This window comes from Erinaceus europaeus, chromosome 13 (assembly GCF_950295315.1).
Source record: "Erinaceus europaeus chromosome 13, mEriEur2.1, whole genome shotgun sequence".
In the NCBI taxonomy this organism is placed as follows: Eukaryota; Metazoa; Chordata; class Mammalia; order Eulipotyphla; family Erinaceidae; genus Erinaceus; species Erinaceus europaeus.
This window is the reverse complement of record NC_080174.1, coordinates 26,784,338-26,908,894: the sequence shown is the minus strand read 5'-3', so window position 1 is coordinate 26,908,894 and position 124,557 is coordinate 26,784,338. Positions and strand designations below refer to the sequence as shown.

Genomic DNA, 124,557 nt, shown 5'->3' with positions numbered 1-124,557 from the left:
GAAACAGGAATACTCCCTTCCACTTTTTATGAAGCCAACATCACCCTGATACCAAAAGCTGATAGGGACAGAACAAAAAAGGAAAACTACAGACCAATATCTCTGATGAACATAGATGCCAAAATATTAAACAAGATCTTGGCCAACCAGATACAACAGCATATCAAAAAGATTGTTCATCACAACCAAGTGGGATACATCCCAGGAATACAAGGCTGGTTCAACATCCATAAGTCAATCGATGTCATTCAACACATCAATAAAAGCAAAGCCAAACCTACATGATATCTCAATAGATGCAGAGAAAGCCTTTGACAAAATCTAACACCCATTCATGCTCAAAACTCTACAAAAAAAATGGGAATAGACGGGAAATTCCTCAAGATAGTGGAATCCATATATAGGAAACCAACAGCCAACATCATACTCAATGGACAGAAGCTGAAAGCATTCCCCCTCATATTGGGGACTAGACAGGGCTGTCCACTGTCACCGTTACTCTTCAACATAGTATTGGAAGTTCTTGCCATAGCAATCAGGCAAGAGAAAGAAATCAAAGGAATACAGATAGGAAGGGAAGAAGTCAAGCTCTCACTATTTGCAGATGATATAATAGTATACATAGAAAAACCTAAAGAATCCAGCAGAAAACTACTGGAAGTTATTAGGCAATATAGCAAGGTGTCAGGCTACAAAATCAATGTACAAAAATCAGTGTCATTTCTTTATGCAAACACTAAATCTGAAGAAGAAGACATCCAGAAATCACTCCCATTTACTGTTTCAGCAAAATCAGTCACATACCTAGGAATAAAGTTGACCAAAGAAGTGAAAGACTTATATACTGAAAACTATGAGTCGCTACTCAAGGAAATAGAAACTGATACCAAGAAATAGAAAGCTATCCCATGCTCATGGATTGGAAGAATAAATATCATCAAAATGAATATTCTCCCCAGAGCCATATACAAATTTAATGCAATACCCATCAAAGTTCCACCAAGCATCTTTAAGAGAATAGAACAAACACTACAATCATTTATATGGAACCTGAAAACACCTAGAATTGCCAAAACCATCTTGAGGAAAAGAAACAGAAATGGAGGCATCACACTCCCAGACCTTAAACTATACTATAAAGCCATCATCATCAAAGCAGCATGGTACTGAAACAAAAATAGGCACACAGACCAGTGGAACAGAATTGAAAGTCCAGAAATAAATCCCAACACCTATGGGCACCTAATCTTTGATAAGGGGGCCCAAAGGATTAAATGGAAAAAGGAGGCTCTCTTCAATAAATGGTCCTGGGAAAACTGGGTTGTAACATGCAGAAGAATGAAATTGAACCACTTTATCTCACCAGAAACAAAAATCAACTCCAAATGGATCAAAGACCTAGATGTCAGACCAGAAACAATCAAATACTTAGAGGAAAACATTGGTAAAACACTTTCCCACCTAAATGTCAAGGACATCTTTGATGAATCAAACCCAATTGCAAGGAAGACTAAAGCAGAAACAAACCAATGTGACTACATCCAATTGAAAAGCTTCTGCACATCCAAAGAAACTATTAAACAAACAGAGAGACCCCTCACAGAATGGGAGAAGATCTTCACATGCCTTACATCAGACAAGAAACTAATCACCAAAATATATAAAGAGCTCAGCAAACTTAGCACCAAAAAAGCAAATGACCCCATCCAAAAATGGGCAGAGGATATGAACAGAACATTCACCTCAGAGGAGATCCAAAAGGCTAACAAACATATGAAAAACTGCTCTAGGTCACTGATTGTCAGAGAAATGCAAATTAAGACAACACTAAGATACCACCTCACTCCTGTAAGAATGGCATACATCAAAAAGGACAGCAGCAACAAATGCTGGAGAGGATGTAGGGACAGAGGAACCCTTTTACATTGCTGGTGGGAATGTAAATTGGTACAGCCTCTGTGGAGAGCAGTCTGGAAAACTCTCAGAAGGCTAGACATGGACCTTCCATATGATCCAGTAACTCCTCTCCTGGAGTTAGACCCCAAGGACTCCATAACACCCAACCAAAAAGAGGTGTGTACTCCTATGTTCATAGCAGCACAATTCATAATAGCTAAAACCTGGAAGCAGCCCAGGTGCCCAACAACAGATGAGTGGTTGAGAAAGCTGTGGTATATATACACAATGGAATACTATGCAGCTATCAAAAACAATGAACCCACCTTCTCTGACCCATCTTGGACAGAGCTAGAAGGAATTATGTTAAGTGAACTAAGTCAGAAAGATAAAGATGAGTATGGGATGATTCCACTCATCAACAGAAGTTGAGTAAAAAGATCTGAAAGGGAAACTAAAAGCAGGACCTGATCAAATTGTAAGTAGGGCACCAAAGTAAAAACCCAGTGGTGAGGGGTAGACATGTAGCTTCCTGGGCCAGTAGGGTGAGAGGGATGGGTCACAGTCTTTTGGTGGTGGGAATGGTGTTTATGTATACTCCTAGCAAAATGTAGACATATAAATCAGTAGTTAATTAATATGAGAGGGGAAAAATCAGTTGTATGTCTCGAAGTTTCTCAAAACACAAACTGAATCTTTTTAATATATAGGCTGTGTATTTGATATGCAGACTCTCTCAAAAGCCTAGACCAAGTAGATTAGAAGCATCCAATAGCACAGCTATATACAAGATACTGAATACAGCAAACCATAACAAAGGGACTTTTCAAAGTTAACCCAATTACCAAATAATGTGATGATAACATTAACTATCGATTGTCTTTTTGAACCCTAACACAGCAGGAACCTCACATCTTCACTATAGAGCCCCTACTTCCCCCAGTCCTGGAACCCTTGGATAGGGCCCACTTTCCCGTATGCATCTCCCAATCCATACCAAATAATATTGCATCTGCCGATCACAACCTAACCAATGCAACGATTGCCATCTCAACATGCTTCACCTTAGACTGTGTCCAGAGACTTCACGTGTGGAATGACAACCCTTCAGCTTCATTACTCGGGTGAGACCTTTCCTTTTATAGTACACTCTAATTTCATCTCAGGTGGTTCACTTTCTAACAAAGTCCCATAACCTAGATATACACCAGTTTCTGTGAGAGAGAGCTTATGTTCACACATATCCATAAACTACTGCAAAATATATACCTGAAAGCAGAAGTACACTGGAGTTTGCAGTGAGTACCTCCCTAACACTTCCTCTCCACTATTCCAAGCTTGGGATCCATGATTGCTCAACAATTTGTTTGGCTTTGTATGTTAACTCTCTTTTCAATCACCAGGTTCCAGATGCCACCAGGATGCTGGCCAGGCTTCCCTGGATTGAAGACCCCACCAATATGTCCTGGAGCTCAGCTTCCCCAGAGACACACCTTACTAGGGAAAGAGAGAGGCAGACTGGGAGTATGGACCAACCAGTTAACACTTCTAGGAATTGCAGGTTGCGATCTCTGCACAAATCTCTGCGTACTCTAGCTTGTCTGCCTTCAGACCATACCGGCAGCTGGAGATCTCGTGTGCCCAGTTTCGGCAGGGAGCCCGGGGGTCCGGGAGGTCCGGGATGGTTCCAGAATTCATAGCACAAGGGCGGGCAGGCCAGCCTTGTAGAAGGCGTGGGCCTAGGTGCCCAGGGGTGGTGGCCATGATAGGCCACCATGGCCCTGCCCCATGGCCCTGCCATGTCTGCTGCCCTGCTCACAGTGGCCGAGCAGCATGGAGGGATCACACGTCCAGTGCCCTGCGCCACGTGGTGGAGAGCCGGCTCCTGTGGGCTGGCCTGCGTGCTGGCATTGGGCTCCTGCGTGGTGGCATCAGGCTCCTGCGTGTTGGCATCGGGCTGCTGTGTGGTGGCGTAGGCCTCCTGCGGGCTGCGGGGCTGCGGGGCTGCGGGCACGGTGCGTGGGGTTGTCTGGGCGCAGCCGGCTGGCTGGCTGTTTAACCAGGTGGAAACGGCAGCTCCGCGCCTCGCCTCCCGCCCGCTGGCTCTTCCCGCTGGCTGTTCTGAGTTCGCCCGAGTGAGTGGAAACCACAGAGTGGTCCAGAGATAAATGTTCCAGAAACAGCAAAACAGTCTCGTGAAGAAAGAGCAGAGGCCTTTGGAGATCTCTTCACAAGCAGAAGAGAAGGCCATAGTGCATAGGTAGCCAAATTGTCTTTAATTATCTGAGAGATGCACAGGTCAGGTCCACATGGGCGCCATTAGTTGTTAAAATTTCGGAGGCTCTTGCCGGCCTGGCTTGCTTCACGGCGGGTAACAGAGACGCGGAGACAACGGCTGGGCAGGGAAGCTGTATTTCTTTATTCAGGAACAACGATTCATAAACTAAGACAAACTAATCACCAAACAGAACTCCGCTGTCTCTTTGCGGCGGCACAAGCACTCTCTTACTCTGGAACTCAGGAACCCTCTCCCGGGGTTCCTTTGGGGCGGGGCCAAGCAGGCCCGCGAAATTAACAGGACTCATCCAATTCTCTTGGCGGGGGAGGGCTAGAACAAACCAATATAAAGCATATGACAGTACACTAGAGTTTGCAGTGAGTACCTCCCTAACACTTCCTCTCCACTATTCCAAGCTTGGGATCCATGATTGCTCAACAAATTGTTTGGCTTTGTATGTTAACTCTCTTTTCAGTCACCAGGTTCCAGATGCCACCAGGATGCTGGCCAGGCTTCCCTGGATTGAAGACCCCACCAATGTGTCCTGGAGCTCAGCTTCCCCAGAGACACACCTTACTAGGGAAAGAGAGAGGCAGACTGGGAGTATGGACCAACCAGTCAACACCCATGTTCAGCGGGGAAGCAATTACAGAAGCCAGACCTTCTACCTTCTGCAACCCACAAAGACCCTGGGTCCATGCTCCCAGAGGGCTAGAGAATGGGAAAGCTATCAGGGGAGGGGGTGGGTTATGGAGATTGGGTGGTGGGAATTGTGTGGAGTTGTACCCCTCCTACCTTCTGGTTTTGTTCATTAATCCTTTCTTAAATAAAAAATAAAAAAAAACACCAAATATAGGTGGTGCACATGGCAAAGCAGCACACTATCCAAGTGAGTTATTTCACCAGGCCATTGTCTCTGTTCCTTCCTTTCTTCCTTTGTTTCTTTTTCTTGTATGCAAACAATATACTAGCAGAAAGATAAGGAAATAAATCTTCATAATTGTATCAAAGGATAAGTATTTTGGAATAAATTTAACTAAAAAGGGAAAGGCCAGTAAACCAAAAACTATAAGACAAAGAAGAAGAAGAAGTAGTAGTAGTAGTAGTAGTAGGAGGAGGAGGAGGAGGAGGAGAAGGAGGAGGAGGAGGAGGGGGAAGAAGAGGAGGAGGAGGAGCAGAAGGAGGAGGAGGAGGAGAAGGAGGAGGAGGAGGAAGAAGAGGAGGAGGAGGAGGAGAAGGAGGAGGAAGAAGAGGAGGAGGAGGAGCAGAAGGAGGAGGAGGAGGAGAAGGAGAAGAAGAAGAGAAGAAAAAGAAGAAGAAAGAAGAAGAAGGGGAAGAAGAAGAAGAAGAAGTAGAAGAAGAAAAGCAGTAGCAGAAGAAGAAGGCACAAATAAATGGAAAGGTATGCTGTGCTCATGGCTTGGAAGAATTGACATTGCTGACTATATCATCTAAGACAGTAGATGGACTTACTGCAAAACCCAGTAGCATTCTTCATATAAGTAGAACAAAAAACATGAAATTAATTTGGAACTATAAGGGCCTGAATAGCAAAAGCAATGCTGAGAGGAAAAAAATAACTACAGGAATGAATTTACAATGTTCATGGATTCAGACTACACCTAAAGTGATAATCTTGGAATTTATATGAATTTGTACTTAAAAATAAAAGCCAAGAACAATGTTGAAAAATCTTTTCAGAGTAAAACCCCCAAACTAAAACTACCAAGAGACATAACTGCAGGAGCCTCTAGAAGAAAAGAGAAGAGCTAAAGAAATCATATTCTAGAATCTAAGATGTGGAACCATACAGCAGATACTGGATATAGAAGGAACCACCCAGAGATACTTCCGGAGGCGAGGTTATGGAGCAGCAGCAGCTGTGTTTCTCTCCTCTCTTCTCCTCCTAACATCTATGCAATTAATAAGAAGCCATCTAAATACATCAAACATCTACTGAAAGAGCTACAGCAATATATTAACAGCAACACAGTCATAGTAGGGACTTCAACAACCCACTCTCTCAACTTGACAGATCATCCAGGCAGAAAATCAATAAAGACATGAGGTATCTAAATTAGGAGATAGATAGACTAGAACTATTGGACATTTTCAGAGACATTTATCACAAGCAACTGGAATACACATTTTACTCAAGTCCACATGGATCATTCTCAAGGATAGACCATATGCTAGGCCACAAAGACAGCATCAGCAAATTCAAGAGCATTGAAATCACCCCAAGCATCTTCTCAGACTACAGTGGAATTAAACTAACACTTAACAATCAACAAAAGATTAGTAATAGTCCCAAACTGTGGAAGCTCAACAGTACACTACTTAACAACTACTGAGTCAAACAGGAAATAAAGCAAGAAATCAAAATGTTTCAAGAGTTCAAAGAAAATGAAAACACAAACTATCAAATATTTGGGACACAGCTAAGGCAGTACTGAGAGGGAAGTTCATAGCCATACAAGCACACATTAGGAAAAAGAAAAAGCACAAATACACAACCTGATTGCACATCTTAAAGACCAAGAAGAAGAAGAACAAAGGACCCTTAAATCAACCAGAAGGACAGAAATCAGTAAAGTTAGGGCAGAAATAAATAACATTGAAAATTAGAAAACCACACAAAAGATCAATGAAAGTAAATGTTGGTTCTTCAAAAGAGTGAACAAAATCGACAAACCTTTAGCCAGACTCACAAAACAAAAAAGGGAGAAGACCCAAATAAATTGGATCATAAATGAAAGAGGAGCTATCACAAGAGAAACCACAGAAATTCAGCTTATCATGGGAGACTTCTATGAACAACTATATGCCACCAAGGTAGAGAACCTGGAAGAAATGGACAATTTCCTAGATACCTATGACCTTCCAAAATTAAGTAAAGAGGAACTAGATTACATGAAAAGCCCCATCACAGCTAATGAAATTGAAACAGTTATCAAAAACCTTCCCAAAAATAAAAGTCCTAGACCAGATGGTTTTACAAATGTATTCTACAAAACCTTCAAGGAAGAACTAATACTTCTATTTTAAAAGTCTTCTAGAAGATTGAAGACACTAGAACACTCCCTCCCAGCTTCTATGAAGCCAACATCACTTTGACACCAAAAGCAGACAGGAACACAACCAAAAAAGAAAACTAAAGAACAATATCTCTGATGAACATAGATGCTAAAATACTGAACAAAATTCTAGCCAACCGGATACAGCAGTATATTAAAAAGATTGTTCATCATGGCCAAGTGGGGTTTATCCCAGGCATGCAAGGTTGGTTTAATATATATAAATCAATCAACGTGATCCACCACATCAATAAAAGCAAGACCAAAAACTACATGGTCATATCAGTAGATGCAGAGAAAGCCTTTGACAAAATACAACATCCCTTTATGATATAAACACTACAAAAAATGGGAATAGATGGAAAATTACTGAAGATAGTGGAGTCTATATATAGCAAACCTACAGTCAACATCATACTCAATGATGAAAAACTGAAAGCATTTTCCCACAGATCAGGTACTAGACAGGGCTGCCCACTATAACTGCTATTATTCAACATAATGTTGGAGTTCTTGCCATAGCAATCAGGCAGAAGCAAGGAATTAAAGGCATACAGATTGGAAGAGAAGAAGTCAAACTTTCCCTACTATGGATGACATGATAGTATACATAGAAAAACCTAAGGAATCCAGCAAGAAGCTTTTGGAAATCATCAGGCAATACAGTAAGGTGTCAGGCTGTAAGATTAACATTCAAAAGTCAGTGGCATTCTTCTATGCAAACACTAAAGTAGAAGAAGTTGAAATACAGAAATCAATTCCTTTTACTATAGCAACAAAAACAATAAAATATCTAGGAATAAACCTAACCAAAGAAGTAAAAGACTTGTACACTGAAAATTATGAGTCACTACTCAAGGAAACTGAAAAAGACACAAAGAAGTGGAAAGATATTTCATGTTTATGGGTTGGAAGAATTAACATCATCAAAATGAATATACTACTCAGAGCCACATACAGATTTAATGCTCTCTCCATCAAGATCCCAAGCACATTTTTTAGGAGAATAGAACAAATGCTATAAATGTTTATCTGGAACCAGAAAATACCTAGAATTGCCAAAACAATCTTGAGAAGAAAGAACAGCACTGGAGGCATCACACTCCCAGATCTCAAATTGTATTATAGGTTCATTGTCATCAAAACTACTTGGTACTGGAACATGAGTAAATACAGTGACCAGTGGAATATAATTGAGAGTCTGGAAGTAAGTCCCCACACCTATGGACATCTAATCTTTGACAAACTATCAAATAGGGAAAGCAGAGTCTCTTCAACAAATGGTGTTGAAAAAAATGGGTTGAAACATGCCGAAAAATGAAACTGAACCACTATATTTCACCAAATACAAAAGCAAATTCCAAGTGGATCAAGGACTTGGATATTAGACCACAAACTATCAGATACCTAGAGGAAAATACTGGCAGAACTCTTTTCTGCATGAATTTTAAAGACATCTTCAATGAAATGAATCCAATTACAAAGAAGACTAAGGCAAGCATCAACCTATGGGACTACATCAAATTAAAAAGCTTCTACACAGCCAAAAAAACACCTAAACCAAGCAACCCCTTACAGAAAGGGAGATCTTTAAGTGCCATACATCAGAGAAGAGGCTAATAACCAAAATATATAAAGAGCTTGCCAAACTCAACAACAAGAAAATAATCCCATCCAAAAGTGGGGAGAGGACATGGACTGAATATTCACCACAGAAAATATCCAAAAGGCTGAGAAACACATGAAAAAATGCTCCAAGTCTTTGATTGTCAGAGAAATGCAAATAAAGACAACAATGAGATACCACTTCACTCCTGTGAGAATGTCATACATCAGAAAAGGTAACAGCAGCAAATACTGGAGAGGCTGTGGGGTCAAAGGAACTCTCTTACACTGCGGTAGGAATGTCAATTGATCCAACCTCTGTGGAGAACAGTCTGGAGAACTCTCAGAAGGTTTGTAATAGACCTACCCAATGATCCTGCCATTCCTCTCCTGAGGATATATCCTAAGGAACCCAGCACACCCATCCAAAAAAGATCTGTGTATACATATGTTCTTAGCAACACAATTTATAATAGCCAAAGTCTGGAAGCAATTCAGGTGTTCAACAATAGATGTGTGGTTGAGCAAGTTTTGGTCTTACTACTCAGCTATAAAAAATGGTGACATCACCATTTTTGGCTGATCTTGTATGGAGCTTGAAAAAAATCATGTCAAGTGAAATGAGTCAGGAATAGAAGGATGACTATGGTATAATCTCACTCTCAGGCCAAAGTTGAAAAACAAGATCAGAAGAGAAAACACAAGTAGAACCTGAACTGGAATTGTTGTATTGCACCAAAGTAAAAGACTCTGGCATGGGTGGGGGGAGAATACAGGTCCAAAATGGATGAGAGGATCTAGTGGGGTTGTAGTGTTATATGGAAAACTGAGAAATGTTATGCATGTACAAACTATTGTATTTACTGTTGAATGTAAAACATTAATTTTCCAATAAAGAAATTTCTAAAAAAGGTAACAAAAAAGAAAAAAGAAAAAAAAAAGGAGTGTACATAAACACCATTCCCACCACCAAAGGACTGTGACCCATCCCTCCCACCCACTCCCACCCCCCACTGGCCCAGGAAGCTACATGTCTACCCCTCACCACTGGGTTTTTACTTTGGTGCCCTACTTACAATTTGATCAGGTCCTGCTTTTAGTTTCCCTTTCAGATCTTCTTAGTCAGCTTCTGTTGATGAGTGGAATCATCCCATACTCATCTTTATCTTTCTGACTTAGTTCACTTAACATAATTCCTTCTAGCTCTGTCCAAGATGGGTCAGAGAAGGTGGGTTCATTGTTCTTGATAGCTGCATAGTATTCCATTGTTTATATATACCACAGCTTTCTCAGCCACTCATCTGTTGTTGGGCACCTGGGTTGCTTCCAGGTTTTAGCTATTATGAATTGTGCTGCTATGAACATAGGAGTACACACCTCTTTTTGGTTGGGTGTTATGGAGTCCTTGGGGTATAACCCCAGGAGAGGAATTACTGGGTCATATGGAAGGTCCATGTCTAGCCTTCTGAGAGTTTTCCAGGGTACTGTACAGCAAACCATAACAAAGGGACTTTTCAAAGTTAACCCAATTAACAAATAATGTGATGATAATATTAACTATCGATTGTCTTTTTGAAACCTAAGACAGTAGGAACCTCACATCTTCACTATAGAGCCCCTACTTCCCCCAGTCCTGGAACCCTTGGATAGGGCCCACTTTCCCGTATGCATCTCCCAATCCAAACCAAATAATATTGCATCCGCCGATCACAACCTAACCAAAGCAACGATTGCCACCTCAACATGCTTCACCTCAGACTGTATCCAGAGACTTCACGTGTGGAATGACAACCCTTCAGCTTCATTACTCGGGTGAGACCTTTCCTTTTATAGTACACTCTAATTTCATCTCAGGTAGTTCACTTTCTAACAAAGTCCCATAACCTAGATATACACCAGTTTCTGTGTGAGAGAGCTTATGTGCACACATATCCATAAACTACTGCAAAATATATACCTGAAAGCAGAAGTACACTAGAGTTTGCAGTGAGTACTTCCCTAACACTTCCTCTCCACTATTCCAAGCTTGGGATCCATGATTGCTCAACAATTTGTTTGTCTTCGTATGTTAACTCTCTTTTCAATCACCAGGTTCCAGATGCCACCAGGATGCTGGCTAGGCTTCCCTGGATTGAAGACCCCACCAATGTGTCCTGGAGCTCAGCTTCCCCAGAGACACACCTTACTAGGGAAAGAGAGAGGCAGACTGGGGGTATGGACCGACCAGTCCACGCCCATGTTCAGCAGGGAAGCAATTACAGAAGCCAGACCTTCTACCTTCTGCAACCCACAACGACCCTGGGTCCATGCTCCCAGAGGGATAGAGAATGGGAAAGCTACCATGGGAGGGGGTGGGTTATGGGGATTGGGTGGTGGGAATTGTGTGGAGTTGTACCCCTCCTACCTTATGTTTTTGTTCACTAATCCTTTCTTAAATAAAAAATTAAACAAAAAAAAGACAGGAAGTGCAAAACTCAAAAAAAAAAAAAAAAAAAGAAGGAACCACCCAGCAGACTTGCTCCCTTTGTAAGGTTTGAATAATGGGAGTTGTTAACAATGGAGGCAGTAAAGCACTGCTAGAAACTCAGCCCAAACGGAAACAGTGGATTGGAGAGAGATCTTTCTTCTTTAATCTCCTACATTGCTTCCTACTGGCTACATAGAAACAGAAGACAGTGGGTAAGGTGCCCACTGAGGAATCCTTTTTCAGAGATGAGCTCTCTCTACAAGAGTGAAAAAAATCCAAGAGCAAACAAGCAAATGCCCAATGCATCAGGAGAATACAGTTCAAACTACCTTTAGACCATTTCATAATTATGAGATCTGGAATATTTCTAAAGTCAAACTAGAAAAAGCTTTTTAAGGATATGGATGAGTAAGAATGCTCATATACTGTCTGTGAGCTGTGGTGAGGTAAATTGGCACAGCCAATTATGGAAATGGGGTTACTGTTTCTTTCTTCATAGTAAAACTCCTTGGGTAATCCAGAAATTTCACTACTGTGTTTAGATTTCAGAGAAAACTCTCACATAACAAAATGGTAATCATTTGAAAACAATATATACATTGGTGGAAGAACTAATTCTTTTTTAAAATTATATGTTTATCCAATAGTAGAATTCTATATCACATATTAAATGAATAAATAGTCCTACAAACATCAATATGGATTACTCCCCCAAAACATGCTACTAAAACAAATAGCAGAAGACCATAAGCAGTAATTACCATTCATGTAACATAAAAAGAGACAGTTCTGGGGATATTATTTAGGACTGTGCATATAAATAGAAGACATGAGAATAACAGACACAAAATTCAGGGCAATGGTATCCCTGAGAGGGAAATGGAAATGGGATTAAAGAGGGCTCCTTAAGTGTCTTCATTAGTTTTTAAGTGCGTTGTTTCTCAAGTTAGGATAATATTTATTTATGCTTTACTTTGTCTCTTTATCTTTTAGTTTGACTAAGATATTTGAGCTTTATTAAAAAGGTAAGAAAATGTTGCCATCAAATTATTAATACTCCCTCAAGTAAAAATATGAATCCTAGTGTTTGTCAGACTCTGAAATGTGTGTTTAGAAGAATTTATGACATGCTACTGGTAGAAATAGCAATGCTTCATAAGCTGTCACTTAATCAGCTACTTTCTATATTATTCAGTTTACAAAAACCAAATCCAGATGATTCCTCCAGAAGTGAGGTCTCCTTCTACAGTGTGTAACAGCTCCCACTACAGTGTGAACTCCTCCCTCTACAGTGTGTAACAGCTCCCACCAGCTGTGTGACCTTGGGCATATTTGATTAGACTCTGGGAATCCCACTCCTGACTCTCACTTTCTGGTTTAAGTTTTATGGCATAAGTGTTAGCTGTTATTACTTAAAATGTCATAACTAAAAGAACACAAGAGAACTTAGTAAAGAAACCCTCCCCCAGAAGAAAGTTCTACATCTTACAGAACACTTGGTGCTGGACACAAATGAGCTCTGATATTACAGTGGACTCCAGGGAACCTGGGTTTTTATAAGAGTTCCTGGGTCTCCAGGATTTATTATTATTATTATTATTATCATCATCATCATTTTATAATAGCTTTGTCTGTTTTTGAGGTAAACTTGGTTTGCTGCACTATGCTTTAGAAGATAATTTCTCACCTCTTCAAAATGTGTTACCATATCTTATTCCCTCCAAAACACAATATTCTTCCTCTAAAGTCCACTGGGCCCCTTCCACTCTTGCAACTGACTTGCTCACTCACACTTCTCCCTCCTCCTTCTTCTCTTCCTCCTCCTCCCCCTCCCGCTGCTTCTCCTCCTCCTCTGCTCCTGCAACTCACTTGCTTCCTCCTCCTCCTCCTTGTCCTCCTCCTCCTATTCAGAGCACAGCTCAGCTCTAACTTATGGTGGTGGTGGGGACTGAATCTGGGACTGTGGAGCCTTAGACATGAAAGTTTTTTTGTATAACCATTCAGAGTGGTGAGTGGGAAGAAAAGGCAGGGGAAGCTATCAAGAAAACCCAGCAAAAAGAAAAAAAAAATAACTAAGACAGATGGAGACAATGTAACTTAAGGGACACTTACATCATAGTGAGGTCAGAAGAAGAGGCAGAGATAGAAGAAATGTTAGCTGAGGGACTTCCAGGACAGAGCTATGGCAACTCTCTCAATTGGCTTTCCCCCAGAAAACAAACATTACAACAAAATACCTCAACCAATTTCATCAGAGAACAGCTGGGATTTCTGGTAAAGAAAGGAGCATTAGCATTTGAAAGTTAGTGCCTGTGTACAGTGGGAGCAGAAGGGGATGGAAAATAAACCTGGCACTGAGTTGTGGGTCTTTGTCATGTTAGCAATTGCTTTCAATCCATGTGGCAAATTTAAAAGGCTGACTGGAATTGCTCAGGAAGTGAGTGGCTTAAGAAAAAGAGCTCAAGACTGCTGTTTACAGCTGTAGGAGCCACAGGCTCTTAAGTGAACCCCAAGAGGCCACTGGGGAACCAGGGAACTGAACAAATTACGCTGTGTTGGCAAGGAAGCTAACCAAACTCTAGGGTTATTTTTGCTGCCACAGATACCCTGGTCATAGGGGTCAGACTGCTCTGAAGGCAAGAAAAATGACTGAATTCAAAGCAGAATTCCTACTTTCAGGAATGAATCTCCTCCCCAGACGAGGGCTTTAAGGGGCATCAGATGGCTTAATACTGTCACTTTTTTAAAATGCAGGAAGCAGAGAGAACTCCTAAATTCCTTAACTCAAATAGACGTACACCAAGACACATCACTGTGAAACCATCAAAAAGACAAAGAAAAAAAAATACAAGTTTCTAGGGAAAAGAAGAATTTGACTTATAAAAGCAGCTGAGAGTTCCCCCAAGTTGAAGAGGGAGATAGAGTCTCAGATATAGAAAACTTTAAGAAAAATAACTCCAAAGCTAAGCTCCATTTAACAGATGATAATGACCATGAATCCACTGCTCCTGGAGGCTATTTTTTTCCCTTTTGTTGCCCTTGCTGTTTAACATTGTTGTGGTTATTATTGTTGTTGTCATTGTTGTTGGATAGAACAGAGAGAAATGGAGAGAGGAGGGGAAGACAGAGAAGGGGAGAGAAAGATAGACAAACTTGCTTCACTGCTTGTGAAGCAACTCCCCTGCAGGTGGGGAGCCAGGGGCTCGAACCGGGATCCTTACACTGGTCCTTGCACTTTGCGTCATGTACACTTAACCTGTTGTCACTAGGGGTATCACTGGGGCTTGGTATCTGCACTTGAATCCAGCACTCTTAGCAGCCATTCTTTTTCTTTTCCTCTTTTTTTTTTTTAAATATTATTATTATTCTACTTTTGATAGAGAGAAGATTGAGAAAGAAGGGAGTGAAGAGAGGGAGAGAGAAAAAGAGACAGCTACAGTAGCACTTCTACTGAAGCTTCTCCCCTGCAGCTGGGGACCAGGGTGTTGAACTGGGCCCTTGCACATGGTAATGTGTGTGCTTCACTGGGTGTGCCACTGCTTAACCTCTCCCCATATTACTTCTATAAATGTATGTTGTGCTGATCCTAAGACCCTACTTAATATAAGGAACCCTGTCTTTGGTTTCCTTTCACCCTCCTAACAGCTTGTTGCCAAATCCCTATCTCATCAAAGGTTTAGAATAATAAATCAAGGATTTTGAAATACATTAAGCATATATGCCAGAAGAAACCATGCTTGACATGAGAAAGATAACAGTGAAAACCTAGATGCTGTGTAATGACTTCGTGTTTTATTCTTCCTAAAAACAAGAAGTGGCTACTGAGAGTTGCCTCCTGACAATTCTTGTCTAAATAAAATGCCAGTGCACTCAGAAAGTGGGAATACTCAGTGAAAAGTTACAACACCTTGAATGCCTTTTGCTGAAAATTGCAACAGCTTTTCTGAGATATGTCTAAAAAGCAGTTGCAGAGAACAAATAACTGTTTTTCTCAGCATGCTTTAAATGAAAGGAGATGGAATTGTAATGAATGTAGGCAGGCTGCCTCAGCAAATACTACAAAGAAAACACTTCCCTTGCTGTTTCAGTCACCATGGGCTGAGATAATTAGAAAACCCAAAGTCAGAGCATGAACTCTCTTTGAAATTGAGACATCAAGTTGTCAGTTCATTTTCACATATACTTCCAAGTGATCAGTCACATTAAAAAGCAGTAATGTACTTTTTATATTTGCCGTGTCTGATTCTAGCCATGTCTTACAAAAAGTACAAGTTTTTCATGGTACCTGTGCTTTCACCCAGCCCTCCTGTCTAGAGTTTTGATTTGTTTCCCAGGTCACAAATGTGTGTGATTTTTTTTTTTTTTTTGGCCTTTTGGGTTATCGATGGGGCTCGGTGCCTTTTGTTGCCCTTGTTGTTTATCATTGTTATTATTGCTGTTATTGTAGGATAGAACAGAAATCGGGTGGGGGGGGAGACAGAGAGGGATAAAGAAAGATGACACCTGCAGACCTGCTTCACCACTTGTGAAGTGACCCCCCTGCGGGTGGTGAGCTGGAAGCTCGAACTGGGATCTTTATGAGTCCTTGCACTTCAGGCTATTTGTGCTTAACCTGCTATGCTAGCACCCAGCCCCCCAGATGTATGTCTTTTTTCTCTGAAAGCAAGGATAGAGAACTTTTTTTTATGAATATTTATTTTGTTGCCCTTGTTTTGTTGTTGTATCTATTATTATTGTTGTTGTTATTGATGTCATCAATGTTGGATAGGACAGAAAGAAATGGAGAGAGGAAGGGAAGACAAGAGAGACAGATAGGGGAGAGACACCTGAATACCTCTCTTCACCACTTGTGAAGCGGCTCTCCTACATGTGGGGAGCTGGGGGCTCCAACTGGGATCATTATGCTGGTCCTTGCGCTTTGCACCACGTGCACTTAACCTGCTGCGCTGCTGCCCAACTCCCGAGAATTTTTTTTTCTTTTTTTATTTAAGAAAGGATTAATTAACAAAACCACAGGGTAGGAGGGGTACAACTACACAAAATTCCCACCACCCAATCTCCATATCCCACCCCCTCCCCTGATAGCTTTCCCACTCTCTATCCCTCTGGGAGCACGGACCCAGGGTCATTGTGGGTTGCAGAAGGTAGAAGGTCTGGCTTCTGTAATTGCTTCCCCGCTGAACATGGGCGTTGACGGGTCGGTCTATATTCCCAGTCTGCCTCTCTCTTCCCCTAGTAGGGTGTGTCTCTGGGGAAGCTGAGCTCCAGGACACATTGGTGGGGTCTTCAATCCAGGGAAGGCTTCCTAGGCTTCCGAGAATTTTTTTTTTCCCTCAAGGGCCACTTGGATATTTATAACATCATTGGTGCACTGTTGGGAACATGTGTAAGCCTGATAGAGCTTAGGGAGAACCATCCCCATCTTTGGATGGAGGTCTGAGAAGATAACCTCTTGGTAAGTCTCTCTCAACCGAGGTGAGCATAAGGGGGGAAACTCAGACTTGGTTCTTTCCTTCTTGACTCTCAGGCCCACAGTAACTCCAATACTTCCCTCCATTAACTGCAGGCCACATGGCCACAGATTCACTTATTCAAAGTCACCTTCTGATCACAGAAGAACACACCTTATCACACACTTCATCACACACCTCAGACCCCAGACAAGAGAAATGCCAAACCATATGGCCTTTTGATATCCATCTTCTCTCTGTCTCACCCTACAGGTTTAACCCCTATGCTTCTCTCAGATACCTTTGGATAATTAAGTTGCTTGTGTTATGGAGAATAACTTTCTTGTATCTCATCAATTCCTGTCATACCAGCCCCCTACCTTAGGGGCATGCTGACTGTTAAGAAACCTGTAATTTCTGTCGTATTTCAATAATTAACTTCATTGCTTTTCTATTTAACTCATGTCCACTTTGCTAATAAATGGACTCTAGGATTCTGGGATTCTAAGGACTCAGATTCTAGATTCAAGCTAAGAGTCCCCTGGTGTCTTTTACTTCGTGTCACCCCGGTCGTGAGCAAGAAAGAACCAGCCCATTACCTTTCCCCTGGATGCCACCCTGCCGGAGAAGTAGAGAGACACCCCGAAAGTGCACCATACAAAATTATCGTACTTTATTTTTTAAGTTTATTATTTCTTTAATTCTTATTTATTATTGGATAGAGACAGAGAGAAATTGAGAAGAGGATGTTGAGATAGAGAGGGAGCGACTGAGAGACTCCTGAAGCACACTGCTTCACTGCTCATGAAGCTTTCCCCCGCAAGTGGAGACCAGGGGCTTGAACCTGAGCCCTTGTGCACTGTAATGTTTGTGCTTAATCTGGTGCACCACTACCTGGCCCCCCCATACAAAATGATCAATTTAAAAATTTGTACTTACTGTTGCTATGAAAAATCTCCTAGGAGATTTATTGGAAAAGAAATTTTAAACGATTCCCTTCATTTATTTTTTTATTGAGGTAACATTGGTTTACAAGACTTTTATGTTTTAGGAGTATAATTTCACACCTTTTCAAAATATGTTACCACACACTGACAAAAAAATTCAACAATGACCAATATTATAATATATATATAAACACTATTCTCCCATAAGTGTTAAAAAAGTACAAGTATTTTTTCTTATTCTACTCTGTATCAATGTCATACACACACAAAATATTTGGATCATTTAACAAACTTAATATTCTCTTGTTTTAGTATCAGTAACAGGGATGTAAATGACCATTTCCTGAGTTAACTGCACAATGTAAAATTTACTCTGTATTGCTAATAAGACATTTTACAGCATAGAAACGTGACCAGAATGATCACTGACATTACCATGTCATAAAACACAAGAGCTTATTGTAGAATAGTGACCAACTTTAAATGGTAAGGAGCTTCGTGATTCATAACAAAGAATCCATGATTGATTTTCCAGGTCAAGTATCTGTAGTAAAATAAGTTATGGTATAAAATAAATCCCATAAGTGATCTGTTCTGAAGGAACATCTGATATCATATAGCAAACTGAAGCCTGAATTCTCGATAACCTCATAATATATACAAAATGTTCTTTTAAAAACTCCTAGGCAATCACAATTTAGATAAAACTGTTGAATAAAAATGATGACACTTCTTCATTATCCTGTAAAACTATGGATCTCATCTTTGGAAAAGTTAAGATGATGCAGCATCCTGAAAAACAAACACAAAGAACATCTCTTTGGGAAAATGTTTTTTTAAAAAGAAGATCAAAGTCTATCATCATTAACGCAGCACTTTTCTCATTAACCCCAATTAATAGGTATTTTAAAACCCTACACTATCACTTCTAAAAAGACTTGACAACAGGAGCCAAGAGACAGCTTACTGGATAGCAAATGCACCTGGCCATGCAGGTGGGTCAGATTCAAAGACTGGCACCACATGGAAGGGCCACAGCACCTAGGGATGCTCTGTTGCTGTGATGTCTCTCCCGCCTCTATCACTCTGTATCTCTCAAAAAGAGTGGCCAAGTCACACATGTGTGAGGCCCAGCCTCTCTCTTTATCCCACTCCACTGCTCCCCACACCAACCAAAATAATTTCTTATATCACCAAATATGTAGTTGCTTACATTTTTAAAAATCTATATTTTTTCTTTTATTAACTGGATAGAGACAGAGAAATAAAGGGGTGGTAGAGTGAGAGAGAAGAGGGCCGGGAGGTGGCACAACTGGTTGAGCACACATGTTACAATGCATAAGGACCTAGGTTCGAGCCCCCGGCCCCCACGTGCTGGGGGAAAGCTTTGCGAGTGGTGAAGCAGGGCTGCAGGTGTTTCTGTCTCTCTCCCTCTCTATCTCCTCAAATGCTCTCGATTTCTGGCTGTCTCTATCTAATAAAGATAATTAAAATAAAGAGAGAGAGAGAGAGGGAGAAAGAGTGACACCTGCAGACCTGCTTCACTACTTGTGAAGCTTTCTCCCTGCAAGTGGGAACCAGGGTCCAGAATCTGGTCCTTTGTGTTGCTCTCCCTCTCTATCACCATTTCCCTTCTCAATTTCTCTGTCTTATGCTATCCAAAAGAAAAAAAAAGGTTTTAGTCATCATTCTCAAAGCACATAGCCTGTTTTGATCATGTAGCTCCCCTCATTCCAACAGAGATCTTCTTGGGAAAAAGTGATCTGTCTCTCCCTGAATTTCCCTAACAATTTGCTTTTATCTTCAGTAAGGTATTAATGACATTCAGAGTCATATTCTATTTGTTGGTATATACATTTGTGGGTCTTGCAAACAGAATGGTTTAGTTATGTCTGTAATAAACACAGTGAGTATTTATTTTTCCTTGCATGACCTTATTTAATTCACGCTGTTAATTTTATAGGTGAGGAAGCTGGGAATTAGAGAGTTTAAGTAACTTGATTACAGTCACACAGCCAGCAAAACAGCAACACTCAAAGCTCCATATGTTCAGCATTGCCATCGCGTTGTTGGCATTGGTGGACTTTCCTTTTGATGCAAGATTAGGAAACACACATCCTGCTGTGGCATGAATGAATGTCTGTGCCCTCCCTACACCCAAACCATGTTGCAATTCAAATGGCCAATGTGACAGTATTAGTAGCTTTGGGGAGATGCTTAATCCACAAGAACAGAGCCCTTTTTTTTTTTTTTATAGATCTGTGCTTTATAAAAGTAACAGTAAAGACCTATGTTTAATGTTCTGAGTTTTGAAAAGCAAGAACTTAAATAGTAATGAAAAAATCTTAAAGATATTAAACAGAACACTTTTGGAAGTATTATGATTCAAAAACACTTAAATATAATTACAAATATTTTAGAATTCAAAATGGAGAGATAATTTTAATGCCTTTTTATTGATGGTAATCTTTTTCATAATTAAAATTAAAATTAGAAATAGAAAGTGTTAGGTTCAGTCATATAAAGAACAAGAAAAACAAGGCAACTAAAACAGCTGCAAGTTAAAATCATCAAGGGAGCAAATGGCGAATACATTTAACCAAATATCTTCAAGTCTCATTTTCAGAGATCAGAGTTTGTCTTTAAATCTTAGCTTGTCTATGTTTTAAGTTTCTCTTTTGTGTCTTGCTTCCTGGCTTTCCATTACTATACTATTTACTAATCTTACCCACTTACAGAGAATGAGGAAAACTGAAGTAAGATGAACACTATTGATCACTCACTATGTAGTATAAAATAACAGAAGGGGGAAATGACTCTAAGGTCCGAAATAAGGACTGTGGCACCAACCTCAAGAATATCTGTTTTTGCCAGTTATTTGCAGAGATCAAAAGATTTGGCTGGATTTATTTTTGTGTTTATTTATTTATTATTATTTTTTTTAATGCTGGAGAGGATGTGGAGACAGAGGAACCCTTTTACATTGCTGGTGGGAATGTAAATTGGTACAGCCTCTGTGGAGAGCAGTCTGGAAAACTCTCAGAAGGCTAGACATGGACCTTCCATATGATCCAGTAATTCCTCTCCTGGGGTTATACCCCAAGGACTCCATAACACCCAACCAAAAAGAGGTGTGTACTCCTATGTTCATAGCAGCACAATTCATAATAGCTAAAACCTGGAAGCAACCCAGGTGCCCAACAACAGATGAGTGGCTGAGAAAGCTGTGGTATATATACACAATGGAATACTATGCAGCTATCAAAAACAATGAACCCACCTTCTCTGACCCATCTTGGACAGAGCTAGAAGGAATTATGTTAAGTGAACTAAGTCAGAAAGATAAAGATGAGTATGGGATGATCCCACTCATCAACAGAAGCTGACTAAGAAGATCGGAAAGGGAAACTATTTTTGTGTTTATATCTAACTATTTGTGTAGTCTTGGTCTCTAATCTTTTACCTGCATAAAGAGTAACAGATGTGGCTCCTTGTTAAGCTTAAACAGGCTACCAGAAGACAGTTCTATGCACACAGGAAGAACTAAAAACTAGATCAACTGCTTTATTTTTTAAAGAATTTATTTATTTATTCATAAGAAAGTTAGGCAGAGAGAGAGAAAGAACCAGGCATCACTCTGGTACATGTGCTGCTGGGGATTGAACTAGGGATCTCATGGTTGAGAACTCAGCGTTTTATCCACTGCGCCACCTCCCAGACCACAATCAACTGCTTTTTTTAATGACACATTTTCTTTTCACTGCATTGGTATTCTTTTCCTACCACATTCCAACTCACCTTATTCCTTGTTCTGTAAATGGTGTAGGTCCACAAATGCAAATGAGGACTTTGGATTTGTCTAAAGTTCTTTTCAAAAATTCAGAAAGAAGAGCTGGTGAAATGTATCCCTGTTTGCCATTCCATTCAGAAGTAGGTGCTGAGAGAACAAATTCAACTTCAAATCTAGAGAAAAGAAGTACTTTTAAGGCCCATTATTTTCAACATATTTTCTGGGGAACATCCTATCAGATGTTCATAGCTTCAGGCCTATGTCTAAACCAGCACCTAAAAGACTTTCCAGTAAGCTATCTGCATGCTCCACATGTAACACAGCTTGGTTACTGAGAAAAAGCTCAATGGTAGCAAACCGCTAGTCATAAAGGACATGTGAAAGCACTATAAAGACGCTACTAGTAAGCTGCAACCATTCATGTGCTGAGTTTAAATCTACTACCTCTAGATTCAGTTACCACACCCTATGTTTTAAACCATTTAATCATTTACCCTATTTTTTGTTCTGCTTTCCACCTGGACTGGGTACCCCTTTGTATCTGAAATTCCTGATGTTCTATTAACAAGGTTAATAAAAGGTCTTGGCCCTAAAGGAGAGGATTTTTTTTCTGGGCTGTGCCAACTCCTGTAGTGATAAGTGTTCAGGAAAGTGCACCTCTATGCTCCCAGTCAGACTAAGAACTTGTCTTTCTGAATAATCTTTTGGGTACCCTGCTTCTCCAACTCCAATAATGTGAAACACATTAACATAGTTTAAAATCACTGAAACATCTTTATTTCCCCTTGGGAACAATTTAATAAAGACTGCCACACAGTCTAGAAAAGTTCTAGAATAGATTATAGCATAGACTTAACAAAAATATACAAGTAAGTCAATTATTCACTGAAGCTTAGTTTTTCTTACAGGTTGTGATAATAATTTAATATAATAATAATTTAATTTAATAATAATTTTACATTTATTTTATTTTTTAAAGATTTTTAAATTTTATTTATTTATTTTCCCTTTTGTTGCCCTTGTTGTCTTTTCATTGTTGCTGTAGTAGTTGTTGTTATTGATGTCATTGTTGTTGGATAGGACAGAGAGAACTGGAGAGAGGAGGGGAAGACAGAGGGGGAAGAGAAAGACAGACACCTGCTGACCTGCTTCACTGCCTGTGAAGTGACTTCCATGTAGGAGGGGAGCTGGGGGCTCGAACCAGGATCCTTATGCCAGCCCTTGCGCTTGGCGCCACATGCGCTTAACCCGCTGCACTACCACCTGACTCCCATAATTTTACATTTCTTTTTTTTTTTTTTCCTCCTCCAGGGTTATTGCTGGGCTCGGTGCCTGCACCATGAATCCACCGCTCCTGGAGGCCATTTTTTCCCCCCTTTTGTTGCCCTTGTTGTAGCTTCATTGTGGTTATTATTATTGCCCTTGTTGACGCAATTCGTTGTTGGATAGGACAGAGAGAAATGGAGAGAGGAGGGGAAGACAGAGAAGGGGAGAGAAAGATAGACACCTGCAGACCTGCTTAACCACTTGTGAAGTGACTCCCCTGCAGGTGGGGAGCCGGGGGCTCGAACAGGGATCCTTACGCCGGTCCCTGCGCTTTGCGCCACATGCGCTTAACCCACTGCGCCACCGCCCGACCCCCAATTTTACATTTCTTAATGAATTCATTAAGAGAGTTCAACAGGCGCTTAGAGAACTGTGTATTTCTATTAAGCTGCTTGTATAAACCATAGAGCAACACATGCATTTTAGTCTCTGGCATAAACCTCTCCAATAACGTTTGCATCATTGTAATCAAAAAACTATTTCACTTCCTGCTGCTGTTTTCTCAATCTCGATTTACAATATTCCTATCCAACATAGGACATTGTCTCTCTGACTGACCTCACGGATTACCCTGCCTAGAAAAAAAAGAAACAGATCTAGGATTTATCGCAGGATCTCCTCTCTGCTTCACCCTCCATTGGCCAAATTCTCACCAAGTCCTATCTTCTAATTATATATCTACATCTCTCAGACTCACTGCCATAATAGTGTTTTTTCTTTGTTGTTGTTTGTTTTCCTTCTGCATTGATTCTACGATGCCCCACCCTTCAGTTCAAACATAATTTCTACTGTGAACTACTGTGGCCCCATTAGTTTGGGGTCTTTATATATGATGAAATGTTTTCCTAGCTCTTTTCCTATGAAGCAAAGAGTCCTTACTTTTCTTACTGTGAAGAAAAGTTCTTACTTACTAAAATGTGGTAACAAGCTATCAGGATGTATTCTCCTCATTAAACCAGAACATCCAAGAGAACAAGAACTATGTGTACTGTAGCTAACTGTGTACCAATACTCAGGAGGCACTCAAACACTACAAGATGAAACACATGGTAGAAAAAGAAATGGTGCCTAGTTAGGAGAAAGAACATCAGATCAAATTTCACAGTTACATTATACAGCATTTCTTCTTGCAATTCTGTGACCTGCTAAATGGTGGACTGCTGAAAAGTCAGAGTAAATACAAAATCCTACACTGTAGCGACTCTCTGGGCTCCATTTTAGCAAGTACAATTCCATGTTCAAAAGCGTAATACTGAAAGCATTTCTATTTTTTCCAGTGAGTGATTGAGATTTTTTTTTTCTTAAGAGCAAGAACTAATTACACATTAATTGCAACTGTAAGAAAAAAAAAAATCAAATGAACAGTGTTTCGTGAGGTGGTCTGGGGAGACATCTACCAGAACAGAAACAGGATGTGGCTAAAGCAGTTTCCCTCAAGTTGCTCTGGGGTAGCTGAGTTAGAGTTCCAAAAGTCAACTTACCCAGCATAAGCACACACATTTAGCATTACACTTGCATAGTACAGTAAATCCTAACCAGGGATTTTCAAAGTAAACAAGTTCTCAAATAACTTGGTTATAATAATAATTATCTATTGCCTTATTAAACTCTAAGACATCAAGGAACCTTCCTCATTCTTTATAAAACCCGTATTTCTCCCAGTCCTACGGGGCTTTGTTAATTTTCCTTCATGCTTCCCTAAATCCATACCATTTGATAGTACATCTGCTGATCTCAACCAAATAATTGCAATCAGTGGCACCTCGACATGTTTCAATTTAGACTGTGTCCAGAGATGCCAGGCCTGGGATGTCAACCCTTCTGCTTCTTTCCCTACCTCATAGGACTCCTTAACTCCATTTCAGGTGGTGCACTTCCTAAAAAGTTACAGAACTTAGATATAGACCAGGGCCCATGAGATAGGGAACATGCGTATATATACCTTAAAGTAAAAGTGCGCAATAATTTCCAGTGATTCAGTGCAGCAAGTAAGTAGAAAGACCTAAAAAAAACCCAAATTACATAAAGTACTTAAGTATTTCCTACTTAGGCCTAGATAGTCTCCTCATCTACTTCCTACTTCACTTCCCTCAATCACTCTAAGTCTAACCCTGTCAGATAAAGTAAGGACTACAAAAGCTGAATTAGGGCAAGAGACCTGCCCTTTTGGTCAGTACCAAGCCATCCCATCATCCCAGAGCCTAGTCAGGGAATCCTGGGATTCCCACATCAATATGATAGGCCTAGACCTCTAACAGATCCCTCTCTCCAACATTATTGGTCATCTACATCAGGAACAACATCATAAATGCTCTAGTGGGCTTCTATAGGACTTTGTCCTCAATGTAGAACAACAATGGTAGAAACTGCCCCACTCTCTGAAGGGAGGCTGGGTCAGCATACTCTGCCATTTGAGGAAGACTGGTCCTGAAATGAATGCAGCCTAGAATGTTCCTAGCTATGATCATGGGATGTGAGCCCAGACTGACAGGGATTCAGAGGTCACACAGGCTCCTGTGCTAAATATGGACAGACATGGGCCCGAGGTCAGATAGATAGGGCTTACAGTTAATGGTATTTACATACTTTACCCATATTTGAGAGCTATTCTCTGCCTTGATCCAGCTTTCTATTCCCTATTCCCAACACTGACACCATTTTCCCAGATAATACCCACCTGCATGTTAGCTGTTGGGCTCAAGCAAAAATCTGTAAAGTCATGGGCCCCTTGGAATATACCTAAAATAGAATTCCTAGTTCTTTCAATATAAAGATCCCAAATCTAACTTACTATATTCTTACTTTAAGGTTCCTGACTATTGAACAACTTGTTCTACTTAGTGCTTTTCAGCCACCAAGCTGCAGATGCTTCCATGATACCAACCTGACTTCCCTAGACAGACCAATGTGTCCTGGAACCCCACCTCTCCAGAGCCCTACCCCACTAGGGAAAAGTAGAGAGAGACTGGGAGTATGGATTGACCAGTCAACACCCATGTCCAGCAGAGAAGCAACTACAGAAGCCAGACTTCCCACATTCTGCACCCCATAAAGATCTTTGATCCACATTCCCAGAGGGATGAAAAATAGGGAACCATGGAGAGGATGGGATACAGAACTCTGGTGGTGGGAATTGTATGGAATTGTACTCCTCTTATCCCATAATCTTGTCAATCATTATTAAGTCAATAATAAAATAAGAAAGAAAAAAAAAAGGGAAATATCAGCAGCATGCTTTCTGCAGGTAACTATTAAAGGGTGAAAATAACTGGGAGCTTTACATAAAGGTCAGAGTTTGCTCATGCACTTGATAATTATCTATGTAATTGTCCTTCGGGACTTTTGAGCACTCAATGGAAAAAGTGGGCAGGTGGCATACATGCAGTTTTTGAAGCTGCCATCTGCTTATGTCCTGAGCTTGAACTGGAACAGGAGTATTCTTACCTTAAGATTCATGAACATTTTAAAGAAGAGCTTCTGATACTGTATTAAGACAGAAATAGTTACTGTCAAATCTGCCTTTTTCTTTTTAAAATTTTGTTGGGGAATGGTTTACACTATAGGTTTTAACATACAGCACAGACATTCATCTTCCATTGATTGGTGACTAGGAGACACAGCAGAACCTCAATCAATAACCCTTCACATCTTATCCCTTTCTCTCCTTCCCTGGAGTCCTTTTCTCTGGTACAATATACCATACCCAGTACAGATTTCACTTTCTGTCCTCCTCTCTTACTGTCCTTTATTCTTAAGTGAATTTTCCTACATAAAGGTCAACATAGTGTCTGAAATTACAATTGTGAAGGATAAGGGGGACACACTGATACATGTCCTGAAATTCCCCTCTGCACTAAGATTCAAAAATACCTGAAAGACGAGGGCTCATGAAAAGGTTACCTAAAAATAAAACTAGATAACTCACTGGTAGGGACCCTGTGACTTATAATGCATGTTACTTATGAGAATATTACCCATTTCTCTAATTATATAGAACACTGAATTAGATCAAGTCATGTCAGAAATTCTTTGTCTTCTCTTAATATTCCTGTTTCCAGCTTCCAGGGATGTTTGGCCAATATCAAAATAAACACAAGTAATGGGCTAAAAACCCTGCAAAACAAAAAAGGCCTTATCTGATATCCCTGAATTATGTCCATATACTTGGGGTAAGGTCAGGAGTTGTATAATAAACATAGAATTTGATGTAATCCCTACAACTGGAGATTAACAAATCTGATTTACAGTGGTTTACATACTAGGACAGAGATTATTCAGATATCTACTCACTGAAGATGTTTATGTATTCCCCTAAGATGTTTCTACTTGACATAGCTGTATGCACATGTACTCAATAAAGAGATGGATGAAGAGATTCATGTGGACCATACTTGGTGAAACCCCATTTCAAGAGATACACCAGTGTTCACCACTCAGAAGTCTTTTCTCTTTGCCAAATAGTGTTTGAAGTAATCTTTTTAATCCTGGTTCACAAAAACTAGATCCCAGCAATCCATAAAATACAAAGTGAACAAAAGAGAGAACTGGCCTGCTTTTGATGTTTTCCTGTTGCCTAAATGTCAAAGGAAGTTACATCTGCTCAAAAATTATTTTTAAAGTAGACCGATGATAATATGAAATAGGAATATAAAATGTATTAACATATTCTAAATATAAATGCACTCATTCAGTCTAAATTGTCTGCAGTAATCCAATAACTTATCTCTTCTTCCTCCTGCCAATCAGCCTCTAAAACTTACCTCTTTCACATTTCTTTCTTTGTAACTTTTTTTTTTTTTAATACCAGAGCACTGATCAGCTCTGGCTTATGGATGTGTGGGGGACTGAACATGGGGCTTTGGAGCCTCAGGTATGAAAGTCTCTTTCCATAACCATTATGCTACCTACTCCCACCCCATTTCTTATATGTCCTTTTAATGTTACTATCATAACTCTAGATCTTGTCTCTTTCTCTCACCAGAGCACTCAGCTCTGGTACAGGGAACTGAACCTGGGACTTTGGAGTATCAAGTATGAGAGTCTCTTTGCATTATCCCTTCCTGTGCTGTTATCTCTCTTATCTATATTTTCTTCTTCTTCTTCTTCTTTTAATTGCTCCTGAAGGTTCCCCCTCACAGGTGGGGAGCAGCAGCTTGAACCCAGGTCCTTGTGCATGGTACTGCATGTTCTCAGCTAGGTGTGTCACCATCTGGCCTCATCTACAATTTCTGATAACAGACATACTCTTAATCTATTAATATACCTTTGCTATATTATTATTTAGTTAGTCTACCCAGAGTACTGCTAAGCTCTGGCTTATGGTGGTGTTAGAGATTGAACTTGGGACCTTTGCTATTTCAGGCACAAAAGTCTTTTTGTATAACAACTATGCTATCTCCTTAATCCCCCTATATTAATTTTCCTAAGAAACTAAAAATAAAATAAAACCAGATTCATTTTTACAACTTTTTGCATGAAAAGATTCAGAAATTCATCAAAGCTCATAGATTAGTGCTTCAGAGAATTTTGGATCTCACTTTTTCTGATTCATTCAGTTAAAAAAAAGAAAGAAAGAAGAGTAGGGAAACTTGGTATGCCCTCGCAGAAAAAATAGCTCAGAAAATAAACAATTAGAGATAAAAATATACACATTCTAGAAACGTGTCTCAAAAACGAATATAACACCATGTTCCTTCAGATGTTACTGGCATTCCATGAAAAAGATCTATCAAATCTATCAAATATGTTTGGGACTATAAACTTAAAAAAAAAAAAAAGCTAAACAGATTTCTTTATAACTTCTGACTGAAATATGCTAAGAATAAATCTTTGAAAATGTAATATGGCGGATTCGACTTCCGGAGGCGGAGCTACGAGCAGCAGATCGCTTTCTCTCCTCTCCTCTCCCGGATCAACTAGGAATACCAAAGGAGACCACCCGGACCGAAACAAGACAGGACTACAATGACCACAGGAACCCAGTAAATCACCCGTGAGTACAAACACGCGTGGCTGGTGACAGAGAGGAGAGAGGGGCCTAAGGAGAGATTAAGTGACTGCTAACATTCAGCAGTTTATCAGTGGAGACACCACCTCCAGTCTGCTCCACAACAAGGGGACGGCTGAAGGGAGGAAAGGACTCCCCAGAGACTCACCAAGTGCAACTCTGAGTCTCCATTGCTACTACCCTCAGAATCTGGAGCAGCAACAGGGAGGGACACCAGGGTACAGAGATCTAACCGGGAAACTCAGGAGAAGACCTATACCTCCTTGGCATAGCTGAGGGGCTGTGAAAGTCTCTTTGCATAACCACTGGATTATCTCTGCCACACCCTGCTTTATCTCTTGGTTAGGAGTCAGTGATTAAGCCAAGAAGCCTATTGATAGTTTAAAAGCCTTCAGGCATCCATAGCCTACAGGGAAGAAAAAAAAGAGGCTTTTACACCACTGAGCTTCAACTCAGGGATTGAAAAAAAAACTGTTAACTTCCACCACGGTAAACCCTTTAATTAATTTACTTAGACACAAGTCAATCCAGGCAATAGTGATCAATAATTTGAAAAGTACTGATAAAGGGAACTCATAACATAATATATAAAATGGTTAAAACAACAAGAAAAAACATTGGAGACTCGAACCAGGACAAGAGTCCAGCTAAAAGTCCTCCAGAGGGCAAAGCACAAAACAACGAGTTCAACATCCAAACATTAGCTAAGGAAATAATAATACGAGTGAGTAAAGAATTTGAAAAAATTGTAATCAGAAATGCAGGAACAACAAATGAGAATATGAAAGAAAATTCTAATTATCTCATGGTTATTAGAGAGCTGAAAGCTGAAATTGCTGAGCTAAGAAGGCAATTAGCTGAACAAGCTAACACAGTATCAGAGCAAGGCAACAAAATAGATGAACTCCAGAAAGCAGTAGAGGGCAGAGAGAATAGAATCTATGAGGCTGAAGACAGAATTAGCAAGATTGAGGATGAATTAGAGACAACTAAAAAAGAAGTAAGAGATCTCAAAAAGAGATTAAGAGATGCTGAAAACAACAACAGAGTCCTATGGGATGACTTCAAAAGAAACAATATACGCATTATTGGCTTACCAGAGGAAGAAAGAGAAGGAGAGGAAGAAAGCATTCTCCAGGCCATAATAGCTGAAAATTTCTCTAGTCTAGACAACACCAAAGACATAAAGATTCAAGAAGCTCAGAGGGTCTCAAACAGAATTAACCCAGACCTAAAGACACCAAGACATGTCATACTTAGAATGGAAAGGAATAAGGATAAAGAAAGAATCCTCAAGGCTGCAAGAGAAAAACAGAGTCACCTACAAAGGAAAACCCATAAGATTAGCAGCAGACTTCTCCATACAAACACTACAGGCCAGAAGAGAATGGCAAGATATCTATCGAGTGCTCAATGAGAAAGGCTTTCAGCCAAGAATACTATATCCTGCTAGACTGTCATTCAGACTAGATGGAAGCATCAAAACCTTCTCAGACAAGCAACAGTTGACAGAAGCAACCATCACCAAGCCTGCCCTGAAAGAAGTTCTGAAAGGTCTCCTATAAACAACCTGACCACCACAAATTGGACATATATCAAAACACTCTAAAACTCTACAAGAATGGCGTTAAAATATCTTCAATCTTTGATATCAATAAATGTCAATGGCCTGAATTCACCTATTAAAAGACACAGAGTAGGAAGATGGATCAGAAAACACAACCCAACAATATGTTGTCTACAGGAAACTCACCTAACGCAACAAGACAAACACAGACTTAAAGTGAAAGGATGGAAAACTATCATTCAAGCCAATGGTCCACAAAAACGGGCAGGAACAGCTATTCTCATATCTGACATGATAGACTTTAAAATAGATAAGATTAAAAAAGATAGGAATGGACACTACTTAATGCTCAGAGGATCAGTCAATCAAGAGGACTTAACAATTATTAATATATATGCACCCAATGAGAAGCCATCTAAATACATCAAACTTCTACTGAAAGAGCTACAGCAATATATTAATAGTAACACAATCATAGTAGGGGACTTCAACACCCCACTATCTCAACTTGACAGATCATCCAGGAAGAAAATCAGTAAAGACATAAGGGAGCTAAATGAAGAGACAGATAAACTAGAACTATTGGACATTTTCAGAGTCATTCATCCCAAGAAACTGGAATACACATTTTACTCAAATCCACATGGATCATTCTCAAGGATAGACCATATGTTAGGCCACAAAGACAGCATCAGCCTATTCAAGAGCACTGAAATCATCCCAAGCATCTTCTCAAACCACAGTGGAATTAAACTAACACTTAACAATCAACAAAAGATTAGTAACAGTCCCAAAATGTGGAAGCTCAACAGTACACTTCTTAACAACTTCTGGGTCAAAGAGGAAATCAAGGAAGAAATCAAAATGTTTTGAGAGTTCAATGAAAATGAAGACACAAGCTATCAAAATATTTGGGACACAGCTAAAGCAGTCCTAAGAGGGAAGTTCATAGCTATTCAAGCACACATTAGGAAACAAGAAAAGGCACAAATAAACAGCCTGATTGCACATCTCAAAGACCTAGAAGAAGAACAAAAAAGGAATCCTAAAGCAACCAGAAGGACAGAAATTACTAAAGTTAGGGCAGAAATAAATAACATTGAGAATAGGAAAACCATACAAAAGATCAACAAAAGTAAATGTTGGTTCTTCGAAAGAGTAAACAAAATCGACAAACCTTTAGCCAGACTCACAAAACAAAAAAGGGAGAAAACCCAAATAAATTGGATAGTAAATGAAAGAGGAGAAATCACAATAGACACTGCAGAAATTCAACATATCATGCGAGGCATCTATGAACAACTATATGCCACCAAGCTAGAGAACCTGGAAGAAATGAATGATTTCCTAGATACCTACCAACTTCCAAAACTAAGTAAAGAGGAAGTGGATAACATGAACAGGCCCATCACAGCTAATGAAATTGAAACAGTTATCACAAATCTTCCCAAAAATAAAAGTCCTGGACCAGATGGTTTTACAAATGAATTCTACAAAACTTTCAAAGAAGAACTAATACCTCTACTTTTAAAAGTCTTCCAGAAGATTGAAGACACTGGAATACTTCCTGCCAGCTTCTATGAAGCCAACATCACTCTGATACCAAAAGCAGACAGGGACACAACCAAAAAAGAAAACTACAGACCAATATCTCTGATGAACATAGATGCGAAAATATTGAACAAAATTCTAGCCAACCGGATACAGCAGTATATCAAAAAGATTGTTCATCATGACCAAGTGGGGTTTATCCCAGGCATGCAAGGTTGGTTTAATATACGTAAATCAATCAATGTGATCCACCACATCAACAAAAGCAAGACCAAAAACCACATGGTCATATAAATAGATGCAGAGAAAGCCTTTGACAAAATACAACATCCCTTTATGATCAAAACACTACAAAAAATGGGAATAGATGGAAAATTCCTGAAGATAGTGGAGTCTATATATAGTAAACCTACAGCCAACATCATACTCAATGGTGAAAAACTGGAAGCATTTCCACTCAGATCAGGTACTAGACAGGGATGCCCACTATCACCATTACTATTCAACATAGTGTTGGAAGTTCTTGCCATAGCAATCAGGCAGGAGCAAGGAATTAAAGGCATACAGATTGGAAGAGAAGAAGTCAAACTCTCCTTATTTGCAGATGACATGACAGTATACATGGAAAAACCTAAGGAATCCAGCAAGAAGCTTTTGGAAATCATCAGGCAATACAGTAATGTGTCAGGCTATAAAATTAACATTCGAAAATGTAATATGGCATGCATTGCTTTTTAAACTCATTTAATCATAAAGCCCTCAATTTGTCCTAAGCAAACCTAGATGGCATAACCTACTACACATTTTGGTTAGTTACAAAAACCATTGTTGTATATTTAGTCCTTTACTGACTGAAAGGTAGCACATGCAATGTAAGGAGATGACATCACAAAGTTACTTCATACTGTTTTCCTTCTTTTACTATATTTAAATCAACAAAATTGTGAACTCTGCTCTTCTGCTAAAACACTAAACATACTGGACCTCATGGTTTTTGTTCAATGAAAATGCCTCTTCAGGTCATAGAAATGTTATTTCCCAAAGCCCAACTCAAAAACCCCTCTTTTTTTTTCTTTCTTCTGAAAACCCCTCTTCTGTGAAGCTCTAATATTCCCACTCCCACAAAATAAATAATAAATAAATAAATGGATTAATTTTTCAATACTTCTGTAATGTCTGTTCTAGGCACAAATGTAACAGCTGCTTATTTGGAACTTCACCACAAAGTAATCTTACTGTTTTTGTATTTCTCCCCAACATTAAGAACCTTTTGCAATTTTGAGCATACAAAATCTTGAAGGAAAGCTTAACGACTTGCTGATGCATACAAATAGGCTTATAATGTAGTTTCATTTTTCCAGCTGGCACTACTAGCATTTTGGGTTGCATAATTCTTAGTGGTGGGGGTTTTCATGTGCACTGTAGGATGCTAAGCAGAATGCTGGAGCTCTACTAAGTGCTAGCAGAAGCTCCTGCACTGGTTGTTATGATCAAAAACATCCCCAGATACACTCTCTGGAGTGCTAGAAGGACAAATTGTTCAAGGTTGAGAACTATTTTTTTAAATAAATATTTTATACTTAGAATATACACATTACACTAGGTAAGAAATTTAATTATAAAAAGTATAGTCAGTATGAATTTAATCAAAAAGTATATAGTAAATATGTATGTAAGTACATAAGACAGTATGCTGTGTGTACGTTAAGTAAAACAGAGAATGGAGGGCTAGGGAGACAGCATAATAGTTAAGCAAACAACTCTCCTATTCAATACTCTGAGGTCCCAGGTTCATTCCATAGCACCACCATAAAGAAGAGTTGAATAGGGAGTCAGGTGGTAGCACAGCGGGTTAAGCGCACGTGGCGCAAAGGGCCAGTGTAAGAATCCTGGTTTGAGCTCCCGGCTCCCCACCTGCAGGGAAGTCACTTCACAAGTAGTGAAACAGTTCTGCAGGTGTCTTATCTTTCTCTCTCCCCTCCTCTCTCCATTTCTCTCTGTCCTATCCAACAATGACAACAACAAAAATAACTACAACAATAAAACAACAAGGGCAACAACAGGGAATAAATATATAAATATTTTTTTAAATTTTGATAAAAAAAAGAGTTGAACAGTCTCAGTATCTCTTTCTTGCTATAATTTATTAAAGATCTTTTAAAAAATATTAAAAAAAAAACAGAAAAGAAAGATACAGAAAAGAAAGATACAGAACATAATAGTTTATATAGTATATAAAATGTTAAACAAACACACAAACAAAACACTAGATCAGATCACATAATTGAATTGATCATAGAATGATATGATATGAAGTATGATAACCTGTCCTATTAGCTCTCTTCCAAAATACATTTAGAATTCTTTACTGTTTTTAAATCTCTTTAAGGGATATAGAGCATCTGTTTAAATTGTCTTATTTCAGTTGCCAGAGCTCTTTTTCAAATACTTTCAAAAAATTGTTATAAGGGTTATTGCTGGGATATTTCTGTTATGAATCCATTCCTCCTGGCAGCCTTCCCTTCCTCTTTCTTTCTTTCTTTCTTTTTCTTTCCCTCTCTTTCTTTCTTTCTCGCCTTCCTTTTCTTTCTTTCTTTCCTTCTTTCTTTCTTTCTTTCTTTCTTTCTTTCTTTCTTTCTTTCTTTCTTTCTTTCTTTCTTTCTTTCTTTCCTTCCTTCCTTCCTTCCTTCCTTCCTTCCTTCCTTCTTTCTTTCTTTCTTTCTCTCTTTCATTTAAAACAGAGAAATTGAGAGGGAAGGGGGAGACAGAGAGGGAAAGAGAGACATCTGCAGTACTGATTCATTGGTCCTGGAGCTTGCTCCCTGAAGGTGGGTACTGGGGGCTTGAACCAGGATCCTTAAGCAAGGCAACCAGTGCACTCTACAGGGTGCACTACTGACCGGGCCCTCAAACAAATTTTTACTTTGCTATCTCTGCTTCTTTATTCTAAGTTCAGCTGGACTTAAAGCTTTTTTCTGTTGCTTGAATCAGTCTTCCTAATGGGTTATTAACACGTTAATGTAAACAAGCAAACAAAAAGGAAGAGAATCATAGTAAACAATGTGTAAGAAACTCCCCCATTGGAAAGCCTCAAAAGAAATTAGTATATTAAATGTTCTAAGAAATCCTGCAGTAAAGGAATATGCTTTTTCTTTCTTTCTTTTTTTTGGTGGATCCCTTTTTTATTTATTTATTTATAAAAAGGAAACACTGACAAACCACAGGATTAGAGGGGTACAACTCTACACAATTCCCACCACCAGAACTCCATATCCCATCCCTTCCCTTGATAGCTTTCCTATTCTTTAACCCTCTGGGAATATGGACCCAAGGTCATTGTGGGATGCAGAAGGTTCACCTTCTGCATCCCACAATGGCTTTTTTCTTTCTTAATCCATTTCACAAAAATTAATTTGATCTTTCCCCATTATAATAAGAAAATCTTGAGTCACCCATTTTCTACACTGGATCATTATGTGGAGCATAACACACACATAAGGCTCAATATGTAGTTCATTGATAAGTATATAACATAACATTACATTACCAAATAGCATGTCTCTGGGGGAAAGGGGTGAACATTATTTACATTTAAAGAATTATCGACTATTTTGTTTTTTCCTTGGAAGAACTTCCAGATTAACTAAAAACTCCAATTAAAGGAGATAAACCCTACTTTGATTACACATTTACTATTATTCAAACAAAGAGATAGTGGTATTTTAATACCTTTTGTCTTTATATGATAATTCCTCCAACTGACTTCTCCAAATTATATCATTCTCTGTTTTACTGAAGAACATCAGCTTCGCTTTCCTTTTAAGGAAAAAAAAAAACACAACTATAACTGAATGATATTTAGCATATGCATGAATGGAAAGTCTAAAAATGAACAAGCATGGCTTTTTTTTTGGTGCCAATTAGGTAACTTAAGGTTTCAACATTAAAATAACTAAGTTAATAAGCAGCTAAGATTTGAGAAGGCAAACTAAGAAATGATGAATGAGAGTACGAGAACATGTCTATTTAAGGCCCAGGAAGTATTTAACTAATGTAGAATAACTTATGCTAATTTAATAGCCTCCAAAAGGATAGCAATGAAAAATAAAATCACATACCTGAGACTGGGTATACTAGTTAAAGTGTAAATCAGTATTCTAACCATTGGTGTGAAGCCTGTCCCCGCTGCCAACAAAAAGAGATCTTCTAATCCTTGAAGCTGTGATACTTTAAAATTGCCCTTCGGACTGCTTACAGAAACTGAGTCTCCTAAACAATGAAATATAAACTAAATTAGAAAAAAAGAAAGAAAGAAAGAAAGAAAGAAAGAAAGAAAGAAAGAAAGAAAGGAAGGAAGAAAGAAAGAAAGAAAGAACCTCTCAAGAAAACTGAGGTTAAACCAGGCTGAATTTAGAACATGAACGAGTAGTACATTTAATTTCCACTCAGTTTTAAAGGTATATAAGGAGTCTTAAGAATATGCATTTAACACCCCAAGTATGTCTGGATTATATCTTTTTTGATTCATTTACCAGTGTCATTTCCTCAGACCACCTGGAGTTCTAATTTACACATCACTGTCAAATATTTACTTAAATACAAACTATCAAGGCAGGATTGATTGAGAAGTTATAAGAACTTCTAAGCAGCATCCATGTATCTTTCTTGCAAGATGCAAAGTAAAGATATTTACTATTTGCCTATTGATTCTTAATCACAAGAAGTAAAATACTTGAAATAAAAATGACATAGCATGTTCACTCACCTTACCTCTATCAAATTTAAGAAAAGACCTATCAGTAGAGCAAGAAATGTTGTTCTGAATTTTTCTTTTCTTTTTCTGTATTTTTATTTGATAGGACAGAGAGAAATTGAGAAGGGTGGAGATAGTAAGGGAGGGAGGTAGACAGATACCTGCAGACCTGCTTCACCACCCCAGAAGCTTCTCCTCTGCAGGTAGGGAGCAGGGGCTCGGACCCAGGTCCTTGAACATGGTCAAGTGTGCACGCAACCTGGTGCATCACCATCCAACCCACTTGAATTTAGTATCTATGAAATTACAGTAAGTTGCTGTACTTGGAGCATGCTGCTTCCTGATCGACAATCAAAATAGTTGAGAAAACGTTAAGCAATGCAATTTATATATAACCTCTGTCTACCACTGATCTGAGAGGCTTGCCTCTAGACACTGCAGGTGTTCCCATGTGATGACTAGGAGCTTAAAGCTGGGCCCTTCCACGTGGTAATATGTGCCACCTCCCAGTCCCAAACTATATTTTAAAAACAAGTTTAAATACTCTGTTTTATTTTTAAATTGTGGATATTCACAGCTCATATTCCTTCCCTATTTGGTCACCACAGGATAGTAAAAATCTTGCAGAAACTGATAAATTAAGTATCAGAAAATATCAGAATCTCCTTGTTACAGTTTGAATGGAAAAAGAAACTAATGAAATAAATACCCCTTTGTATAATAGTACTTGTGCCTTGTCTAGATCTCCCAGTTGAAGCTGAAAAAATACTGATCTTATTCCTTTCTGACCAGAGCATCATTCAGATCTAGTTGTCGGTGATGCTGGGGATAGGGTCTCAGACCTCTCCCATACCACTGCTGTAGTAACTCCCTGCCCTGATCTTATCATTTACTTCCTTTTCCATGTTCTAGACTAACTCTGCTCTCTTCTATTCAGTCTCTACTGTTCATAAATATGATATAATGGTTATAAAAGTTTCCTTTTGCTATATGTGTCCATCTTCAACTAGATGTTAGTTATCTTCACTAGACTACTGTATTTAAGGCTCATTAGTTTAACATTTCTATGTCAGGTTCTGTAACCAAAGATGACCAGTCTCATCCAATATGTAATATATAGCAAGCAACATTTTTTCATTCCCAAATTGTAGTGATATACTTCACTGTTATGCTGATGTTTCTGCTAATGATGTTTTAGAAAGGGTAAGAATACTTTTATTATTAGGATAGACAATGAAAGTTGGGAGACAAAGATAAAGGAATAGAAACAGAAAGAGGGATCTATAAATTTTAGTACATTTCATTATAGTTGTTTTAATAATTCATTCAGATTAAGAAGAGCATGGTAAGGATACTATGAGCATAGGACTTTTATTATTTCGAAGTCGATTTGTTGAGATCTTACGATATTCAAACCAAAATAGTAGTTGTGGGAAATAAAAGCTAAGTGAGATTCTCTGTGGACTCTGAGTAGCACAAACATATTTAAGCACAGCACATTTCAGTTCTGGCTTATGGTGGCCCTGGAAATTAAAATATAGGACCTCAGAGTCTCAGGCATGAAAGTCTGTTATGCAAAATGTTGTGGTAGAGCGCAAGAACTTTTGTATAGCAGGAAATAAAGTTAGAGAAATTATGAATGTCTTCGTAAGTCATATGGAAAATTTAATCATTGGAGGCTTCAACGGCACAGAGCTACAAAATTACATCTAGGGGGCCAGGCAGTGGTGCACCTGGTTAAGTGTACACACTACAGAGCACAAAGACCTGGGTTCAAGCCCATGGTCCCCACCTGCAGGGGGAAAGCTTCACAAGTGATGGGCAGGGTTGCAGGTGTCTCTCTGTTTCTCTCCATCTCTATCTCCTCTCCCCCTCAATTGCTCTCTGTCTCTATCCAATAATAAATATATAAATAAAGTTTTTTAAAAAGATGGAAAAAATACATCTATTCTTGGGGCAATTTGGAAAAAGAACTAGAAAATGCAGATCAATAGAAAGAAAAAGACCAGTTAGAAATGACTGAAAGAGATTAAGTAGAGATTAAGAGAGAAATGTTGATGGTTTAAGAGGTTAGATCACAGAGGAAAGAAATAAAAAATGATGCTGAGAGGAAAATGCGCTAGAACTTAGTAGCTGGCTGAAGTGAGAGGGGAAAAAATGAGAACACCCAAGGATGTTCTTAAGTGTACAGGTAGGGTCAAAGGTGAACAGTAATGTTGTGAATAATGAAGGAAAATATGACAGGAGGATGGATACGAATGGAGAGACAAAGAAAACATGACTTCTGGTGTAGAGATGTTGAGTTTAAGATATTAGATATATGACCAGCACCTACACATATATTGTTAAAAGCATTAACAGGTGATTCAACCTAAATACAAATATCACACACACAATACTAACCGATCTCAAGGTGATCTAATTCTGGTGTGAAGAGTCCAGAAGGATAAATTTTAATCAAAAAGAAGAGGAACTTATTGCTGTGAAGAGTTGGCTCCTTGAAGTCTGATAGTAAGGAATTAGACATGGGAGTATATGGCTTCACTACTTCTGTACCTAAAGTCGTGAGAGAGAAATTCAATTTTAAAAAGCTTTAAATAAACTGAAACACACTAATTTTATTATCATGTTTGTATTTAAGGATGTACATTTAGTAATTATATCATTCTAATCATGAATATATATCCCCATTCTATATATGCTGAAATAATTTTAACAAATCAATACTTTATCCAAACTAAAACAATCACCTTTTATTAGATGTAGCATAAGATAACAGGGATTTATTGTTGTATTGCACCAAAGTAAAAGACTCTGGGGTGGGGAGAGAAGGGGCAGGGTGAGGGTTCAGGTCCTGGTACATGATGGCAGCGGAGGACCTAGTGGGGGTTGTACTGTTATGTAGAAATGTTATGCACGTACAAACTATTGCATAAACCATTAATACCCCAATAAAGAATTAAAATAACATGGATTTATACTGATAAGCTTAATCACCTATTAATTTTACAGCACACAAACTTTGTAATAGCCCATACAAACCATTGTATTAATTTAACTAATTTTAAGTGTATACTATTTAAAAACAGGATAAAACTAAGATTTCATATAACATTTTATATTTTAAAAATAGAAGAGAGAGAGGATTAGAGCATTCTCTAGCTGTGATACTAGGGACTGAACTCAGAACCTCATGTACCCAAGGCTGGCATTCTACCCACTGTACCACCTCCTAGGCTACCATATTATTTTTTCAGCAATCCAAATTTCAAAGAGAAAGGAGTCTGAACATTTATGAAAAACTACAATTTTCCACATAATCTTTGCCATATATAAAATTAATCCATCTATAAACTCTATTGATAGTAATTGCACTGAGGAAGATGCCAATTTCTGAATGACAACCTGGCATTAGTGATGCAGATGGGAACAATTTCACAGTGCTATCAAATTTCATATGCACCAAGTCTTGGTTGCAAGCCCACTAGATTAATTACTGGAAACACAATGAATGGGTCAGAGAGAGAGCTCATAGTGGAGTACAAGCTATGCTTATACGAAGCCTTGGGTTTGTTATCTGGCACCAATTAACAAAACAGAAACAAATGCCAAAAAATGTGACTTCTGCAGTTTCAGTGTTATGAATAAAGTGGATATATGGACCAGTTGGTCGTGCACTTGGTTAAGCACACACACTACCCAGGTTCAAGCCCCTGGTCCTCATCATCAGAGGGAAAGCTTCACAAGTGGTGAAGCAGGGTTGTAGGTCTCTCTCTCTCTCTGTCTCTCTCTCTCTTCTTCTCTATCCCCCCCTCTCCCCTCTAAATTTCTATCTCTCAGGCTGGGTGTATGGATTGACCTATCAATGCCCATGTTCAGTGGGGAAGCAATTACAGAAGAAGCCAGACCTGGCACCTTCTGCATCCCACAATGACCTTGAGGCCATACTCCCAGAATGATAAAGAATAAAAAAGCTATCAGGGGAGGGTATGGGATACAAAGTTCTGATGGTGGGAATTGTGTGGAGTTGTACCCCTCTTATCCTATGGTTTTATCAATGTTTCCTTTTTATAAATAAAAAAATTTTAAAAAATTTCTGTCTCTATCCAATAACAATAAAAATATTTTTAAGAAAATATTCAAAACAAGAAATGAAGCTTTAGTTATTTTTAGGAGCTTTAGTTATTTTATAGAGCTTTTTTAACCTGGTAAAAATCATTTATAGTAACCCAGTAATTTTTAATTTTATAAATTTAACTTTATAATAGACATAACTATAAGTGGAACTAAGAGATGGAACTTTGTATTTTTAGTAGTTGTCTTTACAAAAGGCTTTTTGCACATGATATCATCTTCTCCTTCAGAGCTTTGCTGGTAATAAGTTACAACAACATGGATGTGGATACGGCTGCACCTGGTAAAGCATACATGTCTGCAAGCCAAGGACCTGGGTTCTAACCTCTGCTCTCACCTGTGGGGGTGGGGATCACAGTGGTGAAACAATGCTGCAGGTGTCTTTCTCTCTCTCTCTCTCTCTCTCTCTCTCTCTCCCTATCTCCCCTTTCCCTCTCAACTTCTGTCCTATCTAATAAAAAAGAAGGGAAAAAATATGAAAAAAAATTATAAATAAATTACAACACTGGTGAAATCATCTCACTGGTGGCAATTTCTTTGCTGAATATAATCAGATGGCATGGCTATAAGTTAAACATTTAGGGACACTGTATCCATAAGCCTAAAGCTGCCTATTATTAAATATAGCTGCCCAGAAATATTTAGTGATCTAAGTGGTTGCTTCCTAAAGATACTAGAACTGATTTGGAAATGCTTATACAAAAGGAAAATATTTTCCTGAATCTTCCATTTACCTTACCTCCGATAGTTTGCTGGAAGTAAACATGTTGCCCAATTGGGATATGAAGATGAGAGCCTGGTGGCAGCTTCAAGCAGAAAAGCTTTGTATTGTGAGTAACATCTTCCTTGGAAATTAACTGGCACTTTCTGTAATACATACCTAGAAGGTGATTTATTTTATCTTACTGATGAATAAATTCAGTATGAACTAAGTGAAAACAAAATCAGTTTTGTTTTTTTGATGAGACTGAATTTCACTAAAAGCATATGTTTTTGCTAGATTAACTTCACACATGAGAAATCAAACAGGTTTGGATTTCTGACCTGGTTTAAATTCAATTTCCAATAGTCAGTAAATTCTGGCTGTAAACACCTTGTGACAGTAAATCAATAGTGCATAAGTTAATAAGACACAGTTGAGAGGAGCTTTAAAAAAAGCCCTGCCTCAGCTTAACAAAGCAATACAGCAAACAAATTAAAAGCCTTGACAACAGGTGAACAAAAAGTTAGAGTAGCTGAGTAAGACACAAAAGCTGAACTAACCAATGGACTTGAGAGGGTTGCAAGCAGAGCAATGCAGATAAAAGAATCAGTAAGTCTGAAGATGAAACTAAGAAAGAGTAAAAGATGAAAAATGGGGGATAAAGAACAATAAAAACAACACCAGAGACATATGATCACTTAAAATGAAGAACATTCAAATCACTGGCATGCTGAAAAGAGAACAGGGAGACTACTAGACGATAGAGAATAATCAAAGAACTTCCCCCAAATGAATAACTAGGAAGATATATATATATATATATATAATCTGAGAAGCTCAGAGAATACCAAGCAGAATTGACCCAGGGCTACATACACTGAGTATGAAAAGAGTTTGGGGTATTGATGTACCTATGTACCAATAACTATACTGTAAACCATTACCCCCCCAATATAATGGGAAAAAAACCTGTAGTAAAAATATTACATATATTAACATGTATTACAATCTCAACTAAACTGATATAAGCTGAATATTTCTCTCAAAATAATTTTGAAAGGAGAAAAGGTTTTAATTAAGAAATTTTAGTAAGAGGAAACTATTGTATTTACTGTCGAATATAAAACATTAATTCTCCAATAGAGAAATTTAAAAAAATAAACCACAACAATAATAAAACAATCAGGACAACAAAAGAGAAAACAAAAAGACTTTCTTAAATGTATGTGTGTGTATGTGTATATGTATATATATATATATATATATATTAAATGAATATATATTATAGGTTTAATACTTTAATGTATAATACATTTATATTCATATAGTCCTCCATGCCTTGTTAAATTATGTCATTTTCTCTTGGTACTTTTTAATCTTTTTTTTTTTCTGCATCTGTTTTGCTTGTCTCAACCTCACATATATAATGTCTTGAGATTCTTTGATTTGTTGTTTGTGTTCAAGGATTCTTGTTACTATAGTTTGTATCTGTTGGCAAATGACCGGCACTTCTCTGACAGACAACTGCTCTGAAAGACAGTGTTGCTCATTTGTGTGATACAAAGAACTAAAACACATCAACTTATTTTTAAAAATCTTAATCTGTCACTAAGACTTTGTAAAAACTATCATAGTTATCCTAGGGGTGAGGGCACAGAACTGTGGTGGTGGCTGTGTTGTGAAACTATACCCCTATAATCCTATAAACCATATCAAACCACTAATAAAAATAAATTAAAAAATAAAAAATTTCAGTAAGAGGAAGCAACAAGTTATTATGACTGATAATTTTCGTAGTACATGCCCTTAAGCTTCCTTTGGGGTCAAATTCATCTACATAAGCTCATTTAAGGTTAACCTAAATATATTTAGTTTATATCTACATAACTTACCTTTGCCAACTTTTGAAAATAAATAAATGTGTTCTCCACCTGAGAAAATACTTCCTGCTGCCTTTTGTTTCATACCACAATGCCTAAAATAGCCTTCTACATAAAAGGTGTACTTGAAATATTACCCACAATGGTCTTTGTACAATGCAAAATATGTGAAGTTAGAAAACTGAACACATAGCTAATTCATTCGTATTCCCCTTAACAGAAAAGATAGTTACATGTTTTAAGGCTTATGTGACAGAAATGATAAAATAAGAAAAAGTAATCAAACTTTGAGAGCTAGCAAAGTAAGATGACTGATAACTATGCAGAAGACTGAATCCTAAGTCAAAATAACAGAAAGTCAATAATCAACCCACTTACATTACAAGTTCCCTCCAGATAAGACTCAGAGATTAGGAGAACTAGGCATTTCTGGAGTGAATGAAGATGAAGTCCAAACCATTTTCTGGATGAAAGTTTATTTAAAAACTTTTAGAAGTCATTCCCTACTTAGTAAAGTAACATAGCTGACTTTCTCCATATTATATCAAAATAATGGAAGGTTCCTCTCTGGAGAAAGTCTAATAAGAAAGGGTTTCTGGAGCACTGGGCGGTAGTACCGTGGGTTAAGCGCGCATGGCGCAAAGTGCAAGGACCAGCTTAAGGATCCCAGTTCGAGCCCCCAGCTCCCCACCTGCCGGGGGATCACTTTGCTTCACCGCTTGGTGAAGCAGGTCTGCAGGTGTCTATCTTTCTCTCCTCCTCTCTGTCTTCCCCTCCTGTCTCAATTTCTCTCTGTCCTATCCAGAAACAATAGCTATAGCAACAATAACAGTAACAACCACAACAAGGGCAAACAATGGGAAAAACAGCCTCCAGGAGCAGTGGATTCAGAGTGTTGGCACCGAGCCCCAGCAATAACCCTGGAGGCCAAAAAAAAAAAAAGGGGGGGAGTTTCTGAATCTAGTAAATACTGGACTGAATTATGTTGCCCTCACTTTTCAAATGCTGAAGATATAATGTATCTGGACTTGGAGATGTGGCCTTTGAGCAGGTAACTTTCCCAGAATAGTCCCTTGAGTGGCTTCTTAGCCAACATAATCAAAGTCCTTTTAAGATGGGCTCAAGGATATACACACAAATGCATATGAAGAGAGCCCATCTATAATTAAAGGAGGAGTTTTAAAAGAAACTAGCTATATCAATTCTTTTGGTCTTTAGATAAGCTCCAAACTACAAGAGAATAAATTTCTGTTGTTAGGACACCCAATCCAGTACTTTGCCTTGGCAGCCCTAGCAAACTAGGACATACCAGGTAAAAGCTAAAAACAAAGAGCACCCCTGCTTTCTTTTCTCATGTAACTTCTCAAATGCTGGGTTTAAGGCAGGAAGATAGTTCATTTTAGAAAACTAAATGAGGTGATCAGTGGTCTCAGTAGAACAGAACAAGTAACACCATAACTAGTAACACAAATAATAGCAAAAGAAGTAAATATATAGGAAAAGGGAGGGAAGTATATATATCCCTGAAATCTTAAAAGTCTTATAAAACTTTGACAAGCTGCTAATAAAGAACATTTAAGGGCCAGGTGGTGGCACACCTTGTTGAGTGCACACATTACAATGCACAAGGCCCTCAGTTCAAGCCCCTGATCCCTGCCTGTAGCGGGGAAGCTTCACAAGTGGTGAAACTATGCTACAGGTGTTTCTCTGTCTCTTTTTTTTTTAAATTTTTTATTTAAGAAAGGATTAATGAACAAAAACATAAGGTAGGAGGGGTACAACTCCACACAATTCCCACCACCCAATCCCCATAACCCACCCCCTCCCATGATAGCTTTCCCATTCTCTAGCCCTCTGGGAGCATGGACCCAGGGTCGTTGAGGGTTGCAGAAGGTAGAAGGTCTCTCTGTCTCTTAACCTCCCCCTCCCCTCTAATTTCTCTGTCTCTATCCAAAATAAATAAATAAATAAATATTTACAAAAAAGAAAAATTTTAAAAAGGGGGTAGAACTGAAAGAGTGAATAGTTACCATTCCCTAATAATGTTGTTATACCTAAACATTAGGGATTAAAGCCTGAAATTTAATTTCTGTTTCTTTAAAGAAATATAATGCACAAAGTTCTTTTCAACTTCTTAAAGAGACATGGATTCCTTGGTTCAGCCAACAGTAATCTCCTGAGTTATGAAATGTTGTGGCATTAACAGAACAATTTCATAAATATAGAATTCCAAAAAAAAAAAAGAAAAAGCAACAGAGCATACCTGCATCTTTTTTTGGAGTAAAAGAATTGTGATTCTCCAAGGGATGACCAAGAAATTTCCAAGATGTATTTTCTTTTTTCTCGAGGACAATCTCTATTTTTCCCACATTTTCAACGACTCGCACTAAAAAACAAAATCCATTTGCATTCATAGGTAGTTTTATTTCACTGCCAACCTCTCTTGAATAAGTTAAGTCTTTGAATTTAAAGCAAATGGCATGATCATCTGTAAGATAAGCAATATTATATATTTCATCAAAGTAGTTTATGCTTTATGTTAAACTCAGTTAAATTAGTCTAGATTCAATTATTCCAAACTAATGTGGACTGCTGAATTTCTTATAATTTTAAATATAGCTATGAAAACTAAGATACAAAAACTGGGGAAATATCATAATGGTGATGCAAAAGACATTCATACCTGAAAGTTTGAAGTTCCAGGTTCAAATGCCAGCAGTACCGTAAGCCAGAATGGAGCACACTCTGGGATCTCTATCTCTCTATCTCTCTCTCTCCCCTCTTTCTATATCTTGCTCATTAAAATAAATAAATGAAATATAAAAAAAAGAGAATTAATACACAACTTTAAAAAGGCAAAAGGTCGACATACACAAATCAGTCATAGAATAGACCAAGGAAAGCAAATTTGAGTTATACCTTTCAGCATTTCTTAGATTCTTTTTGTTAATCTTTATTTATTATTGGATAAATGGATACAGAGAGAAATTGAGAGGGGGAGGAGACAGAGAAGGAGGGAGACACACTTGCAGTCCTGCTTCAGCACTCATGAAGCTTTCCCCCTGCAGGTGGGGACCAGGGGTTTGAACCTGTGTTCTTGTGCACTATAATGTGTGCGCTTAACCAGGTGTGCCACTGCCTGGCCCCCAACCTTTCAGCATTTTTTAGCTGATATTGGAGGGGATCTTTTGAGTAGATAATACTGAGTCTAGTAAACAAAAGGGGGAAGTCTCAAAAGAGTAAGTGCCTAGGAAGTCTATATGAAACTTTTGTTTTTTATTTTTACTGCCACCTTGGCTATCACTGAAGCTAAGTGCCTGTATGAAGAATTCATCACTCCTGCTAGCACTTTTCCCCCATTTTTTTTTTCTTTTTGGCTAGCGACAGAGAGAAACTGAGAGAAAAGGAGGGAAGGGGGGAAGATACAGGGGTAGAGAAAGAGATAGCCTGCAACGCTGCTTCACCATTCATAAAGCTTTCCCTCACTGGTGGGGAACAAGGGTTCAAACCCAGGTCCTTGCTTATGATAATATATACTCTCCATCAGGCATGCTATTTCCCAGGCCGTGTGAATTTCTGATATTTAGAAACTTCATAAATAATCTTTTTATCTATAAGTGGTGAAAATAGCTCTGACTACATATGCTTAGTCTATTTGAGTACCAACTTGTATGGCTAAGGTGCTAGCAGCATGTTCTAGCTGCAACACTACCATAAGCCCGAGCTGGGCAGTCAGCTAGGGTCCACTCTCTCTTCCACTTCTATTCTCTTTTTCATAATCAATCAATCAATCAATTTTTCATTAATCAATCAATCAATCCTTAAAAATGAAATAAAGATTTACCACTAGACTTTGGGAATTAAATATATTTCAATATACTTTCAGACTTAAATCCTTCATTATTTTGTCTTTTATAGACAAACGTTTCAAATCAAATGTATACTGTACATTTAAATGTGTTCCAACTCTGTTAATTATGGTTCAAAAAATATAAATAAATAAATAAATAAATAAATAAAAAGAAAAGAAACCACCATTCTATGGACATTCTCTTGTTGTTAAGCTCTTATGTAAAATACACACTGTGCATCTGTATTCAGCAATTGAATTTTCTCTGTCAACATTAAACTTTTAAATGGGCATACTTAAGAAAAAAACAGGTCAGATCTAATTCTACAAGATGTAGGAGTGGAAAGAAATGAGGAAGAAAGAAAGAATGGAAAGTAGACAGTAATATTTTCCTCATGTTGGACAAAAAGAAAAGAACAATGAACAAGAGGAAAGATTAGGTACAGAAGACTACAAATTAGTTCAACTGGGAGAGTGTGAGACTTGCAAATCTGAGACTGGCTTTATCTACTGCACCTTAGGTACTGCATGCTCTTCTCCCCCCCTGCCTCGTGAAATTCAGTCTTATATGTAATAAACCTTTGGGGAAAATAAAGATTATGAGTATACATGGACAGTTATTGTTGGGTAGCTTACCTGAAGAATCTTCCTCAGTCTTATGGCTTAGCCCTGTGGAAGAAAAACACATTTGGTTAAAATTCAACTTTAATTCAGGTAGTCTGCAAATACATACATACATATATATATATATATAATTGTACTATTCTGAGTCAAGATAAGCAAAACATTCTGAGATTAAAAGCAACTGTACACTACCAAAGTGCAGAATCCAATTATTTGAACGCCCATGTTTTTCTCTGATTTTTCAATTTTCCTCCCCTATTAAAATAACAGTTGTCCACAAGTGGACAGCCAGATTTGTTCATGAGTGTACCAGACTGACAAGCCTACAAGCCAAGATAGAAGCAGAGCAGATAGCATGTGCAGCTCAGTGTGTTTACACATACATATGTGAACACTGGCTGGGTGTAGGCAGGTTTTGCTTTTGTTTTCTTATTCTCTAAAGCTGAACACTCTTTCAGTTATTGGAAATAAAATTATCTAGCATCTGTGTGTAACTGCACCAAAGCAAAGGACTCTGGGGAAGAAGGAGGACAGTCTGTAATGGAAGGGTGCTAGGGTCCTAGTGTATGGGGGAAAATGGCTCAGGTTGGGGGAAGCGAGTATCTTGCACACACTTAAACACCTATCATGGGGAGATGAGAGGTTGTACCTATGTGTCAACAACTGTACTGCATACTACTAACACTCTCCCCTTCCACCAGTAAAGTATAAAAAAAAGATAGAAGACACAGAGGATCACACAGAAAAAGACAGACCAAGACAATACTCATAAGTGACATATACTTCCCTAGACATCTAGTGTTAGGCTAATTCTCCCAATATGTGGTCAGTCAAGTGCCTCAGTGGGTAAAGTATATTGTGATCTTAAACTAATAAAAAAGTAAGGATATATTTCTCTCTGTTTTAAGAGCTTACAGCTCTATTAGAAGAGAACAGCCAGGACAGAAAGCTTAGAATCACAGATACCAAATTCTTAAGCCATTTCTTACCTATAATGAACTTGACTATAGAATATAATAGCCATTCTTCTTTTGTGAAGATGATGCTGGTTTTTTTTTTTTTTTTGGCAAAAGATAGAAATGAAACCAAAAAAATTAAAACAAGAAAATAATGTTGGTAACTATTTTAAGCGTAGGGAGAAAAATAGAAAAGAATTCAGTGTTTGTGTTCTCTGATAAGAAATACTTCATTTGTTTTTACAAAATACCAATAAGTATTCTACAGATCTCAAATAACTCAGAATTCTGCTTACAACTTTGCCAAGAAGAATCTGTAATCCCAAGTTTGATTAGAATTAATACATTTTTTTCTCATATATTTCCACAAGGGCCTGACCCTCTATTGACCATGGTAAGAGGTTTTGCATGCATTTTCCCACATAATTACACTAAACCTGTCTGGGTTCCTGCCCGCCATGTCCGACAATACCCTCATGATGGCACTGTTATCCCTGAAGAACAAGAAATACAAGAGGACTAGCCGCAGGATGCATCCCAGGATCCATAATATGACATGGCAGAACCTACAAAAGTTGGCTCACAGAGCCCTCTCTCCTACCCCTTCCCTGAATGTCTTATTTTATGACTGTCCAGTTGAGTTTTGTGAGTGAGTGTGTTGTACGACCAAAAATTTTTTGTATGACCCATCTGCTCAGAGTACTCTAAATGTTAAAACCATTGTCACTAACATGCGTTAACTCTCTAAGTAACCTGAGTCTCTTTATACTCCAAAGTAAAAATGGTTAAAAATCAATATATATTTTAACTATAATTGTTCTAAAGATCCTGCTGTAGAGACTGCTACAGGTTACATTAGATGACCTTTTAACAAAATCATAAAGATATTCAAACCAATTATAATCATTGAGGTATCAATTATAGTAAACCTCTAACTTGTTACAAGTTTTTTTTTTTTTTCACAAGTAAGTGAGTACAGCTATCAAGCTTTCATATGAAGAATCATCTGTTCATATGGTAAGGTATTAAACTATAAAAAGTTCCTCCATACACAACCTATGTAAATTAACAACATTCACATATCCTTTAACTGGGGTATCTTGTCTTGCCACCATAAGCCATGCCTTTGTCAGCCAACAATTTAAAGATGTTTCCCTTTACAACATAACCCATGCCACGTACATCCTTTACTACCCCCAAAGACAAATGGCTGTTCCCCTAGACATCACATCCACTGACTGCTTCCCTTAGACTTGAGATATGATACCACCTCTTCATACCAATGGATACATTCCCCCTTCCTTACCTGTCTACCCTTAGTTGTGGGACCCTAGCTTGTTTTACTTCTTCTGCTCACAATAGGTCCTATAATTCTTTTTTTTTTTTTTTTTTTGCTGCCAGGGATCGAACTTGGGACCTCACGCTTGAGAGTCTAACGCCTTATCCACTGCAACACCTCCCAGACCATGGTCCTATAATTCTTATCAAGCTCATGGCCTTTTTGCGGCAACAGATTGATGCCATAAAGATGCAACCTATACAAACTCACTATCATAGGCTGGACATGGCAGAATATTGAGTTGCTCTGGAGGATTTGCTCCCCTCCATCAGAACATCCACCATGTAGAGGGCTGGCTAGCCAATGACGGGTAAAAGGGAAACTAGCGTTATCCAATCAACCAAAGACAGAGCACCTGGTACTACTGGGCAAAAATGACCAGGTGTTCCAATGACGGGTAAGACGGAAGGCTGATCCCCAACCTAAGACAGGAACAGTCCGCCCTTCCACAAAACAAAGTCCGCCAAACATCAAAACATGATATAAAAAAGGAGACATGTGGGGAGCCACATGTGCCCTCAAGGTTGCTATGGCATGGCCATAGAGTTTATGTTAAAAGATAGTTCCTGGGAATCGGGCGGTGGTGCAGCTGGTTTAGCGCAGGTGGCGCTAAGTGCAAGAACCGGCTTGAGGATCCCAGTTTGAGCCCCCAGCTCCTCACCTGCAGGGGAATCACTTCACAGGCGGTGAAGCAGGTCTGCAGGTGTCTCTTTCTCTCCTCTTCTCTGTTTTCCCCTCCTCTCTCCATTTCTCTCTGATCTATCCAACAACCACAATATCAGTAATAACAACAATATAATTACAACAATAAAACAACTAGGGCAACAAAAGGCAAAATACCAAAAAAAAAGATCCCGCTTCCCTACACCTTAGTGTCCTTGTTAAAAGATAAGTTCTTTTTCCCCATGAATCACCCAGGACCTTCCAGATAACGGCTGATTACCATGACAAATAATATAAAATAATAATAATAAATGAATAGGAAAGATACATCCCCCAATACTCAGTTGGCTAAGGCACCAAACCTTTTTTTCTATAAAGCATTCAAATCAGATGCCCTGCTAAACACAAGAAGCAGACTGTTTGTGTTTCTTCCACAGGAATTCCCCCCCCCCCAAAAAAAAACCATCTGGACCCCTGCACACCCTGACATCACCCACTAGATGGCACAACTACAGTGGCACAACCCCCCCAAAACCCTAGATGTCACCTGACGTGATCTGAAGAACCTGATTCAGACTCCAAGGACAAAACTTTTTTACTGCCTGTCTGCCTTTCCTGCTTCTGCTTTGCCTGCCACGTTTTGGCGGTTCCAGCTCACTCTCTATGGAAAAGCGGAATTCCCGAGGCTGACCTTCCTCATGCAGTGTTTCATCCCCTGCCATTTCTCCCCTAGTCTAGTCGCCTACTTTGGACTGAGACTTCTATCGGACTTGCTGGTATACCCTTTGGACACTTTAGACAATTTTACAACAGCTTCCTTCCCTTCACGTTGCTGGTTTTTCATAGACTGACCCTGAGTAGTTCATAGACTTTACACACTGTTGCCCTGGGCATTAGATAAAAGGAAAGGGGGAGATGCTGGGAAATTGTGCAGATGCAGTCACATCTGCCATGTTGCCCCCTCAGGCTACTGCTAGTTCCCGCGAGAGTTGGGACATTCTCGGAGTGCCTATTCCGCCATGTTGTGCTCTCAGGGCATTGTCTATTTCCCCGCGATATTTGGAGTGCTTTGATTACTCCTCCCCCCTCCCATTCTCACGAGAGTTATTATCCTATCCTGGAGTGCTATGGTTACTCCTCCCCCTTCCCATTCTCGCGAAAGCTACTCCTATAAAACCCCTTCTTCTTCCGCACCTCGCTCTCTTGCCAGCGCTTCACTTTGGTGTTCAGACGCAGGAAATGTTACTGCGTGAGGCGGCCATTTTCGCTACCTCCATGTGGCCCAACCTGCTTCTCTAGCACCCAACTCTGAGGTGCCAGCGCAAATAAAAATTTGTGTTCCCTCTTCGCTCTGGACCACCTCTCTCTCTTCTCCGCGGCACACAACAGCAAGAGACCTTCAAAACTGTGCAAATACTTCAAACTGTTACTGATTCTCATTGCATGAAGTGTTTAAACCTAGGGAAGGTGAGGTCATACTGTCATCTATTGCACATTCAATATTAAACTAAGTAAATAAATAGATAAGAACAGTAAAAATGTAGAATAACAATAGCAGATAAAATATAATAGTTATTTAGGCTGCAGAACAAGCTATCACCATGCTATTAACAAATTAGGTATTTTATTAAATTTATAAATACATATAAAGAACAAAGTGTTTATTCCTATCAAGCCAATAAAGAATAAACTACTTACGAAGATGCATAAGATATGAATAATCTTCAATAATTATTTCTGCTCTAAAGCAATCATCCTGATGATCAATTATTACTGAATCTAAAGTGATATCCTTAAACGGAGAACAAAAAGACAAAGATTATGATTTAATTTTCTCCCAAACTTTGACAACTATACTTCAAAGAAAATTAGAAGTTCACATGACACTTATTTACAGAACCCACAAGTTAAATATAGTATTCCTGTCTCCCCCTCATACTACCCAATTCTTCAAAGTAAACATTACAACTCTAATTACATCAACTGCTTACTAGCCTCCTTACCCACTTTAAAAATTCTGTAAACTGTCACCATAAGGGACCATCTCTAGAATACTGCGTGATAAACTTTGTTGGATAAATATTTTGGAAACAATTTTAGAATCCTGAAACTGATACCAAATCATTTGTGCTCACATTAATCTGTTACTGTATGATGCTTGGCAAATTTCTTGATCAGAGCTTGTTGAAAAAAAAAAATCCACTAACAAGTTTTAAGATGTCTACTTTCTACATAGTCTTAGTGTAAAATTATTTTGTTACTTTTCATTTATACTCTACACTAAGTATATCATTCTCTGTGCAAACCTTAGTCTAAAACCTTTTTCTTAGCTATCCATCCTCTGTAAATTATTGCTATAACCAAGAGGAGACCTTCAACATTTCCTAAGAGAACTCTTGGTTTTGGATTGGATTGTGCAGAAAAGAAATACTAGTGGAAAAAGTAGTGCTAGATTTTCTAGGCTCTATCAGGCAGCAGCTGACTGATTACTCCGACAAAATCACACTGCAGGAGTAAGAGTGGTGCTGTTTTTATAGCAGCAGAATAAATTCTCAGAAAATCCTAAATGCCAGAACACTAGTGTTCCAAACATAATTAGTAGCAGACCTTGTCTAGTGCTGCAGAACGTTTTCAATGGTTAATTTTCAATGGTTAATTTACCTGCTTATTACCCAAAACCTCAGCTGAACTATAAAATCCATGAAAGCTAAGTTTCTTTTTTTTTAATTTTTTTTCTTGCCATGCAGGCCTTTAAGACAAATATATTTTTTTATTTATTAGATAGACAGCTAGAAATTGAGAGAGTAGGGGGTGACAGAGAGGGAGAGAGACAGAGAGACACCTGAAACACTACATCACCACTTGGTAAGCTTTCCCCCTGCAGGTGGGGACCGGGGGCTTGAACCTGGGTCCTTACACATTGTAACATGTGCACTCAACCAGGTGCACCACCACCTGGCCCCTGAAGCCACATTTCTATTTATCTAGTTCATCATTATATCCATGAGTTAATGCTAAGTTTGTGTTGCAAATATAGTAGATAGGTATTCAATAAATCAACCTGTGAACGCCCATGGTCAGTAGAGAAGCAATTACAGAAGCCAGACCTTCCACCTTCTGTACCCCATAGTGATCCTGGCCCCATAATCTCAGAGGGATAAAGAATAGGGAAGCTATCAAAGGAGGGGATTGAGTACACAGCTCTGGTGATGGGAACTGTGTGGAACTATACCCCTCTTATCCTGTGGTCTTGTCAATACTTCCATTTTATAAATAAAAATTAAAAAAAAAATCAGAACAGCACATAAGATAGTTTCTAGTCTAAGCACCTATACCCTGGAGCCAGCATGCCTAGGTTCCAAATTCTAAATTTGTCACTGTGTGACTTTGGGTAATTTACTTAATCTCTCTGTTTCCTCATCTGCAAGTTAGAATTAACTAAAGAATCTTCTTTGTGGAGTTGTTGTGAGTAAATAGCTTAATACAAGAATGCTTAGCAGACTATCTGATATACATAAAGAACATTATTTACTTTTTTTCTGATTTTAAAGATGTTTACCTTCTGTTTAGTATATATGACAATGGTGACTAAAGAGTCTGTTTGGAACCAGTCATAGCTGTAAAATATTCAAAGAAAATGATTATATTGATAACAACAACATGTATTAATTTATTCTGAATAATTAATAATTTTGAAATAATGTTTTAAAATATAAAACATGACTTAAATATGTATAAAATGAATATTGTTTAAAAATCAACAGTAGGAAATACATTTCTCTGGGCACATTGCATTTCCAAATAATGAATGGTATTAAGCAGTATGTTACTGGCAATTATTTTCAAATTAAAAAAAATATATATATATATATCTGTGTGCCAACTTGGATAAAAACAAACAATATTGTTGACAAGATATTTTATACAGGCCACACATTTTACTAAAGTCTTCTGCAGAACTATAACAGAACACGTTTTCTTAAGGGTCATGACAAAATCTACACACTTATTACCTTCACTCTTCCAAGTTACAAATATATTACTACTCAAGAAATTAATTTGGCAAGGTTATACAACAGGTGGGTAGTAAAACTAAGTTTTCTGTTTTTTATAGCTATTATGAAGCTAGCACTGCTTTTTCCTACTTAATACCTACATATAAGGAAGTCAAAGGAAGACCCTTAGGCTCTCAGTTTGAAATAATCAATAGATTTAATAAACCTAATAGAATACAACTGTTAAAGAGGCTAGTAATAGGGTAAAAAGGCCGTAAGAGAAATACAAAGAACATAAATGACTCTTAGAACAGTTAAGATGCCATTAACAAACACATATGAATATGTATATGTTGCCTAATTGACTAAGATAATAATACACTTCTCCATTAAAATTTATATTCTGCATTTTATGCATTTTTAACCATACATAAACATGTTTTTATAAGCAGAACAAGTAGTTTTGAATGCTTTTTTTTTTTTTAAGTTTTGGTGTTTGAAATGTATACAATATAAGGAATATTTTTAAAATCTCTGTTTACAGAACAGCTCATTCTCCAACAACGTCTGGTAAATGAAACACTGCAGGGCCTATGTCAAAGAAACATGATTAATATAGTAAGCAATAAATCAAACCCAGAGCTGTCTTATTTTCTTAAGTGTATGTTTGGTGTAGAACAGACTTAGCTTTCAAGAAGAAAAACAAAAATGCATACCTTGGAGAACTAGGCCCTTCTTTGGCAACTATTTCTGTCACTGGGCCCTTGGGAAGCAAGCCTTCATAAAGAAAAATAAATAAAATAGCTACAATTCATACACATGACATTTTTTCATCTTTGTAAATTTCTCATTGAGTTATTATAAAAGGACACAAAGCACAACTGCACTATTCAATGAATTTCTCATAAGTACAACTCTTGTGCCCAACACAGTCCTTGTGTCCCCTTATAGTTACTCCTCTAAATATAAAAACGAATCTGACTTTTAACATAGGAGTTAATTTATGGCTGTTTATAATATTCATAAAATCACAAAATCTTTTGGCTTGATATTTTCTAACCCAACACTACAGACATAACATTTTTTATGTCAAATAGGCCAATATTTGTCAATGTGTCCAATAAATCAGTTTCCTGAAATTTTACCAGTATTGTTTCTTCCCTTTTACTCTAGGAGGGTAACACAGTATGACTATATCAGTTTGTTCATCCTCCTGGCTCTACATATTTGGGCTATTTCTAATTTAGGACTAACATGCATTGTTCTATTGTACATATTCTTATACATGCACACATGCATTTTAAAGAACATGTCAGGCAGGTAAATAGATAGCAGTGGGTATTTTTAGCTTTAATAGATACCATTTCACAGCTTTTCAAAATGGTTGTACCAATTTAAGCTCTTTACAACAAGTGTTTGAGAGGTTCTGTTGCTCTACAATGTTTCTGATACAGAGTACTCTGTCTTTTTCTGTTATTCTTTTTTTAATATTTGTTTATTTATTTGTTGCCCTTGTTTTTTTTTTAATGTTGCTGTAGTTATTATTGCTGTTGTTGTTGATGCCATCGTTGTTGGATAGGACAGAGAGAAATGGAGAGAGGAGGGGAAGACAGAGAGGGGAGAGAAAGATAGACACCTGCAGACCTGCTTCACTGCTTGTGAAGGGACTCCCCTGCAGGTGGGGAGCTGGGTGCTCTAACCGGGATCCTTACAGCAGTCCTTGTGCTTCATGCCACATGCGCTTAACCCACTGTGCTACTGCCCGACTCCCTCTATGTTAGTTATTCTTATGGATGTGCATCAACATAGCATTTTATTCAATATTTTTTTAAAACTAAAAGTGTTGACAAGTTTATTTTTACAGTTCATAATACAAATGAAAATCCCTTTTTTCTGTCCCCCTTACTCCTCTTGCTTGTCTTACTCCCTCTTGTCTCTTTGATAGGAACAAGGGTCAAGTTTTCCTTGATATGTCAGAAAACACCTAGAATCACAGCACCATTCATTATCTCCTATTAAAGTAGAACATGTCATATAAAAATGACAGAGGTTCCTCTCTTTCTCTGTCTGGTTGAGTCACTCCTGACTGAGTAGGCACCATCATGGGAGGTCTCATCACGAGGGGTCCAGACATCATTTTCATGCTGCCTTCTTTAGGTAGCCTCATTCTAGGAACAGGTCCTATAGGTATCATTCCAGGAAGAGGAGGGTCTATCTTTGGCAATTAGGGAGGGTCCCCCACATGAAGTGCAGGCATTATACCAGGGCAAGAAGGACCTAGGAGACTTGCTGGAGGTAGGGTGATTATCCCCACAGGAGGAGGAGCAGAGAAGGGAGTAGGAGGAATTTTTCCTTGTTGAAATGCAATGGTTGTTTTGGAAATTAGACTATGAGCTTGATTTTCCATCCATATTGATAGCAGTCTTTCACAATCTCTTTGTGTTTGGTACTACTGCAGTTTGTCTCTCTCAGAGATGGCGAGTAATGGGTGTGGCATATATTGCAGTAGACACAATAAAATGTAGGCATGAATACTCCTCTGCAGGTAGGTCATTGGGAACACCGATCTCACATAGCATTTTATAAAGTTCTCTAAAGCTGTGGTTTTCAAATTGTTTTAGAAAACTCTTGACACATTGAAAAAAAAAACCCTCTAGAGATTCCATAGGCATTAAGTAATTCCTTCCCATAGTGAGAGTGTGTTGTTTGCATCTTTAAGAGTCTATTTTTTTTAAAGTTTCTGGAATTCTCAGATCAGTAATCACAGTAATTATATGGAATAAGGAAGCACCTTTGAGAAATGTTAGTTTGGGAGTTTTCAAAATTAAGTTTATCCACAGAATATTCTGTGTAAACACAAGGCAAATATAAGTACAAGCTGTTACACATTCTTAGAATGAGGTGGTTTTTTTTTAATTTTCCCTTTTGTTGCCCTTGTTTTTCGTTATTGTTGTTGATGATGTCATCGTTGTTAGATAGGACAGAGAGAAATGGAGAGAGGAAGGGAAGATAGAGAGGGGGGGAGAAAGATAAGACACCTGCAGACCTGCTTCACCGCCTGTGAAGTGACTCCCCTGCAGGTGGGGACCCAAGGGCTCGAACTGGGATCCCTATGCCGGTCCTTAAGCTTTGTGCCACATGCGCTTAACCCGCTGTGCTACCGCCAGACTCCCGAGTTAAGTCTTAAATGCAGGTCTTATTCAGCATCCATCTTCCCATATAACTCTCCAGAACACATTTTTTTCTCCCCAAGGTTTTTTTTTCCAGTGCTAGGGACTTTAACATACATTATTCCATTGCTCTTAGGGTGATTATCTCATTCAGTTTTACTTCATATAAGAGACAGAGAGACAGAGTGTGACACTACAGTGTAACTCCACCATCTATGGAGCTTTCCCTTGGTGCTGTGGTGCCATGGCTCCAACCTGTGGATTCCTGCAAGGTAAGGCTCTATGATCCACCGGACAAGCTACCTTCCAGTTCCTAATTTTCAAGTAAAAAGTCTCCAGATTGTGGCACACCTAGGCCAAAGTTACAAACTAATTAGTACCAAAAGGATACTCTATCACAAAATTCTAAGTATGACAAAAGGTAAGAGAACAATCATTAAAATATTTGTTGTTGCTATTGTGGTATTGCTGTTTTCGACAGGTTATGTTGTTTTCGCCGGGCTGGCTTCACGGGCGGGTAACAGACGACCAGGGACTCATGGTTGAGCTGTAGGCAGTATCTCTTTATTCATGCAGGACGCAGCACAATCTAAGACGAGCTAAGTTAAACTCAAAGTACAGTACCGTAAAACTCACAATGCTGTCTTTATATATACTTGCCAAGTAAGGTGGAAACAGGATGTGACATAGAGAGGGTGGAGAGAAAAGTGACTGGTGAAAATCAGAGTGTGACAAAGAGGGGGCAGATTAGGCGAGAATCCTATCACTGAACCACAAATGCCCTGGAGGGAGGGTGGAACTTGTTAACAGTGGTTATGTAAATAGAATGAAGTGGTTATGTAAATAGAATAGTGTTAAGCAGGGGGGATTTAAACCAAATGAAACAGAAGGGGTCTCATGCATACCAACAGGTATGATCAGGAATTCACTGCTCTGGGATGACTTTTTCCGATACAGAGAGATACAGACAGATAAAGAGAGGGAGAGAGGGAAAGACACCACAGCACCATGCTTCCCTCAGTGCAGTTAGACCCTGGGAGACCTATCTTACCAGTCCTAAAATATTTTTTTCTCAAATAAGAAAATATAACATCAAATTACTTGAAAAGTCATGAGAGATATTTTATTAAGATATTGATATCATTTATCCATTGGAGGCCTCCTAGATACAGATAGAAAACCAATATCACATCTAAGATATCAGAAAACTAAGAATCTTTGCAAGAAAAGTTTATCAACAGAATTCATAAATCGTTAAAAGTTAATTTTGTTTTCACATGACCTTATTAGGACCAGGAAATCTTTACCTGAGCTCAGCATCATTACTATGATTTTACAGAATACCACAAATTCAAGAGAGTAAAGAAGCCTGCACTGCAATCTCACCAGAAAGCAGGTAAAAATTATGAACACTGTAAAAATAAAAACTGCATAGTACCAAAGGATGTAACTTATTAAGAAAAAAATTATGTAATAAGCTAGGAAAAAGAAAACCAACATTGTACTTATCATCCTGAATGAGTCAAGGGATCTAGGGTGAGTGCAGGATGAAAACAAAACAATTAAATAAAGTGAGACTGAACAGATAAGCTTCCTCCCCAAAGTGTTGACTGATGTCAATTTCTAGGTATCCGGTCTCTAATGGAATATTATAGTATCTTAACCCATTCAGCACTTTTCCCCCTTTTGTTGCCCTTGTTGTTGTAGCCTTGTGGTTATTATTGTTGTTGTTGATATTGATGTTGTTTGTTGTTGGATAGGACAGAGAGAAATTGAGAGAGGAGGGGAAGACAGAGAAGGGGAGAGAAAGATAGACACCTGTAGACTTGCTTCACTGCCTGTGGAGCGACTTCCCTGCAGGTGGGGAGCCAGGGGCTTGAATCCTTATGCTGGTCCTTGCACTTTGCGCCACATGCGCTTAACCCTTTGCAGTACCGCCCACCCACCCCCCTATTCAGCATTTTAACAACTGTAGGAGAAAAGGCATAGAGAATAGTAACACGATTATATCAACAACTAGAGATTTACCGCATAGTCTTTAATGTGAGGAGACTGGAAGAAAGCTCACCCTGTAGAGGGTACACCTTGTCATGCATGGACCACACAGCAGCACTATGGGAATCTCCATGGATGGAACCCACCTCTCTCTCTCTCTCTCTCTCTCTCTCTCTTCTTCAACCTTTCTCTTATTTTTCACTCAAATAAATAATTGGGGGAAAATGGTCCAAGGAGATCATTCATTGCCTGGTACCACATTAAATAAATAAGTGTATATTGCAATCTTTAGCATCCAAGGTCCTAAGAGGTATAGTTAGACCACTTGTGGAATTTTATATTTTCTTCTCAAGACCATCTTTAACTGAGGTTAAATGTACAGCATGCAAAAAGGAATAAGTAAAGGTCTTAGAAGTCATATAAAATAAGAAAGGATATGATCAGTCCATCAGTAACTAGTCTTCTTTTTTTTTTTTTTGCCTCAAGGGTTATTGCTGGGGCTTGGTGCCTGCACTACAAATCCACTGCTCCTGGAGGCCATTTTTCCTCCCTTTTTGCCTTTTTTGTCTAGCGTTGTTGTTGTTAATATTATTGTTGTTGTCGTTGTTGGATAGCACAGAGGGAAATTGAGAGGAGGGGAAGACAGAGACAGGGAGAGAAAGGTAAGACACCTGCAGACCTGCTTCACCACCTATCAAGTGACTCCCCTGCAGGTGGGGAGCTGGGGCTCGAACTGGGGTCCTTGTGCTGCCATGTATGCTAACCCACTGCGCTACCGCCTGGCCCCCAAGTCATTTATTTATTTTTTTTTTATTGGGGAATTAATGTTTACATTCAACAGTAAATACAATAGTTTGTACATGCATAACATTTCCCAGTTTTCCATATAACAATACAACCCCCACTAGGTCCTCTGTCATCCTTTTTGGATCTGTATTCTCCCCACCCACCCAACCCAGAGTCTTTTACTTTGGTGCAATACGCCAATTCCAGTTCAGGTTCTACTTGTGTTTTCTTTTCTGATCTTGTTTTTCAACTTCTTCCTGAGAGTGAGATCATACCATAGCCATCCTTCTATTTCTGACTTATTTCACTTCACATGAATTTTTCAAGGTCCATCCAAGACCGGCTGAAAACGGTGAAGTCACCATTTTTTATAGCTGAGTAGTATTCCATTGTATATATACCACAACTTGCTCACCACTCATCTGTTGTTGGGCACCTGGGTTGCTTCCAGGTTTTGGCTATTCCAAATTGTGCTGCCAAGAACATACGTGTACACAGATCTTTTTGGATTGGTGTGTTGGGTTCCTTAGAATATATCCCCAGGAGAGGAATTGCAGGATCATAGGGTTGGTCTATTACAAGCCTTCTGAGAGTTCTCCAGACTGTTCTCCACAGAGGCTGGACCAACTGACATTCCTACCAGCAGTGTAGGAGGGTTCCTTTGACCCCACACCCTCTCCAGCATTTGCTGCTGTTACCTTTTCTGATGTGTGACATTGTCACAGGAGTGAAGTGGTATCTCATTGTTGTCTTTATTTGCATTTCTCTGACAATCAGAGACTTGGAGCATGTTTTCATGTGTTTCTCAGCCTTTTGGATCTTTTCTGTGGTGAATATTCTGTCCATGTCCTCTCCCCATTTTTGAATGGGGTTATTTGTTGTCTTGTTGTTGAGATTTGTAAGCCAAGTCATTTTTTTAAGGTTTTAATTTAATTTTTTTTTTTTTTACTAGAGCACTACTCGGTTCTGGCTTATCGCAGTACAGGGCATTGAAACTGGGACTTTGGAACCTCAAGCATGAGAATCTCTTAACATAACCATTATGCTATCTCCCCTGCCCTCAGTAATTAGTCTTTAAGTGAATGAAAACTGCTTTTCATAAGAGTCAATTATCAGATGAAATCAAGATCATATCCTCACCAAATGTAGTGCTCTACTATAAGATAAACAATATCAATGGCACATAGCAAACTTAACAAACTGCTTAATTAGTCAAGTAGATTTGTTCTCTAATTAAAAAAGAAAAGGCAACTCAACTGACTACCTAGTTTCCTTAGCTTCTGTATAAGAGTAATGACTTTTCAGGGTAGAACTTCTAAGCCCAAGTAATTCTGAGAAGCAGTATTGTATGTAATTGTATATAATCATTTAAGTATGGTCCAGACTTTTTAAAATGGTAAATTTATAAGACTTACCATTTAAGGTTTTCTTTTCCTCCTGATAGTCTATATAGTGAGTTAGAAAAAGAAAAATTCCAGGTAAGAATAATTTATTATGAAAGAAGATGACAGTTAATATTAGTAGTTTAAAGACAGGAGCTTTTCTTTCTTGAAAGGTTTCCTACTAAGGACTAGAGAGAGAAATGAGGCTAAACAACAGATAACTCATGTTTCAAATAATACATTTCATCTCTGAAAACTGCCAGCTCATTCCTTTAGGGGATTAACATCCATTTCACAGGACTTTGGCACATTTCCTTGAACATTTTGGCACATTTCCTAATATCTTAAACATCATACAATCCCCCATGTCTGTCAAGTTATCATATTTAAAATATATAAAAGTTCATAAAAAATTACTGCACTATACATTATAAATTAAACATACACATTAACAGCCCAAAGAAAAAACTGCTATCTTTCACTTCAGCCGAAGTCAATACTGAAAATAATACTGTTGCTTCCATGTTGGGGCTATCACAAGTAGTGTACTGAACAAAGGACTACATAAATCTCTTTTGGTAGATCCCTAGGATAGGAACTGCTGAGTAGTAGGGTAGATCCATGTCTGAGGAGTCTTCAGACTGAAGGGAAAAAAAAAGGGGATGACCATTCTTTTGGTTTGCTTTCCCCATTTTGTCAAAATTTTATAGCTGAAAGGGATCTTGGCAACATATAAAAAGTTATCATTCAATCCCTTCTCTCAAGATTAAAAATCAGAAATCAAGAATTAAATTAAATCCATATCTGCCCAGCAACCAAGTATGAACACAGACTTTCTGTAACATATTTCTTGATATGCATTGCTAGCTTTACTATCTGCTAAAAGACATAAAATCTAAAAACAATATAAATTATACCTCAAATTGAGATATAGCTATTTATCAACTGCCAGATAAAAATCTAGTTATTACAGTTTGCAAAGTATCATAGATGAATCCACTGGTGATTTACTTTTATTTGGTGTTTCATCTGCCTTTGTTGATGTAGTTGTAATTACTTGTTTTATCTTAAAACAAACACCAAATCCATAGCAGCATAAGTAAACTAAATGTATTGGGGCCAGGTGGTTACACACCTGGTCGAGTGTACATATTACAGTGCTCAAGGACCCAGGTTCAAGACCCTGGTCCTCACCTGCAGGGTGAAAGCTTCACAGGTGGGGCTCGAACCGGGATCCTTGTGCTGGTCCTTGTGCTATGTACCATGTGCACTTAACCCGGTGTGCTACCATCCAACCCCCCCCATAGATTTTTTGATTTTTTTAAATAAGGTATTTGTACTTGAGAGAAATTTAAAAAGGAACTCTCTTGAGAAAACAATAGGTCAATTTATCTAGTATTCTAGGAAGACAAATAAATGCTGAGCATTTATATTTAAATATTTGATATTAATTATATAGCTGTTTAACCCATCTTCCTTTCTCATCCCAAAACCATACATTCTGAGCTCAGTCTTGTCATGAGGAGTATCAGGCAGAAAGTCTAAAATATATTATGATATGTTCCCTCCACTGCTTAGTCTTGCAAGGAGACTCCTTGGTTCTATATAGTGTGCTTAATCATCTTTTTTCTTTTTCTATAGAAATCATCCATATCCTAAATAAAACTCCTCATATAATGTATCTGAGCACTAATTTGTGATTTTATTTCACAAGCTACATAACTTTTTCTTTTTTTCTTTTTTTTTTTTTTTTTAAATAATCAGAACACAGCTCAGTCCTGGCTTATAGTGGTGGTAAAGGTTCGTGTCCCTATTATTTGTTCTGTTTCCTACTTGAATTAGCCCCTGTGAAAACTGGACTTCTGGATGTATTATAAAACAGGTGAAATAAGATAACTCAGGTCTTAAACAAGGTGTTTCATTGTTTACTCCTGATTCTAAAGGGGTGAGCATTCTGTAAAGTCACCTTTGGGCTCTCTTAGAAAATTAATTTGTGTGTTTGATTAATTTCCTGGTATGCTCTATCATTGGCCTGCTGACAACACAACATATATGGTGATGAGATCAAACCTGGGACCTCATGAACACAGGTCCTTTATTTCTCAAGACTTTCACATTTTCCTATACTTATGCTGTCTGTGGTACATTCTAACTACTATTACTCAACCTTGCAGTTTACTGAACTCTTCTATTAAGTGTGAACCTTCTAACTACTCATGCTATGCCCTTTTTAATTTTACCAGCTCTATTTTTCACTTATACTGTCTAGTTATACATTTCAGTTCTGCGTGATTATTTTTAGCAGCTAAAGTTCCCTTACATTGTTAATCCATTCTCTTTTTCCCTAAATACAATTTCTCCCCACTGCCTGGACTTTACTGCTTTTTGGTTAACATTTGTTACAGAGGGGGGAAGGGAACAAATAATGGTTATGCAAAAGAAGCTTTCAAGTCAAAGATTCTATATCCCTTATACTACCACAAGCCAGAGTTAAGCAGTCCTCAGTTAAAAAAAAGACAGACAGACACAAACACAGACAGAGAGACAAAGGAAAAAATAAATATATCATTATACCAAAACTTCCCTCAGTGCAGTGGGGCCTGGACTTGAACCTAGGTTTCATGCATGGCAAAGCAGGAATCTTCCCAGGTGAACTATCTTGCTGGCCCAAATGTAATAATTCTCATTCTATATTTGAACTATGTGGTCCTGGGGTAAAATTCTGTTCTCATTTCTGGTGATTTGCTTCCCTCTTAGTATTCCCTGTTTACTATGCATTCATGTTTGTTTGATCTGAACCTGTGGGAATTTTGAGCATTTCAGATTTAAAGTATATTCCAAAGGAGTCAGGTGGTAGCGCAGTGGGTTAAGCACACTTAGTGCAAAGTGCAAGGACCAGCCTAAGGATCCCTGTTCGAGTCCCTGGCTCCTCACCTGCAGGGGAGTCGCTTCACAGGTGGTGAAGAAGGTCTGCAGGTGTCTAACTTTCCCCCTCTCTGTCTTCCCCTCCTCTATTTCTTTCTATCCTATCTAACAACAACGACATCAACAACAACAATAATAACTACAACAACAATAAAAAAATGAGGGCAACAAAAGGGAAAATAAATAAATATAAAAAATAAAATGTATTCCAAATAAAAAATTTGTATAAACCAAGGAGACTGTGAAACTAATAATGAGAGAACATTTATTTCTTGATTTGGCTTCTGTAACCACAAAAGTATTACATTTGATTTCCCAAATCTGTGGTTACAAATTTTGTTCCATATGGGCATTTATTTTATATTTCATTTTTATTTATAAAAAGGAAACACTGACAAAAACCATAGGATAAGAGAGGTACAACTCCACACAATTCCTACCACCAGAAATCCGTATCCCATTCCCTCCCCTTCACCACCTCATAAGCAAGGTCAAGGTAGATAATGTTAGACAGATTTTCTTTGAAGCCTTTCCATTTTACTAGCCATACAACCCTTGAAGAGTTTACACTACAGACAAGGACTTCAGTTACAACCTCTTGCATTTGTGGAAATCTGATATGATCTTCTATCACCTGTGGTGTGATCATTAAAATTCCTATGTGTCTCTACAATCCTAGTATCTAGATAAACAGAGGATTCAGAGCAGGGTTATCCCTGTGGGGTGCTTCTGTCAACCTTCCCCTCCCCCCATTTTCTTTTGATAGTTGGTGTTTCCTTGTGAACTATCTGCTCATTTTAAATGGTGTTTGTTGTACTTGGTCAGGCATTTTGAGGATATTCTACACTACTTTTCAAAGAAGGAAAAAGAAAATTAGAAATATTGTGTGTCAAGTTTCCTTTCCAGAAGAAGAAGAAGAAGGAGGAGAAGGAGAAGGAGGAGGAGGAGGAGGAGGAGGAGGAGGAGGAGGAGAAGGAGAAGAAGAAGTCATCGTCGTCTAAGGAGTCTGGCATAGTTTTTGATTATATGAGTGCTATTATAAAAGAAAAACATATTATGTAGTACCACACTGTAAATAAGATGCATATTAAGAATAAAGTAAAATTAGTTCTTTCCAAATTTCTAGTTAGGATCTTATTGTCTGCTAATGAGTGAGTGGACTCAAGATCTAACTAAATGAAGAAAAGCAATAGTTTACATGAGTAAACCAGTTTGCAAAAATTTACAGCAACATGACTGATTTCAAGAGATGCTCTGATTTATTCTGAGCAAAATTAAACAATCATCTATTACTCTGAAAAACTGAGATGCATATTCAATCAGTCAATAAGTTCAAATGTGTCTGATTTACTTTATAAACATATAGATATTGCTTTATAAACATATAGATATAGATATTGTAAGGAAGTTGTTCATTAATTCTCTTTCAAGTTCTCTTTTAAATATTTTTATTACATTCTGACCTATTTTTAAATATGAGGGAAACTGGGAGATGGGGAAAGAAATTAAGAGACAGGAGTCAGATGGCAGTGAAGCGGGTTAAGCACAGGTGGCCCAAAGCACAAAGACTAGCATAAGGATCCTGGTTTGAACCCCGGCTCCCTACCTGCAGTGGTGAAGCAGATCTGCAGGGTGTCTATCTTTCCCCCTGTCTTCCCCTCCTCTCTCCATTTCTCTCTGTCCTAACAATGACAATATCAGTAACAACAACAATAACTACAACAATAAAAAACAAGGGCAACAAAAGGGAAAATAAATAAATATGAAAAAAATTTAAAAAAAAAAGAAATGAAGAGACACTGCAGACTACTCCATCACTTGTCAATATCTCACCTGCAGGTGGATTTGCTCTTTGATTCTTAGTCCTATAAATCACTATAGATAAAAAACTTGAGACTCATGACGCCATCCTGACTTCCCTGGGCAGAGAATCTCACCAATGTGTCCCAAAACCTTATCTCTACAGATCTCTATCCCAACAGGGAAAGATAGAGACAGGCTGGGGGTATGGATCAACCTGTCAGTGCCCATGTCCAGCAGAGAAGCAATTACAGAAGCCACACTTCCCACCTTCTGTACCCCATAAAGATCTTTGGTCCATACTCCCAGAGGGTTAGAGAATAGGGAAACTTCCAATAGAAGGGATGGGACACAGAACTCTGGTGGTGGGAACTCTGTTATCTTACAATCTTGTTAATCAATATTAAGACACTAATTAAAAATGTTTTTAAAAAGTTGAGATTTAGCAATGAAAACTGACCCCAAAACAGTCAAGTCAGTAAGAGCTAGGGTTTAAATCTAGAGATATCTTTTGTATTTGTACATAGCTAATGTAGGCCTCTCATGATTAGGTCTTGAATTACAAAACTCAATGAACTAAATAAACAGAAGACTACTCAGGTTGAACAAGTTAAATTTATTTCTAATCTGGGTATCAAAGGTAGGAATTACTCAAAAGAAATAACTACCATTCCTTTCATAGTAAAGGATTAAGCAAAACACTCCTACCACTCTTGCTGTCTATCTAGGGTGCTTCTCTAAACCATTATTATACAGGTCAGAAGGTAAGGGGAATAAATGAGCTATTTTAAAAGTCATTTGAAATCAGAACAGGATTTCTATGAAAAGGAGGGCAAAAAGGAAGAAGCCTCAAAGCAAAGGAGGAAGAAAACTAGAGGGAGATTTATTTATTTATTTATTTATTTATTTATTTATTTATTTATTTATTTATGAGAAAGGAGGAGAGAGAGAAAGAACCAGACATCACTCTGGTATATGTGCTGCCAGGGATTAAACTCCAGACCTCATGCTTGAGAGTTCAATGTTTTATCCACTTTACCACCTCCTGGACCACAACTAGAAGGAGATTTTATCATTTAATTTTTTATACTTTTTGACTCATATTGGATATTGAAAAAGGTAAATTCTAAAATAACAGTTCAAAAATCCACTCTAATCCAAAGTTCTACTTTACCTTCAGTGTGACAATAGACTAAAGGAGTAATGAAAACAGGGGGAAAGAAAAACCTAATACAAGTTTTCACTTCTTTAATGCTTCTTCTATAAATGTTCTTTCAAAATATGCCAAAATTTAAAGGTTAAAGTCATTGTTTCATTCTGAAGAACTAAAAGAAAACTGGAGAGTAGTTAGACTGGAAAGCCAGAGAAAACTAAGAGGTATATAGTGATTTATTTAAACCTATCATTAAGAAACTAGGGATATGGCTCAGTGATAGATCTAATGCTTTGCATACCATGGGGCCTTGGGTTCAATCGCAACACCACATGATATGCAAGTGCTCTCTCAGATTAAAAAACAAACATGAAATCTAAGTTTCAGAAAAAGTATATGTGTCACACATAACTTCCATTTTGAAAGTGGTATCACTCACCTTTAGAAACAGTAGGTTTGACTGCCATTCTGCCAACCAGGCATTCTTTCAACATAGATTCATAGTTGACCCAACGATGAACCTGGCATAAGAAATACATAACCAAATAGCAATATAACTCAGATTCTAAGACATGCTCTAATTTTATTATGAGCTTGTGTATAGTACTTTAAAAGGACAAGACTACAACAAAATAAACAATTAGCCAACAAAAGGCTGCATATATAGAGACTCTTTAGAACAATGTTCTCTTTTAAAAATTTTTTTATTATCTTTATTTGTTTATTGGATAGAGACTATCAGAAATAGAGAGAAGGTGGTAATAGAGAGGGAGAGAAACAGGGAGAACCTGCAACAGTTTCACCAATTCCAAAGCTTTTCCCTGCAGAGGTGGGCATTGTAGGCTTGAACCTGGGTCCTTATACATTACAACATGGGTACTCAACCAGGTGACCACCATCCAGCCCCTAGAACAGTGTTCTCTAAGTGCTGTGGAGAGTAGCAAAAATCTGGCACTTCCAGGACATGTTGTTGGCAACAGGTTAATCTCATGGGTTAATTGTTCCCTGAAGGCAGAATGGAAACTACTTTTGAGAGATCTTTCTGAAGAGGCAGAACTATAACCTAACATGCTTTTGTCTCAGTGTGCCACTTTTGGGTAACCTTCCTAGTGGACCTTCCATTTCTTCTTTCAGAAGGCTTCCTTTGCATTAGTTGAGCTATTTAAAGATGGTGTCTAAGATCCTGTAGTGAGGTACTCAATTTCTGAATCCCATGTGTGTAGAAGATATACATATAATTAATAAATTTCTATTCCCCTCCTTTTTCCCCCCTCATCAACCAGCCTCATATTTGCTGAATTACTTGTCCAGTTTAACAAGCACCTAGAGGGGGTACAGAATTATTTACTTTGTGGCCAACGGGTCTTTGTCTAAAGAACTCTGGAAATTCTTGGCACTCTTGGTCTGTTTCATGATAATACCAAGAAGTGACTAATTGTTTGCATACTATCTGTATTTGTGCTGATGGTACAAAAGCAAAGGAGGATACACTACTGGAATCTTAGCAGAGATCACCATTATAGTCTCCATTTCACAGAAACCATAGAGGTGAAGGGAAGTTTGTTTATCTAAGCATATCCCTCCTGAGGTAAAGCCAAGGAGTTTTATCCTTTAGTTGTGTGTGTGTGTGTGTGTGTGTGTGTGTGCTGAAGGAGTCTATTATTATTGTTTCTTTATTTTTATTTTTTTATTTATAAAAGGAAAAATTGACAAAACCATAGGATAAGAGGTGTACAACTCCACACAATTCCCACTAGCAAAACTCTGCATCTCGGGAGTTGGGCGGTAGCACAGCGGGTTAAGCGCACATTGAGCAAAGCCCAAGGACCGGCATAAGGATCCCAGTTCGAGCCCTCAGCTCCCCATCTGTAGGGGGGTTGCTTCACAGGTGGTGAAGCAGGTCTGCAGGTGTCTATCTTTCTCTCCCCCTCTCTGTCTTCACTTCCTCTCTCCATTTCTCTCTGTCCTATCCAACAATGATGACATCAGTATCAACAATAATACCTACAACAATAAAACAACAAAGGCAACACAGGGAATAAATATTTTTAAAAATTAAAAAAAAAAAAAAAACTCTGCATCTCATCCCCTCCCTTGAGAGCTTTCCTATTATTTATCTCTCTGGGAGTATGGACCCAGGGTCATTGTAGGATGCAGAAGGTAGAAGGTCTGGCTTCAATAATTGCTTCCCCACTGAAAATGGGTGTTGACAGGTTGATCCATACACCCAGCCTGCCAATCTCTTTCCCTAGTGGGGCAGGGCTCTTGGGGAAGTGGGGCTCAGGGAACATTGATTGGGTTATCTATCCAGGGAAGTATGGTTGGCATCATGGTAGCATATGGAACCTGGTGGCTGAAAATAGAGTTAACATATAAAGACAAACAAGTTGTTGACTAATCATGAACCTAAAGGTTAGAATAGTGCAGATGAGAAGCTGGGGAGTCTCTGTTTTGTAGATAGCTAGCAGGCCTATTTTAGTTCTATTCCAAATAGCATGGGGCTATACTAGGTTTTTTTTTGTTTGTTTATTCCCTGAGCCTAAAATCTGCTATGCAGGTGGATCCAAGCTATTGTCTGGGAAGATGATGTCATGGCTGGGAAAAGGACCAGAAAGCTGGATCTAAGAAGAGAGTAGCTGTCAAGTATGGGAAAGGTGTATAAATATTGTTGACTGTAAACCCCATTGATTCGATCTGATCTGGTGCCCATATTTAGCTTAAGAGCCTATGTGACCTCTGCATCCCTGTAGATCTGAGCTCACATTCTGTGGTCATGAGTAGGAACATTACAAGCTGCCCCAATTTCAGGACCCATCTTCCACAAGTGGAACACAGAGTTTGTTGTCCAGCTTCCCTTTGGAGGATAGAATATTTACCGTTGTTGATCCAAGTTGAGGGCAAGGTCCTATGGGGGCCCACAAAGGGTTTTATTGTGTTGTTCCTGATAGAGATGACTGGTAATATTGGGGACAGATATATTCGAGGTCTAGGCCCATCATGTCTGTTTGGGAATCTCAGGACTCCACGACTAGGGCCCCAGCTGATAGGGTGGCCTGATAGTAACTAAAGAGTCATCATTAAAGTATGCCAGTCTCTTGCCCTTATTCAGCTTTTGCCGTCCTTGCTTTGATAAGGTTAGCTTTGGAGTGAGAGAACTATAATAGGAAGTAGGTAAGGAGGGTATCTAAGTCTACTAAGTAGACACTATTTCATTATCAACTTTATACTGACTCACTACAGACTATTGTGCATTTTTGCTTTCAGGTATATGTTTTGCCGTAATTTATGGATATATGTATATATATATATATATATATATATATATATATATATATATATATATATATATATCTTATGGGAACTGGTCTATATCTAGGTTTTGGGATTTTGTTAGGAAGTGAACCTCCTGGAATGGAATTAGAGAATACTATGAAAGGAAAGGTCTCACCCTAGTAATGAGAGTGAAGGGTTGACATTCCATGCCTGATGTCTCTGGACACAGTCTGAAGTGAAGCATGCTGAGGTGGTACTTGTTCCATTGATTAGGTTAAGATCGGTGGATACAGTATTATTTGGTATGAATTGAAAAAAGCATGCAGGAAAGTGCCCCCCACCCTAAGGTTCCAGGACTGGGGGAAAGGACATGGATTGAAACATGTAGAAGAATGACCTGGGTTCCTTTGTTCCTCTCCCTCTAAGTTCTTAAGATGTGCAGTAAGGTCATTTATTTGAGCTTTTTCTTATTCTGTAATGTGTGGTTGTATGGCTATAAGTTTCCCTCTCAGTACAGCGTTAGCTGTGTCCCAAATATTTTGATACCTTGTGTCTTCATTTTCATTTGTTTCCAGGAACATTTGAATTTCTTGCTTGAGTGCTTGTTTGACCCAGCGTTTTTTAAGCTGCATATTGTTAAGTTTCCTAATTCTGTGATTTTAGTAAGTTTCTGTTTGTTGTTAAATGTTAGCTTTACTTCACTGTGGCATGCAAAGATACTTAGGATAGTTTCACTGCTCTTAAATTTGTTGATACTGTCTTTGTGGACTATCTTTGAGGATGTGCTATGTGTATTTGAAAAGAATGCGTATTCAGTTTTTCTTGGATAAAGAACTCTGAAAATGTCCAGGAGGTCTAGTCTTTCCATCTCTTCATTAATTCTCGTTTCTTTGTTGAGTCTCCGCTACGTGGATCTGTGTAAGTGTGAGAGTAGGGTGTTGAAGTCTCCCACTATTATTGTATCACTATTGATGTATTTTTGTAGTTCTTTCAGTAGGTGTTTGATGTATTGAGATGGTCCCTCATTAGGTGCATAGATGTTAATAATTGTTAAGTCTTCCTGGTTGATTGATCCTCTAATCATTATGTAATGGCCTTGCCTATCTTTTATTACTTTATTTAATTTAAAGTCTATTGTGTCAAAGATGAGGATGGCTGTTCCTGCCCTTTTTTGTGGTCCATTAGCCTGTATGATTGTTTTCCATCCTTTCACTTTAACTCTGTGTTTGTCTTGTTGGGTCAGGTGAGATTTTTGCAAGCAGCACATGGTTGGGTTGTGTTTTCTGATCCAACTTCCCACTCTGTGCCTTTTAATGGGTGAGTTTAAGCCATTGACATTTACTGATATTATGGATTTAATGTACTGCAGTGCCATCATTCAGCAATTTTTTATTTGCTCTGATATATGGCAAGTATTATGGTGATGTTCTTTTTTATCAGAGGTCTTTTAGAACCTCTTTCAGGGCAGGCTTGATTATGGTTGCCTCCTTTAAATGCTGCCTGTCTGAGAAGGTTTGATCCCTCCATCTAGTTTGAATGAAAGTCTAGCAGGCTACATTATCCTTGGTTGAAACACTTTTTCATTCAGGGCTCAAAAGATTTCTTGCCATTCTCTTCTGGCTTTTAGAGTTTGAGTGGAGAGGTCTGCTGATAGTCTTATGGGCTTTATCCTGTTTGTGACTTTTTGTTTTTCTCCTTTCTTTATTCTTACTTCTTTTTATTGTAACAATGATGTGTCTTGGTGTCTTCAAGTCTGGGTTGATTCTGTTTGGGATTCTCTGGGCATCTTGAATCCTAATGTCCTTTCTGTTGTTTAGGTCTAGGAAGTTTTCCTCTATTATTTCCTCTAGGATGTTTACTTCCCCTTACTCTCTTTCTTCCTCTGATAGGCCAATTATACAAATGTTATTTCTTTGGAGATCATCCCATATGTATCTGTTGTTGTTTTCAGTGTCTCTCAATCTCTTTTTGAGCTCTTTTAGCTCTTTCTTAGTTTTCTCTAGCTCATCCTCTGGCTAATTCTGTTTTCTGCTTCTGTTAATCTGCTTTCTCTTCTCTCAGCTTCTTTCTTCATTTCAGTTGTAGTATTAGCTTGTTCTGCTAATTGGCCTTTTAGCTCAGCTATTTCAGCTTTCAGTTCTCTAATTACCTCAAGGTAGCTAGTATTCTCCTTGAGGGTCTCATCTGTTGTTTCCCTAATTCTGATATCCCTTTCCTCCATAGTTGTTTTCATTTCTGTGATTATTAGGTTTACTATTGCTTGCATACTTTTCTTATCTATGGTTACTTCTGACTGATTTGGAGTTTCTTCTGGGCTCCTATCCTGATTCACTGTGGTAGCAGTTTTATTTGCTCTTGATTTAATCATTTTTTTATGTGGTTTGTATTCTTCTGTTCTGCTGTTCTTCAGTTGTTGTGTTTTGAGTACTAGCCATGCTATACTAAAGACTTTTCACAAATGCAGTCACCAACCTCAAAAATTACAACAGTAGCAATTGAAGCAAGGATTGATGCAGTTCAACCAATACCAGTTAGCCAAACAACACCTCCAGTTCAAGAAAAAATAGCAAATAAAACCAGAAGAAAAAGAAAGAGAAAGGATAAAAGGAAATGCAAAGGTAGACAATTATGTAAATCTACTGTCCAGTATAAGTTCTAGGGATAGCAGGTAGAGAAAGGAAAGTAGAAAAGAAAGACACACAGAGAGAGATAATTCACTCTGAGTCAGATTTCTTCCACAACATAATTCACAAAGGAATGTCAGCGAATTCAGAAAGCAAAAGAAGGAAGAAGAAAAAAAAAAAGGAGCAGTGAAAGGAATTATCATTATTATTATTATTGTATTAGCTAGGAGGACAGAAAAAGGAGGGTGGAGGGATGTGGGAGAGAGAAACAAGTTCTTCTCAAAATGGATATGACAGCCCTTCACCTGTCAATGTAGAAGGCAACAGCAGTTAATTTTGGTCAACCTTAAAATGAGGGAAAAGGGACACATGTATATAATAATAGTAATAATAAAATAAAATAGGGTAAAAAAACACTGTCAGTCTGCAGCTCCGACCACTTCAGATTGGCTGCATGCAAAGACAGCCAATTATAAGAAGTATCAAAAAAAGAAGAAAGAAAGAAAAAAAAAGGAAGAAACCTCCAGTCCCAGGCAGGGCTGAGGCTCTGAATGGTCAGGTATTTTGTTACTTAAATAGAGCTCCAGCCACCTAAAAAAAAAAAAAAAAAAAAAAAAAAAAAAAAGAGAGAGAAAAGGAAAAAGAAAAAGAAGAAGGTTTGGAATGACACTCCTGCTGTGCCAGGAATCTTGGTAAAGAAAACAGCTAAGCAGGAAGTCTGCTAGAAGCAGCTGGCCAGCACATGTCTCTGATACCTGATTACTGTAAAAAATGGCGACTAATCCCTAGCACTGCAAAAAAACAGTATCATCTGTTTTCCATCTACACCATGCCTCGGCCTAGCGTGAGCTTAATGTGCAGCTTGGCGATACGAGAATCCAGCATGAAGCCCAGCCAGTCTATCTTGGCGTTACTCTCTCGATCGCACTCTGTCATTTCACGAACATCTCATAAAAACTGCAGCAAAGGTGGGCGCGAGGAATAACATCATTGCAAGACTGGCCAGCTCCTCATGGGGCGCGAGCGCTTCCACACTACAATCATCATCTCTGGCATTATGCTATTCCACTGCAGAATACTGTGCCCCAGTATGGTTCCGTAGCCCCCATGTCCACTTGGTCGATTCCAAATTATATTCCTCCATGAGGATAATTTCTGGAACCATCCGTTCAACCCCGGTTCCATGGCTGCCAGTTCTTAGCAACATCGCCCCGACAGATATTCGTCGGGATGCGGCATCATCTAAGTTCATTTCCCACGTCTACACTCGACCGGACCTGCCAATATACGCGGATATCTTCGCCCACCCTGTCCAACGCTTGACGTCTCGTCACCCAATCTGGTCCCCTACGCCTACACTGAACTTCTCTGTTCCAGACTCTTGGAAACAGAGTTGGCAGTCAGCTGAGGTAAAGAACAAACACCTCATCACAGACCCCTGCAAGCGTCAACCCGGCTTTGACCTAGCACGTTATGATTGGGCCCTCCTCAATCGCTATCGAACAGGCCATGGCCGGTGTGCCGCTATGTTCAATCGCTGGGAAGCCAGAGACGACCCGAACTGCCCCTGCGGCTACAGACAGACTGTGACCCACATGGTCAACGACTGCCACCTCTCCAGATTCAAAGGAGGTCTCGAAACTTTACATCAGGCTCAACCTGATGCTGTTGAGTGGCTATGGAAGAAGGGCAAACGCTAGAAGAAGGGGGGGGGGGAGAAATAGTGAAGCCAAAATTTTTATTTCTTTGTCCTTTTGGCTTCTGTTTGCCAGCCCAAGAGTGCTATTTATCAAAGTGCTATTTATTTTAGAAAATACTGGAAGCAACTTAAATGTCCAATTATAAAAATCAGTAAAGGAGTATCGTAACTTATTATTGAACAGTCCAAATCAGGTCAAACAATACTGTCAGAATCTGTATATGTCATAAGGTAAATAATTATACACTATGATCACAAATATGTAAAAATATATATGCAATTTTAAATGGATGCTTATTTACCAATATAAATTAAAATTTCATTTTCTAATATTTGTAGAACATTTACAAATGCCACACTGCTAAAATCTAAAAGTACTGTTCTACTGTGATTCTTTGATTATTTCCAATATCGTACCTGATCAAAAAGGTCAGTGCCATCTGATCCTGCTGCTCTCATTAATTCATCTTCTCCACCAGGATGATACTCCATATATGGACTGACATTATAAACAAAGCCTACATCAAAGCAAGGAGAAATAATATCCTAAATGAAACTCCTTTTACTTTTCCCCTCTCGTATTAATTAAATAGTGATTTGTGAGACTAGAAGTTAATAGGAGTGCATATAAACACCATTCCCACCACCAACTTATATTCCTAAAAGTTAATACGACTGTATATTCACACACACACACACACACACACACACACACACACACACACACACACACACACACACACACACACACCCCCAGGAAGCTGAACATCTACCCTCACCCTCCACTCAGAGATTTTTACTTCGGTGCTATACTCCAAACTCAGTCAGATTTTGTTTTGAGTTTCCCTTTCTGTTCTTCTTTCTCAACTTGTGTTTATGAGTGGGATCATCCCATACTTATCTTTGTCTTTCTGACATCTCACTTAACATTCTCAGTTAACGAAACTGCTTTTAAACTAGACAAACCAGAACACAAATTTCAACATTTTTCTCCAAAATTCCTATTAAATGATCGTTATTACTTTGAAGTATAGTATTAAAAGTACAAAGGACCTGAGATTTCTTCATACTTGTAGGCTGGTAAGTTAGCCAGCCAGTTTCATCCATCCTGGCTGTTAATGTGAACCTCCTATCTTACAGGGTAAGCACAATTAGTGCTCACATCAACAGCAGTAGCTAGAATATCAACATTTTCATTTAAGTTAGATAAAACCTATATATTCATGTGCTAGATGACAAGAGAGAAATCTTAAATTTGGGAAACCTGAATCTTTCATAACAGACAATAATTGTTTTCCCTTTATTGTGACTGAGACATTATTATAGTGAACAATTGTCAAACTTCTCTTTTGTTCTACAGGGAGATACTGTATTTTTAGAGCTATGCTATGTAAACATTCCTGAAAAGATTGTCTAGGACATCCTAAGATGTACAAAAATGTAAAAGATCTGTATAGAATTGATTCCCAACACAAGTGACAAGGAGACTCTTTTGGTAGTCCAAGGTCAAAATTTTTTCACAGAAAAATTACTATATTATTACCTCTATTTTCCCCACTCTCTTTCTTTTTTCAAGATTATAAGGTTGAATGTGAAAGACATGAAATTACAGGCATCATCTATTAAATCACACATTAAAGCTCTTTGTCCAAATGTGAAACAATGCCACTTGTTTCACCATGTTTTTATTTGGGAAAATTAGCTACCATTCAGAAAAGTTTTTTATAGTAATTATTTTAACCAATCTTAATATATTCCTTGAATTTTTAAATTTTTTACTTTCTGAAAGTGAAAAATCAAGAGGTATGAAAAGCAAAGTCTGAGAGTCACTGCTGTAAGAACAAGAACATTTTTATAATATTCTAAAATAATTTTTAAAATATAAACATAGATTTAGCTCTGGTTTCCCACATTACTGATGCTCCCCTAAAATGTAATGCTTAACATGCATGTGTAATGTAATATACTACATACAATATTCCCATTAACTGCACTATTCACCACTGCTCATTTTGTTGACTCTAAGAACAGAACAAAAATTACAAACATTAATCTGTAACAAGAAAACACCTAGAATTGCCAGAAAAAAAAAACTTGTAAAGAGCAGACAGGAAAAGGGGTGCAGGCAGTGGCACACCTGGTTAAGAGTACACATTCCAGGGCACAAGGACCCACGTTCAATCCCCTGATCCCCACCTGCAGAGGAGAAGATTCATGAGTGGTGAAGCAGGGCTGCAGGTGTCTGTCTCTTTCTCGCTCTATCTCTGCCTCCCCTCTCAATTTCTCTCTGTATCTATCGAATAATAAATAAATAAATAAATAAATGGTTTTTAAAAAGATTTTTTAAAAATCTTGAAAAAAAAGAAAAGAAATGGAGGAATTACACTCCCAGATCTCAAACTATATTATAAAGTCATCATAATCAAAACTGCTTGGTACTGGAACAAAAATAGATACACAGACCAATGGAACAGAACTGAAAACACAGAAACAAACCTCCACTCCTATGGACATTTGATTTTTGATAAGGGGGCCCAAACTATTAAATGAAGAAAGGAGGGTCTCTTCAATAAATGATGCTGAGAAAATTGGGTTGAAACATACATAAGAATGAAACTGAACCACTGTTATCTCACCAGAAACAAAAGTAAACTCAATTTGGATCAAGGTCCTAGATGTTAGACCAGAAACTATCAAGTTCTTACAATATCTAAGTATTTTTAGAGGAAAATACTGGTGGAACTCTTTCCCATCTAATTTTCAAGGGCATCTTTAATGATACAGACCCAATAGCAAGGAAGACTAAAACAAAAATAAACTAATGTGACTACATCAAATTGAAAAGCTTCTGCAAAAGAAACCACCACCCAAATATACTTCTCACAGAATGGGAGAAGAACTTCACATGACATATATCAGATAAGAGGCTAATAACTAAAATATATAAAGAGCTCACCAAACTTAGCAACAAAAAAGCAAATGACCCAATTCAAAAATGGGGATAGGATACGAACAGAATAGTCACTACAGAAGAGATCCAAAAGGCTAAAAAACATATGAAAAAATGCTCCAAGTCACTGATTGTTAGATAAGTGCAAATAAAGACAACACCTCACCCCTGTGAGAATATCATACATCAGAAATGATAGCAACAAGAAATGCTGGAGAAGTTGTGGGGACAAAGGAACCCTCCTGAATATATATATTCCTTCAATCTAAGCATTTAAGGTTTCAAATGAGTAAACTGATTGAATTTCAACACTGAACTCAAGCTGTCAATGCATTTTTAATAATAACTTTATTTTTTCAAATATTAAATCACCCGTAATCTTAGACCAAGGAGACCAGAAGCAACTGGCCTTGACAGCGTATAAGATTTAGCTATTTGTAAATAGCACTAAATAACATAAATCATGGTAAGGTCTTGTATGGAACCTCTAAGGCTTAGCTTGTTTTCCTTCATACTTCTTTTGGCCCATACCATTTGATACTACATCTGTGATCTCAACCAAATCAATGCAACAAGTGCCACCTCTACATGTTTCACTTCAGACTGCATCCAGAAATGCCAGGCCTAGGATGCCAACCCTCCAGCTCCAATACTCAGGTGGGACCTTTCCTAGCTCATAGGACTCCTAAGTTCCATTTCAGGTGGCACACTTCTTGGCAAAGTTATAGAATCTAAATATAAACCAAGGTCACTGAGATAGGGCACACATGCACATGTATCCATACGTTAGGGGAAAATATATACCATAAAGTAAAAGTACACAGAAGTCTACAGTGACTCAGTAAGTGTAGCAAGCAAACAGACCTCAAATAGGCAACATAAAGTACTTAAATATTTTCTACTCAGACCTAGATATTCATCTACTTCCTATTTCACTTTCCTCAATCACTGTAAGCCTAACCCCATCAGATAAAGTAAGGACTACAAAAGCTGGATAAGGGAAAGAGACAGCACTCTGTAATTATGGCCCTTTTGGTCACTACAAGGCCACCCCATCATCTGGGGCCCTAGTCAAGGAATCCTGGGATTACCACAGAGATAGGATGGGTCTAAACCTTTAACAGATCCCTCTCTCCACCATCACTGGTCATTTCCATCAGGAAAAACATCATAAACCCTCTTGGGGGCCTCTACAGAACCTTACCCTCAAAGTAGAACAACAATGGTAGAAACTGTCCCGCTCTCTGTAGGGAGGATGGGTCAACATACTCTGCCACTCAAGGTAGACTGGTCCTGAAATGAGTGCAGCCTAGAATGTTCCTAAGGTCTTAGGTCAGATCAGTGGGGTTTTCAACTAATGGTATTTATATACTTTTTCCATATTCGGTAGCTATCCTCTGCCCTGATCCAGCTTTCTAGTCCTATTCCCAACTATAACACCAAATTCATAGACAGTACTTTCAGGATACCCGCATGTTAGCTGTCAGGCTCAGACACAAGTTAGGAAAGTCACGGGTCCCCTGCATTATACCTAAAATAGGTTTCATAGCTCTTCTAACATGAAGAACAAACTTCTCATCTGCTTTAGATTCCTGATTTTTGAACAATTTATTCTGCTTTATATCTTAATGCTTTTCAGTTCCCAAGTTGCAGATGTTATCATGATGCAAATCTGACTTCCCTGGGCAGGTGACTTAACCAATGTGTCCTGAAACCCCACCTCTCCAGAGCCCTACCCCATTAGGGAATGATAGAAACTGGGGGTATTGATCAACCTGTCAATGTCCATGTTCAGTGGAGAAGCAATTACAGAAGCCAGACCTTCCATCTTCTGCACCCCATACTCCCAGAGGTATAAAGCATAGGAAAGCTTCCAATGGAGGGGATGAGATGTAGAACTCTGGTGGTTAGAACTGAATGGAATTGTACCCATCTTAAACAATAACCTTTTCTATTTTTATTAAATCATTAATTAAAAAAAAGTAAGAAATAAAAATCATGGCAATTTTCTCTGCATACAATCAGATTCATTTTTACAAGTAGTGTGACTGTTTCGCCATCTTGTGTTCAATAGAGAAATTGCACATTATGTATTTTTTCCATCAGGGTAATCATTGGAGGCCTGCTCCTGTGTGACTACACCCTACTGATATCATCATCATCATCATCATCATCATTACCATCAGGCTTATCAGTGGGATTTGGTACCAGCACTACAAATCCCAGACCCTGATAACCATTTTTTCCTCCCCCCTCCCCTTTCTATTTTATTCAAAGGACAGAGAGATATTGAGTGGGAAGGAAGAGAAAGGGAGGGAGAAAGATAGACACCTGAAGACCTGCTTACAACTAGCGAAGCTCTCTCCTTGCTGTGGAGAGAGTGTGAGGAGTGCTATAAGGAGGGGGTGTTGAACCTGGTGTTGAGCTCCTGTGAGCTCAACTGGTACACCATAGCCTGTCCCCAGGAAATTTAAATTGACTGTGATAAAGGTCTTGAAATACTTCAGAAGGTCAAATGGACATAATTAATCAGATCATCTTCTATGATATTATCAACATTTGGGGGAAAAGTCCTGACATCTAACAAAATGGAATCTGGTTAGTAAAAGTGTGAAGAAAATTAGTCAGAAGTCTGAGACTCACATATATTCTGAATATTTTTCCTTTTCTTAAAAATCACAATAAACATTGTTTAAAACATTATATAGCTTTCAGGTGTATAGACTTATAGCTCCTCTTAATCCTTTCCTTCTAGTAATCTCTAATTTGTTCTTGTTAAGACTTTTGTTCATTTATCTGTTTCGTTTCTTTATTTACAACACGAGTGAAGCCATAGGCTACTTACCTTTCTCAACATTTGACATACTTTGAAAAAATTCAAATTTCTAGGGATAGCAATGACCAAATGCCATTAGCAGTAGTCATAATTTTTTATAATTAAACTGGATTTACAGTTTATATCAAGATGCCTTCCTCCTCAATCAGTTTTTCTGCTTTTTTCTGCCTCTTTCCTATCCCATCAGATTTTCCCGCTCAGCTTATGCCTTAGGTTTAGCAGTAACAACTAACAGCACTTAAGTGCCTTGCTATTAACTGGGGTGTGTGTGTGTGTGTGTGTGTGTGTGTGTGTCTATGTATCTGTGTGTTTATCTGTGTAGCCAAATGTGTTCTTATGCTTTATTACCTACTTTTCAAAACAAATCAGCTGCAAAAAGACCAATTCAAGATGTAATGATCAATTTGTGAAGCAGAAAATCACAAGAAAAAAAATTTTCTTACCCTTAACAAAAAAAAGCATAACCCATAAAAATCTTATGTTTGGGAGTCCATCAGTAACCCAAATTCCAAAAAGTATCAATAACAAGTCCCCCTGAGAAAAGCAGACCTAGAAATTATATCCGTTTTGAAAGAACACAGAAAAAAAGAGATGTTTCCATAAAACAACTAGAAGTTTAGCAAGCCCTTCAAGGGTCAGGGCTCACCAGTGCCAGTTTACAACCTTAGGAACTTCAGACACAAGGGGACTCTGCATCCACTAGCCACCTCATCACATGGGTGTTGCCCATCTTTGTTCACAGACTCCCAGCTCATGAGATGCTCATGACAAATACCATGAACAGGAAGATCTGGAGGAGGTGTGCCATGCTTGCTCTGAAATTCTGAAGGAAGGGCACTAATAAAGTCCATCTACTGATATATATTAGGGCATAGAATACACAGTGATCACAAACTACTGATTAAGGTAGGAGGTAGATAATCCCCACAATAACACAGGCTAAACCCAGTCAGGAAGCAATAGCTATTTGTGTTGGGAAGGGAGAGTAAAGCCGTCTACTCTGGTTTCTGCACAGATGTGAAACAAAGGTTAAGCGTTGCAGGAAAGGGTGAGAAACACACCCTCCCTTAAATTGTACTGATGTTCAGCAAATGCGAACTGAACACTGGAGGGACAGAAAGCCTACTCATACCAAGATCCTGAGTTAGTACAAACAAAAGATCTTCCAGTGTTGAAAAATGGGCAGGGAAATTGCTCACACTCTAGGCATTCAGCTGTAGTACTCCTCCCCCCTAATGATATGAGGCAGAATTCACTGCCATTCAGGGGACAGTAGAATAGTTGCCTGCAGTCCAGATCTCTACTAGGGCAGACACAGAAGCACTGAGAAAACTCACAATTTACCTAAGGCTGAGGCTGAACCAGGAAAATCCCAAACCCTTTTGTGCCTTGATCACAAGTCTTGCCTTTAAGTAATAAGCAATAGCATGCCACTGAGAGAAGGTCAAGAGCATGGAGAAAGATCTCCCGTATGTAAGGCAAAGTTGTTCAAGCTAAAAGTAGAACAGAAGTCATGCATGTCCTCCCTTGCAATAGGTGTCATTATAAAAACAAGGTAGTAGTAACTCACTGTTGGAGGAATTTAAAGTCTATGGTGCACTAACCAGAGTATTGTTTCACTCATATGTGTAATACTGATGATTAAGCCAAACAAACTTGCCCAAAAAAAAAAAAAAAAAAAGTAACCAGACTGTCTCTTGGACACTTGAGACTAAGATGGTTACAGAGGGTAGGGAAGTTGGGGCAGCACAGAACTTTGTTGAGAAGTGTGATTTTTAAGCTCAGGTGGGAGTATGAAAATTTTCTTGAAGTCTGTCAATTATGGAAAATAATGACAAATTACTAATAAAAATAAGCAAAAACATCCTTAATACATTTCAAGTTGTGACAAAAATTAAAACAAATAAATTAAAAAAAAAAAAAACTAAGCCAGCGGATTGAGCGGTAGCGCACTGGGTTAAGTGTACATAGTGTGAAGCACAAGAACCACCACAAGGATCCCAGTTCAAGCCCCCAGCTCCCCACCTGCAAGGGGGAGGGGCCCTTCATGAGCGATGAAGCGGGTCTATAGCTGTCTGTCTTTTTCTACCCCCTCTGTCTTCCCCTCCTCTCTCAATTTCTCTCTGTCCTATCCAGCAACAGTAACAACAATGGAATAAAGATAGCCACCAGAAGGAGTGGATTTGTAGTGCAGGCACCAAGCCCCAAGGATAACCCTGGAGGCCAAAAAAAAAAAAAAAAAAAACCCTAAACCAGCTCGCATACTATTTAGAGTAACTCCATGTAAGAGGAAAAAATATCTATGTCTGAGTGTAAATACTTCTGGTTTCCTATCAGACTCAGCGTATTGTGCAATGCTGTCATTACCTACACTGAAGCCTCAGTTGCATAAGAGACCTATACTACCAGTCAACGCCCATGTTCAGCAGGGAAGCAATTACAGAAGCCAGACCTTCCACCTTCTGCATCCCACAATGATCTTGGGTCCATACTCCCAGAGGGTTCAGTGGGGTTTACAGTCAACAATATTTATACACCTTTCCCATATTAGAGAGTTACTCTCTTCCCTGATCCAGCTTTCTGGTCCTTTGCTCAGCCATGACATCATCTCCCCAGACAATAACTTGGATCCACCTGCATATCATCAGATTTCAGGCTCAGGAAAAAAAAACAAAAAACACTAGTATAGCTACAGGCCCTTTGAAATATAACTAAAATATGCCTACGAGCTATCTACAAAATGATGGACCCCCCCCCCCCAACACTTCATCTGCACTATTCCAGCCTTTAGGTCCATGATTGTTCAACAATTTGTTTGGCTTTGTATGTTAACTCTCTTTTCAGCCACCAGGTTCCAGATGCTAGCAGGATGTGACCAGACTTCCCTAGACAGACAACCCCACCAATGTGCCTTGGAGCTCCACTTCCCCAAAGCCCTTCCCCACTAGGAAAAGAGAGAGACAGGATGGGAGTATGGATCGACCTGTAAACACCCATGTTCAGTGGAGAAGCAATTACAGAAGCCAGACCTTCCACCTTCTGCATCCCACAGTGATCTTTGGTCCATACTCCCAGAGGGTTAAAGAATAGGAAAGCTACCAAGGGTTGGGATACGGAGGTCTGGTGGTGGGAATTGTGCGAAGTTGTACCCCTCTTATCCTATGGTTTTGTCAATATTTTCTTTTTATAAATAAAAAATTAAAAAAAACAAAAGAATAGGAAAGTTATCAAAGGAGGGGATGGGATACAGAGTTCTGGTGGTGGGAATTGTGTGGAGTTATACCCCTCTTATCCTATAGTTTTATCAATGTCTTCTTTTTTAAATAAATAATTTTTAAAAAAAAAATTTTTTAAAGGGAGACCTATATTACTGCCAATAGTAACCTACTAACTGTTGAATACTTGCAACCCTAAGCTTCTGGTTGTCATTCAGGTCCAAACACACACTGCTGTGTCCAGGTCCCCCTGGAATACCAAACATGAACTTGAAGAAAAAATGTTACTGCATACTCAAAATACATTCAAAAGAATGTTTCCGAAATTTTTAAAAAAAATTTCTTTATTGGATGATTAATGTTTTTCTGTTGACCGTAAATACAAGTTTGTATATGCGTAACATATTATTGTGTGGAAAAATGAGATTTTTTTTTTAAAGAAATGAATTGTATATCTCTTAGCCCAAATAGTTTAAATTTGAAATGATCAAAAACAGGGAAGTTGGGAGTCAGGCGGTAGCGCAGTGGGTTAAGCGCACGTGGCTCAAAGTGCAAGGATTTGAGTAAGGATCCCTGGCTCCCCACCTGCAGGGGAGTCACTTCACAAGCAGTGAAGCAGGTCTGCAGGTGTCTATCTTTCTCTCCCTCTCTCTGTCTTCCCCTCCTTTCTCCATTTCTCTCTGTCCTATCAAACAACGATGACAACAACAACAATAATAACTACAACAATAAAAACAAGGGCAACAAAAGAGAATAAATTTTTTTTTTAAAGTCTTCAAAAAAAAAAAACCAAGAAGTTGGCAGGCTATGCCCTGCAGTGGAGGGTTATGGTACTTCAGTGATGGGTAAGAAGTGCTGGCAGATATTTGGGGAGATGTGATATTGTACCCTTGAAACAATGATCTTGTAAAACAACATTCCTACAAGAAAAATTAAAATAATGCAAATGTAAAAAATGTTTTTTTCAATTTAATTTTTTGGAGGGCTTCCTGATGTTTGAACAATTTGTTCTGCTTTATATCTTAATGCTTTTTAGCCCCCAAGTTGCAGGTGTTACCATGATGCCAATCTAACTTCCCTGGGCAGGTGACTTAACCAATGTGTCCTCGAACTCCACTTCTCCAGAGCCCTTCCCCACTAAAAAAAAGATAGAAACAGGCTGGCGGTATTGATCAACCTGTCAATGTCCATGTTCAGTGGAGAAACAATTACAGAAGCCAGACCTTCCACTTTCTGCACCCCATACTCTCAGAGGGGTAAAACATAGGAAAGCTTCCAATGGAGGGGATGAGATGTGGAACTCTGGTGGTGGGAGTTATGTATAATTGTACCCCTCTTATCCCACAATCTTCTCAATCATTATTAAATCACTAATAATAATAATAAATAATAATAATAAGAAGAAGAATGTCATCCATTAGAAAGGGCAGTAATACATGCTAGCAAGGATGTGGGGGAGAAAGGAATCCTTCTATACTGCTGGGGGGATGTAACTTGGTCCAACCCCTTTAGAAAACAGTCTAGAGACACATCAGAACACTAGAAATGGACCTATCTTACGGCTCAGCAATTCCTTTCCTGGTGATATATCCAAAAGGAACAAATACACACATCTGAAGAGATCTGACACCTATGTTCACAGCAGTACAATTTGTAATATTCTAAACTTGGAAGCAACCTAGATGACCAGTGACAGATAACTGGATAAAAAAGCTGTGCCATATATATATATTACTTAGCTGCTAAAAATGATTAAATCATTGACTTTGTCTCATCTTGGATGGAACTTGAAAAAAATCATGTTAAGTGAGATAAGCCAAATTCTATTTATCACTTATAAATAGAATTTAAGAAGCAAGGAGAGGAAAGAAAACAAAGTAAAATTTGGACTAGGCTTGGTGTACTGCACCAAAGCATGGAACTGTGGGGAAGGAGGGAAGAATTGGGGGGCTCTGAGGTAGAAAAGGACCTAAATTGGGGATGAGAGTGTTTTGCAGACACTTATCATGGGGAAATGAGAAATTGTACCTATGTGTCAACAATTATACTATAATCCTCCATTAACTATTTTTGGTCCAAACATTATCTCTGCCACTTGAAACTACATTTGCATGTATTCCCCCATAATAAGGTATCAATAAAACTGTAGAGTTACAAGAAGAAAAAGACAGTTACATTTTACCATATGCTTCCTGTTTATTTTCATTTGGGTTTGTATTGAAATGATCTGTTGTTTTTCTCACATTTATCCTACTTTCCACTACCTTTGTCAATATTCTGGTTCACCTGCTACCACCTGAACTACTATACTTGTGTTAATTGTTTTTTGTCCCTTGGCCTGTTTGAATTCACTGCGCTTATCACCAGGGTGAGCTTTCTAAAGCATACTGTGGTCCACTCAGTCAAATTCCTCCAATACCTCACACTGTCATCTAAATTAAGAACACTTTTTTTTTTTTTTACTCATTAAGTTAACTCCTGTGTTACTTTACTCATCTAGCAATCATTCATCCTCTCTTACCAAAGATGACATTCCAGATGATAAGTGTTTGTTGAAAGAAAACTGAAATTCATCAAAAAGGGGGAAAATATACTTTTTAAAAAATGTCTGAGGGAGTCAGGCGGTAGTGCAGTGGGTTAAGCACCATGTGCGCACGTGGTGCAAAGCACAAGGATCGGCATAAGGATCCCAGTTCAAGCCCCGCTCCCCACCTGCAGGGGAGTGGCTTCACAGGCTGTGAAGCAGGTCTGCAGGTGTCTGTCTTTCTCTCCCCATCTGTTTTCCCCTCCTCTCTCCATTTCTCTCTGTCCTATCCAATGATGACATCAATAACAACAACAATAATAACTACAAGGACAACAAAAGGGAAAATAAATAAAAAAACAAATAAATCTCTGTTACTTAGTGCCCCTACTTGCGGTGATTTATTTGGGCATACTTAGCAAACTAATTAAGTGTTTACCGATGCCTTTCCATATCAACAATCCACTGCAAAACCAACACACTACTTTAAGCAACCAAAGTTATGAAAAATGCTAACTGTTGCTTTCATTCAATACATACTAATGGCCTCTATGTGCAGGCAAAAAGGACAGAGCAGTAAGACTGACCTTTCCCCTGCGATTATAAAGGTCAACAGTCTAATAAGTGTATCTGACGAGCCAAAATCATGACAATAAAATTATAATTATGTTAAGGGCAACAAATGACACATTTCCAACAGTGGACAGCAGATATAACTAACCCTGCCTGAATGACTCAAGGACAGGTCTGTGCCCTTTACTGTTTCTGCTCTCCTGTGAGACACTAGGCTATTGGACACCATGAGGTCTCCAACAGGGGTGGGAAGCTTCACAAGTGGTGAAACAGTGTTAAAGTTGTCTCATTTTCTCCCTCTCTATCTTCCCTTTCCTTCTTGATTTCTCTCTCTATTCAATAAATAATAATAATAAAGTATTTACAAAAAAAAAGCTGTTAAGTTGTTTTTTTTTTTTGCAATATATAACAAATACCACCCACCTCTTATACATATCCAACAATCATCTTTTTTGTTGTGTTTTTTAAGTTCTTCTTCAGTTACTTCAATTAGCCTGCCTTTTAATCCTGTTAGGTCCTTTCCACTTTTGGTCAGTCGAATCCAATCCATAAGACTTCTACCCTGTTTTAGAGGAACCTACAAAGGAAAAAGTATGAATTCAATGCAGCCAATTCAAGTCATTTGCTTTCTCATCCTCTTCTTGCTTCTTGATTTCAGTCTAGTTCAGTCTTCTGATTCCCATTAAAAATGACAAGAACTTTCACATCTCACACTTCCTTTTTTTTTTTCCCTCCAGGATTATTGCGGGGACTCGGTGCCTGCACCATGAATCCACTGCTCCTGGAGGCCATTTTTTACCCCTTTTGTTGCCCTTGTTGTTGTAGCCTTGTTGTGGTTATTACTGTTATTGTTGATGTCGTTCATTGTTGGATAGGACAGAGAGAAATGGAGAGAGGAGGGGAAGATAGAGAGGGGGAGAGAAAGACAGACACCTGCAGACCTGCTTCACTGCCTGTGAAGCGACACCCCTTCAGGTGGGGAGCCGGGGGACTCGAACTGGGATCCTTATGTACGGGTCCTTGCGCTTTGTGCCACGTGCGCTTAACCCGCTGCACCACCGCCCGACCCCCACATCTAACACTTCTACAAGCCTCCTCACAGTTTTTGGCAGCTGTTAAAATCACTACTGCTGCATTAGAATTATAGATAGGACATTATATAAAATTCCAACTTATAAGGAAGTGCTTAGAAATTCTGTCACACAACTGTTCATCATAAAGGTACTTTAGTAAAGTGAGATTAATATTGAAGCTGAAATCAGAAAACGAGTTTGTGCCCTGGTTCTGCCACTAATATAACTGTTTACCAGCATAGACCAAATTTCTCCACCTCAAAAAATCAATAAAGAATTAACAGAAGAGGGGCTGGGTGGGGGCACATCTGGTTGAATGCACGGTACAATGTGCAAAGACCCACGTTCAAGTCCCTGGTCACCACCTGCAGGGGGAAAGCTTTGCAAGTAGTAAAGCAATGTTGCAGGTGTCTCTCCCTCTCTATCACCCTCTTCCCTCATAATTTCTGGCTATCTCTGTCCAATAAATAAGTAAAGATAATTTTGAAAAATTTTAAAAAAGAATTGGCAGAAGGAAATATAAACAACTCATTTATATATTATTTTATTATTTATTTACTTATATTTACATTATATACTGAGGTGGCTCAGTACTACAGTGCAGAACTTGCATTTGGAAAATTCTAAATTCAATCATGAGCAAATATGCATCTGCTGAAATGATGCTCGGGTGCTCTTTCCTTCTCAAATACACAAATCATTTTTAAAAGAAGAAAATAAGCTGACTAATGTTGATTTTATGAACTTTTAATGTATAGAAAATGTCAGAAATCACTAAGCAAAAACCTGTTTTCTAAGAGTGCACTGAAGAAAAAAAATGTTATCAACTAATAATGGAAAATATAAAATCTGTAACCTACCAGGGAAGGGTCTGCCAGGCTGGCTTATGCCTGTTTCTGTATAATCTATAAGCTAAAAATAGTTTCCACATATGGTGGTGAACAGACTGAATCTGTATGTTGTCCTGAAAGCTATTTTTTGTTTGGTTTGGCCTTTCACAGAAGTTTGTATACCCTTGCCCAGAGGATTTAATAACACTGGGGGGAGGATTGAGAGAACAGTTTTTGTTTGTTTGTTTGTTTTTTAAGAGAAAAAGAAGGCAGAGAGGGTGAAAGAGACCACAGTATTGAAGCTTCCTTCAGTAGCTGAGTTCAAACTTGGCTCACACATATGACAACACAGTACACTGTTCAAGATGCTGTAGCCCCAGCATCTACTTTTACAAAATCCACTTCTAAGTAATAGTATTAGTAGTCAAGACGTCCTAATAGAAAAAAAAAAATCCAAGATTTCTCTATTGGGTAGGGCTACTGTTTAACTGGTATAATTAGTTTATATCATAGTGTCATAAGAATGTTTAATGTAAAAGTCAGCACATTTAGGGAACTCATATGTTGAAATCCTAAAGCCAAAAGTGTTTGTATTAGGATGTACAGCCTTCTGCTAGATGATTAGGTCTTAGGGATTAAAGCTACTATGAAACAGGCCATGGAGTTTCTTCATCCCTTATACCTAGACACAGAAGAGTGCTTGCTCTCGATCATACAATCACCAGACAGCATAAAACTGTGAGAAGAAAATCCCTGTTATTTATAAATTTGACTATGGCTATAATAAAAATTTTCTGTCACACAAACCTGAAACAGGTTAGAAATCCACATACCTCACTTGAATCATACATATTTTAGCCATACATTAACTCCCCAAATTACTAAATTAATAGATTTATGAACTCTTTCCAGTTCCACAAACCTTTCTCCTAATTCACACCATCCACTTCTACCATTACTGAAACTCTAAGACTCCTGGCACCAATAAATGAAGTGTGACAAAATGACCTTTTCCAATCCAAACCAAAATCACCTAATTCTCCCCAACCCATAACCTACAGAGTTGTTAAAAATACTCTTTAGGAAATCCAAAGCTAATCATGGTTCTACCATATAATAATGTTTCTAAGTTCCCTGGAGTGGTTTGCCAAGATCCTCAGATTCTAGTTATAGTTTGTTTCAATCGTTCCATTCTTTAGTTGTGTTTTTTTTTTTTCTTTTTTCTTTCCAGTATGTTTTAGGTAAATGGAAACTGATTCCTTGATTATTATGAACCTTCTACTTGGGTCAATGCTCTCCCACTCCTACCCCTACACCAGATGACAAATATTACATCCAGAATCATTCTCTGAATTCAACACCTTTATTGTTATAACACACAGAGTTCTTAGGGCATATAAAACTGCAACATATTAAATTAAACTTGAAAATATAGAACATACCTCCAGTATTTGATAAATACTTCATAAACATGTACTAGTGTTTAAGTGGGAATAGTAAGTTATTACATACTGAGTGCATAGTTGGTGTAAAGCTAGGGTTTTTACACAACAATTCCACTGTAATGTACGAGGTGTAAATAAACATTTAAGGTCAAACAACATTTAGTAAATGCTTACCTTCCACAAATACTGCAAGAAAAAAAAAAAAAGAAAGACTACTCAATCCTATGAACAAAACTAAAAATGTGTATTGTTCTCACACAAGAAACAAGATACTCAAAGAAATTAACTGGTGGAGTTGAGAGACGAATAGTTCTTTTTCATTCAAAAAGTCTCTGCTTTTAAAAATTATGAGAAAGAGAAACACCTGCAGCACTATGTCACCAACTCATGAACATTTCCTCCTGCAGGTGGGGACTTGGGGGCTTGAACCCTGGCCCTCACCCATGGTAATGTGTGCATTTAGCCAGGTGCAGCACTGCCCAGTCCCTAAAACTAAAACTGTTTTTGTAATTGGGGCTTACAGACTTTACAAAAGCTAATAAAAACTATAGATAACTGAACCCTGAATTTTGCTCTAGAACCAAACTTCAGCTATAAATGCAAAAGGAGGGGGAGGGGGAGGGGGAGGGGGGGAAGAAAATTGGTTATAACAAAGACCTTAGAGTTCAGAAATGAAAAGTGGTCCAAAGGTAAGAAGTTAAAAAAAAAAAAAAAAACATTAAGATATGGTTACAGAACAGGAACCAAAAACAAACAGGAAGAGTAAGCAACATTCATGTTGCAATGAACACAGGAGATTAAAAAAAAGTTTACAAATGTAAAGTGGGTTTGTACACCATCTGTTGCTACGCTTAACAAAAGCTTAGAATTTTTGTTAACATTAGCTTCAAAGTCAGTAAAGATACTAATAGAAAAGGAAGTGATAAAACAGAGGTGCCAGAGGAAGAAAAGCACTATGACAGAGATGTGCCCCCCAAAACAAACCGGCTTCTCCAATTCCTGGTCACTACCCTATAACTCCACCTTTCCCTTCTCACTCACAACTCTTTTGAAAAGTGAAGAACAAGAATGGAGTGGCGGATAGACTGAGTAATAAAATAAGCACAGTGCTGGACCCTATCTTATACATCTTGATAAGTGGAAGAAAAAAAAAAAGACTTCAGTAAAAGGAGTTGACAAAACAAAATAAGTAATGAAAGAGAAAAGGAGCTAGTAGGTGAGAGGGAGGAAGGGAAGTTAAGATAACCCAAGGATGGAGAAGACATGAACTAGATAAATATTGCCAGCATGTGTTGGCTGTGATGCAGGCTAGAGAGGGGATGCAGCCGGGCAGGAAGTAAGGGAGCTTGAAAAGCTAGCGGGGGAGCTCTGCTGGGCAGACCCAGGAGGTCGTCTGCTTACCTTGCTACGCCCCCCGGAGCCTACGCGCTGCTGTGAGCTGGGGGCAGGGAAGGACTGGGAAGGGACATTCAGCATCCTGGACCCTACGCTTTGGCCCTGCCGGCGTCAGCAGCTGAACTGAAACGAGAGGCCCCACTCCTCTAGGGCAACAACACCTCCTGCTCCGGCTCCGAGGCCGGGCAGAGGCCAAGCCCCCGGCCCACTTCCGGGTCGACTAAGGAGGCGCGCCATGACGCATCACGTCGACGACGTTGAGGGAGGAGCCAATAGGATCGACTGCAGTTAAAGGCGGAATCCAATCCAGAAAATACGCATGCTTCATTCGCTCTGCACCCTGAATTTCAGCACTGCTAGAAAGTGACAGCTATTTTGCGGAAAGAGCAAAGACTGAAATTGTTCCCTGACCTTGGTGCTGATCGAATCTGAGAATAAATTGTTGTCGGATTCTGTTAAGCAACAATTCAAGTGTCTCTTAAGAATCATCATAAAACCCTGAGTGGTGAAGCAGGGCTGCAGGTATCTCTGTCTCTTTCCCTCTCTATATCTCCCCTCCCCCTCTAAATCTGACTCTAATAAATAAACAAATAAAATATTTTTAAAGAATCATCATAAAACTTATTTAAATATAAAATTTAAAAAGACTATTAAATATTAAATCACGTTAAGTTCTCAGGAATCCTTTCCTCTCAAGCATACGGCCATACAGAAAAAAATAAAATAAAATTCACTGTTAAATATAAAAGGTCCCTCCTGTGGAGTAAAGATGAAAAAACTTCACCTTTAAGAACCCTTACTAGTGAGTCAAAGACATTAGTTTCCTAAGTCTAAGACATAAAGTTTCCTTCAGCTCCATTCATAAGATCTTCCTCATCAATATTCCTTGAAACATATGAGGAACTATGTGTTCATTCAGTTGATCCCCAAACGAACTTGAACAACTACTTAAAGAATGAGACAGGATTCCTGTACTCAATAATTCAGTAATTTTATGCAAGTTATTTTATATCTTATTGCCTCATTTCTCCCCATCAGCTTGATAGATTTAGGCTTTGTTTAGTTAGGATTCAATGAAATGCACAATGCTTTGTTAATAAAAGTCACTCAGTAAATGGTAATGGTTCTTCATACTAGTGCAACATACTTAGAAAAACACAAATACAGGACAGGTTTCTAATACATTGGCAGTCTGGTGAGTTTTGTGTTTCTTCTAGGGAAGAGAGAGAGAAAGGCAGAGAGACAGACAGATAATATGAGAAAGTACAATGAAGAAGGGAAATTTTTTAGAAGAAACACAGTTTTAGTTAATTCTGTCCATGCTCCTTCCATTGTGTTTTCCATCTCCAGAATATTGTTTGGACTTGTATTACCATATCCTCAAATTTCCAGTAAGTCTTGTAACGTCTTTTCAATAAGAAAGGTCATGTAGGGGGTTGGTTGGTGGTAGAGTCGGTTAAACACACACATTACCATGTGCAAAGACCAGGTTCGAGCCCCCCACACCCCAATTGCAGTGGAGAAAACTTCAGGAGCTGTGAAGCAAGTACTGTAGGTGTGTCTCTCTCTATCTCCTCTATCTCTCCCTCCTCTCTCAATTTCTCTCTGTCCCGTCAAATAAAGGGGTGGGAGATGGCTGCCAGGACCAGTGGCATCATGTTAGCATCTAGTCCCAGTAATAACTCTGGTGGCAATTTAAAAAATCATATATATTCTCCAGTCATTTGTGGAAGAGGTATTTTTTTTTTTATTTATTGGATAGAGACTGTCAGAAATTGAGGGAAGGATAGAGAGGGTGAGAGACAGAGAAACACACCTGCAGCATTGCTTCACCACTTGCGAAGCTTTCCCCCTGAAGGTGGGGACTGTGGGCTCGAACCTGGGTCCTTGCTCACTGTAACACCTGCGCTCAACCAGGTGCACCACCACCCGGCCCTGGAAGAGGAATTTCTTGATTTGGTAGCCATCTCTGAACTTTGTCTTTCCCCATTAATGTATTAACATTCTGAACTAATACACAAGCATTTCTTTTTGCATGTGAAATCATTAATGCAAAAAGATTGTATTTGAATTAAAAGAAGTTCACAATTATAGTTCATTATGTTGCAATGTGTACACCACCACCTGGCCCTGTTCATTATATTGTCTTTACCATGCAAAATGCTCTTGTTCTCATTAAATGGTGATAGATTATTCTATGACTCTACTAATGAAAATTAATCACTGAAAAAATGTTCACTTGAAACTATCAAGAGCAGGGAACTGGAGCAAAGAAAGGTTATAGAATGTTTCACAAAAATATCTTTGCTTCCCCCTTACAGAAATGGACAAATACTATGGAGTTCTGACCATTTAACGTTCCTTTTTAGATACCATGTGTCATTTAAACATTCAAGATTTTTCAGTAGAGTGCTAGAGGTATAGGCCAGCCATACTAGTTTACAACTGGCTATAAGCAGAGCAGAGTAGTAAAGGGAGAATTACTTGACTCATAATTCATTAAATACTCATAAAATTTAATAGAGCTAAGGTTTATTCTCATTCTCAATTAAGCAATATTTAAAGTATTCCACCTTCTGCTGGTAAATACACAATAATGTACTAGTACATTATTGTTATGCAATGTTACTAGTAATATAAGGTGATATTTCCTATTATTGAATAAAACAATACTTATCTGTAACAATAACCAATTGAGACAGTTGAGACCACAAAATGGTATAAAACTCAACCTGGACTATTAAAATCTTATTTGTAGAGTTATAACTAAATGTAAAATTACAACTGAAGATAAATTTGTAATTTGATGATGAGCATAAAATTACCTTTTGCATACACTAAAAATCCACAATATAGTCAAGATGCTTATATTGATAGATGGTATCTATCTTTAAGTTCTAAAATTGAATTACAGTTTAGGGATAAAAAAAGCAACACTACCATAGCAATTACAAAATATTTCATTTTATTAATAACTTATATACAAATAAATTAGTTTAAGACTATTATGATACATTTTTACACTAAATTTAAATTTATAAACTATTAATGTCATAAAAAGTAGTTAATAAAGTTAATTTTCAAAAGTCAGTTCCTCAATTTCATCTTCACTATCAGAATCTTCATAAAAAGAAATTGTAGCTTGAATTGGAAAATTTTTCAGGAGGGCTTCTGCTTCTTGATATAAGTAATCGTAACACTTTGATTTTGGCCAAAATAGTCTGAAAGAAGCAGACAACATAAAACACTTTACTTTCTTCACATTCAGAATCCTTATTTCAGAGAATGCTCAAATTTCAAGAACTTTATATACTTAGCAATTAGTTTATGCACCTAGATAAAACCTGAGAGACAATGTTTTAAAATGTTACTATCACTGCTTTCATGAAGTCTGCTTCCTAGAGTATAAATAAGTGCTGGATTAATATTTCTCCATGCTATACACTGAATTAGACATGATGAGTATAAGACCAGTATTTAACTTATTTCAGGTATTAAGAATATATTTAGTCTTAGGTAATACAGAAGTGGTCTGTCTTTCAGTTTTCAGATTTGTTTGAAGGGAAACAAATGCTACTACTACATGAACATTTCTGGGGCTGCACTAGAGAGTTAACATAGACATTTTGCAAGATACTTTCATGACTGGGGCTTCAAGGTCCCAGGTTCCATCACCAGCAATTCTACAAGCCAATGCTGAGCAGACTGTTCTAGGTAAATAGTAAGCAGATAAGCAAACAAATCTGGTGTGGTAAGAGTGCCTGCATGGCCATAAGTGTGTGTGACTCAGGTTTAAACCCAGCCCCCACAGCAAGTGTGCCATTGTATCTCTCCTTCTCTCCTTCTTTCTCTTTCCATCTGAAGAAGTCAGGAGTGGAAAAACCTAGGTGACACCACACCCCCCACTCCATACACATCAACATGTAAATTCTGAAGCTACTCAATGTTAAAAAGATGAAGAAGTATTGTGCACCTTATATAAAGGGTGATGCCACTTAATATTTTAATAAAACTTCATATATTTAACTTAGCTATATATTTAATGGGGCTGATATAATTTAAATTTTTATTATTTTTATTTATTTAATGGATAGAGACAGCCAGAAATCAAGAGTGAAGGGGAAGATAGAGAGGGAGAGAGACAGAGAGACACCTGCAACAGTGCTTCACCACTTGCAAAGCCTTCCCCCTGCAGGTGGAGACCAGGGGCTCGAATCTGGCTCCTTGCATATTGTAACGGGCACTCAACCAGGTGTGCCACCACCTGGCTCTTGCTGATATAATTCTTTTTTAAAAAGTACAAAAAGTAATATTTTAAAATGTTTTCCTATGTACTCCAAACTTAAAGTATAGAAAGATTGCCTCTGGCCCCAGTCTTGACCCCATGTCCCTTTCCCTGTGTAACTGAATATGGCAGCATGTACTAAGATTTGGAGGATGATATTCACTTTATATAAATAATTTGTATGTAAATATAATTGCCTCAGAATTTCAAATTTCTAACAAATACTAATCTTTCCATGAGGTGTTGTATTATTTTTCACCCAAGGGGACATAACAAGAGAGATAAGACTGAATCTTAAACTACAATGCATAGTATAAATAAACTCATATGTAAATAATAGAGTATTTCTAACAAAAAAAGTTATTTATATTCAGTGCACTCCATTTTGCAAGGCAAGAAGATGGGCGGTGTAGTTTATAAATCTGTAGCAAAATGGTCGACTTTTATAAATCTGATACCCAAAAAAAAATAATTTAACTAGGTGGGAGATAGCATAATGGTCATACAAAGAGACTTCTGATACCTAAGGGTCCAAAGTGTCAGGTTCAATCCCCCATACCATACCAGAGCAATGCTCTGGTAAAAGAAATAATAATAATAATTACTATTATTATTCTTCAATCATTCAGTACATTGGTGATCTTTTGTGACAGACATGATTCAACATTCAGAGAGGAATAAATTTTGGCTATTATTATCAAGAAGTTGACAGTTGATTAAAAGGAATCAGAAATGCACAGTACTACTCAAGATAGGAAGTATATACCAAAACTACACCAAGGTGTACAAGTTGTGGCCCTTGGCTTCCTTAATGGAATGACCACTGCTTCATATACTTAAATTCCAGCTTCCTAGTGCTCCCAGAAGGAGTAATACTGTTCTCGACCCTGTAGCTCTTTGTGCTATTTCTTCTGATCCTACCTCCACCGCTTACAATTACCAGGGGTTTGGGGTAGACAGCATAATGGTTAGGCAAAGAGTCTCTCAAAGTCCCAGATTCAATCACCAGTACCATCATAAGCCAGAGCTGAGCAGTGCTTTGGCTAAAAAAATAAAAAAGAAAAGATCACCAAGTAGCTGTAACCTATATTTATCATTCTGAACCCTCTCTACTCCTTTTAGTAGAGCAAAACTCATCATACTAAATTTTGTTAAAATGCTTGCAGCAGGGCCTATTTTGCAACCATGCCCTTCACTAGTGCTGGCACATGGCAGGAAATCAATCAACATGTATTGACTACTACATGCACTTATAAACATATACATATTTTACAAACACTCTATAGCTCTTTAATAGCTCCCCTGAAGCAAACAACCAACAAAATGAAACTTTCACCTGAATAAAAATTTATAGCAATCTTTAAGAAGGGTTTCCTTGCTGTAGCTAAGAACTAGTAAACTAGCTCCTCACTACTAGATGAAACAATTTTTCATCCCATTTATGAACCTTAACAATCTTTAGGATTTTCTCAACACTTTCCATCTTCTCCTACATGTCAAGTTTGATTTGCCTGCACAATTGCAAATATGAATGCCATTCCTCTTCCTTCTGGTTTGTAAGACAGAAAGAATATACACACATTGCCTAATATGACATCAATTTCACCAGAGCCTCTTAGAATTAAGAAAAAAAAAAAAACACACAAGCACCATTCTACTTTTATGACACCATCTATTTTTCTTCTTTATAATACATTTTGAAAAGTTAATGGACATCACACTAAACAATCGGTCTTGTAAGGGAAAGCATATTTTTTAAATTCGATGAGTAAGGCGACTCTAGTTCTGGGAAGATAAAGTTACCTTGAAGGTAGATTTTTCCAGGGAGGTGGGGAGAAGGCTGCAGCATCAGTTGCTGAGCTAGGCTGAGATACCCTGGCTCTTAGTTACCAGGCCTGTCACTCACCTGACGGGGTGCCTGTATTGGGAAAGCTTCCCTAAGGCTTCAGTAGTCTTTTTGACACCATCAGGCACCTGGGGATGAAAGGAAATGAAGTCGCTATTATCACTCACCTTCTTCAAAAAAAAAAAAAATAGAAACACTTATTATATCAGGCCTGCAGAGAACGTGACCCCAGTGTCGTCAGCTGTTGTTTTGCTGGGGTCCAATCCGTTTGTCCCAGATGATCCAGAGAACACACTCCATCTGCACCGAAGGGGTCACTGGTAGAGGCGCGGGCTGGCGCTATTTTAAGTGGGCCAGGCCTGCTTCTGTCTCCTTCTCGGTAGGGTATCCCCACTAACTAGCTCATCACCTAAGCGCAGGGAGCCGCCGTCACTTACCGCCTGCGAAGCACCCTGTGGCTCCTCCTCCCCTTTCTGGCCTCCGACAACGTCAATCCACGGCCTCCAGAAGCCTGCAGATCTGCGGGGAGAGAAGCACAATGCATGCAAAGGAGCTGTGAGCTCAGAATGGAGAGAAGCTACTGCAGCAGACCGCGGGCCTAGGGGAGGTGGCGGGCGAAAGGCTAAGGAGAGGAGCTGGCGAGGCTCCGCAGAGACACCCTGAGCTGAAGGCGCCAGAAGGTGCAGGAGCGCTGTACCCAGGGTTGGCTCTGGGGTGTAGAGGGCGATCTGGGGCCGAGGGCGGCTGGCGGAGGTGCGGGTCCTCGCTCTCTCTGCTCTTCGGGTGCTTCGCGATCTCCATGATGCAACTCAGTTCTGCAGAAGGCAGCTGCGAGCTCGCATGATAACTCTGCCTTTCCACCCACCAGCCCCTAGATCCGAGTTTTATATAGCCCTCCCGGAGGCCTGCTACTTATTTGGAGGTTCGCTTTCTCTCCGCCCCTAGTTCCCTGGCTAACCGCAAAAACAAAAAGGCTGCGCGTGAAGGCACAACGGGCTGAAACCCGGGTGTGAACGCGTGCAGCTCACAAATGGCCCGAGAAGGAGTTTTGGCGTGCAAGTGTTAATCGCTCTTCGACACATGGCTGAGGGGGGAAAGACAACATTCGCCCGAGCAACCGATTTCCAAGTGAAGAAGCTAGGAGGGGTTAAAATTAAGCAATTCTACACGTTTTGTGTATTTCTGCAAAAAGGCCAAGTGGCTGGTAATTGTTTGACTCGCCCTGACTCTCACGACTTTTTGGCCTTTAGCAAATGCAACTAGTTCTGCATCCTATGTTTTAAAAAACTAGGGTGTTGACCAAACTTAGAGGATTGCCTTAACTCCTTATCCTGGCAAAATAAAAGATGGATGGATGAACATCTGACAAAATAAATATCAGGTTATGGGAGTCCTTTAAAAAAATAATGTGCCGACAAACTCAGTTGAAGGTAATTAAAAATTTCACAAAAAGTGGAATCCTCCCTATTTCTCAACATTTTATCAATACCCTGCAAAGATATATAATATCTTTACTGCTCCGTTGCTATCTGGTGTTTTGTCGTTCAGTGATATTTCGAAATCTTCTGTGAAGGTGTGTGTGTGTCTACAATAATCAGAATAATAAAATCTTGACATCAGAGACAAGTTAGCCATCTTCTCTGTACTCTCGCTTCTATTTATCACCTCCTCCCTATAGAGGTTATTTTACCATAAATTTGGCAAAGTTGTTAACGCTTCAGATACTGCAATTCATTTCCAAGACATTGTAATTATGCTGAACTGGTTAGAATACCTCACCTTGGCTGTGAGGTATTGTTAGTATTATTCACTTAGTGCAGCTAGAAAAGCACTTTATCTAATTAATACCTAAAAGCATATAATGAATGATTTCTTCTACCCATCAAGACAGTGAGATGTAGTTTCTTTCAGATATTGAAATCATTAAAGGTAAATACTTACCTAATCCATTTCTCAGTGTCCTAGAATTACTGGAGGGCAAACTAAAACAGAACATTTGCAACCAGACACATAGCAAACTCTCAACAGACTTGGAGTTATTTAAAAAATAGAAGTGCTTAACAGATGTCTTATCATTTCAATCTCATAAACATATTCAAATTGCTTGTAATATGTTAATTACTGTGCTCTCCTGGAAATAATGATGAAGACAATATTTCTTCTATTTTTCAAGATGATAGCAGTTACTGTGATCTGTGATCTGTGACTGTTAAAATATCAACTCTTACAAAGTGCTATTTTTCCATTTTAAAGCAGATTTCCAGCAAAGAAGAGGCAGGGAGCATTGATAAGTCTCTTCGGGGAAGCTTCTAGCGTAAATGAGACCTAATAGAACTTCTGGAAAGATCAGTCAAAAAGTAGTCTATTCTGGAGCTGGTGAGCTAGCTCACTTGGACAGGTCATTGCTTTGCCGTCTCTCTGACCTAGGTTTGAGCCAAGCCTCTCCACTACATTGAAGGAAACTTTACTACTGTAGCCAGCTTCTCTCTTTCTCTCTCTTTAAAAAAAAATAATAAGGTACAGTCTGGTTCAGGAGTGGGAAGAGAAAAGAAATTGTGATTCAGGGGTTAAAAAGAGCTTGGACTAGTAAGAGCCTTATATACCATGATAAAGTAATTCAACTTGATTCTAGAAACATTTTATTAAAAATTTTTATATAGAAGCATTTTATTTATTTATTCTTTCTTAAATTGATAGGACAGATAGAAATTGAGAGGGTTGGGGGAAATAGACATGGAGAGAGAAACACCTGCAGACCTACTTTACAACTTATCATGGTTACCCCCTGCAGAGGTGGAGAGGGGATGGCTTGGTGTCCTTATGCATGGTAATCTATGCACTTAGCAGGATATACTATTGCCTCACTCTGTCTAAATCTATCTTCCATATGACTGCCAGAGTGATTTTTAACAAAGTCTATTTGCCAATTAGATGCTTCTTGAAACTATCAGCTTTGGGAGTCGGGCTGTAGCGCAGCGGGTTAAGCGCAGGTGGCGCAAAGCACAAGGACCGGCATAAGGATCCCGGTTCGAACCCCGGCTCCCCACCTGCAGGGGAGTCGCCTTCACAGGCGGTGAAGCAGGTCTGCAGGTGTCTGTCTTTCTCTCCTCCTCTCTGTCTTCCCCTCCTCTCTCCATTTCTCTCTGTCCTATCCAACAACAACAACAACAATAATAACTACAACAAAAAAACAAGGGCAACAAAAGGGAATAAATAAATAAAATAAATATTTTTTAAAAAATTAAAAAAAAGAAAATATCAGCTTTATGAAAATCCCTGAGCTTTGCTTACAACATCTTCAGGTCAGGTGTGGGGAAAATATGCCTGAAAAAAAAAAAAAGTCCAACAAGGAAGGAGAGGTTCAAAGTATTCAGTGATGCCAGTGGGTTCAACAAGATAAAGACAATTGTTAACTGAGTTTGGCAGTTAAGGAGTAGTAAATGACCTTTAAATAACTTGAGTGCCCAGACAATGAGCTGGGTCCACCTGCATATTAGATGTCAGACACAGGGCAAAAACTAGTAAAGTCATTGGCCCACTGGAATATACCTAAAATAGACCTAATAGCTTTTTCCAAAATGGAGACCCCAAATCTTCATCTGTAAGTTTTGCCTTTAGGTTCATGATTAGTCAACAATTTGTTCTGTTTTATATCTTAAGTCTTTTTCAATCATGATGTTCCAGATGATACGATGAAGCCAACCTGACTTCCTTGGGCAAAGGACCCCACTATGTGTCTTGGAGCCCAGCCTTCCCAGACCCCTGCCCCACCAAGGAAAGAGAGAGAGACAGACTGGGAGTATTGACCTGCCAATGCCCATGTTCAGCAGAGAACCAACTACAGAAGCCAGACCTTCCTCCTTCTGCATTCCACAATGATCCTGAGTCCACATTCCTAGAGGGATAAAGAAAAATGTATAACTTTAGTGTTTGGAAATAGAAACTCATTATTACTATTATCACTATTACTATTATTTTACCTTACAATGAGTTTTAAAAAGTGAAGAGGTGGGGAAATACAAACAATGAGGCTATTCCTTTCAGGGAAAAACAGGAGGAAGGTAATAATGCATCATCAGAGAGGTTTTATTTGCAATGTACAAACAAAAGACAATGTTTATCATATGTAAAGAAGAGTCATGAGAATAGAGGACTCTAGTGAGAGTAGCCTGGATTAAGGCTCATGGTCACCAAGAAGGAAAGGAAGAAATGAGATCAATGGCTTTGAGGAAGATTTTCATATGACTGCATCAGTGATGACATCAGTTCCAAGTCTGGGAAGAGTCTGAGATCTAGGTCTCATGTGGGGAAGGAGGATTGTGTTGTGGTGATGAGACATGAGTTTAAGAAACATCAATTGCCTTAAACATGGAGAAAAAAGCATGTGTGGCTAGAAGGTAAAGAGGAGAATCAATAAAATACAGCAAGATTTATGCTTTATCAAATATAAGTAAAATGAGAAAGAGAAATATGGATTATTACAGATAAAAGATCCCTAATCTTTTTTTATACATTTACATTTATTTATTTACATTTTTAATTCCCGCTGGTATACTTAAGTATAAATTCATTGTTGAGGTGGACTCATTGAGACCAAATGCAATACATAACCCACCCCCTCCCCTGATAGCTTTCCCATTCTCTATCCCTCTGGGAACATGGACCCAGGGTCATTGAGGGTTGCAGAAGGTAGAAGGTCTGGCTTCTGTAATTGCTTCCCCGCTGAACATGGGCGTTGACTGGTTGGTCCATACTCCCAGTCTGCCTCTCTCTTTCCCTAGTAGGGTGTGTCTCTGGGGAAGCTGAGCTCCAGGACACATTGGTGGGGTCTTCAATCCAGGGAAGCCTGGCCAGCATCCTGGTGGCATCTGGAACCTGGTGATTGAAAAGAGAGTTAACATACGAAGCCAAACAAATTGTTGAGCGATTCAAGTCTTAAACCTGTTTGGAATTGATTTTTATGTATAAGATTTCTTTCTTTTTTTTTTTTTATCGTCTGTCTTTTTCAATGCCTTCTATTTAAGAGACTTTCCATGACTTTTTACATATGTTTGGCTTCTTTTTTTTAATGCACTATGGCTGTGTGAGTTTAATCCTCAACTTTCTAATCTGTTCATTATTCTCTCCCAACACCATACTGTTTTTAATGTGGTATATATCACTGATTGATTTGTAGATGGTAAAATATCCTTGCATCCCTGGAATTAATCTCACTTGATTCATTTTAATGTATTGTTGAACATTCCATAGTTTATAGAGGATTTTAACATCTATGTTCACCAGGGTTATTGGTCAATAAATTTTTTATCTTTTAGTGTTCTTGTCTACTTTTGTTACTAGGGTCACGTTGGTCTTGTAAAATGAGTTTGGAAGTGATCCTGTCTTCTTTCTGGAAGACCTTGAGAAATATTCAATTAATTGGAAGGATTCACCAGTAAAGTCATCTGTTCTGGATTTTTATATTTGGAGATGCTTTTAATTATTTATTCAATCTCCTTCCTGGTAATTAATCTATTTAGATCTTCAATTTCTTCATGATTCAGTTTGGGTAAGGTCTATGTTTCTAGGAATTTGTTAATTTCTAAAATGTGATGTGTTTACTGCATTAAGATGCTTCATAAAATAATGGGTGAGCAGATATAAATAATCTGCTAAGATTGAAATATTTTTTAAAAATTAGTTCATTCAACAAGTACTGAAAACCTGCTGTGTATCATATACTGTTTATGAGCTTAAGATATGCCAATGAACAAAACAGACAAAACTCCCTACTTTCATGGAGCTAACTTACATACAGCAGACATATAAGCCAGAAAGTTTTATACTTCATTAAAAGAAATTTTTAGAAATTCACATTTCACTTGGTGCATGTGTACATAACATGTTTTTAATAAAATCTTTGAATTCTTGTATGATTATAAAAAGAGAGAAAGAATGAATGGGAAATATCAAGATCACATAGTGATAGGCTAATAATACACAGAATATATTAAAATATAGTAGCATTATTATAATGTTATATTAGAACAAGATATAATAAAAGCAATAGTCAGTGAGAAGAAAAATTACAGCTTGAATTAGATTTCCATTTTGAATGTAGCCTGACATTGCTCTGCACTTTTCCATGGATAGGATGACCCCAACTAGGGTATGACTGACTCTCTCCACTTAAGAGTCTAAGGTGAGAAGCCAAACTGTGAAGGAATGAGGGGAATATAATGACTCACAGCTGCTATTCCCACCATGTACCTTCTGAATGATTCTGGTTTTGCTTGTAACAAAATCAGGGCCCATGAATTTGTAAGTACTATGGTATATGCCCAATTAGCCTTTTTGAAAGACACATATACAATATATGTTTCTGTGTAGGAGAAGTATTTAGTTTCCAAACCAACAGCCAAATTTTATTAATGTTTTGGCATTTTATTTTAGCTATATAATAGTGTTTTGAGACACTGAAGATGTAAAAAATATACAGTACAAAACCCTGAACATAATATATATGAGGGTTCTTTTTTGGAGTAATCAAATGTTCTAAAATTGTATTGTAATGATAATTGCACAGCTCTGTAATTTTAAAGTAATATTAATTAATTTAATATTAAGTAAATTAATTTTAAGTAATATTAATTAAATAATATTTTAAGTAATGTTATTAATATTAATTATTAATTGATTAATTGATTAAATTTTAAGTAATATTTATTTAAATATTAAACAGATAAAATAGTTGAATTTTAAGTGCAAAAGATAACTGAAATTTTAAAAAAGTTTAAATATGATGATAAGGGATTGATTCCTAATCACTCCGTCAACAGGAAAAGTCATATATCATAGTTAGAAACAAGCATATTTGTAAATATTTCTAACAACAGATCTTTAAAAATTCATGTTCTCAGTAGAAAGAGCAGTTGCTATGATCTCAATAATTGCTTTAAGATATTAAGATAATCATTAGAATTTTTAAACATCACATTGTATTTACACTGGTCTGGGCAGTAGTTTTACTGCAGTGCTGTCTCTCTGAGGCTTCTTCTGGGTGATTGTCTCAACTTAAGGATGATTAGTGCAATTTTTTTTTTTTTTTTAAGAAAAGATACAGGAAGGAGCTAGACTTCTAAATGATCAAGTGCAATGACAAAACTGTGAGATATATACAAATCCTTCACTATTACTGAATTTCCAGAATCCAGGACCTTATCCTGAGACCATTATAAAAGTAGCATTTTGTATCACTCTGACTTGAGATTGAACTAAGGGCAAGCAAATATCCTCAAGTGATTAAAAGTTTATTCCACAATATTAGAAGGTTAGACACATAGGCGCATTCTAAACAAGTGAGCTAAAATTCTTTTATTTATTTATTTTTTAAATTATGATTGTGTCAGAATTGCTGTGTTCAACATTTAATGGCAATAAAAATTCATTTGTGGTAGTCAATGAAATTTTTTTTCTTTCTGTGTGAGGAGTGATTAGAGAAAGCTGGCATTTCGATGCTTCAGACATTTAAGAATCATCTTAGGTTTAAGATAACAATTGTGGTAAAATCTGACTTAAAGCCAATCGGAGCTAACATGTTGTTTTAAACCAAGAAGGTTCTCCCAGATGGTGCAGAGAGAGATTTAGCAAGTCTGTGTTAATCACACTTGTACATGGGAATATCCCCATTGAAAACAGGCAGATTTTCCTGTTCTCTGCAAGTAACTTTCTCAGTTGGCTAATAGCAACAGTGAAGTATAATATTTAATGACCTCAAATATGTGACATTTTAAATTATAATTATCATTAAGGGCATATTATTAAAATCACATTGAGAATTCATGAATTCTAACTGAATATACATTAAAGGAATAGAATATTTGCTGTAGTTTACTGTGTGCAAGCACAGTACTGTGAGTTTAATGCTTTCAGCTTTAGGTATTTCTTAATTTTTATTTTTTTGTAATATTTATTTATTTATTTCCCTTTGTTGCCCTTGTTGTTGTATTATTGTGGTTATTATTGATGTCATCGTTGTTGGATAGGACAGAGAGAAATGGAGAGGGGGGGGAAGACAGAGAGGGGGAGAAGCGACTCCTCTGCAGATGGGGAGCCAGGGCTCGAACCAGGATCCTTACTCAGGTCCTTGTGCTTTGCAGCACGTGTGCTTAACCCGCTGTGCTACCACCCGACTCCCAGCTTTAGGTATTTCTAAACTTCTGTGCTATCCCCCCAAAACATATTTTTCATAACTTATAAGTTATATGAAATGAAAATATAGTATATAACAAATTATTCACTTGACATAAAAATAGTTGATTTGTTCTATTGTAAAATGATATTTCACACACTATATTTTACATATCTAACATTCTTGTATTATTAAATATCAATGGCCAAAATAGGCACTGGAATTTCATTTTTAAGTTTTGTTTTCAGATTATAACAAAACATTCAGATAGTTAAAAGAAAATCAGATTCAATTACTAAATATTTACAGATCAGCTATTACATTCTAGACACTGTAATAAAATAGTAGTTATGGGAGTGGAAAGAAATTACCCTGTACCTCTCTGGGCTCTTCAAGATTAGACATAGAATCAACAAGCATGAAGCAGAATAATAAAATTAAAAGTAAATATATTCTTATTAATAACATACATTATACTTCCTGAACATGTGGAAGAGGTCTGGGAACTCTGAGTAACTTGTCACTAATCTCTTCTAACATTTTAATTTTTTTGTTGTTGTTTCTGGGACTTCACCACTGCAGAATGACATTTTCAGACAAAAAGAAAAAGATAATAGAGACAGAACGGAAAAGACACCATAACACTGAAGCTTTCTTCAGTGTGGTAGAAATCTCATTTGGAGTCCCAGGGACATTTAAATGCATGGCAAAGCAGACACCCTCCCTGGCAAGCTATTTCACTGACTTGCCACTTGGTCTTTAGACACCTGCTTGAAAGCTTTGTGAGGCAATGAAGTGTTTGGTGAAGAAAGGAGGATCAGGGAAGTATAACGAAGCAAGTTCTATGCTCTCCAGAATCAGGTGCTCTGTGAGAAGAGACTATTTCCCAATTAAGGTGTATTCTGCATCCAGGGTCCCTCCTAAAATTAATTCTATTCACAAAGACATGTTTTGGGGGTATGAAAAAAATAAGTTTCCTTACATAGCATAGGAAAAACCAACACATTTTCCATCTCTCGTAGTGTTTACATTCTTGTTGAGAAATAGAAAATAAATCTATGTGAGGGTAGGGTGACTATAGACTTGGTTGGGCATACAAATTACTATATTACTATTAACAAAATTCAGGTTCAAGTCCCCAGTTCCTACCTGTAAAGGGGAAGCTTTTTTTACATGTCTGTCTTTTTCACTCTCTCCCTATTTTCCACTACCTTAAGGAAAAAAAAGACCACTGGGAGAGGTGGATTCTGTGCAGGCACCAATCCCCAGCAATAGCCCTGGTGGTAAAAAATAAAGTAGTTGTAGGAATTCTATAAAATGTATTAGAATAGTTATTTGATTAATACATAGTAATTAAAGGAGACCACTTTTAAACTGGGTGGTTGGGGGATAACTCTGAAGAGATGATACGTAAGCTACAGTTGATTGAAAAACAACAGTGGACAATTTCCTCAACAATGTATAAATCATTCCTACTATTGCCAGACTGTACGAAATCATAGCAAAAAATACCTACCTTCTTTGGTTGGCACATTCTAGTAGAGGGAGTTCAAACAGCTGGTGTGTGGGTTGTTCCAGAGAAAAGAGGACATATTGACTAGTATTTTATGACTTATTTATGATTTTCATTAATTAATTTGTTTCAAGAATAATTTGGGCATAAAATGAACTTTATATCCTCTAATACACAAATGATTCCCAGGGGGAAAGTCAAATTTTATTGAAATTATTAAATTTAAAACTCCAATACTGGAGATAAAATAATTGTGTTTCTCTATACAGCATTGGAAAAACCAGTGAATTTTCTAGCATGAAATCATGTCAGCAACAATATATACATGACAAGCAAGGAAATAAAACTGTGGAAGTATGAAATATAATGGAATTGATTTTATATTATTATTGCATGAAATGTCTGTGGAAATGTACAGAAGAATGTGGTTTAAGAATAAATTATCATGTGTTTTATTCTCCCCAATCAACTAAGAATAGCAAAGAGGATCAGCTGAGAACACAACAAACTAGGACTAGCATTACTTTGGGAACCCTCCAAGCCTCAGGTGAGTGCAAACACGTGTGGAACATGGACTGAGAGGGGTCTAATGAAAGATTCCTGGGGCTAAAAGCCCATAACTACTTGGAAGTGGCTGGTACCAGTCTGGCAATTTGCCAGTTGACACATCACTGCTGGTCTGAGTTTTATCAACAGAAAGACTGCTGAAGGGAGAAGATCAGCTAAACCTCACGAATTTACACTGTAAGTCTCCATTGCCCTCAGGGGCTGGAACAACAGCAGGGAAGCCCAGTTCTGACATCAGGGGCCAGAGAACTGGCCAGGTGACTCCGGAGAAAAGCTACACACCCAGTGGTTCCAAGGTGTACCTATAGTCGGAGCCTTTTCATGTCATTCTCCTGATAAATTAGGAAAAGTGTGAATAATTCCTTCAGAAATCAAGATATATTCAGAAACACTGGGCCACAGAGTGTTTGGTTCAACTCTGGTTGGTGATGGAACAGGGGATTTTGCCCAGGACTTTGGATCCTTAGGCCATAGGAGACTCTTTGCATAACCACTGTGCTATCCTCCACCCTGTTTTATCTCTTGGTCAGGAGTGAGGGACTAAGCTAAAAAGAAAAAGAAAATCTCCTTATAGTTAAAAAAAAGCCCTCAGGCTGCCATAGCATTCAGGGAAAATAAATACCATAAGAAGGTCTAACAGCCATTTTTTTTTTTCACCTCAGGGATTGAGATAACATTGAAACAACTGTTAAGATTTGCAACTATGAACTCCTAAGTACATTATTTGGACACAAGTCAGTCCAGGCAAATGTGATAAGTGGACTGAAAAGTAATGAAAGAGACCTCATAACACACCAAATATAATGATTAAACTGAGAAGAAACATTGGAGAAATGAACTAGGACATAAGTCCTGACAAAAGTCCCCAAAAGGTAGAAGCACATATGAATAAGGACAACAACCAAACACTAAAAGAGGCAGTAGTTACAGAAGTGAGGAAAGTTTTTGAAAGTAATGTCATCAGAAATGGGGAAACAACAAATGAGACAATGAAAGAAAACTAATCAAAGAGCTGAAAGCTGAAATAGTTAAGAGCACAACTAGCTGCACAAACAAATACAGTATCTGAACAGGGTAACAAAATAGTTGATCTACAGAAAGCAGCAGAGGGGAGAAAGAACAACGAGTGAGGCTGAAAACCGAATTAGCAAGATCAAGGATAAATTAGAGAAAACTAAGAAAGAAGAGAACTAAAAAAGAGATTAAGAGATACTGAAAATAACAACAGAGACATGTGGGATGACTTCAAAGGAAGTAATATATGCATTATTGGCTTATCAGAGGAAGAAAGAGAGGAAGGGGAAGAAAACATTCTACAGGACATAATATCTGAGAACTACCCTACTCTACACAACATAAAAATGTTAAGGGTTCAAGCAGCCCAGAGAGTTCCAAACAGAATTAACCAAGAACTAAAGATACCATGACACATCGTATTTAGAATGAAAAGGAATGATAAAGAAAGGATCCTGAAGGCTTCAAGAGAAAAAAAATCACTTAGAGAGGAAAACTTACAAGATTAGCAGCAGATTTCTCCACACAAACTAAAAGTCAGAAGAGAATGGCAAGATATATATTGAGTACTCAATGAGAAAGGCTTTCAACCACATGATTATTTCAGTAGATGCAGAGAAAGACTTTGACAAAAGTCTTTGATTTCTTCATAATCAAAACACTACAAAAAGTGGGAATAGATGAAAAAATCCTCAAGATAGTGAAGTCTCATATAAAATATTCTACCAAGCAGATAGTCTAAAATTGTTATAAGCGTACTTAGGGGCCCATTCAGTCCCCTTCTGTGTCTCTCCTCCACCATCCCTAGCACATGAACTTTGTTGTTTTGTCCAAGATGGTCTATTCATGCAGGCATAACTTCACACTTAGTGTAATATTGTGACAGTTCTGTGTACATCAAATGACAAAAGTTACCCAAATTCTAGCTTTATATGTAAAGACAAAAAGGCATCAGGGAGCCTGGAATTATCTTGCTTATGATTGTACCAGTATCTTGAAAGTAGAAGATTATATCTAAGGAACATTTTTGAGCCATACTACATTAATTGTCTGTAAGCTTTAATATTGGGTCATCTCACATTTAAAGAAAGGTTGGAAAGATTCCTCTATGCTTTTATACTGAGTTTAACCATTTTTAAGAAATAGTTTGGCCTCCTTGCTATTTTTCCCTACCACTTCTTCTCAATTACTTTAGAGTAAGTTTCATACATCATTTTCCTTTACCCTTAAATAATTTAGTGCATACTAAAACCAAGGGCTACTTATTTCATGGCCTAAGAGGTGGTACAGAGTTGGACTCTGAGGCTTGAAGTCCTGAGTTGGATCCCAGTGCCAAGTGTTTCTATTGTTCTCTCTCTCATTCTCCCTTTGTCTTTCTTTTAAGTAAATAAATCCTTTAAAAATTAAAAAGGACAATTTATTTCATAACCAAAATTATGCAATAACTATGTAAAAGCAGGAAATTCTAAACTCATACAATAACTACCCCCTAGTCAATATTCAGGTAGCATGCATGAAAGCAGACAGCAGCACCAAATCATTATCCCTAAATCCTAAAATCAAAAGTATTGTTATTTGTTCCAATGAAGTCTTTTATGACTTTTTTTTTTTGCTTGATCCAGGATCATGTATTGAATTTAGGTTTATGCCTCTTTAATTTTCTTTAGACTATGACAGTTCTTCTTTGTCTTCCGTGACTTACAGCTCAGCATTATAGCAAAGGAGCTGAAAATCTGAGGCTCCACAAGCCCCTGTTGCAGTCCTTTGGACTGCTGTATGTCAGAGCTGAGCATTATGATGGTCTCCTTCTCTTCCTCACTCTCTCTTCTCTATCTCTGGTATTTTTTGTCTCATAAAAATAAAGAATTCATCTACAAAACAAGACAAAAACAAAAGGACACTGACTGATTATTTTGTGTAATGTTTTCTAACTTGAGGTTAACCTGATACTTTTTTCTTAATTATGATTCACATGGTCTATAAAAATTTCAGAGGTATAACTGAGCAATGCTATCTTTTTCAATGAATCCTAACTGATGACTTATGATGTGACTTTGTACCATTGTTGGTGACACTAACTTGAATCACTTGCTTAAAGCAATATTTGCCAGGTTTCTCATCTGTGAAACTATTTTCCCTTTGTAATTAACACAAAAATATGGGAAGTACTCTGAGAGTGCATAAATACTATATTTATCACCATATGTTCGTTGTTAGTTTTGCCATTCATTGGTGATTCTTGTCTAAATTAGTTGCTACATGGACAGTTTCAAAATGATGACTTGCTTACTTCGTTGTTTATTTTGTATTCACTAAATGAAATTTTGGGCCATATTATTTTGGTTAAAAAATCTAGATGTGCTATCATTTTTTATATTTGATATCATTTTAGATTTGTGAGCTTGGGAAAAGAGTAAAGAAAATCTGTGGCTTTCTAAACAAAGTATCTTAATTCAGATTTTTATAGCACACTACCATCGAGTTATCAGAAACAGAAACTTGATTTCTACAAAGGTCCAGTCTGGGTGGGTCCCGGTGAGGACCTCTTTCTAGGTTGCAAGCTGCATTCAGGCTAGTGAGTCCTTTGGAGAGTTTTTTATAAAGGGCTGCTGTCCTGTTCATGAACACTCCAGGACATAACATAATTACCATTCAGTGGCCCCATTTTCCAACAACATCACATTAAGGTTATAGATATCATCATATGAATTTTGAAGAGGCACAAATATTCACTCCATACACAAAGTTCTTGAAATTCCATCTTTTTAAAAAAATTACCTTTGTTTATTTATTGGATAGAGACAGTCAGAAATCAACAGTGAAGAGGGTGATAGAGAATGAGAGAGACAGAGAGACACCTGCAGCCCTGCTTCACCGCTTGTGAAGCATTTCCCCTGCAGGTGGAAAGCTAGGGCTTGAACCCAGGGGCTTGAACCCAGGTCCTTGAGCACTGTATTTAAAAAAATTTTTATTATCTTTATTTTTATTGGATAGAGGCAGCCAGAAATTGAGAGGGAACAGGATGATTGAGAGGGGGAAAGAGAGAGATACCTGCAGCCCTGCTTCACCACTTGTAAAACCTTCCCTCTGCAGGTGGGGACTAGGGGCTCGAACCCGAGTCCTTGTGCACTGTAACATGTACGCTCAACCAGGTATGCCACCACCCGGTCCCCCTTGAGCACTGTAATGTGTACACTTAACCAGGTGTGCCATTGCCTGGCCCCTTGAAATTCCATCTTTAAGCACAATGCAATTAAACAAAATGATTGGTTAATGCTGATTTAAAAGCAGGCAGTGTGTGCTAAGGGTACACTTTCATACCTCTTAACATGCCATGCCCACTGTCAAAGTGCTAATAATCTGCAGTCAGAATCCAAGGGTTTTTTTTCTTTGATTTTGTTTGAAGTACAGCATAACTCTGATTTATTTTTTACTTTATTTTATTATTTTATATATCTGGGGGTATGTGGCTGGATGATTCCACTGCTCCAGGATGCTTCTTCATCAGATAGAGACAGAGAAGGGGAGATAAAAAGAGACACCACAACACCAAATCTTTCTCTGGTGTCATACCACAGCACTTCCCATGTGCTGCCAGGACTCGAACCTGGGCTGCACTCCTGGCAAGGCATATGCCCTATCCACTGAGCTATCCCTTTGTCTCATAATGGGTGCTTTAAAATAGAAATTCAATGAAGGTCCTGGAATATTATAATTATTAAATATCTAGAAGCAGTTAAGGCATTTATTTTAGATAAAAATAACAAGGCACAGGAAAATAAAGTTTAACTTATTCTAGGTTGGTTGCTTACTGGGTCACTGAACTAAAGATTAAACTCAAACAACTCATGAGTGTATTCTATGGTCTCTGTGCTACAAAGAGGCAGTAAACACTGAAAATACTTATAAGAATGCACAGTAACTGGGTGGTTGTACTGTGGAGAGACTGAAGTTCATGGTCATGGATAATTCTATTTCTATGGGAACAGGCTATCAAGAGTAAAGCAGGCCTCAGGCCTAGGAGGATCTGAAAACTGTAGTTATATAAGATAGTTAAGAAATATACTATTAAAATTGAGTATGTCATCGGTATATTTACAACAGCCGGATACCCTCCATCACTTCAGTGCCATACCCAGGACATCCTAGTTATGCTGTGCCGTTGTCCTCAAATCCAGTCTTTACCAGGCGACCTTTCCAATCTCAACCGTGATAGGATATGGGCATTTGCCTGGTGAATGTTCTGGGGAGAAGGAGACTAACTGCTGCAGATACAAACTTTAAACTCACTCCTCTGTCTTCAGTGTCTCCCCACATTTTCATCTTCACAGCTGCTCTGAGGTTCCACACTCCACAAGGTTCTGCAGCGTGAGTCAGCTTCTTTCTGGTTGTTGCCTTCTCCCACTGTTGGCTTAGTTGTCAGCTTCCCTTAGAATGATGATTCAGTGAGTAGTCTTCCACTCATTCCTCTTCTCTTTTCCCTTGAGCATTGCGTTTCTTTACCACCATATATTTCAGCATTCGCCTAAATCCCCAGTCCTCTGAGATGCAGTGGGGTATAACAATGGAAGAATCAAAGAAATTTCAGAAAAGATTTCCTTTCCAATATGTTTTTTTACTGCACACTCCCTGAAGCTGGTATCGATGCTCCGAAAGTGGTTATAATCTTAGAGACCAAAATCAAAATCAACTGATGTTGTAGTCATGCCAGGTATGGCTCTGTCTACTGTATAAACAAACATATACCACATTTTAGTGGCTTAACGTAATGAATATTTATTTCTCACATAAGCAAAGTTCAGTATAGTTGATCCTCTTTGCACGGTTTTTAGGATGGGTGTCCTCTAAGTCTTTTCCATCCTGTAGATCCACTGTCTTCATATTTTTAGCTTCCAGCACACAGTGAAAGGGAAAGCATGCCCAAGAGGAAATGATTCCTTATATTATTTTTTTTCTCTTTATTGGGAAATTAGTGTCTTTCAGTCAACAGTACATACAATAGTTTGTACATGCAAAATATTTCTGTTTTTCACATAACAATACAACCCCCACTGGGTCCTCTGCCATCATGTTCCAGGACCTGAATTCTCCCTCCACCCTCCCCAGAGACTTTTAGTTTGGTGCAATACACCAGATTTCTTATATTCTAAGACTGGAAGTGACACTGTTACTTCCATCACATCCCTTTGACTAGAACCAGCCATAAAGGCCTTCTTGGGGCTAAGAACTAGAGAATGTAGACTTCTACGTATCTATGAGGGAAAGGAAATGGTGAGGTCACCCCAAAGTGTGTCTCTGCCTCATCTTACATGAAGTTCTCCCTTGTGGTTGTGAAACCATCACAGAAGAGGACTCCTCAGGCTCACTCTCATGGTACCAAGCATTTTCCCTTCCTCAATCACCTCTCCTGGTATAATTCTCAGTTTTCTGGGGATAAGTCTCAAGTTTCTGGAGTTCTATGCAGTATTGTTCACTTCTCATTCTTCTTAAATTCCATTTCTTTTTTTAAGAATATTTATTTATTCACTTTTGTTGCCCTTGTTTTATTGTTGTAGTTATTATTGTTATTGATGTCATCATCGTTGGATAAGACAGAGAGAAATGGAGAGAGGAGGGGAAGATAGAGAGGGGGAGAGAAAGATAGACACTTGAAGACCTGCTTCACCACCTGTGAAGTGACTCTTTTGCAGGTGGGGAGCCAGGGGCTTGAACCTGCATCCTTATGCTTGTCCTTGTGCTTCGCGCCATGTGCGCTTAACCTGCTGCGCTACCGCCCGACTCCCCAAAATCCACTTCTTTGTTTCCTTCTTTATCCCATGTTTCCATCAAAAAAACCTTTCCTTTCACTGCTCTTTAATTACTGCTCTTTTTCTTATCTCTTCTCTTTTCTCTCTCTTGTCTCTTTTTTCTTTTTCTTTTTTTTTATCTTGTCATACACTTCTTCCTTCCTTCTTCTATGCCTTTCTTAATTTGTGAATTATTTGGGGGAAGAAATCTGACTCAGAGTGGACTCTCTATGTGTGTATCTCTGCTCTACTTCCCTATCCCCTCGTGTTACCCCTAGAATATACAGTGGATAGTAGATGTGCATAAATGTCTATTCTTGCTATTCCTTCTTTCTTTTCTCTTTCTTCTTCACTGGGATTTGGTTACTATTTTTTCACGGACTGGAGAAATTGTTTGGCTAACTGGTAGTGATTAAACTGCTTCAATACTTGCTTCAGTTGCTACTGTAATTCCAGAGGTTGGTGAGTGCATTGTCATAAAGATATTTAGTACAGTGTTGTTTGTACTCAAGACACAACAACTGAGGAACAACAGAGCATAAAAAAGAAACACATAAATAAAAAATGGGTAGATCAAAAACAAATAAAACTGCTACTCCAATGAATGAAGACAAGAGCCCAGAAGAAACTACAAATAAGCCAGAAGTAACCATAGATAAGCAAAGTATGCAAGCAATAATAAACGTATTAATCACAGAAATGAAAACAACATTGCAGGAAAGGAATGGCAGTATTAGGGAAACAACAGTTGAGACCCCCAAGGAAAATACTGATTATCTTGAGGCAATTAGAGAAGTGAAAGCTGAAATAGCTGTAATGAAGAAAGAAGCTGAGGGAAGGGAAAGCAGACTAACAGAAGCAGAAAACAGAATTAGTCAGAGGATGAGTTAGAGAAAACTAAGAAAGAGGTGAAAGAGCTTAAAAAGAGATTGAGAGACACTGAAAACAACAACAGAGACATATGGGATGATCTCAAAAGAAGTAACATTCATATAATTGCCCTGCCAGAGGAAGAAAGAGAGGAAGGGGAAGGAAACATACAAGAGGAAATAATAGAAGAAAACTTCCCAGACCTGAATAACAGAAAGCACATCAAGATTCAAGAGGCCCAGAGAGTTCCAAACAGAATCAACCAAGACCTGAAGACACCAAGACACATCATAGTCACAATGAGAAGAAGTAAGGATAAAGAAAGGATCCTAAAGGCTGCAAGAGAGAAACAAAAAGTCACATACAAGGGAAAACCCATAATATTATATGCAGACTTCTCCACTCAAATTCTAAAAGCCAGAAGAGAATAGCAAGATATCTATCGAGCCCTGAATGAAAAAGGGTTTCAACCAAGGATAATATATCCTGCTAGACTTTCATTCACACTAGATTGAGGGATCAAAACCTTCTTAGGCAAACAACAGTTAAAAGAGGCAACCATCAACAAAACAGCCCTCAAAGAGGTTCTAAAAGACCTCATATAAATAAGAACATCACTATAATACTTGCAATATATCAGAGCAAACAAAAATTATTTTTTAACAATGGCACTACAATACATTAAATCCATAATATCAATAAACGTCAATGGCTTAAACTCACCAATCAAAAGGCACAGAGTGGGGCGATGGATCAGAAAACATAACCCAACCATATGCTGCTTGCAAGAATCCCATCTGTCACAACAAGATAAACACAGACTTAAAGTGAAAGGATGGAAAACTATCATACAGGCTAATGGACCACAAAAAAGGGCAGGAACAGCCATTATCATCTCAGACACGATAGATTTTAAATTAAATAAAGTAATAAAAGATAGGCAAGGACATTACATAATGATTAGAGGATCAATCAGCCAAGAAGACTTAACAATTATTAACATCTATGCACCCAACGAGGGACCATCTAAATACATTAAGCATCTACTGACAGAATTTCAAAAATACATCAATAGTAATACAATAATAGTGGGAGACTTCAGTACCCCACTCTCACACTTAGACAGATCAACAAAGCAGAGAACCAACAAAGATACAAGAGAATTGAATGAAGAGATTGACAGACTAGACCTCTTGGACATTTTCAGAGTCCTTCACCCAAAAAAACTGGAATACACCTTCTTTTCAAATCCACATAACAGATACTCAAGGAGAGACCACATGTTAGGCCACAAAGACAGCATCAATAAATTCAAGAACATCGAAATCATCCCAAGTATCTTCTCAGACCACAGTGGAGTAAAACTAACATTTAACAACAAACAGACAATTATTAAAAGTCACAGACTTTGGAAACTAAACAACATACTCCTTAAGAACCACTGGGTCAGAGATTCACTCAAGCAGGAAATTCAAATGTTCCTGGAAATAAATGAAAATGAAGACACAACCTATCAAAATATTTGGGACACAGCTAAAGCAGTACTGAGAGGGAAACTTACAGCCATACAATCACATATTAAACACCAAGAAGAAGCTCAAATGAATGACCTTACTGCACACCTCAAGGACTTAGAGGAAGAGGAACGAAGGAACCCTAAAGCAACCAGAAGGACAGAAATCACTAAAGTTACAGCAGAAATAAACAACATCGAAAATAAAAGAACCATACAAAAGATAAATGAAGCCAAATGTTGGTTCTTTGAAAGATTAAACAAAATTGACAAACCCCTAGCCAGACTCACCAAACAAAAAAGAGAGAAGACTCTAATTAATAGAATTGTAAACGATGGAGGAGATATCACAACTGAATCCACAGAAATCCAAAGAATCCTGTGAAACTTCTATAAAGAACTATACGCCACCAAGCTAGAGAATCTGGAAGAAATGGAACAATTCCTAGAAGCATATGCCCTTCCAAAACTGAACCAAGAAGAACTACAAAATCTAAATGCACCAATCACAGACAAAGAAATTGAAACTGTTATTAAGAATCTCCCAAACAACAAAAGTCCTGGACCAGATGGCTTCACAAACGAATTCTACAAAACTTTCAGGAAACAGTTAATACCCATACTTCTTAAGCTATTCCATAAGATTGAAGAAACAGGAATACTCCCTTCCACCTTCTATGAAGCCAACATCACCCTGATAGCAAAAGCTGATAGGGACAGAACAAAAAAGGAAAACTACAGTCCAATATCTCTGATGAACATAGATGCCAAAATATTAAACAAGATCTTGGCCAACCGGATACAGCAACATATCAAAAAGATTGTTCATCACAACCAAGTGGGATTCGTCCCAGGAATGCAAGGCTGGTTCAACATCCATAAGTCAATCAATGTCATTCAACACATCAATAAAAGCAAAGCCAAAAACCACATGATTATCTCAATAGCTGCAGAGAAAGCCTTTGACAAAATCCAACACCCATTCATGCTCAAAACTCTACAAAAAATGGGAATAGATAGGAAATTCCTTTAGATAGTGGAGTCTATATATAGCCAACCTACAGCCAACATGATACTCAATGGACAGAAGCTGAAAGCATTCCCCCTCAGATCGGGCACTAGACAAGGCTGTCCACTGTCACTGTTACTCTTCAACATAGTATTGGAACTTCTTGCCATAGCAATCAGGCAAGAGAAAGAAATCAAAGGAATACAGATAGGAAGGGAAGAAGTCAAGCTCTCACTATTTGCAGATGATATGATAGTATACATAGAAAAACCTAAATAATCCAGCAGAAAACTACTGGAAGTTATTAGGCAATATAGCAAGTTGTCAGGCTACAAAATCAATGTACAAAAATCAGTGGCATTTCTCTGTGCAAACACTAAATCTGAAGAAGAAGACATCCAGAAATCACTCCCATTGACTGTTTCAGCAAAATCAATCAAATACCTAGGAATAAAGTTGACCAAAGAAGTGAAAGACTTGTGTGCTGAAAACTATGAGTCGCTACTCAAGGAAATAGAAACTGATACCAAGAAATGGAAAGATATCCCATGCTCATGGATTGGAAGAATAAATATCATCAAAATGAATATTCTCCCCAGAGCCACATACAAATTTAATGCAATACCCATCAAAGTTCCACCAAGCTTCTTTAAGAGAATAGAACAAACACTACAATCATTTATCTGGAACCTGAAAACACCTAGAATTGCTAAAACCATCTTGAGGAAAAGAAACAGAAATGGAGGCATCACACTCCCAGACCTTAAACTATGTTATAAAGCCATCATCATCAAACAGCATGGTACTGAAACAAAAATAGGCACACAGACCAGTGGAACAGAATTGAAAGCCCAGAAATAAATCCCCACAATCTATGGGCATCTAATCTTTGATAAGGGGGCCCAAAGGATTAAAGGGAAAAAGGAGGCTCTCTTCAATAAATGGTGCTGGGAAAACTGGGTTGTAACATGCAGAAGAATGAAATTGAACCACTTTATCTCACCAGAAACAAAAATCAACTCCAAATGGATCAAAGACCTAGATGTCAGACCAGAAACAATCAAATACTTAGAGAAAAACATTGGTAAAACACTTTCCCACCTACACCTCAAGGACATCTTTAATGAGTCAAACCCAACTGCAAGGAAGACTAAAGCAGAAACAAACCAATGGGACTACATCCAATTAAAAAGCTTCTGCACATCCAAAGAAACTATTAAACAAACAAAGAGACCCCTCACAGAATGGGAGAAGATCTTCACATGCCAGACATCAGACAAGAAACTAATCACCAAAATATATAAAGAGCTCAGCAAACTTAGCACCAAAAAAGCAAATGACCCCATCCAAAAATGGGCAGATGATATGAACAAAACATTCACCTCAGAGGAGATCCAAAAGGCTAACAAACATATGAAAAACTGCTCTAGGTCACTGATTGTCAGAGAAATGCAAATTAAATCAACACTAAGATACCACCTCACTCCTGTAAGAATGGCATACATCAAAAAGGACAGCAGCAACAAATGTTGGAGAGGTTGTGGGGACAGAGGAACCCTTTTACATTGCTGGTGGGAATGTAAATTGGTCCAGCATCTGTGGAGAGCAGTCTGGAAAACTCTCAGAAGGCTAGACATGGACCTTCCATATGACCCAGTAATTCCTCTCCTGGGGTTATACCCCAAGGACTCCATAACACCCAACCAAAAAGAGGTGTGTACTCCTATGTTCATAGCAGCACAATTCATAATAGCTAAAACCTGGAAGCAACCCAGGTGCCCAACAACAGATGAGTGGCTGAGAAAGCTGTGGTATATATACACAATGGAATACTATGCAGCTATCAAAAACAATGAACCCACCTTCTCTGACCCATCTTGGACAGAGCTAGAAGGAATTATGTTAAGTGAGCTAAGTCAGAAAGATAAAGATGAGTATGGGATGATCCCACTCATCAGCAGAAGTTGACTAAGAAGATCTGAAAGGGAAATTAAAAGCAGGACCTGACCAAACTGTAAGTAGGGCACCAAAGTGAAAACCCTGTGGTGAGGGGTAGACATGTAGCTTCCTGTGCCAGTGGGGGCTGGGATTGGGTGGGAGGGATGGGTCACAGTCTTTTGGTGGTGGGAATGGTGTTTATGTATACTCCTAGTAAAATGTAGTCATATAAATCACTAGTTAATTAATATGAAAGGCGAAAATTATTTGTATGTCTTAAAGTTTTCAAAACACAAACTGAATCTTTTTAATATATAGGCTTTGTAACTGATATGCAGACTCTCTCAAAAGCCTAGACCAAGTAGATCAGAAGCAACCAATAGCACAGCTATATGCAAGATACTGGGTACTGTACAGCAAACCCTAACAAAAGGACTTTTCAACGTTAACCCAATTACCAATTAATGTGATGATAACATTAACTATCAATTGTCTTTTTGAACCCTAAGTCAGCAGGAACCTCACATCTCCACTATAGAGCCTCTACTTCCCCCCAGTCCTGGTACCCTTGGATAGGGCCCACTTTCCCGTATGCCTCTCCCAATCCATATCAAATAATATTGTATCTGCTGATCACAACCTAACCAACACAACGATTGCCACCTCAACATGCTTCACTTCAGACTGTGTCCAGAGACTTCACGTGTGGAATGACAACCCTTCAGCTTCATTATTCGGGTGAGACTTTTCCTTTCATAGTACACTCTAATTCCATCTCACATGATTCACTTTCTAACAAAGTCCCAAAACCTAGATATACACCAGTTTCTGTGAGAGAGAGCATATGTTCACACGTATCCGTAAACTACTGCAAAATATATACCTGAAAGCAGAAGTACACTAGAGTTTGCAGTGAGTACCTCCCTAACACTTCCTCTCCACTATTCCAAGCTTTGAGTCCATGATTGCTCAACAATTTGTTTGGCTTCGTATGTTAACTCTCTTTTCAGTCACCAGGTTCCAGATGTCATCAGGATGCCAGCCAGGCTTCCCTAGACTGAAGACCCCACCAATGTGTCCTGGAGCTTAGCTTCCCCAGAGACCCACCCTACTAGGATAAGAGAGAGGCAGACTTGGGGTATGGACCAACCAGTCAACGCCCATGTTCAGCAGGGAAGCAATTACAGAAGCCAGACCTTCTACCTTCTGCAACCCACAATGACTCTGGGTAGAAAATGGGAAAGCTATCAGGGGAGGGGGTGGGATATGGAGATTGGGTGGTGGGAATTGTGTGGAGTTGTACCCCTCCTACCCTATGGTTTTTTTAATTAATCCCTTCTTAAATAAAAAAAAAGTCTTTAAAGGGAATTTATTTGCATGCTTGTCCACAAGAATACTTTATGTGTTATAAAAGTAATCCACATTACTTGCATATTACTCCAGCCTGATGAGGAATGTTATGAATCATATTAGCTACAAGATCTATACTGTGTTGGTGGGAGTAGATAGCGTAATGGTTATGCAAAGAGACTCTCATGCCTGAACCTCAATCCCCCACACCACCATAAGCCAGAACTGAGCAGTGCTTCTTGCTGTCTCTGTCTCTCTATCTGAATAAGTTGGCTTGGTGTTGTCAACACCCAGTGATGAAATAAAAAAGTAAAGAAAAAGAATTCCTTTATTGGAATTAAGTTAAAATATATAAATATACTTTCAGGTAATATTTATAAATGCTATACAAGTATTTCAGTTGAACATATCACAGTGACATTTCATGTAATGATATACTTTCTTTAGATAAATATTTTAATTTTATTATTTATTTATTTATTTGCCTCCAGGGCTTTTTGCTGGGACTCAGAGCCTGCACTATGAATCCACTGCCCCGAGGCTATTTTTCCCTTTTGTTGCCCTTGTTGTTTATCATTGTTTTTATTATTGTTGTCATTGTTGTTGGATAAGACAGAGAGAAATGGAGTAAGGAGGGGAAACACAGAGAAAGGGAGAGAAAGACACGTGCAGACCGGATTTACCTCCTGTGAAGCGACCACCCCCTGCAGGTGGGGAGTCTGGGGCTTTAACCAGTCCTTGGACTTCCTGCCATGTGTGCTTAAGCCACTGTATCACAGCCCAGCCCCCTAGATAAATATATATATTTTAAAATATTTATTTTATTTATTTATTCCCTTTTGTTGCCCTTGTTGTTTTATTGTTGTAGTTATTATTGTTGTTGTCATTGTTGGATAGGACAGAGAGAAATGGAGAGAGGAGGGGAAGACAGAGAGGAGGAGAGAAAGACAGACACCTGCAGACCTGCTTCACCGCCTGTGAAGCGACTCCCCTGCAGGTGGGGAGCCGGGGTTCGAACCGGGATCCTTATGCCGGTCCTTGTGCTTTGCGCCACCTGCGCTTAACCCGCTGCACTACAGCCCGACTCCCGATAAATATTTTTTAATTGTATTCATCAGAGTGAGAGATAACCAGAGCATCACTCTAACACTTCCAATACTAGCAATAGATCCTGGGCCTCATATTTGAGAGTCCAATACTTTATACATTGAACCACACTCCTGGTCACTGGATAAATATTTTAAGGAGTTTTTAAAAATCCTCAGATTTTAACAAGTTAAATTTAGTTGAAAATTAAGTTTTTAGAACCTATGAACAATATAAACTCATAGTATCAAGATCCACTTACAGTATCTAGATATGAGTGCTAAAGGAGTTCATCTTGATAAAAAATTGCCAAACCTTTGACTTAAAATGTCAGAACACAAACATACATCTGTTGGTTTGTTTGTTTCTTATTGCTGAGTCTCTGTGCCTGTGTTAAACCACCACTCCCAGCACCCACTTTTTTTTTTTTATCATAGCCGGTGAGGGATAGAGAGAGAGAACGGGAGAAAGGACACTACTCTACTACTTGTGAAGCTCTCCCTCCACATTCATTTTCAGGTGATGACTAGCGATTTGAGCCTAGGTTTCTGTGCATGGTAACAGATGGATGCTCTACTGGGTGAACCACCTCCAAGCCCTCAGGACACTAACATTTATGAAATACAACTCAGGAAGTCTGGATAGTGGAGCAATGGGTAGAGTGACTGACTTAGAAGCATCTAGTCCTGAGTTTGCTCCCGGCATCATATATGCTAGCATAATGATCTGGTTCTTTCTTCCTTTGTGCCTCTCTCATCCACTATAATAAATGAATAATTTAAAAAGACAACATAGAGGTCAGGAGGTGGGATACCCCCTTTTCGCTCACACATTGACTTGCACTAGCATTCAAGTTTAAGCCTCTGGTCTCCACCTTCATGGAAGAAGTTTCACAAGTGCTGAAACAATCGTGTAGGTGTGTTTTTCTCTCCCTTTCTATCTCTTCTTCCTCCTTCAATTTCTCTGTCTTATCAAATAACATAAAATTAGTAAATAAATATTAAATATATTTAAAAACAAAAATATAATTTTTTAAATTTATTTCTGTATTGGAGAATTAATGTTTTACATTCAACAGTTCATGCATAACATTCCCCAGTTTCC

General features: G+C 38.3%; 2 protein-coding genes, 1 long non-coding RNA gene and 1 pseudogene across 5 annotated transcripts; all 4 read right to left on the bottom strand.

Moving 5' to 3' along the window:
• Positions 1-17,752: 17,752 nt before the first annotated feature.
• LOC103116282 (cytochrome b5 reductase 4) lies at positions 17,753-92,733 on the bottom strand. Of its 3 annotated transcripts, XM_007526139.3 has the most exons (16): positions 92,513-92,733; positions 88,187-88,340; positions 76,083-76,183; positions 68,509-68,590; positions 62,225-62,254; positions 55,575-55,635; positions 54,423-54,480; positions 52,562-52,655; positions 47,918-47,950; positions 45,695-45,817; positions 41,588-41,728; positions 39,118-39,270; positions 36,080-36,230; positions 35,691-35,777; positions 21,519-21,683; positions 17,753-18,512 (listed from the first exon to the last, which is right to left on the bottom strand). In XM_007526139.3, exons 1-16 carry the CDS (start codon positions 92,585-92,587, stop codon positions 18,458-18,460), a joined length of 1,563 nt encoding a protein of 520 aa, XP_007526201.1. In that variant the 5' UTR covers positions 92,588-92,733; the 3' UTR covers positions 17,753-18,457. The 3 variants fall into 3 exon arrangements, with proteins under 3 accessions (XP_007526201.1, XP_060061436.1, XP_060061437.1); XM_060205453.1 differs by lacking the exon at positions 62,225-62,254; XM_060205454.1 differs by lacking the exon at positions 88,187-88,340 and having other exon boundaries at positions 92,513-92,647.
• On the bottom strand, positions 24,185-33,123 carry LOC132542705 (uncharacterized). Its single transcript, XR_009553675.1, has 2 exons — positions 32,664-33,123; positions 24,185-28,663 (listed from the first exon to the last, which is right to left on the bottom strand). It is a non-coding gene; the product is annotated as an uncharacterized LOC132542705 (long non-coding RNA).
• On the bottom strand, positions 56,775-57,450 carry LOC103116294 (U1 small nuclear ribonucleoprotein C-like; annotated as a pseudogene).
• A 2,721-nt stretch (positions 92,734-95,454) lies between the features above and the next one.
• RIPPLY2 (ripply transcriptional repressor 2) lies at positions 95,455-99,570 on the bottom strand. Its single transcript, XM_016189585.2, has 4 exons — positions 99,335-99,570; positions 99,075-99,156; positions 98,698-98,765; positions 95,455-95,727 (listed from the first exon to the last, which is right to left on the bottom strand). Exons 1-4 carry the CDS (start codon positions 99,436-99,438, stop codon positions 95,580-95,582), a joined length of 402 nt encoding a protein of 133 aa, XP_016045071.1. The 5' UTR covers positions 99,439-99,570; the 3' UTR covers positions 95,455-95,579.
• Between the last annotated feature and the right edge of the window lie 24,987 nt (positions 99,571-124,557).

Excerpts from the sequence above, each read along its gene's own strand:
- LOC103116282 (XM_007526139.3), bottom strand. The coding sequence starts at position 92,587 with ATGCTGAATGTCCCTTCCCAGTCCTTCCCTGCCCCCAGCTCACAGCAG. Across the intron at positions 35,778-36,079 it reads ACTAGTATACCCAGTCTCAG|GAAAGCGAAGCTGATGTTCT; the intron begins GTATGTGATTTT and ends TTTCCTTAAAAG. Across the intron at positions 18,513-21,518 it reads TTTACAGAACAAGGAATAAG|GATGCTGCATCATCTTAACT; the intron begins GTGAGTTGGAAT and ends TTTGTTTTTCAG.
- RIPPLY2 (XM_016189585.2), bottom strand. The coding sequence starts at position 99,438 with ATGGAGATCGCGAAGCACCCGAAGAGCAGAGAGAGCGAGGACCCGCAC. Across the intron at positions 99,157-99,334 it reads CACCCCAGAGCCAACCCTGG|ATCTGCAGGCTTCTGGAGGC; the intron begins GTACAGCGCTCC and ends CTCTCCCCGCAG. Across the intron at positions 95,728-98,697 it reads CAATACAGGCACCCCGTCAG|ACTATTTTGGCCAAAATCAA; the intron begins GTGAGTGACAGG and ends TGCTTCTTTCAG.